The following is a 130,507-nucleotide window of genomic DNA, read 5'->3' as shown; positions in this document are numbered from 1 at the left end:
ACTTCCTATGCTTCAGTTTGTGCCCATTGCCCCTTGTCCTGTCACTGGACACCACTGAAAAGAGCTTGGCCCCATTCTGCTGACACCCATCCTTCAGATATTTGTAAGCATTTATAAGGTCCCCTTGCAGCCTTCTCTTCTCCAGGCTGAACAAGCCCAGCTCCCTCAGCCTCTCCTCATAGGAGAGATGTTCCAGTCCCCTCACCATCCTTGTAGCCCTCCGCTGGACTCTCTCCAGTAGCTCCTCATCTTTCTTGAACTGGGGAGCCCAGAACTGGACAGAGTACTCCAGATGAGGCCTCACTAGGGCAGTGTAGAGGGGAAGGAGAACCTCCCTCGACCTGCTGGCCACACTCCTCTTGATGCATCCCAGAATGCCATTGGCCTTCTTGGCAGCCAGGGCACACTGCTGGGTCATGGTTAACCTGTCGTCCACTAGGACACCCAGGTCCCTCTCCGCAGAGCTGCTCTCCAGCAGTTCCGCCCCAAGCCTCTACTGGTTCATGGGGTTGTTCCTCCCCAGGTGCAGGACCCTGCATTTGCCTTTGTTGAACCTCATCAGGTTCCTCTCTGCCCAACTTTCCAGCCTGTCCAGGTCACGCTGAATGGTAGCACAGCCTGCTGGTGTATCTACCACACCTCCCAGTTTGGTGTCATCAGTAAACTTGCTGAGTGTACACTCTAACTCTTCATCCAGGTCGTTGATGAAGAAATTGAACAAGGCTGGGCCCAGTACTGAGCCCTGGGGGACACCACTAGTTACTGGTCTCCAACTAGACCCAGCGCCGCTGATGACAACCCTCTGAGTTCTGCCATTCAGCCAGTTCTCAATCCACCTCACTGACCACTCATCCAGCCCATACTTCCTGAGCTTCCCTAGGAGGATATTATGGGAGACTGTGTCGAAAGCTTTGCTGAAGTCAAGGTAGACAACATCTACGGCTCTCCCTTCATCTACCCAGCCAGTCATGTCATCGTAGAAAGCTATCAGATTGGTCAAGCATGATTTCTCCTTGGTGAATCCATGCTGACTACTCCTGATAACCTTCTTTTCCTCCACTTGCTTGTTGATGACCTCCAGGATAAGCTGCTCCATCACCTTTCCCAGGATGGAGGTGAGGCTTAGTGGCCTGTAGTTCCCTGGGTCCTCCTTCTTGCCCTTTTTGAAGATTGGAGTGACATTGGCCTTTCTCCAGTCCTCGGGCACCTCTCCTGTCCTCCAGGACCTCTAAAAGATGATGGAGAGTGGCTCAGCAATGACATCCACCAGCTCCCTCAGCACTCGTGGGTAAATTCCATCGGGGCCCATGGATTTGTGGACGTCCAGATCGCTTAAGCGATCCCTCACACAGTCCTCCTCCACCAAGGGAAAGTCGTCCTCACTGTAGGCTTCCTCTCTCGTCTCTGGGGCCTGAGATTCCTGAGTGCCTGCCTTGGCACTGAAGACTGAAGCAAAGAAGGCATTCAGTAGCTCTGCCTTCTCCGCATCCTGCGTCACCAGGACACCCACCTCATTCAGCAGCAGCCCCACATTGTCCCTGGCCTTCCTTTTGCTGCTGATGTAGTTGAAGAAGCCCTTCTTGTTGTTTTTGACATCCCTTGCCAGCTTCAATTCCAGGTGGGCTTTGGCCTTCCTCGTCACATCCCTGCACTCTCTGACGACACTCCTGTATTCTTCCCAAGTGGCCTGCCCCTCTTTCCACATTCCATGGGCCTTTCTCTTCCACCTGATCTCCGCTAGAAGCTCCTTGTTTAACCATGCTGGTCTCCTGCCTCCTTTGCTCGATTTCTTTCTCAGAGGGATGCACCGCTCCCAAGCGTGGAGGAAGTGACTTTTAAAGAGCGACCAGCACTCTTGGACCCCCCTGCCTTCGAGAGCCCTGGCCCACGGGATTCCTCCCAGTAGCTCCTTGAAGAGGCCAAAGTTAGCCCTCCTGAGGTCCAAGGTTTTGATCCTGCTTATCGCCCTGCTTCCTCCACGCAGGATCCTGAACTTGACCATTTCATGGTCACTGCAGCCGAGTCTACCTCCAACCTTCACATCCTCCACCAGTCCCTCCTGGTTTGTTAATACAAGGTCCAGCAGAGCGCCTTTCCTTGTTGGTTCCTCCACCACTTGCATCAGAAAGTTATCATCGATGCTCTGTAGGAACCTCCTGGATTGCGCCTGCCTAGCTGTATGGTCTTCCCAGCTGATGTCAGGGTGGTTGAAGTCCCTCCTGAGAACCAGGGCCTGGGACTGTGAGGCTGCTTGCAGCTGCCTGTAGAAGGCCTCATCAACCTCCTCCTCCTGGTCAGGTGGCCTGTAGTACACACCCACTGTAATGTCACCCTTAGGAGCCTGTCCCTTAATTCTAACCCACAAGCTCTCAACGCGTTCCTCATTTGCCTCCAGGCCAGGCTCAATGCATTCCGGTTACTCCCTCACATACAGAGCAACTCCACCACCTCTCCTTGTTGGCCTGTCTTTCCTAAAGAGTCTGTAGCCATCCATGACAGCATGCCAGTCATGCGAGTTGTCCCACCACGTTTCTGTGATGGCGACCAAGTCGTAGCCGTCCTGCTGTATAATGGCTTCCAGCTCCTCCTGTTTATTGCCCATGCTACGTGCGTTGGTATAGACACCCTTGAGCTGGGCTGTCAATCTCACCCCTGACCCTGGCACGCCAAACCTGGGCTCGTCCCTAGTGAGCTGGGCAATATCCCCTTCCCCCTTCGAACCTAGTTTAAAGCCCTCTCAATGAGCCCCGCCAGCTCATGGTCAAGAATCCTTTTTCCCCTTTGAGATAGCTGCGATGCACCTTTTGCCAGCAGGCCCGGTGCTGTGTACACCTCCCCGTGATCAAAGAAGCCAAAATTTGACCGATGGCACCAGTCCCTGAGCCACCTGTTAACCAGGTGAGTTTTCCTGCCCCTTTCAGTGCTGTTCCCTGTCACTGAAGGGATGGAGGAAAACACCACCTGCGCCCCTGATCCCTCAACCAGTCACCCCAGTGCCCTGAAGTCTCTTTTGATGGCCTTGGGACTTCTTTCTGCTATCTCGTCCCTGCCAACCTGCACTACCAAGAGGGGGTAATAATCAGAAGGCCGCACCAGACCAGGGAGTTCCTTAGCAACATCCCTAACCCGGGCCCCAGGGAGGCAGCAGACTTCCCTGTGGGATGGGTCCGGTCGGCAGATCGGCCCCTCTGTTCCCCTCAGAAGGGAATCACCTATGACAATGACCCTTCTTTTTTTCTTGGCTGAGGCAGTCGTAATTCTTGGGGCTGTCTGACTCGTTCTAGGCAACCCCCTGGATGGAGCTTCACCTTCACCCACATCCTCTGTGGCCAGTCCCTCACATTCCAGAGCCCCATATCTGTTGCTTAAGGGCAACTGGGCAGGTGAGGGAGGCTGGGGGGAGATTCGCTTGCCACCCCGAGCAGGGACCCATTTCGATTCCCACCCATCTCTTAGGTCCCCTCTTTCTGCTCGGTGGCAAGAGGGTAGGGGGTTCTCTGCTTTTCGTGGAGCCGCCTCCTGCTGCCTCTGCCTCAGGGAGGGCAGGGTGCGGCTCCACCAGTCAATCTCCCTCTCACACTCCCGGATGCTCCTCAACCTCTCCACTTCTTCTTTCAGCTCTCCCACCGAGCTGAGCAGGTCATTCACCTGGTCGCACCGAACACAGCTGTTGTCTCTGCTGTCCTCCGGTACGAGCGCCAGGCTCAGGCACTCCCTGCAGCCAGAGACCTGGACACCTGCACTCTTTCGTGGGGGCTCTGTCTGGGTCCCCACACTCCTTCTAGCAAGAGCTTTCCCACGGGTGGTAACCATGGCTAGAATATCTCCTGGATAGGCGATTCCCATGCTTGAGTTGCCAGAAGGGGCGTCTGCACCCTGCTCGCTCACCTTCCCCCCTCGCCCTGCCTGCGCAAACTGCCGCGCAAACTGCTGCGCTGCTCCCGGGCTGCTGCGCCACCTCCGTTTGCCGCCTCCGTCTGCCGCCTCCGTTTGCTGCCTCCGTTTGCCGCCTCCGTTTGCCGCCTCTGTTTGCCGCCTCTGTTCGCCCGTGCTCCTGGTCACCCGCGCTCCCTGGGGGCTGCTCTTATCCGTGAGGGGGTTTGGCCGCTGTCACACTCGACTCCGCCCCCGCTGAGTCAGAGCTGCCGCTCGTTGGCACCTCCCGCTTTCCCGCTTGGGGCGGGGGGGGGGGGCGGGGCGGGGCGCTGAGGTCTCCTCTCTCTCTCGGCGCTTTTTGCCGCCTCGCCGCTGCGGTTTTGCCACTGGAGAAAGGGTCCCTCGGCGCGAGCCTCTGCTCCAGAGCCCTTCAAATTCAGTAGCTTTTCCGGTTGTCGGGGCCGAGCTTCCGGCAGGAAGATGGCGGCGGCAGCGGCGGCCCCGGGGGCGGGCGAGGGCCCTGCGGCCCTCCCGCCGCAGCCGCTGGAGCTGAAGAGACAGTTCCGCACCCGAGAGGGTTCGTACCGGCTGCTGGACCCCGAGCCCCGGCCCCGAGCGGGACCCGCCGCCACCCCCGGGCCCTCCCCGCCCGCTGCTGCTGCAGGCCCCGCCGCAGGCCCGGGCCCGGCCGCGCTGCCGCCGGTGCGGTTGTCCATGGTGCGGTTGGCCCTGCTGCCAGCCGAGGAAGCGGGGGGCTTGGCCGAACGCAGCCGGGTCTGCTTCAACCTGGGCCAGGAGCTTTACTTCTACGGCGGGGCCGGCACCAGGGGCCGCGGCAACCGGCGGGTAACGGGGGAGCGAGGGAGGGGGGGAGCGGGGGCAGGGGGGGCCGTGGGGGTGACGGGGGCAGCGGAGCTGTTGAACTGGTACCGGGGGCGGGGACACTGGGGATGGGGACCCCAGAGCCTCAGGAGCCACCCACTAACGGGGACATTGGGGATGGTGACACTGGGGATGGGGACGGTGACCCAAGACCCCCCAGAAGTGACCCACTAACTTCCTGCCATCCCCATGGCTCCTTGGGGTCCTCCTGGCATATCCATATGCCCTTGGGGATACGGCCCCAACTGGCTGGCTCCGGGCGACTGGGGGCAACTGGGACGGGATGGGAAGAGGCAGCAGGGCGTAGCTGGGGGAGGGGAGGGCCCAATGCAGGCCATGCTCCTTTTAACCTTCCCTCGCTCCTGCTGCATCCCCTTCGCTGCCGTCTTTTGGGGAAATGGCAGCGTTGCTCCCTCGTGGAACCTGGTGCCATCACCACCTGAGGCAGAGCCCATGTGCACTGCGATGGGTGGGAACCCCCAAACTGCCCCCAGGACCCTGGCCCAGCCGCTGTCTCCCCACACCTCCGGCAGCTGAGAGCTGCGATGGAGCCACTGCCCAGCATGACCACGCTGGGGCACCTCCAGAGCTCTGCTCTGCCCGAGCTGGCTGGGGCTGGGCGACTGGGGGCAACTGGGACGGGATGGGAAAAGGGGGCTGAGGACTCGCTGCCTGGGAAACTCGGTAGGGGGGTGACTCTCTTTTTGCCATCGGACCCCCTCCAGACCTCTGTGCTCTGCTGGGAAACCCTCCGGAGCCCGTCACGGTGTGGGGAATGTGGCCGTGCAGCAACAGCAGACGCTGGGCCTGGCTGGGATGCCCGGAGACCCGCGGGTTGGCCGGAGCTGGGAGCACCCTTCCTGTGCCCTGTCCTGGCTGCGTGCTGGAGGGGACGGCAGGCCCCTGTGGCACAGCCCAGCTTCTGCTGCTGGGTCTAGGCTGAGCTGTGGGAGTGGGGAAGGATGGCTGCAGTGCCAGGAGACGCAGCTGCGACCCAAGGCCTTCGCAGGGCTGTCGTTCAAAGCAGCGTCCCTGCACCCCGGGGTGCCGTGTTGTTCCGGTTTCGGCTGCAGCCGGTAACAAAAGCGCCACGTGGCCGCCCCTCCCCCTGCCGGGGTGCGGAGGAGAATGAAAAGAAACAGGCAGAAACTGGTGGGTCGGGATAAGGGCAGTTGAACAGAACAGCAAACAGAGGGAACAGTACAACAACGATACAGATAAGGAGAAAACACGACACGAACCGCACAACCCACAGAGCCACTCTCCCGGACAGGACGGGCACCCGCGCTCCCGAGCGGCGAGCGAGTTCCCGCCGCGCCGCCCCCCCCCCCCCCACCAGAACCCAGCATGACGGCACATGGTATGGAATACCCAGCTGTGTTTGGCCAGGCTGGGGTTGGGTCAGCCCACCCGGCTGTGCCCCTTCCTGGATTCTGGTGAAAATTAACCCTGTCCTGGCCGAACCCAGGACACGTGTGTGCGGAAGCACTCTGGGACTCAAGGCAAGGAGAACTTCTGCCCTGGCTCACGCGCAAGGATGTGCGAGCCCAGAGCATGCTGGAGGCGGGCAGCTCTCAGCATCTGGACCAACGATAACCTGCAAGCTTGGCAGAGAGCGGGCGCCTTTTCTTGCCACGCGATGTCTGAGCAGGGGCTGCTTGGGCTAAAGCTTCTCTGCTCTCTTCTGCTCTGCGTTCCTTTCCTCTGGGTTTTGTAGGCCAGCAGAGCAGCTGGGGCTCTGGGACAAGGAGACCCTGGCTCAGTGGGTGCTGTGCTGCCACGGGCTGCTGGAAAGCGTCGGGCAGCTCTGCGGGCAATGCCACTTCTTGCGGGGGCTGCCATTTCCCCTCTGCCCTCTGCCTCCCTACAGACAAGACTTGCCCAGGGGACAAAGAAACGCGTCTTCTGCTGGGGAAAGCCTCAGCCAGGGCTGAACTGGTGAAGCAAGCCTGGGGCCAGGGAGAGCCGAGGGGGTAGAGGTCCTGCAGGCAGCGGGACAGGCCAGGAAGGACGCTGCCGGCTCAGCTCGCCGCACATCGGAAGGACCCCACAGGCTTCTTGTTCTGGCTTTTTCATTATTAAAACGGAGTCATTTTCCTGTTGAAGGCTGCACCTCCGCCTGCCTTAGCAGCAGCAGCAGCACAGCGCTCGCAGGTTGCGTCCCAGTGTCCGCCACCACGGCCTGCAAGGGCTGAGGTTGAGGATGGTCTGAGCTGCCAGGGAACGAACGGAGGCATCGCTGTCTCTCTCCAGGTTCTTGAGGGCTGTGACAGAAAGCAACAGAGCCGAGATGAACCCCCGCTGTGTGCAGAGACCCCCAGGCATCCCCTCCAGCCCATGCTCCCTACTCACCCCTGCAGAGCCAGGAGATCTGCTCCTCGCTCCTCAGCGACCGCGCGGCAAGCCCTAGGCACAGAGCTCGGTCAGAGCCCGGTCAGAGCCCCTGCTCCCCAGCACGCTCGTGCCAGCGCAGCGGCGGGGGCTGGGGCCAGGCTGCCAAAAGAGGGACCGCGGGGCTGTGGCTCACCAATGAACCTCACGGCCTCCTTTTGCAAGCTGGGCTGAGCAGCCTCCAGGTACCACAGGCTCTGCTGCAAGTATTCATCAGTCCTGCTTCTGTCGTGCGCCAGCTGAAGAGAGCAGAAGGACATGGGCATGTGGCAGTCCTTCCTCCCAGCGCCTGCCATTCCCCTTCCCACCCAGGCCATTCCCGTCTCCCAGCCAGGAGCCATGTGGGGGTCCCGAGACCCCCTCCCTCCCACTGCAAGGCCCAGATGGGCCAGGGTCCCCAGATCCTGGGGCTTGTCCTCACCAAGCACTTTCCAGTCCTCAGTGTCTGCCCTGTCTGCACCCGGGCTTTGAGCTTCTTCCAGCCGAGGAGCTCTGCTGCAGCCAGGAGGGCTTCTCTGGAGGCCTGCAGAACAGCAGAAGCTGGGAGATGGCACCACAGCCTGGGGAAGGAGACCTGGCATCCCCCTCGTCTTGGCTTTGTTCCTGGGGTGATCCCGCCCTTAGGAAACTGGGACGTGCCCTGGCCCAAACGGCCGGGGGTCTCTTCCCTGCACCACGCTTAGCTTTGAAATCTGTACCTGGGCCACGCTGTCAACCTGGTCGCTCATGTGGAAGAAGAGCAGGACCAGGAATGACAACACTTTGGTCTTCATCATCTGCTCGTCATCCCCCACCACTGACTGCAGCAGGATTCTGCAGAGGCTGATGGAAAGCTCTCGCATCCAGCTGGACTCCTGGTGGGAAGGAGGAAAGGTGGACTTCAGAAAGAGCATTGGCCTGCCAGTGCTGGGCAGGGGTGTTGTCGTGGCCGAGGTGATGGGAGATGTAGGGGGGAGCCCAGATATAGGGGCTGCAAAGCCCAGAAGCCATCCCACGAGAGCCCGGGGGAGCAGACTCTGCTCCACGCGCTGCCCACAGGGCTGGGCTGAAGGGCAACTGTCCTTGCAGGGTGCCCATCTGTGGGGCTCAGGCTCCACCATCTGGCTTACATGGTCAAAGAGGTGTGGGAGATCCTCCACCAGCTGCACAGCGATGGGGCTGGCCTCGTCCCTGGTCAGGTGGCCCAGCACATTTCTGAAGAGGACCAGGACCTTCGTCCTGACATCGGTGTCGCCATGTTGAAGCATCTCCAGGATGTGTGGCACGAGGGCCTGCATTTTTCTTGCCTGTATCAGAGTTTCCCTTTTGTGAGGCCCACCGTGGCAGGGAGGGCATTTAGAGCTGTCTCCCCACTGCCTGACTCCCAGCTGAGGCCAAGCCACCGCCCCACCCGCCCAGCCCTCAGCTTCCAACGCAGCTGCCCTAGATGATGCCCTGCTCACCGTGTCAGGTCTCTCCGACAGTGAGATGAGGCCTCTCAGGAACAGGGAGGCCATCACCAGGCTTGGATGCCTCTCATTGCTCTCAGCCTGGGACTCATCATCAACATCCTCCGCCCACAGCTCGCTGGGGGCCATCAGCTGAAGCCAAGACAGCAGTGAGATACCAGCAGAGGCTGCAGGGCTTACTGAGGGTGATCAAGGTCTTTTCTGGTAACTCACAGAGGAGTGATGGATGCAGGTGTATTTCGCGGAGCTGACAACATTGTCATAGTACTTGTACTGGAGGCAGGTGAGGAGCTTTTTTAAGATCTTCTCCAAAGCCTGAGGGATGGAAAGCATCACCTCCCACAAGGCCAGGGCAGTGCTGCAAGGCAGGGTGCTCTGTCAGCAGGGCTGCCTTGGCCACAGCAGCATGGCCTGGGTCAACCTGCAGGACATGGTGGGATAGAGGGGCCCTGCTCATCAGAGGGCAAGCCCTCATGGCTTTTGGGGCCAGTACCTGTCTCCTGGTGAAGAGACCTGCAGGAGGCTCTTGAGCACTGTGGTGAGGTACCGTTCAGTCAGCAGGAGAAGCAGTGACTCCACGTCTTGGCGGGCTGACTCCATGTTGATGTGTTCCAGGTTATCCTGGATGCATCTCATGATCTTTGGCACCTGGAGGAGACACAGCTGAGGATGGTGCTGCCACTGGAGTGCAGCCACTGCCTCGGCTGCCCTTCCCATCCCTCTCTGCTGCCTTGAGGTGGCTTCAGGTGCCTGAGACAGCTGGGTTTGGGAGGGAGGGATGGAGAGAGAGGAAGGAACAATGCCTGCCAGGGCTGAAGGGCATGGCAACGCAGCCACAGCCCACTTACATTCGCCAGCCAGAAGTCAGGGTCCTCCTTCACCACCTCCAACATGTTCCCTGCCGCCTCCTGGTCAAAGATGCTGGAGTCTCTCATCGCCTCGATGAGCACCAGCACGATATCTGTCCTCTCTTCAGGTGTGAGGTATTGTGTGAATCTCTAGGGGAGGAAGGCAGGGAGCGAGGACAAGTCACACTGAGTGCCACAGCCCTGGCGAGAGACGCCTGGCGGTGCTGGCTGCTGGGCACAGTGTAGTGGTCCTGCAGCGAACCAGGGCTTGCCAGTGGCCAGAAGGGCTGGAGCTGCTGCTGGGACACCGAGTGCAGCCCTGGCATCATCCCTGCCAGGGGACAGCAGCAACCCTCTCACCAGGGACAGCGAGGCCATCGTCAGCCCCATTAATTCTGGACGCCTTTGCTCACACGAGTGCCCTGCCGACACCACGGAGAAGAGTCCCAGCAAGTGAGGAGCTCCTTACCCTGTTTATGACAGCGGTTGCACACTGCGAGTAGTCGATTTCATCTTCACAATGGAGCTGTGGTGCTTCATCTTCTAGCACTGAGCGGCCTAAACAGCGGGGCAAACACACAAGAGCAAATGAGACACGGCAGCTTTGCCGGCAAGCTTACCAACCCCCCTCAGATCTGACTGCAAGATGGCAGGTCATGAGCGGTTGAGGAGATTTCTGGAGGGCATCAGGAACAGCTTCTCGCTACGAGCGCTGGAGGGAGCGGCCAGGGTGCTGCGGAGATGGATGTGCTCTTCACGAACAGGGAAGACATGGCTTTGGGGCATGGTGATCGATGGTGGCTTTGTCTATGGGGACCATAGAACCGCGTGGTTCAAGATCCTGAAAGGAGGGAGGAAGGAGAGCAACAGAGAACAGATGTTGGCCTTCAGGAGAGCACTCAGTTTCTGCAGCAAAACGAGAGCTGGGATGCTGGGGGAAGCGGCTGTGAGGACAAAGGAGGTCAGGAGGAGAAGCAGATCCATCAGGAGGTGTCTGTGTGCCGAGGGATGAAGCCAGCCCCAACTTGTCTTACTCTTTTGATTCTCCAGGAATTGTTGAAGGAAACGAAGAGCACGTGAAGCTGGAAAGCTTGTCTGCTGACTGGGAGATCGGAAGAGGATAAGACATCCCAGCAGCCGTCCCAGGATCGGGATCTGGATGTCCCTGTAGCAGACATGGCCGTACTTGTCCCTTCCAGCGCAGTCCCAGGCCTGGGCGAGGGAGGCAGAAGAGCAGAAAGGGTGAGGGCGGGCAGCTGGTGCCAAAGCCCTGAAGCCCCGAGTGCCCAGGGCTGCATCCCTGGAGAGTCAGGGCTTTGCCAGGCCGTGCTGGCCGCGGCTCCCAAAGCTGGGCAGCAGCCCCACATGGGGAGAGCTGCCGGCTGCCAAAGCTGTGCAGGGAGATGGGGGAGGTGGCCTGGCTGGAGGGTGCCTGGCTCCATACCTCCACCGTGGGTTTGTCGGCCAGAAAGCAGCTGAGGAACATAATCCTCTGCAGAGCCCTCTCCTGCACAGCCACGTTGTCCGAGGTGGCAAAATCCAAGAGCATCTGGGAAGAGAGAAGCTGCTGGTGAGCCCTGGCAGCAGACACGCGTGGCAGCAGAAGCAGCCCTGCTCACTCCACCAAGGCTTCGTCTGATCTTCTCGAGCAAAACCTGTGGTGGGGTTCCTGCCCCTCGGGTCACCCCCTTCCCCCAGGGTGAGCAACAGCCCCTGTGAAGCCCACGCTTTGCCCGTGCCAGACCTGCAAGATACTCTGCAGCCCCTCGCTGACCCTGGAGGCAGGATAGCTGCGCACCACTCTCTCTAGCATGTTGTCCATGGCCATCAGAGTCTGCAAGGAAGACAAAGGGCTGTGTCAGCCATTCCCATGGTCCCTCTCCCCCCAGGAGACTGACCTGACCTCCTGGCACCAAGGGAGGACTCCTGCCCAGCCTTGCGGTGCCCGGGAGAGACCCAGGGGCAGACAGTCTGCTGCGGGCAGGGCAGCCTGCGGCACGGGATGTGCGCGGGCACAGCGCAAGGGGACGAAGGGATGAGGGTGGGGAAGCAAAGCAGAGCCCCTGCCCTGCCTTGGGTCTCCGGTCAGATCAAGACCAGGGAGCAGCCCAGAGGGACTGGGAGGACTCCTGTACCTCACCCAGCCCTTACCGAGTGGCAGGCGGAAAGGTGCCAGGCTTCTATTTCCTCTTTTGGAGGAATCAAGAAGACACTCCTGAAGCAGGCTGCTAGGAGGCTTCTCTCTTTGCCCTCCAGCACCCTCCGCACTGAGCTGCAAAGAGAGAGGGAGGCCAGTGGGACACTGGTGCTGGCTCCGAGAGGTGCCTCGAGGCCTCGTGCAGGTGGACACGGACCTCTGGGGCAGTGTACCCAGGAGGGATGGGCAGGTACCTCAATGCGGCGATGGCATCCATGGCGAAGTACCGCACTGGTGTGCTCAGTTCGTCCCTGGGCTCCTCGTCCAGCAGCATCTGTGGAGCACGACTGGGATGGGACCTGGCAGCTGCCAGCACCCAGTGCCACCAGACCCTCACCCTGCCCAAGCGCTGTCCTCACAGGGTGCTGGGGGGTCTGGCCCCCTTCCCCGGAGCCACCGGGTGTCCCCTCACCTCAATATTCTCTACCAGGTTGAATCTGCGGCAGAAGTTATCCAGGCCCTCTGACAAGTCACCTAGCCTGTCATTTCTGAACAGCCTGCAGATGCTGTCAAGAAATCTCATCTTCTGGTCCTCATCCTGGCAGCCAGGGGACAGAGAGACAAACAGGGAGCGTGAGAGGGGGTCACACGGCCATGGACAGAAGATGCCGGTACAGCCGCATTGGAAATAGCCACGATTACCTCTTCTGGGCTGCTGACAAAGGCGACGATGAATTCCAAGATTTCCTCCTCTTCTCTGTACACAGGTAACAAGTTCGCATCTAATAAAGGAGGAGAGCAGGGGGGCTGCAGAGAGGGTCTGGTGGCAGGAGAGCGCAGAGGCAGGAGCTCTGCCCTCCGTCCATCCCCGTGCCCCCTCCCCGGGCACAGTCGTCCCGTGCGTGTCAGGGCTGGAGGGTACCTGGCAGACGGGCTGCGATGCTGGAGCACGGCGCAGCGGGGAAAGCCCCCAGTGCAGCGGGCTGAGGAGCTGGCTTGCAGCCGGGCAGGAAAAGTCCCCGCGTCCCACAGCACGGCCCTGGACCACAAGCTGGGTCCCCTCTGCTCTCTCCCTCCTTGGGAGCCAGCACTCAGGCAGCATCACACCCAGCACCCAAAAGACCCCCGCTGCCAGCGTGCCGGGACATGGTGATGCCGGCGTTGAGCGGGGTGCGCTCGCTGGCCCCAGCCCTGCCCAGACCCACAGGGCCCCTCACTCACCAATCTGCAGTGGCTGGACCATGCACACCTCACCGGGCTCTGGCAGAGAGCTGCTCTTCTGGGGAGCCCTGTCCTCCTCCCAGGCCACCCCGGGGCAGCTGGGGGGTCTCTCGGCCATCCTGCGGGACGGACGAAAGTGGTAGTGATGGAAAAGGGGGAAGCTTCGGCAAAAAGCCTCGGCGCCGCGGGGAAAGACGTGGCCTGCGCTCGGGGGCTCCTCGCCAGCTCCGGGCTCCTGCCCTGTCCCGTCGCCGTCCTGCCGGACACTGCGGGCTGGGGGCCGCAGCCGTGCTGACCACGTGCACTGCAGTGGAATGTCAGCAAGTGAGGTCACAAAGGGCCCCAGTGTGACCCAGGCAGAGAGGGGCAGGGCGTCCCCGGGGCTCTCAGCCCCGGGCACCTGGGTGCTCTCGGGGGGCCTCCAGCCACCCTCTGCCCTAGTGTCCCTTCGGGACCCCTCCCTGCTGCCCTCCCGGGTGTCCCAGAGCCCCATGCTCAGACACCCCGGCGTGCCCCCATGACGTCCCTTGCCTCTCGGCGCACTGCAGAGCCCTGCCTCTGCCCCTCGACGGCATTAAATGTGTCAGATTCACTCCAGCTCAGAAGAAATCCTGCTTTTGTGTCGCCCCAACTCTTCTCCTCCTCCCACCAAACAGGAAGAGCTCGTGCCTTCCAGCACTGGTCCCCTCCGGAACCCTCCTGAGGCCTTCAGCACACCCCAGACCCCTCTGCGGGACCCTGAGCTGCCCTCAGGTATGGATGTGTGGTCCCGCCGGGCGGAGGAGCCCTGAGCTGCTGTGGCAGGGCTGCGCTCCAGCCTCTGCGGGGGCTTTGGGGCTGTCGTGGTTTAACCCCAGCCGCCAACTGAGTACCACACAGCTGCTCGCTCACTCCCCCCGCCCCGTTCCGATGGTGTGCTGGTTTCAGCTGGGATGGAGTTCGTTGTCTTCCTGCTAGCTGGTGGAGTGCTGCGGTTTGGGTTTGGGCTGGTGACGATGCTGATAACGCGCTGATGTTTCGGTTCGGCTGCTAAGCAGGACTACGCAGCCAAGGACTCTGCCATACCATAGAATGTCATGCTGAGCATACACGGGGGTTAACTGGCCGGAGGGTGCCACGGCTTGGCAACTAACTGGGCAGCGGTCAGCGGGCGCTGAGCCATTGTACTGACCGATGCCCGGCTCTTCTCTGGGTCATTCGATAGGAAGGGCTTACAACCCGACGGGAATCGGGAACGTGCATTCTCCAAAACCCCACAATGCCTAAGCAGGCTTGTGTTTCCTTTTTGCTGGTCGCTGCAGACGTAGCTGCCGTTGTGGTGATCACATCCATTGGGATCTGACGACGGCCATCTTGCCATTTGACACCTAAAGACCGGATCGCCTGTGCAGGTCCCTTGACCTTACTTTGTTTGATGGCAAAGCTGGCTTTCAGAAGGATTTGGACTCTTGTGTTCCCTTTCTCAAAACCTGCTGCTGCTCTGTTGCCCCACACGATGATGTCATCAAGGCACTGTAGGAGTTCCGGAGCTTCCCCCTGTTCCAGCGCACTCTGGATCAGCCCCTGGCAAGTGGTGGGGCTGTGTGGGGCAGCCGATTCCAGGTGTCCTGGACGCCCCTCCAAGGGACAGCAAACTCTGGCCGGCACTCGGCTGCCGAGGGGATTGAGAAGAACACATCAGCGTGGCGTACCACTCTGCTACCTTGGACTCCAGTGGATAGTGAAGTTCTAGCATGTCCGGCATGCTAGAGCTCACAGGCAGCAGGATGACTTCATCCAGGCCACGACAGCCTGCTGTCAGTCTCCACTCTCCATTAGACTTTCGCACCGGCCACACGGGACTCGTCAAGGCTGCGCGAGTCCTGCTGATCCCTCCTTGACTCTCCAGTTGACGGATCAGCTTCTGGCTGGGGATCACGGAGTTCCTTGGCTAGCATGTCTGGCAGTTTCTCCACAGCTGAGGCGCAGGCCCGTAGGGAGGAAGAGACACTCTGTATTGCCGGAGTTGACCCGCCAATTCATCCACTGTTTGTTCCTCTCTGTCTTGCCAGGTCTCAACTGCCGAGGAGTTGACATACGATGACGGTTGGCTCTGTACAAAGTTCCACCACACGGGTCGCGTGCACTTCACTTTGTCTGGATCTTTGGGTAACTGCTCATTGTTCAAGTCATCATAAATCACCTCTAGCACAGCTAACTCCCTCCGGTACCAGATACCTCTCTCCATGGCGGTCCACTCGCCTGGGTGACACATAACATCTTCCTTGAAGGGACACCTTGCCTTCCCGCCCGACAGCAGTCACCTCCAGAGGCCCCGTTTTCCAATTGCTTTGTCAATACCCCCTTCCCTAGGAAGGAATCACAGCTGCTTGGCTTCCTTGCCCTTGATCCCAGGCTGCCGGTTCCATTCCCCCAGCACTGGAGCCGCCCGGTGACAATGCGCTCGCCCGGATGACGGCTGAAATCGCTGACCTGAAATGCTCTTGTATTCCCCACCTCTTCCAGAGAGCAAATTCCTTCATCTTTGGCCAGACACAAAATTCAGTGCTGGGATTTGAACATGGTTACCCCGGCCTGACTGCCAGAAATATCACGAGTGGCTCGACCCACCTCTCCAATAAATCTCTTGATTTGTAATACCCTGCCACTTTCTGCCAGCAGCAATTTCTGTCACGCCCTTTGATTTAGTTCCTACTTGTAACTACGAGAATGCTGCATTGCTGGGCAGCACCAGGTGGGGTTCAGGGACTGCAGCTGCAAATGCTGCACTTTGACACTTCATAGCGTGCAGGTACCTAACACGGGTATCAGAGCCCACCTCTTTGGCTGGCCCTTGGACCACAGGCAGAGACGGCGCCTTGGTCCATGCTGTAACTGCTGTTCTGCCTTGTTCCTGGGTTGTGCATCTTAACGTTAGAGCGTCAAACCAGTCTGAGCTGTGCTGGCGTCATCCTGCACGCAATAGCAGGGACGTACTGGACTCAAGGATTGCTCCCTTGGCAATCCAGTCGGGGTCTGGCGCGTATCTCCAGGTTGTTTGAGGAGGCTGAGGTTATTGGAGGATGACCCTTAACTCCCGATGTCTCTGTAACAGAAGCATAAAGATGGGGAAAGCGGCAGGAATCTGCCCCTGAAGCAATTACTCCTTCCAAAAGACTATGGAGGCGGCAGGAAAAATGGGGGAGTTACCCAGAAAGAATGTCGTAAGCAGTGCTGCGAAGGAGAGCTTTACGCGAGCGGAGGGCAGCGGCAGGGCGTAGCTGGGGGAGGGGAGGGCCCAATGCAGGCCATGCTCCTTTTAACCTTCCCTCGCTCCTGCTGCATCCCCCTCGCTGCCGTCTTTTGGGGAAATGGCGGCGTTGCTCCCTCATGGAACCTGGTGCCATCACCACCTGAGGCAGAGCCCATGTGCACTGCGATGGGTGGGAACCCCCAAACTGCCCCCAGGACCCTGGCCCAGCCCCTGTCTCCCCACACCTCCGGCAGCCGAGAGCTGCGATGGAGCCACTGCCCAGCATGACCACGCTGGGGCACCTTCAGAGCTCTGCTCTGCCCGAGCTGGCTGGGGCTGGGCGACTGGGGGCAACTGGGACGGGATGGGAAAAGGGGGCTGAGGACTCGCTGCCTGGGAAACTCGGTAGGGAGGTGACTCTCTTTTTGCCATCGGACCCCCTCCAGACCTCTGTGCTCTGCTGGGAAAGCCTCTGGAGCCCGTCACGGTGCGGGGAATGTGGCCGTGCAGCAACAGCAGACGCTGGGCCTGGCTGGGATGCCCAGAGACCCGCGGGGTGGCCGGAGCTGGGAGCACCCTTCCTGTGCCCTGTGCTGGCTGCGTGCTGGAGGGTACGGCAGGCCCCTGTGGCACAGCCCAGCTTCTGCTGCTGGGTCTAGGCTGAGCTGTGGCAGTGGGGAAGGATGGCTGCAGGGCCAGGAGACGCGGCTGCGACCCGAGGCCTTCGCGGTGCTGTCGTTCAAAGCAGCGTCCCTGCATCCCGGGGTGCTGTGTGTGCGGAAGCACTCTGGGACTCAAGGCAAGACCTTCTGCCCTGGCTCACATGCAAGGATGTGCGAGCCCAGAGCGTGCTGGAGGCGGGCAGCTCTCAGGGACGAATGATAACCTGCAAGCTTGGCAGAGAGCGGGCGCCTTTTCTTGCCACGCGATGTCTCGGCAGGGGCTGCTTGGGCTAAAGCTTCTCTGTTCTCTTCTCCTCTGCGTTCCTTTCCTCTGGGTTTCGTAGGCCAGCAGAGCAGCTGCGAGCTCCTGGGCTGGGAGCTGTTGCCATCCCGCAGCTGGGGTTCTTGCACGGGGATGGGGAGGAGGTGCAGCCAGCACCGCACACACTGCTGGCTGTTTTTCCACTGATTTGAGGGAGCGGGGAGCTGTCTGGAACCTCTCTGTGGAAAGGTGTCTGACATAGCCTGTCACGGTCGTGCTGAGAGAGGCACAGCCTTTGCGGGTCAGCGGCGCAGAGGAGCCCGGTCTGCTCACGTCCCCGGGCCAGGCTGCACCGCTCTCTCTGCTTGGCCCTGTCCTGCCTAGAAAGGCTTCCCCACAGCTCCGGGTGGGGAGCAGAGCAAGAGAGACCTCACCAGGCTCCCGCTCCCGGCCCTCAGCTGTGAGGAAGGGGCAGAGTGTCACACCGTGCCCACCCCTTGTCGCCAGCTCCCGCTGAAGTGAAGTCAGGGCTAACGTGGCTGCACGCAAGCAGCTGCTGCAGCTGCCCCAGCTGGGCGGCTCTGATCTACCACGTGTCAAACCCCGTCCTTTCCAAAGACACCTCAGGGGCCCCAATGCCAGGACATCCCCTCTGAAACACAGGTCTCGGGCAGCTCTTACAAGACGGCTGATCTCAAGGCAGCTGCCAGAGTTTGGCTGCTGCAGGTGCACAAGTGGAAACAAGGCCAAAAAACGAAAGCCAAACAGCACAACCCTGAATGCTTTACCTTCCGGCCCGGGGAGGTCTGATAGAGCCGGTTTCTGGTTAAACCGGCAGAGACCATCGTCACTCCTGGTGGGAGTGGATCTCGGCAGTGCAGCACAAAAGCAATCATTCCCTGCAACCACCCAGAAGCGAGGAGTTGTTTCCAGCCCAGGCACTCAGCCATGGCCAGCAAAAACAGCCAGGCAGGAGACCGCAGCAAGGGGGAAATGGCAACCGTGGGGAGATCCAGGAGAGCTGGAGCAGCCCTCCCTCTCCCCCAGGAACAGGCAGGGCATTCTCAGGACAGGAGCATCACCTCACCTGGGCCTCAGACAGCTCCACAGGGTTTGTGTCCGGGAGGAACCTCAGCGCCTGTCCCTGGACGCGTCTCAGGTCCTGACAAGCTGCCAGCGCCATCCCGAGAGCCTTGTCCAGGAAAAGCTGAAAGAGAAGGGGCCGAGCCCGGCCTGTCAGGAGATGGCTGGCCCCAGCCAGACCCGGCAGTGCCCGGCAGCAGGTGAAGCTCACCGCAGGGCCAGGCTGCAGCCAGGCACTGGGGCAGCCCGGGGGGAAGCGCTTTTTGGGGGTGAGGGAAGGGGAAGCAGAGAAAACCGCGGGCGTGGGGCAGGAGATCCACCTTCTGCCAGGAGTCGGGAACAGAGCTGCCCAGCTGCTGGCTCAGCTCCGGGCTCAGGGCCACGCTCCAAGCCTTGTCCTTGATGGGCTTTGGCGATGCTGGCAGGAACTGGGGTGAACAGGAGAGGAAGCGAGTGTTTCGCTGCCCTTGGACTTTTCCACACACGCGTCCTGGGATGCTGCCGGGGGAGAGCTGCCAGGAGCAGCAATCCCTTCCCCCACCCCACACAAACCTCTTTTCACTACCCTCCCTCCCACAGCTCTGTCTGCTCCCTTCTCTCCCCTCTGTTTGTGACACCCCCCCAAGGATGCTGTACCTCAAGCACATGGTGCTCCCGCTCTGCAGAGTCCAGGGAGCTCTCGGTTCTTCCTCAAAAGCAAAAGCTCTTGCTGCTATTGAAGCTCACAATAAAAGACAAGCCCGGTGGTCTCCTCTGCGGGCAGACCTCTCAAAAGTCCCAGGCTAGCAGGCCAGAAAGGGCCTGCGAGCCCCTGCGCCAAAGCCCTTGCAAGGCCAAAAACACAGGAGGGGTCGCAAGGGCAATGTCAGAGCAGAGGATTCAACCTGGGGAAGGATGCGCCTCCTGTGGCTCATCCCCGCTGCTTGGCCGCAGCTCCCAGGACAACGCCAGCTCCCGAGTCCCAGCACACGTTGGCAACACATATTTTCCCCTGACCGACCCCCCCTGCTTTCTGCCCGTTTGCAGCCCTTGTCCCAGGCTGTTGCCGAGGATGGCTGCTGCAAACCTGGCCCAGCCTGGGGTCCTGGTTCTCCAAAGCCCAGGGCTGCACCCCCTTCAGGAGCACCAGTCTTGTCCCTGCCCCAACCACTGTCCCGGCCAGGACACGGGGGTGCCACAAAGACCTGCTGTCCAAGGGGACATCAACAGCCCCTTCCATCCCCCAGCCTGAATCGACGCCGGGGAATGGCAGCCACCAGCCTTAGTGCTGGCTCCTTGGACAGGGAAAGGCAGCACAGTACGTGCTGGGAAACTGGCAACCATTCCCTCCGTCACGCTGGGAAGCTGTGTTTTCCTGTCCCCCTTCCATCCCCCCCAGCCTCCCCCTCGCCACCCGCACTTCACCTTCCAGGTACTGCAGCAGGAGGGGGATCTCTGTCGCCCATGCCGTGCCCACAGCTCTCTGGATCCTGCCGTGGAGAGCCTGCAGCAGCTGCAAGACAGCTACTGCGCCTTCGCTGCTCGCGTCCGGAGCCACTGCCACCACCTATGCGAGGGCAGGAGAGCAGGGTCGTTCCTGCCGCCGGAGCCACAGCTTCTCCCGGGATGGAGCGAGGGAGGTCGGCTCCGCTCGGGCAGCAGCGGGCAGCTGACGGCTTCACCCGGGGGGGCTGCCAGCCCCGAGAAAGGAGGGGGATCCCCGATGGGCTCGGGTGGGCTCGGGCGCGCTGCCTCCTCCTCGGGGGCTGCGGAACTGGCCTCAGCAGCATCTCTGCCCTGGGCTCTCCCACCAACCCTGGCCAGAAAAGCTCTTTCCCCAGGGCCCCTGCTCAGGGCTGGTGGGGTGCAGGGAGACACGGACTGGCCCAACAGCCAGCCAAGCCCAGCAGCACTCACTGGGGCTCCTACCTTGCTCCTGGGAGTCCATGGCACAAGACTCCTCCTCTTCTTCCTTCCACCTCGCTCTCTCCTGTCTCTCAACCAGGGCTTGGTGACAGCGGGAGAGCAGGATCAGCATGCCGCTGCGCTGGGCTGGCACCACATATTGCAGCAGCCTCAGCTGCAGGAGCTGCAGAGGACAACCAGGCAATTCGCCACATCGGCATTTCCACTCAGCTTGACGACAAAAACGACAGTCTGCATTTCCCCGAGCCTTGTGCGCTTCAGCACACGTGAGGGGAGAGGTTGAGGTCACGGGGCAGTGCGAGGAAAAATGTCCTGAAAACAAGAACTGGCCACAGCAGAAGGGCAGAGGACAACTCATTTTGGTCATCCCTCTCAGAGGGTCATCCAGCGAGCCCAGGATGTCCATGCACAGGGCTCAAAGAGCTCCATCCTCCTGGTTTTCCCGGGCAAAAAGGCCTTCTGCCGCCTGTAAGACAGAGTTGGCAAACCCCTCATTACTCTCAGCTCCTGACTGACAAGGCTCAGGCACAACCCAGCAGTGCTCCTGTGCCAGCCTCTCAGGAGCACTGACCTCCTGAAGCAGGACAAGGACAGCTGGACCCAGCCCAAGGACCAGGACCCGGACGCTGGGAAGGACTGGGAAGACTGGGAGCAGAGAGCGCTGCTGCTTGTCTGCACGGTCCCCTGGGACCCAAATGCTGCTGTTGTGCCACCAAAGCAGAGGTGAGGCACGTGCCCTTCAGCAGGGCTGAGCCCGGTGCCAGCTCTGGAGGCAGCATGCCCAGCCCAACAGATGTAGAGGAGCACCCAGAAACGCCTTCCTTTGCCCTGCTCCCAAAGAAGACCCTCTGATGTGGGGAATTGACAATTAGTTCAATTTTGCTATAGCTTTAGTTTCATTTTGTTATATAATTTTGCATCTATGTTAAAGTAAAACACTGTTATTCAGTTTAGTTCTGTTCTCTGTTAATCTTGCTAACAAGGACTGTTGTGGCTCAAACGTAGCTCACAAGGACTGCTTGCGAGACAGACGAAGAGAAACAAGGACTGATAACCAGAACTTTATTGTCTGTAAGAAGCAACTCTCTAGCTGAAACTGCTTCTATGGTATGGGACTCAGCCAACACAGACAACTCAGGAATTTTTGAGCCAAAGGTGAAAGCACACAGCGAGGAAGACTACGAGCCTTCATCCAGAAGACCCCCACAGATGACCACCAGACGACACTGCGCAAGTGCTAAAAGGGGGTGGAGTACGATAATGAATTCCTAGAAATAATTACAATAGTCCAGCCTACTTAGATAAGCTTTGTAATAAATAGGTGCATGCTTCGTGACTTGGTGTGCAAGTTAGGAGGAGCGATCCCCCTTGCACCCGGCGCCGCAATAAACATACCTGCTTTATAACTCTCTGAGTTGTGAAGTTTGATTCCGCACGTCAATTTGGCACCCCAGATGGGACCCTCTCCATCCGGCTGCGGGATCTGCTGAGGACGGGCCTCCTCCAGGCGCCCCCGAGATTTCTCGGGAGGACTCCCCTACTCACACAGGTCACCGCGGGGACAGACAAGGACCATCACAGCGGACCAGGTATGTTTATACTGTAAGGGGATACCTGTAAGTCGTGAGGAGACGTCCCACGCGAGGTAAAGAGCATTGGTGCTCGCCCCTGGGTTGGGGGTTTGAGGTCCCCATAATTTGGTGGTAGGGGTTTGAGGTCTCCGTAAGATGGTGGGGTAAGACTTGTAAGTCTTGTACCCCGACTAATGGTAACTTGGGTTCTCCTGACTGCGGTAGCAGGAGTTATATTTGGTATTGCCATGGTTATTGTTATATGCTGTAAAAATTTGGTACCATGTGTTGTGTGAAGGATCATACCATCTAACACTATTATAACACCTAATAATAAGGCCTTGATGTTTGTATGAAGTGCCGGGCTAGCCCCAGAATGTACGTGTATTATTGTGTTATTATTATGTGTTAAAAGTGCTGGGTGAGTGATTGGGCGAGTGAGATGCAGCCTGGCTGCAAAGTGAGTGCGGAGTTCTGATCCGCAGTTTCTTGTTCTCTGCAAGGAAAGCAAGCCAGAGACTAAGGAAGTGTGTGGCAGACTGTGAGACAGGGTTACTTGAATCAAGTATTAACCCTTGGTGTTCTGAACATGGGGAGTTTTCATGTAACTTGGTTTTTAAGTGTTTTGTTTGTGAGAAAAACGTTTGGGTACTATTTAGAGACGATTGTCAGTGTACATAATGTGGAAATTGGTCTGACTGGGACAGGATTGATCGCTCAGGCGGACTTAAGCAAGCGATTTGAGGAAATTGAGGAAATATTAAAAATCAGTGAAATTCGGGCAATAAAAGTACAGCTACAGAATTCTTGTTATTACATGGTAAGGGACATAGGACAGAGTAGCACTGTGGTCCCTCAATGTGGAGCTCGTACTAGCTCCTGTCCACTTTGTCACTGCTGTTGCCTATTTGTTCACACTCAGTGTTCAAAGTGTTAGAAGTACATTATGTTGTCAAACGGAAGACAGGAGTTTTATCTTAATAATTGTCTTGAATTTAGGTGTATTTGCTGTGGGGTGAGTACACCTCTGCACCTTCTGCCTTGGTTAAGGTATTAGTGTTGTCGGTTTAATCAGACTGTATTCCTTAACTAGCAAGGGAGGAAGACAGGGAAAGTTCCTGCAGGATACACCAGGAAAGCAAAACATTAACTGAATAATGAGAGGTAAACAAAGCGGAGAGACAGTGAAAAAGAGCCTTTTAGGCTGTATTTTGGCTCACTGGAAGGATATAGGAGGACCACTAGGCAGGAGTGTGAACAAAAGGACCTTAATAAAGTATTGTAATCAGTGATGGCTTTGGTACAAATTAGATGATGAGGAAAATAGCCTTCTAATGGAACCCTGAATTGTAATACTTTGTTGCAATTGATGTTATTTTTGAGAAGAAAAAAGAAGTGGGATAAGGTTTCGTATGCAGCCGGTAGCTATTTCTCAGTGCTTAAAGTATAGAAGTTTGGTTAAGAGTTGGAGCTGTCAGTGTTAAAAGGATTTGTTTAAGTGAAAATTTGGTTTGTCATACATTGATTAAGGGACAGAGAGGCGGACGTGGTAAATAATGGGGATTTCACAAAGCAGAGAGATACGGAAGAAAAGCCCTTTGGGCTATATTTCGTATAAAATAAGAAAGAAGAACAAGCAAGTTGAAAGGATGTTGCTCAGTGTGTATTATAGGGCAGAGATGTACTAAATTGGATAAAATGAAAGATCCTGGAGGGATCATGTATCTGACCTGCCAGAACATTATCCATTGGACAGTCAGCAAGTGATGCAGAAACTAAGAGCGGCAGGAATTTGGAAAATTTACTAGACGAGGCGTGGAGAGTGTTTAGTAACAGGGAGGAGGAGGATCAAAAGAAAGATAAGCAGATGTTGTTAGCAGCGTTATGAGAAAGTAAAAGAAGCAGATGTTAGTAGCGGTGTTACAAGATAGTGAAAGATTCAGAAGTGAAGGACCTGAGAGGACCTTGGAAAGAAACCAATGTGCATGTTGTAGGCAGAGGGGACATTAGAAAAATGGGTGTCCAGAAAAGCAGAGCAGGAGGAAAAGAATACAGGCCCACGTCAAGGAGGATTGACGGGGACCTGGGGAATCTACCCTAGCGGATCCACTGGTTGTATTAAAGCTAAGGTAACGGCAACAGAGCGTGGAATTTTTAGTTGATACTGGAGCAACATTGTCAGTTTTAAATCAGGCTTTGACACCTGTAGATGATGACTTTGTAACGGTAAGGGGAGCTACTGGCCAAAGTGAAAAGGCATACTTTCTAAAACCTCTTGAATTCAAATTAGGGAAAAAAATTGGGGGTACACAAATTTTTATATATGCCTATTTTGCCAAGACCTCTATTAGGATGAGATTTATTGGAACAATTAAAGGCAGAAATAAGATTTCACAAAAGGAAAGTAGAGCTCTGGGTGGGAAGTGACTAACTAATTGAAATTTTGAGTTTGACCCACATAAATACCCCTGCTGGCTCAGAAGTACCTGAGGAAGTCCAGAACTAGGTATACCCAGTAGTATGGGCCACAGAGACACCAGGAAAAGCGAAAAATGCATCTCCAATAATAGTCAAACTTAAGAAAGGAACATTTTAAAAGAAGATTTTAAAGAAGATCAAAAATTAATTGAAGACCTAGGGGGAAAAATAGAGAAAGGTAGGTGGGCAAAGACTCCACAAGGTAAAATAACAATACCATTTACATTGTTACGGGCCATAGTTATGCCAGAACATAGAAAATCTCATTAGGGAACAGAGGCCCTTGTTGCCTTCGTTGGCGTGGCGAACTGGTTCAGGGACGGCACGGCGACCTACCCCCCGGCCGCTCGGGCCATCAGCTCGCAGACACCAATGTGGTGGACGGCGAAAATGGCGTTTATTGATAAATAACACAGCATTATATAGCTTAGGTTTACAGCGTCACTTCCATCTGCTTACGTCATGGGCTAAACGCTATTGGCTATCAGGAGAGGAGGGGGGGGCCTACCTTTCCGTACAGCACGACATCTTCCGACCGCCAAGCCCTAACTATCCACATTTCCCCCCTCCTTATGCTTAACTAAATAGGTTAATATAAAATATAAAAGTTGTAATACTTAGTATTTAACTTAAGACTTAAACTTAATATTATGCCAGACTTAACCTTAATTAACCTTAACTATAACTTAAAAATATAAATATTAAGGTCTTACAATAATAAATATAAGGCGCCTTAAACAAATGCATTTGTAAATCAGCTAAAATATAATCTTAAAATATAATCTTAAGATCTTAAAAATTCTATTGATATTCTTAATCTATATTTATTCTATATTTTACAATAGTTTTAAAAAGTATATGCTATAAACTTGAAAAAATATAAGGCACAGTAAACGGGTAGAGGTTGAGGTAACTTTTAGGATAACACTGGGTAGGTACGTTTTTAAAGCAGTTGACGGTGTTCTACGAACATAATGTTAACTTTCTCTAGTCGACTCTTGACAAACGACACGATTCCATTCAGTATACAGGGTCCAAAAATTAGTGTTATTACAATCATCGCGATCAGTCCTATCAAGGTGTTTATTAGGGTGGTTAACCATGGCGAATGGTTAAACCACGATTCGAACCACCCTTGTTGAGCTGCTTTGTCTCTTTTCCTCTTTTCTAGACCCTCTCTAAGTTTGGCCATGGTATCTCTGACTACTCCGGTGTGATCAGCATAAAAACAGCACTCTTCCCCTAATGCAGCACAGAGCCCTCCCTGCCGTAGGAAAAGAATATCCATTCCCCTTCTATTTTGTAACACAGCTTCTGATAGTGAGGTTAAGGACTTTTCTAATGCCATGATTGATTTTTCTATTCGTTCCAGGTCTTCGTCTACAGCAGCTCTTAGGGAGCTGAAACCTTCTTGTTGTTGTATAAGAGATGCTATTCCTGTTCCAGCCCCTATCGTTCCCACACCTAATAAGGTGGCTATTGTGATAGCAGTGATGTGTTCCCTTTTTGTAATGCGGGGTTTTTCCGCATCCCAATAGTTATAGATTATTTTTTCTTCATGATATAAGATTCTTGGAACAATAATGACTTGAACACAATACTCATTGGAAGGATTAAACACAGCTAGAGATATGCATGGAGTAAGGCCCGTTTTGGAACAGATCCATTGGGCTCCTTCAGAGGGAATAACCCATTTTTCTTTGGTTTTTCCCACTGTGGACGAGACAGAACTACAGAGCTTCCGTTTTTGTCCCCACACATTGCCTATACAGGTCCCAGATCCAGAAACATATTGCATGGTTATCCTCCTTTTCTTCTCTCCCCAAGAACACTGAAGTGGTATGGATCGGGTGTCTAGGCTATATGTTGTGTTTACCCCTATAGCCTCATAAAAAGGGGGTTTCACATCATAGCACAACCAACAGTGTGCAGTTAGGTTTGGGTTGGTTTGGTTCAAGGTGTCATAGGTAGCTCACATTACTTTCCACAAGGGGGGTTCCCTCGTCCCATCGAGGGAGGATATTACATCGCTTTGGGTGCTCTCCAGGGGGCTAGCAGTTATCTGTGGTCCACTAATAATTGGATTGGGGCCAACTCCCTGAGGAGGGTTTTTTATTTCCTCCTTCCTTATATGTATTAATCCACCTCGATCTTGTCCTGGTTCCCAATACCTAATTCCCCAAGTTCTTCCCATTACCCATCTTGAGTCTTCTGGATGAATTGCTTGGAGGATTATAGCGTCACAATTACTAAACTCTACAGATCCTCCAGACCTATCAAGTCGTGGATGTATGCAACCTAGTGGTCCCCATGTTGTCATTAAATATTTGTCTTGGATTGGGGGTGTCCAAGCGGAAGCGATAGTGACACAGTCCCAATATGCACAATAATATTGATTAGGAGAATTACAATATCCCTTTCCCGGGTTAGATTGTGGACATAAGTAATAGGGCCGCTGATTTAGGCAGGGCTGTATGGGTGCTAATTCACACAGGTGAGCAGCAAATCTAGGAGGTCCTGCTGTTATGATTTCCCTTACTACTCGACCATTTACAAGGTTCCTTAGGACCCACCTATATGGCTGATGGTGATGGTAACTTGATTCTGCCTGTCTTATAATGACAAGCTCCAAGATTAGGATCACACAAGGACATCGTAGCCCCCCTTTGCGGAGGCTATTCTGCTATTGTCTGGATTCTGCCAGTGAGGAAGTTCCACCGGGGTGTACGGGTTACGGGGGTGTCCAATGATCCGGTCCTGTGAACAAAAACTCACAGTTTTCATTAGTTTTATTCTGGAGGTCTTGTTTAATGGACTTAAGCGGACACCACTTAACTTTTCCATCTTTTTTGACAGGGGCATACCCTCGCCCTGTAAGAACTAGCCTCCACCCTTGTTCCCATTCTCCCAGCTCATTTCTAATTATAACCAACGGGCCGTCTTCTAGTGCTTGGGTGGCCCAATGTTTTTGGGTGGGGCTATTTACCTCTTCCCCCCTGGGGAATTGATTTAGTGCTAAAAGAGCAGTCGCTAATAGGCGTGCTTGGTCTCCCTGGGGAATGGCATTAGCAAAACCTTCTGTTTTTGCTAACACTTCTAATTTAGATTTCAGAGTCTGGTTCGCTCATTCGACTATAGCTTGTCCTGTACTATTATACGGAATACCGTGTGTCAGGGTGATACCCCATTTCAAAACAAATGTCTGAACTGATTTAGAGACGAAATTCGGACCGTTGTCTGTTTTGATATGATTGGGGATGCCGAGCCGTGCCATGGCTGTCAACCAATGCTGGATGATTGCTTTGGAGTTGGTTTTAAGGTGTTGTGTGGCTACAATCACTCCGCTGTATGTATCTACGGTTACCGCTAGCCACGCTCGAGGTTTCAGCAACTGACAGAGCGTAAAATCTGTCTGCCACACTTCGGAGGCCTTGAGACCTCTGGGGTTGACTCCGCTGGACCACAGCGGTGTTTTCTGACAGTGGGGACATGTGGCTACTATGTGTTTCGCATCGGTGACCGAGATCCCGCATTTTTTTCGCTAGCGCTTTAGCTCCGATGTGGAGACACTCGTGCAGCTGACGGGCATCTCTTAGCGTCCACAAGCCTTTTGCAGGGGCGTCTGCCTTATCGTTACCGATTTGGAAAAAGCCTTTAATTGGGTTGTGGCTGTTAACGTGAATGACTGATATGGTGTCTTTTCGGGAGAAAAGTGCTTCTTCTAGCATTAGAGCTGTTGTGGATGTTGACACGCCAGGCCCCGACATGGCTAAACAAAGTTTGGCCACGAACAGTGAGTCGGTTACTATGTTGAGGTGTTCTGTTGGGAACAGTCCACACGCTAATACAATGGCTGCAGCTTCTAATTGCTGGGCTGAGAGCGCACGATCGGTCATTTTAATGCAGTGCCATTCTCCTCCCGATTGCCATACCACCGCCACGGTTGAAGTTGTCGAGGACGCATCTGTGAATACTGTTGGTCCTTGTTGGGGCCGATCTATGACCTTTTGCAGGAGGTCGATGTTGACAATTGCCATCATTTGAGTCCAGGGAGGCTTTATAGCATAACTAACTTCTCCACCAAATCCGACGAGAGCTATGGCTAGATACTCTGACATTGCTACTGATTGCACAGGGAGTTGTTTGCGGAAGGGTAGGTATATCCTGGCAGGTTCGATGCCTAGGTGTCTTAGGGCGAGTTTTCTGCCTTTCATGATGAGACTACCAAGGCATTCAGCTCCTGGGGAGAATGCGCGTGATGGTTTTCCCAGAACTACCCATTGTATTGGTTGAGCTTTTTCAGGGGGACCTTGTGCTAGTGCTCCCACTCCCCCGCCTTTTGTAAAGTTGTCTTGGTTTCGGCTGCCGCCGGCAACAAAAGCGCCTGGTTGAAAAACCAGGTCCAGTTCCATCATCGCTGTGCTCTGCTAGGTTTTCATCGAAAAAGTCCATCCTTCTTTAATCTGGACGATTCTTACTATGCTACTACTGGTACAAAATATAACGATTATAACAGTGATAACAGACAGTGACAGGGTTATTTAACAATTAACTTTATACAATTTATTTATGGACTATTCTCGCCCAAAATTAAATCCCCATGAGGTACACATCGGACTTCCCCATCCTTCCGCATTACCCACCAGGTACACCCAGGTCCTTGAGCAAAGGCAATCCCGCGGACGGGCTTGCCTTTGCCCGAGGCAGGACTAACCCAAGCCATCTTCCCTAACATGTTCCGCATGTGCACTACAGGGACTTTATCCCCTTCTACTGGGCGCTGAGGTTTTGACTGGGCAGGACCAGCCCAGTTGGTGGACCCTCTGGTGTTAATCAACCAGGTGGCCTTTGCTAAATGGGTATCCCAATTTTTGAAAGTCCCACCCCCCATTGCCCTCAAAGTGGTTTTTAGCAGCCCATTGTAATGTTCGATCTTTCCAGAGGCTGGTGCATGGTAGGGGATGTGATACACCCACTCAATACCGTGTTCTTTGGCCCAGGTGTCTATGAGGCTGTTGTGAAAGTGAGTCCCGTTGTCCAACTCAATTCTTTTGGGAGTGCCATGTCGCCACAGGACTTGTTTTTCCAGGCCCAGGATGGTATTCTGGGCAGTGGCATGGGGCACAGGGTAGGTTTCCAGCCATCCAGTGGTGGCCTCCACCATTGTGAGCACATAGCGCTTGCCTTGGCGGGTTTGTGGCAGTGTGATGTAGTCAATCTGCCAAGCCTCCCATATTTATATTTTAGCCATCGTCCTCCATACCACTGAGGCTTTACCCGCTTGGCTTGCTTGATTGCAGCGCATGTCTCACATTCATGGATAAACTGTGCGATAGTGTCCATGGTCAAGTCCACCCCTCGGTCACGAGCCCATGGGTATGTCGCGTCTCTTCCTTGGTGGCCCGAGGTGTCATGGGCCCACCGAGCTATAAACAGTTCACCCTTATGTTGCCAGTCCAGATCCACCTGAGCCACTTCAATCTTATCAGCCTGATCTACCTGGTGGTTGTTTTGATGTTCTTCAGTGGCCCGACTCTTAGGGACGTGGGTGTCCACGTGACGGACTTTTACAGCCAACTGCTCTAGCCGGGCGGCAATATCTTGCCACAATGGGGCAGCCCAGATAGGTTTGCCTCTGCGCTGCCAGTTGTTCTTCTTCCATTGCTGCAGCCACCCCCACAAGGCATTGGCCACCATCCGAGAGTCGGTGTAAAGATAGAGCACTGGCCACTTCTCTCGACTGGCAATGTCTAAAGCCAGCTGGATGGCTTTCACCTCTGCAAACTGGCTGGACTCACCTTCTCCCTCGGCAGTTTCCGCGACTTGTCGTGTAGGGCTCCATACAGCAGCCTTCCACCTCCGCTGCTTCCCCACAATGCGACAGGACCCATCCGTGAACAGGGCATACTGTTTCTTATCTTCTGGCAGCTGGTTATACAGTGGGGCCTCTTCAGCACATGTCACCTCCTCCTCTGGCGATGCTCCGAAATCTTTGCCTTCTGGCCAGTCCATGATTACCTCCAGAATTCCTGGGCGACTGGGGTTTCCCATTCGGGCGCGCTGGGTGATCAGCGCGACCCATTTACTCCACGTAGCATCGGTGGCATGATGCGTAGAGGGGACCCTCTCTTTGAACATCCAGCCCAGGACCGGCAATCGTGGAGCTAGGAGGAGCTGTGCATCAGTGCCGACCACTTCTGAAGCAGCTCGAATGCCTTCATATGCTGCCAGAATCTCTTTATCAGTGGGAGTATAGCGGGCCTCGGATCCTTTGTATCCCCGGCTCCAGAACCCCAGGGGTCGACCTCGAGTCTCCCCTGGTGCTTTCTGCCAGAGACTCCAGGTGGGGCCATTCTCCCTGGCTGCGGTGTAGAGCATGTTTTTAACATCTTGCCCTGACCAGACTGGACCAAGGGCTACGGCATGAACTATCTCCCGTTTAATCTGTTCAAATGCCTGTCGTTGCTCAGGGCCCCATTCAAAATCATTCTTCTTCCGGGTCACATGGTACAGAGGACTCACAATCTGGCTGTAATTTGGGATGTTCATCCTCCAAAAACCCACAACACCCAGAAAGGCCTGTGCTTCCTTTTTGCTGGTTGGTGGAGACATAGCTGCTATTTTGTTGATGACATACATTGGGATTTGACGGCGCCCATCCTGCCATTTTATTCCCAAAAACTGGATCTCTTGAGCAGGTCCCTTGACTTTACTTCGCTTAATGGCGAAACCGGCTTTCAGAAGGATCTGAACTGTTTTCTCCCCTTTCTCAAAAACCTCCTCCGCTGTGTCGCCCCATATAATGATGTCGTCGATGTACTGCAGATGTTCTGGAGCTTCACCTTTTTCCAGTGCAGTCTGGATCAGTCCATGGCAAATGGTGGGACTGTGTTTCCACCCCTGGGGCAGTCGGTTCCAGGTGTACTGGATGCCCCTCCAGGTGAAAGCAAACTGTGGCCTGCACTCTGCTGCCAAAGGGATGGAGAAGAATGCATTAGCAATGTCAATTGAAGCGTACCACTTGGCTGCCTTTGACTCCAGCTGATATTGAAGTTCTGGTATCTCTGGCACGGCAGCACTCAGTGGTGGTGTGACTTCATTCAGGCCACGGTAGTCTATTGTCAGTCTCCACTCTCCAGTAGATTTTCTCACTGGCCATATGGGACTATTAAAGGGTGAGCGAGTTTTCGTGATCACTCCTTGACTCTCCAGCTGGCGGATCAGCTGATGAATGGGGAGAAGGGAGTCTCGGTTGGTACGATACTGTCGCCGGTGCACCATTGTGGTTGCGATGGGTACCTGTTGTTCTTCAACCCTCAGCAACCCCACAACGGAAGGATCCTCCGAGAGACCAGACAAAATGGACAGCTGTTTAATTTCTTCCGTCTCCACAGCAGCTATGCCAAAAGCCCACCGATACCCCCTCGGGTCTTTGAAATACCCTCTCCTAAGATAGTCTATCCCAAGGATGCACGGAGCCTCGGGGCCAGTTACAATGGGGTGCTTCTGCCACTCCTGCCCAGTGAGGCTCACTTCAGCCTCCAGTACACTCAGCTCTTGGGACCCCCCTGTCACTCCCGAAATGCAAATGGACTCTGACCCTTGGAAATCTGATGGCATTAAAGTACACTGTGCACCAGTGTCCACTAGAGCTTTATACTCTTGTGGATCTGACGTGCCAGGCCACCGAATCCACACCGTCCAATAAACACGGTTGTCCCTTTCCTCCACCTGGCTGGAGGCAGGGCCCCTCTAATCCTCATCAGAGAATTTGCTGCTCACCTGCTGTAAAAATGACTTGGAGGTCCCCTCCAGAGGATAGGAATCAAGGTCAAACTGTCTACCTGGTCTGGAGAGCTGGCTTCTGGAAACTGGAGCGGCATTTTTCCTAACAGAATCCCCTTTGGTGATTGTTTTACCTCGCAACTCATGCACTCGTGCCTCTAGACTTGAGGTGGGTTTTCCATCCCACTTCCTCATGTCCTCTCCGTGGTCACGCAGGTAAAACCACAGGGTGCCCCGGGGTGTATAGCCTCTGTATTCCTTCTCCTGAGCAGAGAAACGCTTGCCCCTAATAGCTGAGACACTGGCCCGTACAGGTGGGGAGTAGGACATATTCCTGTCTAGTCGCTTGACCAGTTTCTCCACAGCTGAGACAAGGGAGGAAGAGAGACTTTCCTCATATTGCCAGAGTCTGACAGCCACCTCATCCACTGCTGGTGCCTCTTTACCTTTCCAGTCTACTATTGCCAGTGAGTTGGCATATGAGGATGGTGCGCTCCGCACAAGCTTCCTCCACATGGATTGTGAGCACTGGAGTTCATCTGGGTCTGTGGGTACCTGCTCATCGTCTGTGTCACAGTAAACAAGCTCCCGCACAGCTAATTCCCTCAAGTACTGAATACCCCTTTCCATATTGGTCCACTTGCCAGGATAGCATACAAAATCGTCACTGAAGGGGTACCTCTCCCTCACGCCTGACAGAAGTCTCCTCCAGAGGCTGAGGATTTGTTCCTTTTTCCCAATAGCCTTGTCAATGCCCCCATCCCTGGCCAGGGATCCCAGCTGCTTGGCTTCCTTGCCCTCTAACTCCAAGCTGCTGGCCCCGTTATCCCAACACTGCAGCAGCCAGGTGGCAATGTGCTCGCCTGGGTGGCAGCTGAAATCTTTCCTCATGTCTCGCAGCTCGCCCAGGGACAGGGACCGGGTGATGATCTCTGTCTCTATCTCCCGTGATGACCCTGGCTCATCATCATCCCTCCCACAGCGATCTGCTCTCTTTGCATCTTTCTTTAGTTTTACGGGGACGACTGCTACCTGCACAGGTTGGTCATTGGGCTCAGTCACTGTGCCTGTGGCTGGAGCTGGGGCTGGAGCAGCTGCCGTGCCCGCTGGGGAAATCGAGGCAGACCCTGCAGCTGTGGCTGCAGCAGCCGTGGTGCTGATCGGGGGGGCTGGGACTGCCTGCTGGGCTGGAGGGGCTGCAGGGCCGGCTGGGGGGGCAGCGCCAGCCACAGTGCCTGCCGCTTCGTTTCCCCCCCTTTCCCCCTTAAGGCACTGAACAGTGTTGAACAGGGCTCGGTAGGCGTGGGCCAGACCCCAGCACGTTGCGGTGATCTGTGTCTCTCTGGAGTTCCCAGGGTGGCAGCACACTTTTTGCAGATACTTTACTAGTTTGTCCGGATCCTGTACTTCCTCAGGGGTGAGTTTAAACAACACCGGAGGTGCCCACTGCCCTAGGTACTTGCCCGTGCTGTCCCACACACCCAGCCACTCACAGCTATCCAGCCCCGGGGCAGGTCTCTGCACGATGTTCTTAACGACTTAACCCTAAACAAAAACCAAAACCCATTCAGGAGGCATAACAAAAGGAGAGTGCTGCCCTGAGCATCCCACGGTACTCGAAATTATCAAAAGCCGTTAGGACTGGCCTGAAGGAGAGAGGGGGAGCGGAAAGAGTGGGGGAAGGTATCCCCTTCGGTTTTCCCCACAGACTGGGTTTGATTATTCACAAATTCTAAGACATAGGATCTGAGGTACGGAAATGACCGCAGAGCCGCATGCAAATACAAGCCTAATTTCATGCACATTGATGTTATCATGTCATAAGTCGATATCGTACAGTAGAGCAAAATTACCATCCTGATCTTTTTCCCAGCGATGATGAACAGGACGGCATTGAATACTTACTGCAAATAAGGATTCAAAAACCACAGCCATCTGATCAAAGACAGAAACATTTTTACCGGCGACTATTTAACACAGAAAAATGCGTATAACAAAATTTATCAAAACGTAAGAAAACAGTTTTAACACCCGCTGCTCAGCCCTGCCGTTATCCGTGCCCCACGTTGGGCGCCAAATTAAATGTCTTGGTTTTGGCTGCCGCTGGCAACAAAAGCGCCACGCGGCCGCCCCTCCCCCCACCGGCGTGCGGAGGAGAATGGAAAGAAAGAGGCAGAAACTGGTGGGTCAGGATAAGGGCAGTTTAACAGAACAGCAAACAGAGGGAAACAGGAACAACAACAATACAAATAAGGAGAAAACACAACAACGAACCGTACGACCCAGACAGCCACTCTCCCGAACAGCACTGGCGCCGCGCCCCCCCAAGCCGCGAGAGAGTTCCCGCCGCTGCACCACCCCCCCCACCGGAACCCAGCGTGACGTCACATGGTATGGAATACCGGGCTCTGTTTGGCCAGGTGGGGTCAGCCCCCACCCCCCGGCTATGCCCCTTCCTGGAGTCCGGTGAAAATTAACCCTGTCCTGGCCAAACCCAGGACAAAAGTGTACATATAGATCAAGTGGCAGATTTGGATTCCATCTGGCAAGCGTACTTGATGATACCTGTTGTTCAATAAAGTCGAGAGAGTTTATTGCTTCTGTTGTTAGGGTTTTTTGCTCCCATGGGTTCTTTCCTTTTAGGCGATCGTACAGGGGAGTCATGATTTCGGGAGGGACCAATACAATGTTGCGGAGCCATTGTAAGGACCCTACTAATTGCTGCATATCATGGAGTGTTTTGATGTGGCGACGGATTTTTATTTGGGGGGGGTCACGTAGGAACTCGTGATCCCTACTCCTAAAAAGCTTACGCACGATCCTCTTTTAATTTTTGCACTCGCGATTTCGAACCCATTTGTTTTCAGAGTTTCCGAGACTGTTGACACTAGCTGGTCCACTTGCCTTCCCGATGGTGCGGCGATTAAGATATCGTCCATGTACTGAATGATGGTCGCGGTCGGATTACTGTGTCAGACTGGTGTTAACGCCCGGTCCACCGCAATCTGGCAGATGGTAGGTGAGTTGATCATTCCTTGAGGCAGCACTTTCCACTGGAAACGTAAGTTGGGGCGTTGGCTGTTTGGAAACACAACAGAAAAAGCAAAAACAGAAAAAGGGGGGCCTACCTTTCCGTACAGTGCGACATCTTCCGACCGCCAAGCCCTAACTATCCACAGGCCCTGTATAAATATTTGAACCTGCTGATAGTTGCCCGAAATCTATACACTACTGTCAAGCAGGTAACACAACAATGCGGGGTTTATTTACAAAGTAACCCTAAGACAAGACATAAAGCCCAACTAGGACAAATCGGAAAAGGGCAGCAGTGGCAAATTGATTTCTCAGAACTCCAAGAAAAGGGGGGTCTTTGATACCTGCTGGTCTTGACGAATACCTGTTCAGGATGGCCAGAAGCATTCCCTTGTCGAACTAATAAAGCTAGGGAAGTAACCAAGGTACTATTGCAAGAACTAATACCGAGATTTGGGGTTCCTGCAGTAATCTCATCAGACAGAGGTTGACATTTTATTGTCAAGATCATTCAACAAGTTAGTAAACTTTTGGGAACAGATTGGCAATTACATACCCCATATAATCCAAAATCAAGCAGTCAAGTAGAAAAGATGAACCACCTAATTAAACTGTAAGTTGTAAAATTGGGTCAGGAGGCTAACCTGTCTTGGCCCCCAATCATTGCCATTAGCACTCCTAAGAATTAGAACCAAACCCAGAACCAAAAAAAAACGACTAAATGCTTTCGAAATAATATACGGGAGGCCCTACATTGTAAGGCAGGAACATCAACTCAAGTTGGGGATGAGGTATTAACTAGCTATATAATAAGTTTGCAGAAGCAGCTTCGAAAAGTAGAGAAACTGGTCTTAGGAACTAGAGCCCAAGGTCTTAATGGGCCTGTACATAATATTGAACCTGGTGACTATGTATATATCAGATCTCTTTTAGATTCTCCACTAGAACCAAAATGGGAAGGACCGTTCCAAGTGCTGCTGACATCCCACACAGCAGTCAAGATTAAGGAGCAGACATCCTGGATCCATCATACAAGAGTGAAGAAAGCTCCTCAGCAGCAATGGAAAATAACGTCCACTGGATCCCTGAAGCTCCGCATCCAAAGACGCTAACATGGACTAACCAAGCTAAGCTAAGAACCTTTGCAATAATGTGGGTAGTAACAGTGCTGAAACCCATGAGAGTTAATACTTGGGAATGGCCTTGGTCAAAGGCCTATTTTTGATATACAGGAATTACGGGAAAAGACTTAGCGGGAATGAATCTAGCAACTGTCATCACATATGACAACAGGGAATTGCAATTACATAAATCAAAATGGCAGCATTCGATGCACAGACGGAAGGTCAATAAAGGGAAAACAATCTACGTAGGTTGCAGAATCTTTAGTGCTAGCAGTAGAAAAGATTTCCCTCCTTTAACCCAAGTTACTATGAGAAGATTTTCTGAACAAAGAACAGAACCCACAATAGGTGGGGAACATTGTGCATCTGATGTTTGTTGGTTCAATTTTACTATAATTCAATCAGTAGCTGTTGTCTGTTTAGGGAGCACTGGCAGAGGAGACAGAGCATTATCATTTAAATTTGGGTTGGACATATCACAGGAAGAGATTTTGACTACGGCTATACCTGTGTCCATCACAGTGTCAACTTCTACACCCCAGAAAATGACAGCACCTTATGTATATGAAGTGGGCCCCTATATAGTTAAGCGTATGGACAAATGGAAAATGATAGTTCATTAAAGAAAGTGGAGCTAATAATGATTCTCACATCTCAAAGGAGAAAAAGGGATACAACAGGCTTTGTGGGAACGGGTTTAGGAATTTTGAACAGTATAGATTCCGAGGTGCTGGTGAATAAGTTGTCCACCATCATGCAAGATTTAAGTAAAGTACAACACCCGTTACGATTGTTACTCTTAGCTGTAGGTAATAACCAATATCTAGTGTCAGATGTGCTACCCCAATGGCAAGGGCTAAATGAGAAAAGCCTGAGATCCATAGTTGAAGCTGTAGAAGCCACCCAGAATAGTACCACCTTGGCCTTTAGCTGTGTTCAAGCTCAGTTATAAATACAATCTATGACAGCAGCTATTGTCAGGGAGGGAGAACAAGGCATATTACCTCTGGAAATTCGAAAGGTAATTTGGGAAAATGCAACAGAATTCGAGAAGAACTTTCAGTCTTGGTGGAAATTACTTAATTTTACATATAATCCATTTAATAACATAGCCACAGCATTTGTGTTAACAATATCCAAGGCCACCGTATATGACATTTATCCTATTGTTGCATTAGGGATATTCCTTAATGAGACTTTGGTTCACCCTTTGGAACATGAAAAATGGGCGAGACAAAGTAAGAATAGGTGGCTAACAGTTAATGTAGAAACATGAATTGCAAGAGAACACCAAGGCTACATTTGTGAAGGAAATTCATTACAGGCCCAAGATATCAGACAGTGACAGTGCCAAATATTTTGCCAAAACCCTTGAGGAGGGTAACTTTATAGCAAAAGAATTTGCAAAAGAAGAAAGAAAAGGGGGGGCTTGATGTGGGGAATTGACAATTAGTTCAATTTTGCTATAGCTTTAGTTTCATTTTGTTATATAATTTTGCATCTATGTTAAAGTAAGAGTTAAACACTGTTATTCAGTTTAGTTCTGTTCTCTGTTAATCTTGCTAACGAGGACTGTTGTGGCTCAAATGTAGCTCACAAGGACTGCTTGCGAGACAGACGAAGAGAAACAAGGACTGATAACCAGAACTTTGTAAGAAGCAACTCTCTAGCTGAAACTGCTTCTATGGTTTGGGACTCAGCCAACACAGACAACTCAGGAATTTTTGAGCCAAAGGTGAAAGCACACAGCTAGGAAGACTACGAGCCTTCATCCAGAAGACCCCCACAGATGACCACCAGACGACACTGCGCAAGTGCTAAAGGGGGGTGCAGTATGATAATGAATTCCTAGAAATAATTACAATAGTCCAGCCTACTTAGATAAGCTTTGTAATAAATAGGTGCATGCTTCGTGACTTGGTGTGCAAGTTAGGAGGAGCGATCCCCCTTGCACCCGGCACCGCAATAAACATACCTGCTTTATAACTCTCTGAGTTGTGAAGTTTGATTCCACACGTCACCTCCCCGAGCCTCAGAGCAAAGCGACGCGTGCGGATCTCCCAGCCAGAGGGAAGCTCTGGCCAGAGGGAAGATCCTCGGCAAGTCAGTGGGAGGCTCAGCCATCCCCAGCCTTCATCTCCTGCACAGCCAGCTGGAAATGCTGGAAATGACACCAAAGGGGCTGCCAGGCAACCCGTCCCCTTGCCAGGAGGGATGCGGGCCCCCAGACTGCGATTGGATGGGAACATCACAGAAAGCTCCTCCAGCCTGGCCCACCTCTCTGCACGGGCTGTGTTTAGCCCGTTGTCCATCAGCACTTAAGGATGGAGGATGTTCATCCCCTACCAGCCCCTGAGCTGCTGAAGGTGCCTGTGGGCACAGCTCAGCCCTGGGTGGCATGCCCGGGTGCCAACCCACAGCACCCGCTGACATCTCCACCGGTATCAGCACAGACAACTACGAGGAATGGCCTTTCGGAGGCCACTTCCAGGGCAGCGCTGGCACTGATGGCCCTGCAGTGTGGAGCTCCCCATGGCCAAGGATGCCTGCAGGAGCTCTCAGCGCAGTCCAGGCACCGGTCAAAGCCCCGGGGGTCCTGCTCTGCCCTTACCAGTCTGCCCGAGCTCCGGCTGAGCTCTGAGAAGATGTGCCCCACCACACCCCATGGCCAGCAGCTCTGGGACCCAGAGCTGAGCATCTCCCTGATGAGCTCCAGAACTGTCTTCCGCCCCTGCCAGGGGAGAGTGTGGTAACGACCTTGCTGTTCAAAACCCAGAGGATTTGCTTGGGCGCTGCCTTTTTGGGTTGCAGAGAGGTGACGAGGGCACGGCAGAACTTTTGCTGCTGGCATCAGAGCTGGGCTTTAGCACTAGGCTGGACGGTGGTTTGCCCCACAGAGCATGATGGCCTCCCTGCTCCACCCTGTCAGCTCTCCCTGAGGAGGAGCCCTCACCCTCTTCTCCGAGGGAAAGGGTTTCTCTGCCTCCCCGAGCAGCACCGTCCCTTCCCAAAGCAGCTCACCTGGGCGCTGGGGTCACTGCACGCCGACCGCACGGCCTCCGCTACCCGGGGCAGCATCTCTCTCACTGCAGGTGCTGGAGGAGATCTGGAGAGGGGCAACGGGCACAAACTGAAGCACAGGAAGTTCCATCTGAACATGAGGAAGAACTTCTTCCCTCTGAGGGTGACGGAGCCCTGGCCCTCAGTGGCGGAAGGGATCCCTTGGATCTGCCGGGTTTTTCACACACCGGTGGGACAGAGCAGCAGAGCCTGACTCTGCTTTCGGAGGAGGAACTGCGTAGCTGGAGCAACCCCGTTTCTAGAGGCACGGCTGTTTTATAGGGGCTGAAAGCTGTGGTGACACAGAGAAGAAGAGAAACAGCGTGGGTACAAGCAACTCCTGGGCAAACCAGCCCACCCGCTCCACCCCAAGCCTGTCCGTGTCACTGAGCTTGGAGCATTGTCCCTGGTTTGCCGCCATTTCTCACTGCCGGGGGAGATCTCAATCCCATCGACTCGGCTGGAGGACCTGCTCTTTGCAGCTCCTTCTGGGTGCAGCTGCACCCCTTTCTGCCTGTTCCTGCCTGGTGTCCCTGGTCCATGGCGCTGACCTGCGTCAGCAGGCAGCTGCCCCTGACCCTGGGACAGGGAGAGCTGCCGTGGCGTGGCAGGGCATCGCCCAGTCTCCTCTCCTTACCCGCAGCACGATGCGGCGAGACAGCGCTGCCTTACGGGCCGGGCCGGGTTGTTTGATCCTGTCAGAGAGCTGTGGAAACAAGGTCCATTTTAGAGAAAGTCACGTCAGCGTCGAGAGGGGCTCAAACGAAACGGTGCTCTCTGCTCTCCTCTTCCTGGGCACTCCGGGCACGGCACCCACAGCCAAAACCCAGCCCAACCCTGCCCAGGAGCTGAGGCTGAGCAGCGTCGAAAGGCTGTCCTGAGGGTGCTGGCCCTCCAGAGTCCTCCTGCAGCTTGGCTGAAGGAGCGTTGTGGGAACCAGGACAGTGCCGAGCAGCCAGGACCAGGCTTCCTGCAGCCCGGAGGTGGCCCCTGGATCCCCAATCCTGGCGTGCTCCTGGCCAGCGGGAAGGTCCCGGTGGGGGGACGCCCTGCCCTGCCCTGCCCTCCATCCGGTCTTTCCCCTCCACTGCAATCGCGTGCGCGGGCCCCAGGCTGCACTGGCGAAGGGAATAGATTCCAGGCCCAGGATCTCTGTCTGGACGCTGAACAGAGCGTCTGTCATGTTGGAATCCACCCCCATGAAGGAACAAACACGGCAGTGGGACCTACAGGAGAAGGACGGGCACGTTGAAGAACCTCTTGTGACAAAATACAGATGGATGGGTCCATCGAGGTCATGAAGAACCACAGTAACATCTGTGTTTGCGATTTCAAGAAGTGAAATGGCCGTGATTTCAGCTGTTCACCTCCAGTTACGTCCGACCGTTGACAGGGGCCAGTTACACCTGGATGCAACAGTTACAACCTGTCCCTGTAGGGATGAACTTCAATTTAGTGAAGAAACCACTTGTTGAGTAAAAAGGGAGGGAGGAATTTGGCAGAAAATAAAACCCCCTTGCGTTCTAACTCTCCTCACCGGAGTGGGAGGCTCGGTGCGGCCAGGTTTAAATTCTGGGTGATGTCCAATTTGCGACTACCAGTCCAGTCGCGTTTAATACGTATATTAAACTACCACCATTCTGGATACACTAATAGCAGTCTGCACCTTCAGTCCAGTCACGCTCATGAACTGGCACGGCCACATTTGGTCACATTCCGTGAGAAATTGGGACAACTGGCTACTGAAACAGTGCAGTTTTATTTGTGCAACAGGCATGGAGGTTTTCTGAATTGCCGGTGATAGTGACTGTCTGCAGGAAAGCACGTGCAAATATAAAACACTTGAAAAGGTTATAAATAATACAGCCTGGCTATAAACATTAGGGAGTACCTATTCCCAAGAAAAGCGCTTAGTTTAAGTCTCAGCCTAGGTGTCCCAAGGGGGGGAGAAGCAAGGCTCAGCCCGTCGGCCAATCCCAGTTGTCAGAGGCAGTCTCAGGTGGAGTTTCCCTTGACTTGCTCACGGTGTTATCTTCTTTTTCTCCAAAGATCTACGGTGTTATCTCCTTCTCTGAAAATCCCCCATTTCCCTGGCTATTTTTATAGCCTTTCTACCTTTAAGGTGGAGTTTGAGTGACTGTAGTCATGCATACCTTTTATCATGATTGGTGTAAAATTCTCTCGCTTCACGTTTAAAGGTAGAGTTTACGAAAAATCGAGAGCGCAGACTCGAAGAGGGGTGGTTGCACCTCGGAGGCGGGTAGCGTTCGGGATGGAGGTGTGTTTTGGTATTAAAATGATATTAAAATGAGCAAAGTTCACGAGAGGGTAGCACTTTGGCAAGGTTTCGAAAACCTGTTGGCTCAGGGGGCCAGATGAGCTGCCTATCAGGTCTAGAGAACCATTTCTTCCTGCTTTATCATCACGGAGCAGGGCCACCGAGTCTCCACTCCGTTCCGTCCTCTATGGTACATTGCAGGGAGTTGCTGTGTGAGTGGATTCCTCGCCTGCCTGCTGCAGCTGTGTCCCATCCTCAGGGCTCCTTTGGATTTCACGCTTTTCCTCAGTGGGTGAACACTGCTACGTTTTTCATATAAACCTCCATTTTCAGATGTAAAACCTTAATTTTACTAATAATTCCACACCACTGCAGCACAAAGATTTGAAAAGATTGTTGAAGCAAATTCAGGAAAGTGGAAGAAGAACTTTAATTACGGTCCAACGTGACACAGAGAGAATATACCAGGTCCCTGAGCAAGAGAAAAGGGACGGAGAACACCACTGGTGGGACACGTCTGTAGGCAAATCTCCTCCCGCTGCTGAGGTACTGAACCCTAGGAATGGGGGGGACTCGACCCCCTGTGGTGATGGGGACTTGAACCCCTGTGCTGGTGGGGACTCGACCCCCTGTGGTGATGGGGATTCGAACCCCTGAATGGGGGGGATTTGAACCCCTGTGGCAGTGGGGACTTGAACCCCGGTGGTGGTGGGGAATTGCTGTCCTGTAATTGAGGGGACTCGAACTGCTGTGGTGATGAAGACTCAAACCCCGGTAATGGCGGGGACTCGACCCCCTGTGGTCATAGAGACTCGAGCCCCTCTAATGGCAAGGATCAGAACCCCTGTATTGGTGGGGACTCGACCCCTGTGCACACCTCTCGGCACTTTGCGGCCCGGCGTCCCCTCCCCGCGGAACCAGGTTACAAGTTCTGGGAGTCGCTGGTGGGGCCCCACACCCCGTCCGTTGCACGAAGCCATTCAGAGCCGCATGAGGATTCCTTTCCTTGCGGCTGGGCCTCATCCGCTCCCACCGGGATCCCGAGAAGGCGAGAAGCTCCTTCGGGAAACGCTCCCAAGGATGCCCGAGGGGGTCCTGTTCTTCCCACGCTCCCCAGTTGAAGAACGATGAGGAGCTACTGGAGAGAGTCCAGCGCTGGGCTCCCCAGTTCAAGAACAATGAGGAGCTACTGGAGAGAGTCCAGTGCTGGGCTCCCCAGCTCAAGAACGATGAGGAGCTACTGGAGGGAGTCCAGGGCTGGGCTCCCCAGTTCAAGAACGAGGAGCTACTGGAGAGAGTCCAGTGCTGGGCTCCCCAGCTCAAGAACGATGAGGAGCTACTGGAGGGAGTCCAGCGCTGGGCTCCCCAGTTCAAGAACGAGGAGCTACTGGAGAGAGTCCAGTGCTGGGCTCCTCCGTTCAAGAACGAGGAGGAGCTAATCCGGGCCCGGATTATTCTGTCCAAGGACTTCAAGCTGTAACTGGTGTCTGCGTTCCTCCGCTCCCAACCCTTGCAGGAACGGGGAGCACTGGGACACTGATGTCACCAGAGCACAACACACGCAGGAACCCAAACTGGGACGACACCAGCAACTGGAAAAGGGTGAAGCTGCCCTGGTTGAGTTTTGGGGTTCTTAGGGTTCCTTCTGGCAGCTGTCCCCAGTGTCCCCGTTAGCGGGTGGCATCTGGGGGTCTGGGGTCACCGTTACCAGTCCCAGTGTCACCATTCCCAATATCCCTGCTACTGGGTGGCTCCTGGGGGGTCTGGGGTCACCATCTCTGGTGTCACCATCCCCAATGTCCCCATTAGCGGGTGGTTCCTGGGTCACCATTACCAGCCCCAGTGTCCCCAGTGTCCCTGTTAGCAGGTGGCTCCTGTGGGGTGTGGGGTCACTGTCCCCAGTGTCCCCGTTAGCAGGTGGCTTCTGAAGGTCTGGGGTCACCAGTCCAGGTGTCCCCATCTCCAGTGTCCCCATCAATGAGGGACTCCTGGGCTCCCTGTCGCCAGTGTCCCCACCTCCGCCCGCCCAGCTGCAGGGGTGCAGGGGGAGGTCCCGGGGTGCTGGGGGGGGGGGGGGGTTCTCAGGGTGGGAGGGGGGTCCCGGTGTGCCCCCCCAAAGCAGACCCAGCTCCAGAGCTGCTCCCACACCTTTATTGAGCGCAGCACCCCAGGGTGCGGGGTGAGGGGGCACCCACCACGCCCCCCCCCCCCTCAGCTCTCCGTTGGCCCCAGGGGGGCATCGGGGACCCCCCCGGGGGGCACCTCGGGGCTCTGGGTGCCGGGGGGGGGTGGCTCCGAGGAGGGGGGGCTGCTGGGGGCTGCCTCAGCCGGGGGGGGCCCTGCCAGGGGGGGCTCCGTGCTGGCGGGGGGGTCCTGGAGAGAGAAAGGGGGGGGTTAGAGATGGGCCCCCCCCCACCAGAAGAGGGGGTACACGGGGTGCTGAGGGGGGCTGAGCACCTTGGGGGGGTCCAGGCTGGTGTCAGGGGGGGACCCGGTCCCCCCCGAGCTCTCCTCATCCTCGGGGACGCTGATGAAGATGGGGGGCGGCTCGAGGTCGGCCCCCCCCAGGTCAGAAGGCGCCTCGGCGGGGGGGGGGCCCCACAGCAGGCCCCCCCCCCGGGGCTGGGGGCCCCGCTTTCCCCTTCGCCTCCTCCTCGCTCAGCCGCTTCGGGGCCTTCTCCTGGGGGGGGGTGGGGACACGGGGGCAGTGAGGGGGGGCAGGGCCATGGGGGGGGCTGGGGGCACCCCGCTGCCCCCCCCGCGCTTGCCCCCACCTCTCCGGGCGGCCCCTTGCGTCCGTCGGGCTCGTGGCGAGCGGAGGCCTCCAGGATGGCCATGGTGGACAGCGGGATGTGCGCTTGCTGGGGGGGGTAGAGAAAGGGGGGTGAGGGGGGGCTGGGGGGGGGGGGGGCCACGGGGGGGGCCCACCCCCACGCCCCCCGCTGCACGTAGTGGGGGGGTCACCTGGTGGGGGGTGAGGGCGCGGACGTGGCTGAGGAGGGGCTCGCGCAGCTCCGGGCACTTCTCGAAGACGGCGGCCAGCTGGGGGGGGGGCAGCTGCAGGACTACCTGGAAGGACTGCGGCTTCGTGCGCTGGCAGCACTTGATGAAGCCCTCCCACACCTTGGGGTACTTCCAGACCTGGGGGGGCAGCGGGGGTGTCGGCGGGGGCGGGGGGAGACAGACACCCCGAGGGACAGACAGCCAGGCTGTGACCCCCAGGGACACCCCAGGAGTGGACAGACGCACAGACAGCCCGAGGGACAGACAACCAGCTCGTGACGCCCAGGGACAGCGGGACGGGACAGACGGACAACCTGAGGGACAGACACTCAGAGGAACAGCATGCCAGGACAGATGGACACCCCGACGGACAGACAACTGGCCCGTGACATCCAGGGACACCAGGAGAGGACAGACAGATGCCCAGAAGGACAGGCAGCCAGGCTGTGACCCCCAAGGACAGCGGGACAGGACAGACGGACACCACGAGGGACAGACACCCACACAGAGACACCCAGGGACAGCAGCACAGGACAGACGGACACCTGGAGGGATAGACACCCAGAGGAACACCACACCAGGATAGACGGACGCCAAAAGGACACCGTGCCAGGACAGATGGACATCCTGAGGGACAGACTCCCGGAGGGACACCACAAGAAGACAGATGGACACCAGAGGGACAGACACCCAGACGAACACCACGCCAGGACAGATGGACACCAGAAGGACACCGCGCCAGGACAGACGGACAACAGGACACCGCACCAGGACAGACGGACACCGCGACAGGACAGTTGGACACCAGAAGGACACCACGCCAGGACAGATGGACACCAGGACACCGCGCCAGGACAGACGGTCACCCTGACGGCGATCAGGATGGGCTGACTAGCCCCCCCCGTAGCCACAAACCCCCTGCGCCGTCACCCCCAAGGCCCCGCCACCAGCCCCCCCCCCGAGGACCGGCCAGCCGGACAGACGGACAGCTGGACGGACAGCCGGACCTGCTTCATGATGAGGCGGGAGAGGATGTTCATGACGAAGCCGCCGAGGCGGGGGTACATGGTGAGGGCCTGGATGACGGTGCGCATCAGCAGCATGGGGAGGGGGCTCTGCTCCATCAGCTGCTGCATCACCACCGCCAGCACCTCCGAGGTGTAGACGTTGCGCTCGGCGAAGCACAGGTTGGTGGCTGCGGGGGACCGGGGGGGGTCAGCGCCCCACCGTGGGGGCATGCGGGGGGGACCCCGGCCCGCCCGGCAGCACCCACCCTTGATGATGGACTTCATGTCGCACTTGGAGGAGTCGATGTTGTGCAGGGCGATGAGCAGCTCGCCTGGGTTCAGCGGGGACACGGCCGAGGCGCCATCACCTGTGAGGGGACAGCGCGGGGGGGGGGGCAGTGGGGAACCAGGTGCCAGGTCCCGTGTCCTACCACGGGGAGGTCCCATGTCCCCACAGTGAGCACTGGCACTGTCCCCAAGGATGTTCTCCAGGGTGCCCCACCATGGCAATGTCCCATATCCCCACAGCAAGCACTGGCACTTTCCTCACAGATGCTCTCCACAGTGTCCCACCATGGCAAGGTCCCGTGTCCCACCCTGGGGAGGTCCTGTGTCCCACCCTGGGGAGGTCCCATGTCCCACCCCAGGGAGGTCCCATATCCCCACAGCGAGCACTGCCACTGTCCCCAGGGATGCTCTCCATGGTGTCCCACCACAGGGAGGTCCCATGTCCCCGTAGCAAGCACTGGCACCATCCCCACGGATGCCCTCTATGGTGTCCCACCACAGGGAGGTCTCATGTCCCCACAGCAAGCACTGGCACTGTTCCCAGGGATGTTCTCCAGGGTGTCCCACCATGGCGAGGTCCCGTGTCCCACCCCAGGGAGATCCCATGTCCCCACAGCAAGCACTGGCACTGTCCCCAGGGATGCTCTCCATGGTGTCCCACCACGGGGAGATCCCATGTCCCACCCCAGGGAGGTCCCATATCCCCAAAGCGAGCACTGGCACTGTCCCCAGGAATGATCTCCATGGTGTCCCACCACAGGGAGGTCCCATGTCCCCATAGCAAGCACTGGCACCATCCCCAGGGATGTCCTCCATGGTGTCCCACCACAGGGAGATCCCATGTCCCACCCCGGGGAGGTCCTATCCCCACAGCAAGCACTGCCACTGTCTCCAGGGATGCTCTCCAGGGTGTCCTACCATGGCAAGGTCCTGTGTCCCACCCTGGGGAGGCCCCACATCCCCACAGCGAGCACTATCACTGTCCCCAGGGAAGTGCCACCTCCGTGTCCACTTGTCCTGGGGCTGTCCCCGTCCCCTACCATGCTGCGTCCCCAGCAGGCGGTTGAAGACCTCCTTGACCACGATGGGGTTGAGCTTGATGAGTTTGGGCAGCGCCTGGATCACCTCTTTCTGCACCCGGAAGGGCAGCGCTCAGCGGGGGGATGCAAGGGGAGGGGACACGGGGAGGGGGGACGCCAGCAGAGGGGACGCCGACGGAGGGGACGCCCTGACCTTCTCCAGCCCGTTGAGGACGGGGATGAGGAACCTGACGTCCGGCAGCCGCTTGTGGTAGAGGTCGCGGACCCTCTTCACCAGCTCGGGCGAGGGGGGCACTGCCAGGAGGGGGTGCCAGGTCACCGCCGGGCCCGTGCCACCCCGCCGCGTCCCCTCCTCCACCCACCTTTGTCCGTCAGGCTGTGCAGGCAGCGCGTCACCAGCGTCTCAGCGCCCTTGGGGCAGTTCTCCACCAGCAGCAGCAGCTCCGGAGAGTTCATCCCCATCCCGCGGATCTGGGGTGGGGGGGAAGAGCCAGCATCACCGGGCCGCTGCGTCCCCTCACCGCGTCCCCACCCGCCCCGCGGGGTCTCACCGGCTGCTCGATGACGCGCAGCACTGTGCGCTTGATGTCGGCGATGGCCTCGGTGTAGACGGACGCCAGCTCGTGGATCAGCTTGTGGTTGTGGGGCAGCAGCGCCAGGTACAGGTAGAGGCACTGCTTGATGGTCTCCTCCGTCCACGGCGCCGCCACCTCTGCGTCACCCCCGGCGTCACCGCAGCTCCGGGGACCCCCCCACCCCAGCCAGCACCGCCCCGGCGTCCCCAGAACTCACCAGTGTCCTTGTCGGCGCCGAAGAGGACCGAGGGTGGGTTGGGGTGCACCAGCAGCTGCAGGTAGTTGAGGGCGAACTTCTCCACATACTCCCGCAGCTGGTCCTTCTCGTACATCCGCTTGATGAAGAGCAGGGCCTGCTGGCGGACCTGCGGGGCGGCCGCACGTCACCGAAGCAGGGACCTCGGGGCGCCGTGGGACGCCGGCAGCCCAGCCCCGTGCCGCTACCTTGTCCTTCTCGTGGGAGCTGAGGTCCAGCAGGACGTGGAGGTACTGGAACTGCCGCGACGGGCGCTTGAAGATGAGGTCGCGCAGCGTGGACATGCCCAGGTAGGTCCGGCTCTGCGGTGGGGGGGGGACCGCGGTGAGGGGTGCCGGGGCTGGGTGCCGCGGCCCCCACCCTGGGGGTCCCCAACAGCGGGGGGTCCGCGACCGTCCCCACCTCGTCCTCGCAGTACTTGCGGATGACCTCCAGCGCGCTCTCGGTGATCAGCGGCGCCTCCAGCACCACCTTGGTGAAAATCCTGCCGGGGAGCAGACGGCGGCGGTGGGGTGGGGACGCCACCGGGGAGGGGACAACGCATGGGCAACCCCGCGGGGAGACATTGGTGGCCCGAGAGCTGCGGCTCCCACCGTGTCAGCTCTGCAGAGCCTGGCGCAGTGGCCGGTGGCACCGTCCCATCCCTGATGGCCGCGTCCCATCCCTTGTGGACCCATCCCATCCCTGGTGGCACCTTCTTGTCCCCAGCAGCACCATCCCCTCCCAGTGGCCCCGTCCCGTCCCAGCAGCACCTTCCTGTCCCCGGCGGCACTGTCCCATCTCGGTGGTACTGTCCCACCCCTGGTGGCCCCATCCTACCCCAGCAGCACCTTCCTGTCCCCAGCAGCACCATCCCATCCCAGTGGCCCCGTCCGATCCCTGATGGCCACATCCCATCCCAGCAGCACCTTCCTGTCCCCAGCAGCACCATCCCATCCCGATGGCCCCATCCCATCCCAGCAGCACCATCCCATCACCAGTGGCCCCGTCCCATCCTGGCGGCCCCATCCCATCCCAGCAGCACTTTCCTCTCCCCAGCAGCACCATCCCATCCCGGTGGCCCTGTCCTATACCAGCAGCACCATCCCATCCCTGGTGGCCCCATCCCACCCCATCCCATCCCAGCAGCACCATCCCATCCCGGTGGCCCTGTCCCATCCCGGTGGCCCCATCCCATCCCAGCAGAACTTTCCTGTCCCCAGTAGCACCATCCCATCCCGGTGGCCCCGTCCCATCCCAGCAAACACCATCCCATCCCGGTGGCCCCATCCCATCCCAGCAGCACCTTCCTCTCCCCAGCAGCACCATCCCATCCCGGTGGCCCTGTCCCATCCCAGCAGCACCATCCCATCCCTGGTGGCCCCATCCCACCCCACCCCATCCCAGCAGCACCATCCCATCCCTGGTGGCCCTGTCCCAGCCCAGCAGCACCTTCCTCTCCCCAGCAGCACCGTCCCATCCCGGTGGCCCCATCCCATCCCAGCAGCACCATCCCATCCCTGGTGGCCCCATCCCACCCCACCCCATCCCAGCAGCACCATCCCATCCCTGGTGGCCCCATCCCACCCCATCCCATCCCAGCAGCACCATCCCATCCCTGGTGGCCCCGTCCCTACCCATCCTTCTGGTCGGGCTTCTCCTGGAGGCCAGCGAGGAGGCCGATGAGGCACTCGTCGTAGTGCTCCAGGCTGCCGGTGGGGAAGCGGCTCAGGTAGGCGTTGTACTCCTGGAAGAGCCAGGCGAAGGCCAGGTCCAGGCGCCCGCGGATGTCGTCGAGGATGAAGGCCAGCACCTCGCTCTTCAGCGGCACCTCGAACTGCGTCACCAGCGAGGCCAGGATCTTCACACGAGCCTGCCGGGGAGAAGCGAGCGGGTCTGGGGGAGATCTGGGGGGGCAGAAGGGGTCTTCACTCCACCGCCGGCACGGCGTCGGGTGTACCTGGGCAGCCCCGCTGCAGGCGACGGCGCGCTCGGCACGCAGGATGCGCTTGACGGCATTGAGCTTCAACTTCTCCATCTGCGTGTCGCTCAGCGGCTTGAGGACGTCGCTTAGGCGGAAAACCTTCTTGCGCCCACCGGCGCCCGCCAGCCTTGGAGGAAAGGGGTCCATCAGCACCCACGGGTGCTCCCCGGCGACGCGGCGTGGCTCACCGGGCCTCACCGGGGCTGCGTGGCCGGGATGATGGGCTCCGGGCGACGCTTGGCTTGGGGGGCTTCCTCCTCCAGGAGGTTGGTGGCCAAGCCCTGGGAGCCCAGCACTGAGATGGCCTGGCCCTGGGGCAGCGCCGACAGCCGCCGCTTGATCAGCACGCTCTCTGGCTTGGCTGCCTTCTCCTCCTTCAGCTCCTCCTTCAGGTGCTTCGTCTGCTCCACGCCTGAAACGGCGCGGCCGAGCCTCGGCTCGAGGTCAAGAAGCCACCAGCCTCGCGTCCTCGGGGTGACCCCGCTGGCTGGGTGACCCCCGTGAGGCTGCGAAGGCCTCCAGAAACAGCTCCAAAAGTAGTCTGCAAACCCCCAGATTCCAAGATAACCAAAGCACGGAAGCTATCAGAGCTAAACCAGAGACGGCAGCGATGCCATTGCCTTTGTTCTCCAAACATCACCACCGAGTCCCCGCTTGAGCCGGGATGGCTCCGAAGGCGGGAGAGTCCTCAACCAGGCGAAGAGACCCCTGCCACAGATACTCACTGTGCAATTAAGACTCAAGAAACCTCATTAACCCTCCGCATTACCATAAACGCCGCGGAGGTAATGGCGTTAGACAGAAACCCGTGGCCGACTCCAAGCCTGAGACTGGACCCACAGCATCACAGACTGGTCGGGGTTGGGAGGGACCTCTGGAAGTCTTTCTTGAACTGGGGAGCCCAGAACTGGAATCTCTCCAGTAGCTCCTCATCGTTCTTGAACTGGGGAGCCCAGCGCTGGACTCTCTCCAGTAGCTCCTCATCTGTCTTGAACTGGGGAGCCCAGCACTGGACTCTCTCCAGTAGCTCCTCATCGTTCTTGAAGTGGGGAGCCCAGAACTGGACTCTCTCCAGTAGCTTCTCATCTTGCTTTAACTGGGAGTCCAGAACTGGACTCTCTCCAGTAGCTCCTCATGGTTCTGGAGCTGGGGAGCCCAGCACTGGACTCTCTCCAGTAACTCCTCATCGTTCTTGAGCTGGGGAGCCCAGAACTGGACTCTCTCCAGTAGCTCCTCGTCTTTTTTGAACTGGGGAGCCCAGAACTGGTCGCAGCACTCCAGATGGGGCCTCCCCAGGGCAGAGCAGAGCGGGAGGAGAGCCTCCGACCCAGCCGCGCCGATGCTCCAGGAGGAGTTTCGGCAGCCCCGAACCTCGCGACTCGACGCCAGGGTCCCCCCTTCCTCCGCGTCTCCGCTCGGCGCCAGTCGCTCTCCCTCCCTCCTGGCTCGCCTTCCCCTCGCGCGCGCCTGCCACGCAGTAATTAGCCAGGCGAGCCCTGCCATCAGACTTAACGAACCTCACCAAACCACCGCTCGGTTCCCCCCAACCTCTCCAACTCCTGGCAGATCCCGGGCTCACCTCAAGAACCCAGCTGGCCAATGCTGTTTTTTGTGGGAGGGGCGTTCCGCTCGTCGCCAAGCGGGCGAGCACCCCAAAAAGGTGCGGGAAAGAGGGGGGGATGAGGGGGGGACATGGGACGTGCGCACCCGGCCGCTGCTCACCGGGGCCGAGCCCGGCGGCCGTCATCTGGGTGGCCATCAGGCGGGCGAGGTGTTTGATCTGCGCCTCGGTGCCGGCCGACTCCACGGGGGTGTAGGTGGCCTGGAAGGAGGCGGGCATGGCCTCGGGCAGGTACACCATGCTGATCAGCACCTGCAAAAAAAGGGGGGGGACATTGCTGGAGCCCCCCCCAAAGCGGTGCCTCCCCCCCACCGGCGCCATGGCCCCAGCCCCTGACCAGGTTGGCGACGTTCTCCGGGGTGAGGAGCGGCTGCAGGAACTCGGCGGTGATGTCCGTGTCCGAGGGGACGCTGGCCTGGCTGGCGGCTTTGGGTGCCGTCACCATCGTTGGCTCCAGGTCCTTGTCCTCGTCATCCTCGCCCAGGGGGGGCTCTGCCAGGATGGGGGTCAGCGTCCCCAGGGGGGCGGACATTGGCCTCTGCCGGGCAGCCGGGACCCCACACAGGGACCGGGAGGACTCGAGGGGTTGGGCTGTCCTGGCAACGGTCACCAGGAGAGCACAGGGAGGACTTGGACGAGGGGCGGGGGAGGGTAATGCCACCAACCACCCCCAGAAGGGACTGGGAGGACCCCAAGAGGCACTGGGAGGACTTGGGGGGGGGGGGGGGTGTGTCTTAAATGCCACCACCCGTCCCCGGGAGAGCACTGGGAGGACCGTGACAGGCACCGGGAGGACTTACAGGGGGGAGTCAATGGCACCACTCATCCTCAGGAGGCACTGGAGGGACCCCGAGAGTGTGCTGTGCCCCCAGTCACCCCCAGTGTGACCAGTAGGGAACTGGGAGGACCCCAGAAAAGTCTGTGAAGGCCCTGAGGGGCACTGAGATGACTTTGGGGGCATTTAATGCCACCACAGGTCCCCAGGAGAGCACTGGGAGGACCTCAGGGGGCAGGGGGGTGCTGCAATGCCACCACCGGTCCCCAGTGTTCCCAGTACAGCACTGGGAGGACCCTGACAGGCACTGGGAGGATTTGGGGGGGGTCTTTAATGCCACCATCTGTCCCGAAGAGAGGACTGGGAGGACCTCAGGAGGGACTGGGAGGACCCTGATGGGCGGCGGGAGGACCCGAGGGGCGTTTAAGGTGCTCGGTGCCACCGGGGAGGGGACAACCGTGACCCCCACCCCCAGCTCTCACCAATCTTCATCTTCTTGAGGGTGGCGTCGGGCTCGTCGCGGGGCCGCTTGCGGGCGTCGCGCGGGCTGGGCATGCTGCGGGCGATCTCGGCCTGCTGGGTGCCCAAGTCGACGAGGAGGGTGGTGATCTGGGGCTGGAAGTCCCCTGAGGACGGGTGCCGCAGGACGCTCAGGAGGTGCAGCTTCAGGTTCTTCCGGACGCTGCTCACCTGCGACTTGGCCAGCGTCGGGGGCAGGTTGGCTGCGAAGAGTGGGGTGGGGGGTACACACTGCGTCGGGGACGGCCAGGGGGGCCATCGGGGTCTGCCACCCGCGGGGCGAGGTTGGGTCCTCGCTCGAGGCGGGACAGTGGGTGCACAGGAACGGGGACCGAGGATGCCTGGGACCCCAGCCCCCCGGGGAGCCGGGACCCCCCGACCGACAGGCGCGGCACCCACGGGCGACGGCGGCGTTTACCATGGAGGGTCTCGTAGGCTTGGATGACCTCGGCCATGAACATGGGCCGCTGGCGGGCAATGGTGGCCAGGGAACCCAGGGCGGCCGTCAGGTTGATGCTGGAGATGGCCGGGTGCACCATGAACTTGAGGAGCTGCTCCAGGGCAGCCTTGCCCTCCTCCCACAGCACATCTGCGGGGACACGGGGTGCGGGGTGGGGGGGGCACGCTCGGCTGGGTGCCCCCTCCCCGACCCAGCGCGCCCCGCCGCCTCACTGTATTTGATGTAGGGGTGGTCCTTGGGGATGCGCTCGAGGCTGATGTCGTTCTCGTGACGCTTGGGGATGTCAGAGTCGGCCATGCGGGGCGAGAGGGTGATGATCAGCGCCTCCACGAACTTGATGGCGTGGGTGCGGATGCCGTCGTTGTCCGAGTCGAGGAGGAGGATGATGTCGCTGGCCATGGCCGCCATCATCTCCCAGCAAGCTTCCTGCAGCTCGCTGATCACCTTCGACTTCACCATCCACTGCGGGTGGGGCGGGGGGGTTCAGCTGCAACGGCTGACGCCCCCCCCCAGCACCCACGGGTGCCCCCCGGGGTGCCTCACCTGCAGGGCCACCTTGTAGAGCTGGGTCATGGTGAGGATGGCCTTCTTCACCACGTTGACGTTCTCGTCCTTCAGCAGCATGTTGAGGTTGGCGATGAGCTTCAGCAGCAGCTCGATGTCCCGCTTGCTGGGGGGGACACCCAAATGGGTGGGGGGGGACCCGAATGGGTGGGGGAGGACCCGAAGGAGTGGGGGGGGGGGTGGGCCAAATGGGGGGGGATCCAAATGGCGGGGGGAGGGGACCCCAAGGGGTGGTGGGTGGGAGGGCCCCAAAGGGGTGGGGGGGACCACCCAAATAGGGGGAAATAGTGGGGGGGACACACACGACACCCAAATGGGGGACACACACACACACACCCCCAAATGGGGGTGGGTGGGGACACAAAGGGGTGGGGGGGGGACCCAAATGGGGGGAGGCGGACCCAAACGGGGGGGGGGGACGACGACCCAAATGGATGGGGTGGGGAGACCCAAAGGGGTGGAGGGGGACCCAAAGGAGTGGGGGGGGACACCTGAAAGAGTGGGGGGGGGACCCGAAGGGGCGGAGGGGGGGCACCCAAAGGGGTGCTCCCCCACCCACAAGACAACCCGTGGGGTGCTCAGCACCCACAGCTCCTCCTGCCCGGCTCCCCAAAAGCCCGGACGGGGCAACCAGGCATCTCCAGAGCGGGTGCTCAGCACCTACGCCCCCCCCGTAGGGTGATGCCCCCCCCCCAAGTGGGTGCTGAGCCCCCCGACGCCCCTCACCAGGCCTCCTCGATGAAGCCCACCACGAACTTCCGCACCTCGATGGACTTGTCAGCCTGGAAGGCGATGATCTCCTGGGGGGGATGGGGGGCACACAGCGGGGGCTCAGCTCCGGGCTGGATCCATCCCAACCCCCTGACACACCCCAGTGCCCCCCAGATCCATCCCAACCCCCCTGATCCCCCTCAACCCCCTGCATCCATCCCAGCCCCCCCGGATCCATCCCAGTGCCCCCCACAGATCCATCCCAGTCACTCCAGATCCATCCCAGTCCACTCCTGGATCCACCCCAGTGTCCCCCCCACAGATCCATCCTAACCCCCCTGGATCCTTCCCAGTACCCCTCCGGATCCACCCCAGCACTCCCCGCCAATCCACCCCAGCGCCCCCCCCGATCAGTCCCAGTGCCCCCCCAGATCAGTCCCAGTGCCCCCCCCGGATCCATCCCAGTGCCCACCCCAGATCCACCCCAGCGCCCCCCCAAGATCCATCCCAGCACCCAACCGCCCCGATCCGTCCCAGCACACCCCCCCCAGATCCATCCCAGCACCCACCCGGACCCATCCCAGTACCCCCCCAGATCTGTCCCAGCACCCCCCTGGACCCGTCCCCTCCTGGCTCACATCCAGGAAGTTGTCCAGCAGCGTGGGGTCCTTGTTGATGATCAGCTCCTGGACCTGGGGATGGAGGCACACGGTGGGCATGGGGGGGGGGGGGCACAGGGAGGGGCACGGGGGGCCCCCTGCCACCTCACCTGCTTGAGGATGGTGATTTTGGCGTCGCTGCCGACCAGGGCCGTCTGGTTGAGGAGCTCCACCACCTGCGGGGCCGGCTCAGTCAGGGGGTGCCCCCCCCTCCCGCCCCGGGGGTCCCCCTGTCCCCCCTGGGGCACCGCGGGATCCCCTCAGGGCAGCGGCTGCACCCCCAGGCTGGATCCCCCCCCTTGGCTAAAGCCACTGCATCCCTCTGGGGATTCCCCCCCCCTTTCCCAGATCCCGAGGACCCCCCCTCCCCATGGACCCCAAGGATCCTGCCCCCTCCCCCACATCCCAGGGACCTCACTCCCACCCTGGGGATCCCACTCACCCCCCGACCCCAGGGATCCCACTCCCACCCTGGGGATCACCCCCCCCCTTCCCCCAAGATCCAACCCCCCCCAGATCCCAGAGACCACCTTCCCCCCCAAACCTGGGGATTCTGCCCCCCCTCCCCCAGATCCCAGGTATCCCCCCCTCCCCCAGATATCCCACCCCCACCCTGGGGATCCCACTCTCCCTCCCAATCCCCCCCCACCCCAGGGATCCCACCCCCCACCCAAGGGGATCCCAGGGACCCCCCCTCGATCCCAGTGACCCCCCCCCAGACCCCAGGGACCCCCTCCCCCCTCCCCACCCGCTCCGAGGTGCTCATCCCCGCGCCGGCGCCCTCCTCCTCGCTGAAGAACTGGGAGGCCACGCTCATGCGGGTGCTGGGGCCCTCGGCCCCCCCCGGCCCCGCCATCGCCCGCCTGGGGGGCACAGCCACGTCACCCCCCGCCCCCATCCATAGGGCCCCCGGGCGGCTCTATAAGGCCCTGAGGCTGCCCCCATGCCCCTACGGCCCCTGCCATGCCCTGTAGGGCCGATAAGGCCCCTGCCATGCCCTATATGGCCCACACAGCCCCCACCGTGCCCTACACAGCCCAGACATCACATACGTCCTCTGCCATGCCCTATACGGCCCAGAGAAAGTCCATACAGCCCCTGCCATGTCCTATACGGCCCAGATATACCATACAGCCATGTCATCTCCTATATGGCCCAGACACAGCCCATACAGGCCCCGGATGCTCTATGCAGCCCAGAGAGGATCCGTACAGCCCTGGGATGCCCTATACAGCCCCAGACGCTCTATACGGCCCCAAGACACCCTACATAGCTTCTGCAGTTCCCCCCTACAGCCCTTGCGATACCCTGTACGGCCTCAGCATGCTCTATACGGCCCAGAGACCCCCCGCAAAGCCCCTGGGACGCCCTATATGGTCTCAGCTTGCTCTATACAGGTACTAGGAGGCCCTGCGCAGCCCTGAAACACCCCATATGGCCCCGGGGATGGTCTATACGGTCTCTGGGTTGGTCTATATGGGTCTCGTGCTGTGCTATACTGCACAGAGATGCCCTGTACAGCCCCAGGATGCTCTACAGGGCCCCTGGGTTGGTCTATATGGCTCCCAGGCTGTGCTATACAGCCCTGAAACACCCCATACGGCCCCTGGGATGCACTGTAGGGCCCCTAGGTTGGTCTATATGGCTCCCAGGCTGTGCTATACAGCCCTGAAACACCCCATACGGCCCCTGGGATGCACTATCGGGCCCCTAGGTTGGTCTATATGGCTCCCAGGCTGTGCTATACTGCCCTGAAACACCCCATATGGCCCCTGGGATGCTCTATAGGGCCCTTTGGCTCATCTATATGGCTCCCAGGCTGTGCTATACAGCGCAGAGATACCCTGTACAGCCCCCGGGATCCCCCAGATCCCCCTGGGACGTCCCATACACCCCTAGCCCGTGCCATCACACCACCCTATAGATCCCCATCCCCACGCCATCTCGGGCCCCACAGAGCTCCCCTCAGCCCAGCACAGGCCCCTTCAGCAAACACCCCCCCCCCCCCCCCCCCCCAGGAGCTCCCATCTCCTGCAGAGCCCCATTTCCCACCCCACCCTGGGCCCCACTCCCCACACTGCCCAGGGCCCTACAGTGACCCCCCCCACCCCACAGCCCCCGATCTTCACACACCCCGTGTCCATACACAGCCATAGCGCCCAGCCCAGGCCCTTATGGAGCCCCCTCCCCCCCCCCAGGAGCCTATACATCCCCCCCGGGCCTCCACCCCCTACACAACCCCGCCGCGCCGGGCCCCGCCCGCCCCAACACACGGCCCGAGCCCCACGGAGCCCCCGGGGCCCTACAGACCCCCCCCCCCAGCCCTGCAGACCCCCACAGGACCCACACCCTCCACCCTGCAGACCCCCACAGAAACCCCCCCATCCCCCTCACCGCCACCCGCGCGCGCCGCAGCCGCCACGCCCCGGCTGCGCATGCGCCGGCCCGGCCAGGAGGCGTGGCCCGCGCCGGCCCCGCCCCTTCCCCAGGCTCCGCCTCCCCGCGCTGCGGTAGGGCGGCGTGGCGCGCCGCGCATGCGCAGCGGGGAAAGGGGGGAGACGGGCAGCCCCTCTCCCGCTAAAATGACGTGGAAATCGCGGGACGTGGGGAGCGTGGACCCCCCTCATTCCCCCCTGCCCCCCCCCTTAACTCCCCCTGCCCCCCAATCCCCCCCCCGCCCCCCGAACCAGCCACGCCGCAGCTGAACCAAACCCCCCCACCCCCAAAAAAAAATAAAAGAAAAGCGTCACTTTATTGCCCCGAAACCCCCCCAAAAAACCCCACAGAGCTTTGGGGAGACACCCCCCCCCCCCCCCAACCCCAGCACCAGGCACTTGTCAACCCCCACCCCGCGGCGCCGGGGGAAAACCCAGGCACGGCGGCGGCAAGGGGCAGGGGCGGGGGGCTCAGGGGTCCCGCTCCCTCTTGACGAGGATGTCGCCAGCCAAGATGGCAGCGATCTCCCCCCGCATGAAGGCCCAGGGGATGGCGGAGCCAGCCAGGGGACAGCGCCCGCCGCTGGGGCAGTGGACGTCGCCACCGCCGCGTGCCCGGATGGCTCGCCCGCGCGCAGGGGAAGCAGAAGCGGTGAGCAGGCACCGCCGGGCACTGCACAAAGTGCGCATCCTCCACCCGGCGCCGGCACAGCCCGCAGCGCAGCACCGGCGACGGCGGCGAGGCGGGAGAAGCGGGTGTCGCCTGGCGGCGGGTGCTGCCGGCGAGGCGGCAGTTCGTCCGGCAGCGGCGAGGCTTTGCGGCGGCGGCAGCGTGGCGGCGAGTGCTGTTGCGGCAAGGCATCGGGCGCTGGCGGGTGGCGGAAGAAGCGGACGGCTTCGGTGAAGAGCTCGCCCAGCAGCCGCCAGTCGCCGCTGCCACGGCGCTTCTCGTACTCCAGGTACTTGTAACCAGAGGAGATGGCTTTGCCGGGCGCTGCGCAGGCAGTCCTGGAACATCCGCTTGGCCAGGCCCAGTGCGCCGGCGTAGATGCTGCCAGAGCCGCAGGGGTACTCGGCAAAGAGCTTCAACTCGAACTCGAAGCCGGGCCGGGGCGCGGCGTCGAAAGCGAAGACTCTCCCCACCAAAGCATGGTCCTTGCGGAAGCGGACATTGAAGGGAGCGCAGCCAGCGAGGGCGGCCAGGCGTTCCCGCACCGCCAGCGGTTTTCCCGGCCAGGCCTCGGCGCGGCCGCGCATGGCTGCGCTCAGCTCCGCCAGGCACTCGGCATTGGACGGGCGAGGCGGCAGCGGCAGGGGCGCAGCGCTCGGCCGCCGTCACCTCCGCGGGGCGGCTCAGCGGCACGGCGCAGCGGAGCTCGGCTTGGCGGTGCCGCAGGCGGCGGGCGGCTTCCAGCAGCGGCTCGATGCGTTCAACGCCCTCGAAGTTGACGCAGCCACGGCAGACGGCCTCGCTGAAGTCCCACACCACGGCCCACGGCGTTTTGGGCAGGTCGCAGAGGTAGCACCACTGCCGGCGCCACGACATGGCCGCCACGCCCCCTCCTCGCAGAGACCCCCACACACACCCCACAGCGTGGGGTCCCCCCGGAAGGTCCCTTCTGAGGGTCCCCCCCTCAGCAGAGCCCCCTCAGAGGGTCCCTTTGGGGGGTCCCCTCCTCACAGAGCCACCTCAGAGGGTCCCCACAGAGTCCCCCCCTCACAGAACCTCCTCACAGGGGAGTCCTGAAAGTGCGGGGTCCCCCAGAGGGTCACCACAGAGGGTCGTCCTCCCCAGCAAAGGCCCCTCAAAAGGTCCCTTTGGGGGGTCCCCTCCTCACGGAGCCCCCTCAGAGGGTCCTCACAGAGTCCCCCCCCCTCACAGGGGGGTCCTGAAAGCACGGGATCCCCCGCCCCAGCAAAGGCCCCTCAAAAGGTCTCTCTGGGGGGTCACCTCCTCACAGAGGCCCCTCACAGCGGGGTCCTGAAAGTGCAGGGTCCCCCGAAGGGTCCCCACAGAGGGTCCCCCCCTGAGCAAAACCCCCCCAGAAGGTCCCTTTGGGGGGGCCCCCCTCACAAAGCCCCCTCACAGGGGGTCCCCCAAAGCACCAGGTCCCCCTGAAGGTCTCTACTGAGGGTCCCTCCCTCAGCAGAGGCCTCTCAGAGGGTCCCTTTGAGGTCCCCCCTCACAGAGCCCCCTCAGTCGGTCCCTTGGGGTGTCCCCCCGCCGCTCCGCTCCCCCCGTTCCCGCTTACCACCTTCCAGGGGCCGCGGGGAGCGCGGCGGGACGGGAACGGCCCGGAGGGCGGGGCGGCGCGGTGCGCATGCGCGGCGGGCGGGGAGGCTGCGCCGAGAGGCGGGGAGTGGGGTGGAGAGCGCATGCGCGGCAGTGGGGGGCGTGGCCTCAGGGACAAGGCGGGGCCGCAGGCGGGGGGCGGGGCCGGGACGAGAGTGGGCGGGCGGGGGATGGGATGGGATGGGGGTGGGGATGGGGATGGGGGGCCGCACCCAGCTGGCAGCAGCTCACGGCCACAGCAGAGGGAAGCCCCATGGCGGAGGGAACAGCAGGAAGGGGGTCCCCACCCGTGTCCTCCCCACCCGACACAGGGTGACCCCCCGCCCCCCCGTGTCCCCCCGTGCTCCCAAGTGGGGGTCCTCACCCGTGTCACCCCCCCAGTCCAACGCAGGGTCCTCCCCCTGTGTCCCCCCCCATCCGACGCAGGGTGCCCACCTGTGCCCCACCTATGTCCCCCGCCCCCATCCAACATGGGGTGTCCCCACCTGTATCCATCCCCCCCCCAGTCTCATGCAAGATGTCCCCCCCCCATCCGATGCAGGGTGCTCCCCCATGTCCCCCCCCATCCGACCCAGGGTGCCCCCAAGGTGTGTCCCCCCCCATCCGATGCAGTGTACCCACCTGTGTCACCCACTAGTCTGACACAGGGTGACCCCCCCTGTGTGTTCCCCCCGCCATCCATGCAGGGTGACTCCCCAGGTGTGTCCCCCCCCTTCCAACACAGGGTGACCCCCGCATTTCCCCCCCCATCCGACACAGGGTGCCCCCCCCCCCGTCCTCTCTGTTCCGACACAGGGTGCCCCCCCTTGTCACCCCCCCCACCATCCGACACAGGGTGCTCCCCACGTGTCCCCCCCCCCAACACAGGGTGCCCCCCCATTCCCTCCCCCATCCGACACAGGGTGCACCCCCTATGTCCTCCCCCATCCAACTCGAGGTGCCCCCCCGTGTCCCACCCACCCCATCCAACGCAGGGTGCCCCCATGTCCCCCCCCCCGACACAGTGTGCCCCCCCGTGCCCCCCCCAGAGGCAGAGGACGGAGTCCACCCGGCCAGCGAAGGCTCTTTACTCCCCACCACCGCGGGGCTGCACCCACTGTCACCCTGGGGGGGGGGGGGGGGGAGGACCCGGCGTGGGGGGTGCCCATGGGGGCTCCCAGCGAGAGGAGCCCCCAGCACCCCAGCGGCTGAGGGGGGGGGCGGCGGGGGGCCCCCTCTCAATCCTTCTTGCGCTGCGGGCGCACCCTGGGGAAGAGCTGAAGGGGGGGGATGGTGTCAGGGGGAGGGGATGGAGGGGCCCCTATGGGTGCTGTGGGAGCCCCCCCTCCAGGGCTGTGGGGGCTGTGGGAGTCCTGAGGGCTGTGGGAACGCCCCCCCCCAGGTCTGTGGGACCCCCTAAGGTCTGTGGGATCCCCCCCGCCTGGGTCTGTGGGGGCTGTGGGACACCCCCCCGGGTCCGTGGGTGCTGTGGGACCCCCCCCTCCAGGGTCTGTGGGTGCTGTGGGACCCCCTGAGGTCTGTGGGTGCTGGGGGTTTCCCCCACAGGTCTGTGAGACCCCCGAAGGGCTGTGGGTGCTGGGGGATCCCCCCCCTCCGGGTCTGTGGGACCCCCTGAGGGCTGTGGGATCACCCCCGCCCGGGTCTGTGGGTGCTGTGGGACCCCCTGATGTCTGTGGGACCCCCCCTCCGGGTCTGTGGGACCTCCTAAGGGCCGTGGGATCCCCCCTGCCCGGGTCTGTGGGGGCTGTGGGCACCCCTCCCATGTCCATGAGTGCTGTGGGACCCCCTCAGGTCTGTGGGTGCTGGGGGATCCCCCCCCGGGTCTGTGGGACCCCCTAAGGGCTGTGGGATCCCCCCTGCCCAGGTCCGTGAGTGCTGTGGAACCCCCTGAAGGCTGTAGGACCCCCTAAGGGCTGTGGAATCCCCCTTGCCCGGGTCTGTGGGGACTGCGGGCCCCCCTCTCACTTCCATGGGTGCTGTGGGACCCCCGAAGGGCTGTGGGTGCTGGGGGATACCCCCCCCCCGGGTCTGTGGGACCCCCTAAGGGCTGTGGGATCCCCTCTGCCCGGGTCTGTGGGTGCTGTGCCCGCCCCCCAAGGCCCAGGGGCGCCAGGCCCCCCCTCACCCCAAAGTAGTTGCGGGGGACGTAGCCCTCGTGGCCATAGAGGGACCCCCACCACCAGTCGAGCTCCTCGGGGGGCTGCCGGCGCAGCACGGTGACTGGCTGGCCCTCGCGGAACGACAGCTCATCCCCCCCCGCCGCGCTGTAGTCCCACAGCGCGTAGACCACCCCGCTGTTCAGCACCCCCATGCTCTGCTCCACCTCTGCAGGGAGGCACCCTCAGCACCTCGACCCCGGCACCCCAACCCCCAGCACCCCCCGCACCCCAAACCACAGCATCCCAACCCCCAGCCCCCCCATGCTCTGCTCCACCTCTGTGGGGAGGCACCCTCAGCACCCAGACCCAGCACCCCAACCCCCAGGACCCCAAACCCCCTAAACCACAGCACCTCGAACCCCCCCAGCACCCCCAAACCACAGCATCCCAACCCCAAGGACCCAGCACACCCCGCACCCCCAAACCACAGCATCCCAACCCCCAGCCCCCCCATGCTCTGCTCCACCTCTGCGGGGAGGCACCCTCAGCACCCCAACCCCAGCACCTCCCACACCCCCAAACCACAGCACCCCGAACCCCCCCCAGCACCCTGCATCCCAACCCCCAGCACCCAGCAGCCCCCACACCCCCAAACCCCAGCACCCCGAACCCCCCACATCCCCAACCCCCAGCCCTGCCGTGCTCTGCTCCACCTCTGTGGGGAGGCACCCCCAGTACCCCGAACCCCAGGCCCCCCAAGCCCAGCCCCCTCCCAGCACCCATACCCTGCCCAGTACCCCCTACCCAGCACGCATAACTTACCCAGTATCCCATCCCAGTACCCATAAGTTACCCAGTATCCCCTCCCAGTACCCATAACCTGCCCATTCCCCCATCCCAGTACCCATGACCTGCCAGTACCCCCTCCCAGTACCCATACCCTGCCCAGTCCCCCCTCCCAGTATCCGTACCCCTCCCAGTCCCCCCTCCCAGCACCCATACCCTGCCCAGTACCACCCTCCCAGCACCCACAATTTACCCAGTATCCTCTCCCAGTACCCATAAATTACCCAGTATCCCCTCCCAGTACCCATAACCTGCCCATTCCCCCCTCCCAGTACCCATGACCTGCCCAGTCTCCCATCCCAGCACCCATAATCTGCCCAGTGTCCCATCCCAGCAGCCATAACCTGTCCCGTACCCTCTCCCAGTACCCATAATCTGCCCAGTACCGCCTCCCAGTACCCAAAACCTGCCCAGTCCCTCATCCCAGCACCCATAACCTGCCCAGTCTCCTGTCCCAGCACCCATAACCTGCCCAGTCCCCCATCCCAGCACCCATAACCTGCCCAGTATCCCCTCCCAGCACCCATAACCTGCCCAGTCCCCCCTCCCAGCACCCATAGCCTGCCCAGTCTCCCATCCCAGAACCCACAACCTGTCCCGTACCCCCTCCCAGCACCCATAACCTACCCAGTATCCCCTCCCAGTACCCATAACCTGCCCAGTCCCCCATCCCAGCACCCATAACCTGCCCAGTCCCTGCTCCCAGCACCCATAACCTGCCCAGTCCCTGCTCCCAGCACCCACCCCTGCCCAGCCGTGTCCCCCACCCCCTCCCAGTGCTCCCAGCGCCCGGTACCGGTGAGGTAGCTGGCGCAGTCGGCGTAGCCCTCGCGGTACGGGTCGCACTTCTCTACGGCCATGCTGCCGTCGCTGGTGGTGGTGGCGAAGATGGCGGCGCCGTGCCGCACCAGTGCCACGCAGACGCCCGTGTCGTTGCACGAGGCCGCGCAGTGCAGCGGGGTCCTGGCGCGGGGGAGAGGGGATTCTGGGGTGTCCTGGGGGGGGAGGGACCCCCGCACCTGGCCCTGTCCCCATCCTCCATCGCCAAGCGTGTCGGGGATTACTGGGGTCCCCCATCACCTACGAAGATTATTGGGGTCCCCAAGCACCAGCCAGGATTATTGTGGTCCCCCATCACCTACCAAGTTTATTGGGGTCCCCTATCGCCCACCAGGATTATTGGGGTCCCCCATCACCAGCCAGGATTATTGGGGTCCCACATCGCCCACCAGGATTATTGGGGTCCCCATCACCAGCCAGGATTATTGGGGTCCCCAATCACCAGCCAGGATTATTGGGGTCCCCCATCGCCCACCAGGATTATTGGGGTCCCCATCACCAGCCAGGATTATTGGGGTCCCCTATTGTCCACCAGGATTATTGGGGTCCCCAATCACCAGCCAGGATTATTGGGGTCCCCATCACCAGCCAGGATTATTGGGGTCCCCCGTCGCCCACCAGGATTATTGGGGTCCCCATCACCAGCCAGGATTATTGGGGTCCCCCATCGCCCACCAGGATTATTGGGGTCCCCAATCACCAGCCAGGATTATTGGGGTCCCCATCACCAGCCAGGATTATTGGGGTCCCCCATCGCCCACCAGGATTATTGGGGTCCCCCATCACCAGCCAGGATTATTGGGGTCCCCCATCGCCCACCAGGATTATTGGGGTCCCCCATCACCAGCCAGGATTATTGGGGTCCCCCATCGCCCACCAGGATTATTGGGGTCCCCATCACCAGCCAGGATTATTGGGGTCCCCTATCGCCCACCAGGATTATTGGGGTCCCCCATCACCCACCAGGATTATTGGGGTCCCCAATCCCCAAGGGTGTCAGGGGTTTATTGGGGTCCCCCCATCACTGGAGGCTGACCGGGATTATTGGGGTCCCTCTGCCCAAGGGCTGCCAGGAGATTATTGGGGTCCCCAATCCCCAAGGGTGTCGGGGATTATCGGGGTCCCCAATCCCGAGGGCTGACTGGGATTATTGGGGTCCCCCCATCACTGGAGGCTGACTGGGATTATTGGGGTGCCCCTGCCCAGTCACCCCAGGCTCAGGGGGGTTCTTGGCGTCCCCACCCCCATTCCCCAGGGCTGGGGGGTCCTTGGGGTGCCTGCCCCCCCATGTCCCCATGTCCCCTCACCAGCTGTGGCTGTGGGGTTCCCCCCTGTCCCCCCCTGTCCCTCACCAGCCGTGGCTGTGGCTGTGGGGTCCCCCCCTGTCTCCTCCGTGTTCCCTCACCAGCTGTGGCTGTCAGGTCCCCCCTTGTCCCCCCGTGTCCCCCCGTCCCCTCACCAGCTGTGGCTGTGGGGTCCCCCTGGTGTCCCCTCCTGTCCCCCCCCGTCCCCCCGTGTCCCCTCACCAGCCGTGGCTGTGGGGTCCCCCCCGTCCCCCCCCATCTCCGTGTCCCCTCACCAGCCGTGGCTGTGGGGTCCCCCCCGTCCCCCCTGTCCCCGTGTCCCCTCACCAGCCGTGGCTGTGGGGTCGTCCCCCCCCCCCGTGTCCCTCACCAGCCGTGGCTGTGGGGTCCCCCCCCGTCACCCCTGTCCCCGTGTCCCCTCACCACCCGTGGCTGTGGGGTCCCCCCCCATCCCCCCCTGTCCCCGTGTCCCCTCACCAGCCATGGCTGTGGGGTCCCCCCCGTCCCCCCTGTCCCCGTGTCCCCTCACCAGCCGTGGCTGTGGGGTCCCCCCCGTCCCCCCTGTCCCTGTGTCCCCTCACCAGCCGTGGCTGTGGGGTCCCCCCCGTCCCCCCTGTCCCTGTGTCCCCTCACCCGCTGTGGCTGTGGGGTCCCCCCCGTCCCCATGTGCCCTCACCAGCCATGGCTGTCGGGCGCGTTGACGTCGGCGCCGCGAGCGATCAGGAACCCCACCACGGCGTGGTTCGCGCCGCAGATGGCGTTGTGCAGCGCCGTGATGCCCTCGGCGTTGGGCTGGCTGGGGTCCTGCAGCTGGGGGACACGGCTGTCCCCACCCCACCACCCCCACCACCACATCCCCGTCACCCCGTTCCCGCTGTCCCCATCACCCATCCCCCTCACCCCGTTCCCCTCACCCCGTCCCCATCACCCCATCTCCACTGTCCCCAGCCCGTGTCCCCATCACCCCGTCCCCACTGTCCCCAACCAGTGTCCTCATCACCCCATCCCCACTGTCCCCAGCCTGTGTCCCCATCACCCTGTCCCCACTGTCCCCAATCCTTCCCAGGCCTTGTCCCTGCCACCCTGTCCCCACCACCCTGTCCCCATTGTCCCCCAGCTCTCTTTACCCCAGCCCGTGTCCCTGCCACCCGGTCCCCATCACCCCATCCCCGTTGTCCCCAGCCCTCATCCCTGTCACCCCCTGTCCCCCACCACACTGTCCCCAGCCCATGTCCCTGCCACCCTGGCCCCATCACCCCATCCCCATTGTCCCCAGTCCTCCCCAGCCCATGTCCCTACCACGCTGTCCCCATCACCCTGTCCCTATTGTCCCCAGCCCCTGCCCCTGCCACCCCATCCCCATCACCCCGTCCCCATTGTCCCCAGCCCCTGTCCCTGCCACTCTGTCCCTACTGTCCCCAACCCTCCCCAGCCCATGTCCCTGCCACCCTGTCCCCATCACCCTGTCCCCACTGTCCTCCAGCCCTGGCCACCCACCCCTTGTCCCTGTCACCCTCTGTCCCCCACCACCCTGTCCCCGCCGTCCCCCAGCCCATGTCCCCGCTGTCCCCACCACCCCATCCCCACTGTCCCCAGCCCGTCCCCCACCACCCTGTCCCTGCCATCCCCCAGCCCATGTCCCCGCTGTCCCCACCACCCCGTCCCCATTGTCCTCAGTCCCTGACCCCCACCACCCTGTCCCCGCTGTCCCCCAGTCCATGTCCCCGCTGTCCCCACCACCCCGTCCCCATTGTCCCCAGTCCCTGTCCCGCACCACCCTGTCCCCTCTGTCCCCCTCACCCTGTACCCATTGTCCCCAGTCCCTGTCCCGCACCACCCTGTCCCCTCTGTCCCCCTCACCCTGTACCCATTGTCCCCAGTCCCTGTCCCGCACCACCCTGTCCCCTCTGTCCCCCTCACCCTGTACCCATTGTCCCCAGCCCCTGTCCCCCACCACCCTGTCCCTGCCGTCGCCCAGCCCGTGTCCCCACGGTCCCCGGGCTGTCCCCGCACCTCAGCCACGGCCGCCTGCACCACGTCCAGCTCACCGCTCAGCGCGGCGTCCAGCAGCAGCACCAGCGGGTCCAGGCGCACGCGGGCCCCGGGACGGCTGCGGGGCGCCGAGGGGTCGCGCAGGGCCGAGCGCCGCTCCTGCGGCACCCAGGGCGTCAGCGGGGCACCCGGGGGACCCTGGGGACAGGGATGGGGCAACGGGGCCGCCAGCACCCAGGGGACCTTGGGGACAGGGCACCCAGGAGACCTTGGGGACACTGATGGGGCACCCAGGGCTATGCGGCACCTGGGGGACCTTGGGGATGGGGATGGGGCACCCGGGGCCATGTGGCACCTGGGTGACATTGGAGACACTGATGGGGCACCTGGGGCCATGTGGCACCTGGGGGACCATGGGGACACAGCACCCAGGGGACCGGGCACTCAGGGGACCTTGGGGACGGTGACGGGGCACCTGAGGCCATGCAGCATGCAGGGGACCTTGGGGATGGGGACAGGGCACCCGGGGCTGTAGGGGACCTTGGGGATGGGGACAGGGCACCCGGGGCTGTGCAGCACCCAGGGGACCTTGGGGATGGGGCACCCGGGGGACCTTGGTGACAGGGATGGGGCACCCGGGGCCATGTGGCTCCGGGGTGACCTTGGGGACAGGGATAGGGCACCCAGGGGACCTTGGGGACAGGGACAGGGCACCTGGGGCCATGTGGCACCGGGGTGACCTTGGGGACACTGATGGGGCACCTGGGGCCATGTGGCACCCGGGGGACCTTGGGGATAGGGATAGGGCACCCAGGGCACCTTGGGGACGGGGCACCCAATGCCGTCCAGCTCCCAGGGGACCTCAGGGAGAGGGACGGAGCACTCGGGGCCATGTGGCACCCAGGGGACCTTGGGGATGGGGACAGGGCACCTGGGGCCATGTGGCACCCAGGAGACCTTGGGGATGGGGACAGGGCACCCAGGGGACCTTGGGGACACTGATGCGGCACCTGGGGCCATGTGGCACCCAGGGGACCTTGGGGAAAGGGATAGGGCACCCAGGGGCACCTTGGGGATGGGGACAGGGCACCTGGAGCCATGTGGCACTGGGGTGACCTTGGGGACACTGACGGGGCACCTGGGGCCATGTGGCACCCGGGGGACCTTGGGGACAGGGACAGGGCACCCAGCGGACCTTGGGGACACTGATGGGGCACCCAGAGCCGTGCAGCACCCAGGGGACCTTGGGGATGGGGACGGAGCACCTGGGGCCGTGTGGCACCCAAGGGACCTTGGGGACAGAGATGGGGCACCTGGGACCATGTGGCACCCGGGGGACCCTGGGGATGCTGAGGGGGCACCTGAGGCCATGCGGCACCCAGAGGACCTTGGGGACAGGGATGGGACACCTGGGGCCGTGTGGCACCCAGGGGACATGGGGACAGGGCACCTGGGGACAGGGCACCCAGAGGCATCTTGGAGACGGGGACAGGGCACCTGGGGCCATGTGCCATCTGGGTGACCTTGGGGACACTGATGGGGCACCTGGGGGTATGTGGCACCTGGGGGACCTTGGGGATGGGGACAGGACACCCAGGGGACCTTGGAGATGGGGCATCCAATGCCATCCAGCACCCAGGGGATGTCAGGGACAGGAATGGAGCACTTGGGGCCGTGTGGCACCCAGGGGACCCTGGGACACTGATGGGGCACTGAGGCCATGCGGCACCCAGGGGACCTTGGGGATGGGGACAGGGCACCCAGGGGCCGTGTACCACCCAGGGGACCTTGGGGACCGGGATGGGGCACTTGGGGCCGTATGGCACCCGGGGGACCTTGGGGACACCTCCCAGGGCACCCCAGGGGGACCCTGGGCACTGTGTGGCACCTCGGGGGACCCTAAGTGACCCTGGGCACTGTATGGCGCTTTGGGGGGCTCCAAGGGACACCAGGCACTGTGTGGCACTTTGGGGGACTCCAAGGGACACTGAGCATCGTGTGGCACCTCGGTGGATCCCAAGGGATGCATGGCACCCTGTGGGACCTCGGGGAGCTTCAAGGGACACCAAGCACTGTGTGGCACTTTGGGGGGGCTCTAAGGGACGCCAAGCACCACGTGGCACTTTGGGGGAACTCCAAGGGACACTGGGCACTGCGTGGTACCTCAGGGGACCCCAAGGGACACCCAGCACCCCATGGCAATTTGGGGGGCTCTAAGGGACACCCAGCACCACGTGGCACCTTGTGGGACACCAAGGGACACCGAGCACCACGTGGCACTTTGGGGGGCTCTAAGGGACACTGAGCATCGTGTGGCACTTTGGGGGACCCCAAGGGATGCCTGGCACCCTGTGGCACCTCGGGGGGCTTCAAGGGACACCGAGCACCACGTGGCACCTTGTGAGACCCCAAGGGACGCCGAGCACCACGTGGCACTTTGGGGGGCTCCAAGGGGCACTGGGCACTGCGTGGCACCTCAGAGGACCCCAAGGGACACCCAGCACCCTGTGGCACTTTGGGGGACCCCATGGGACACCGAGCATCGTGTGGCACCTCGGGGGGCTTCAAGGGACACTGGGCACTGTGTGGCACCTTGTGGGACCCCAAGGGACACTGGGCACCCCATGGCACTTTGGGGGGCTTCAAGGGACACCGGGCACCCTGTGGCACCTCAGGGGACCCCAAAGGACACCGAGCACCCCATGGCACTTGAGGGGGGCTCTAAGGGACACTGAGCATTGTGTGGCACCGCAGGGGACCCCAAAGGACACCGAGCACCATGTGGCACCTCAGGGGACCCCAAGGGACACCCAGCACCCTGTGGCACTTGAGGGGGGCTCCAAGGGACACTGAGCACCACTTGGCACCTCAGTGGACCCCAAGGGACACCAAGCAACACATGGCACCTTGTGAGACCCCAAGGGACACCGGGCACCCTGTGGCACCTCAGTGGACCCTAAGGGACACCGAGTACCATGTGGCACCTTGTGGGACCCCAAAGGACACTGGGCACCACGTGGCACCTCAGGGGACCCCAAAGGACACCCAGCACCCTGTGGCACCTCAGGGGACCCCAAAGGACACACAGCACCCCGTGGCACTTGAGGGGGGCTCTAAGGGACACTGAACATTGTGTGGCACCTCGGGGGACCCCAAGGGACACCAAGTATCTGGGGGGCTCTAAGGGACATTGAGCGCCACATGGCACCTTGTGAGACCCCATGGGACACCGGGCATCCTGTGGCACCTCAGGGGACTCAAAGGACACCGAGCACCGTGTGGCACTTTGGGGGGTCCAAGGGACACTGAGCACCACGTGGCACCTCAGGGGACCCCAAAGGTCACCGAGCACCGCGTGGCACTTTGAGGGGCTCCAAGGGACCCCGGGCACGGCAGCCACTCACCGGGGCGGGCACGGGGCTGCCGGGGGCCGGCGGCGGGGGGCTGTGGCGGGCCTCGGGGGCGGCGGGCGGCGGGTCAGTGTCGCGGGGCGCGGGGGGCTCATCGCGGCGGGCCGGGCGCTGCAGGAGCCGGGTGATGAGCTGCTGGTACTGGCGGGTGCGGGTGGGCGGCAGTGCCGGCCCGGGGCTCTGCTCCATGGAGCCGCGGCGTTTGAGGGGTCGCGGCATCTCGGCCAGCACCCGGGCCACCTCCTCGAACTCGGGGTCCCGCTGTGCCTCGGGGGGCAGGAGGGGCTGCAGCCGCGTGGGGCTCGGCGGTCGCCCCAGCCCCTCGGCCTCGGCGCCCTGCAGCAGCTGCTCCAGCTCCGGCTCCGCTTCGGGGGCTACGGGCTCGGGGGGTGGCGGGCGCCCCGCTCCTGCGAGGGTGGGGAGGGGGCAGGGTCAGCACTCCCCAGCCCCACGGACTCCCCTAATGTGGGTGAGTTCGCATGCCACAGCCCCAGGGACCCCACACTGTGGGTGGGTCAGCAGCCCACAGACCCCCCACTGTGGGTGGGGCAGCACCCCCCAGCTCCAGGACCCCCCACCTTCAGTGGGGCAGCACCCCCCAGCCCCACAGCCCCTCCCAAGCTTGAGCAGCTCAGCCCCCCCAAAGCCCCACAGCCCCCCCAATCCCCCCATCTCAGCCTGCTAGTACCTCCCCCTCTCAGTTCCTGCTGCACCCCCCAATACCCCCTGTGCCCCCCCCCAGCCCCCCCGGACCCCTCACCTTCACCCCCGGGCAGCGCCGGGGGGCCCTGGGGCAGCACCGGGAGCTGCAGCTGCTTTTGGGGCGCCCGGGGGCTGGCCGGGGAGGGGGGGGTGAGCAGGGCGAGCCCCCGCAGCCCCCCCCCGCCCTGCTGCCAAAAGGCGTTTTGCAGCTTGAAAATCATGGAGAGGGGCAGGGGCCTGTGGCGGGGGGGCCGGCCCGGCGGAGGGGGCACGGGGATGCGGGAGACGGGCCAGGCGCGGGGGGCCGGGCGCCGGGGGGGGCCCTCGCCTCGGAACGGGGACACCTTGTAGTTGCGGGGCAGCGTGGAGCTGTGCCCCCCGTAACCGCCGTCCTGGGGTGGGGGGGGGGGAAGAGATTGGTGTTGGGGAGGGGGGCAGCCCGTGCCCGGCCCCCCCCGGCACCAGGACCCCCACCCGGAGCTCACCTTGCCCCCGTCCAGGCTCGACTCCCTCCAGGGTGCCAGCGCCAGGGACCCCCGCAGCCCCTCGCTGGGGCCTGGGTGGGGGGCACACAGAGCTCAGGGGGACACAGCCCCCACCTCAGAGGGGACCCCCCACCCACGTCACTCAGCCCCCGGCACCCCACAGCCAGCCTGGCAACCTCGAAGCCCCCCCCCCCCCACCAGCAGCCCCAGCCCCCCCAAAAGCATCAGACCCCCCCCAGCAGCCCCAGGGCCCCCCAAAAGCCTTAGACCTGCCCCAGCCCCCCAAAAGCTTCAGACCCCCCCTAGCAGCCCCAGGCCCCCCCAAAAGCCTTAGACCTGCCCCAGGCCCCCCCCAAAACCTTAGACCCCCCCACCCCGGCAGCTCCAGAGCTCCCAAAATTCTCAGACCCCCCCCAGCAGCCCCAGGGCCCCCTAAAAGCCCCAGATCCCCCCCAGCAGCCTCAGACCTGCCCCAGCCCCCCAAAAGCCTGACGCCCCCCATATGCCCCAGGGGCACCCCAAAAGCCTCAGACCCCCCCCCTCAGCCCCAGCCCCCCCAAAAAGCCCCAGACCCCCCTAAAAGCCTCAGGACCCCTCCCAGCAGCCCAGGGCCCCCCCAAAAGCCTTAGACCTACCCCAGCCCCCCCGAAAAGCCTCAGACCCCCGCCCCAGCAGCCCCAGACCCCCCCAAAATCCCCAGACCCCCCCCCAGCACCCAATCCAACTGCCCCAGACCTCCCCACGGTGCCCCCCAAGCCCCAGACCCCCCCCAGCTCGCTGTACCCCCACCAGCAGCCCCAGACCCCCCTGATGCCCCCCCCGATGCCCCCCCCGATGCCCCCCAAGCCACTTCAGATGCCCCCTCCCGCTTCCCCCAGCCCCCCCAGTGCCCTCCCAGCCCCCCCAGTGCTCCCCCAGCCCCCTGTGAGCCCCCCCAGCCCCCCAGTGCTTCCCCTAGCCACCCCGTCTGCCCCCCCACTCCCCAGTGCTTCCCCCAACCCCCCCGTGTGCCCCCCACCCCCCCAGTGCTTCCCCCAGCCCCCCGTGTGCCCCCCAGCCCCCCCCGCTTCCCCCACCCCCCCAGTGCCCCCTTAGCCCCTCCAGCCCCACAGTGCCCCCCAGCCCCAAGTGTGCCCCCCCAGTGCTCCCCAGCCCCCCCAGTGCTCCCCCAGTGCTCCCCCAGCCCCCCGTATGCCCCCCAGCCCCCCCAGTGCCCCCCAGCCCTCCCTCAGTGCCCCCAGTGTGCCGCCCAGCCCCCCCGTGTGCCCCCCCTGCTCACGGTCGTAGGCCCCCAAGCCGGGGGCTTCTTCTCATAGGCCACGTCCAGGTCGGACTCGTTCCAGCTCTTCTGCGGCCGCCGCCTGAGCACGAGGTCATCTGGGGGGGGGGGAGGGGGGACAGGGGGTGAGGGGACCTCCCCGGCATGTCCCCGCCCCCCCCAAAGCCCTCATGGTGGGGTGCGGGGGGTGGACGGAGGCACCCCGGGGTGGGGCGGGTGCAGCCGCTGAGCGGGATGGTCTGGGGTGGCTTGGGGATGCCCCGGGATGGGGACACCAAGGGACGGGGACACCAAGGGACATCCAGGGATGGGGACACCAAGGGATGGGATAGGGACATCGAGGGATGGGGACACCAAGGGTGGGCTGGGGACATCCAGGGATGGGGACACCTCAGGACAGGGACACCTTGGGTGCGATGGGGACAGCCAAGGATGGGGACACCCTGGGTGGGCTGGGGACACCAAGGGACGGGGACAGCCTGGGTGTGTTGGGGACAGTCAGGGATGGGGACACCCTGGGTGGGATGGGGACACCTCGGGATGGAACAGCCAAGGATGGGGCCACCCTGGGTGGGTTGGGTATGGAGACACCAAGGGGTGGGGACACCCTGGATGGGTTGGGGACATCCCAGGATGGGGACACCAAGGGACGGGGACACTCTGGGATGGGGATATCCAGGGATGGGACACCCCAGGACAGGGACACCTTGGGTGTGATGGGGACACCAAGGAACGGGGACACCCTGGGTGGGATGGGGACATCCAGGATAGGGACACCCAGGGTGGGATGGGGACACCCCAGGATGGTCACACTAAGGAATGGGGACACCAAAGGATGGGTTGGCGACAGTCAGGAATGGGGACACCCTGGGTGGGTTGGGGCCAGGGATGGGGACACCAAGGGATGGGAACACCCTGGGTGGACTGGGGACATCCAGGGATGGGGACGCCCCAGGATGGGAACACCCAGGGTAGGATGGGGACACCCCAGGATGGTGACACTAAGGGATGGGGACACCCAAGGATGGTGCCACCCTGGATGGGTTGGTGACAGTCAGGGATGGGGACACCAAGGGATGGGGACATCCTGGATGGGTTGGGGACACCCCGGGATGGAACACCCAAGGATGGGGACACCCTGGATAGGTTGGGGTCAGGGATAGGGACACCCCGGGATGGGGACACTAAGGGACGGGGCCACCCTGGGTGGGATGGGGACACCCTGGGATGGAATAGCGAAGGATGGGGCCACCCTGGATGGGCTGGGGACACCCTGGGATTGGGACACGAAGGGATGGGGACACCCCAGGATGGGAACACCCGTGGGCTGGGACACCCCGGGACAGGGACACCCTGGGTGGGATGAGGACACCTTGGGACAGGGACACCCCATGATGAGGTCACCCCAGGATGGGGCCCCCAGCCCCCCCCCCAGCCCAGGGGGTCCCCCCCTTGTCCGCCCCCAGCCCAGGGGGTCCCCCCCTTGTCCCCCCGCGGCGGTGGCCTTACCCTGGGCCCAGACGGCGCTGGCGGCGGGGGTCCCGGTGGGGGGGGTCCCGGCTGGGGGGTACAGCCCGTGCAGCTCGTAGGGGGGGGGGCGCGGGGATGCAGCCGGGACCCTCGCCCAGGCGGGGGGCCCCCCCAAACCCCAGGAACTCGTAGGGGCGGTGGGGTCGCGGGGAGGGGGCTCGGCCCCCCAGGCTGTCCTCGTAGGGCACCGCCAGGACTTTGGGGCGTGGCGAAGGGGCTCGATCCTCGGCGGGGAGGTACTGGGGGGGGCGGGGGGAGGCGGGGGGGCGCGGTGGGGACCCCGAAACCTCGGGGGAGTCTGGGGCCAGGCTCCTCTGGCCGAGCGGCGAGCGGGTCCACCCGGGGCTGGGCTGCTCCTGCGGGGAGGGGGCACGGCCGGAGGTGGGTTGGGGGGTGGCAGGGGCCCCCCCAGCGCCCCACCCCCCAGTGCCCCCCAATTTACTTTGGGGGGGCCGGGGCCATCGCTCCAGAGGGACTCGAGCTGCCGGGAGAGCTCGTCCACCTTGGCCACCGCCGTGTCCAGCTCCACCTGCTTCAGGTCCATGTGCTGCATGGCTAGGGCTGGGGGGGGGGGTCGCCGGGGGGGAGGGGTGTCAGGCTGCAACCCAACACGGGGGTCCCCCCCCCTCCCAGTTCTCCCAGTTGCCCCAGTTCGCCGGCACTCACACTGGAAGGTGAGGTCCAGCAGGTCCTGGGCGCTGCGCAGCCGCTCGCTCGCCATCCCGGTGCGGGGGGGGGGGGGGTCTGCGGGGGACACAGCGTGAGGGGCACCCCTCCCCTTTGTGATTTTTTTTTTGGGGGGGGCACCCTAAGATCCCCACCCGGCGCCCCAGCCCCCCGGGAAGGCGGGGAGCGCGGGACGTGTCAGGACCCGCTCAGCAGCGTAATTACCGGTAATTAATCCACGGCGAGGAGCGGGCCCCGCCCGCCCCCCCGCGGCAGGGCCCTGGTGGGGGGCGGGGGAGGGGAGTTTGGGGTGTCGGGGGGGGGCACCCGGTGTCCCCCCACCCGCCTCTGCCGTTCCCAGGGGTGGGGGGACCCCCCCAGCGCTGCAGCCCCCACCCCCGGGGACACAGCAACGAGCCCCAGCTCGGCCGGGGCGGGCAGCGAGACTGGGGGGGAGGACCCAGGGGTGCTGCCCCCACCCCCCCCCGCACCCAGCACCCCAAACCGGACCCGGGCACCCAGGGGGGAACCCCGAGACCCCCCCCCTGCACCCCAAACCGGACCCGGGCACCCAAAGGGGCTCCCCCCCCCAGAGGACCACCGAAACGGGACCCGGGCACCCAGGGGGGCACCCAGGCCCCCCCCCCGCACCCCGAAACAGACTGGAGCACCCAAGGGTGCTCCCCCCACCCAGAGCACCCCAAACCGGACCCGAGCTTCTACTCCCCCCCCCCCGCACCCCAAACTGGACCCGAGCACCCAGGGGGGGCTCCCTCCACCCAGAGCACCCCGAAACGGGACCCAGGCACCCAGGGGGGGCTTCTACACCCCCCCCCGCACCCCAAACCGGACCCAGGCACCCAAAGGGGCTCCCCCCACCCAGAGCACCCTAAGGGGGCTCCCACTCCCCCCCCCGCACCCCGAAACCGGACCCGGGCACCCAGGGGTGCTCCCCCCCCGCATCCCCCCCCGAGGTGCTCCCCCCCCCCCCGGGTGGGGGGGGGGGGGGGTCGGTACCTGGCGGGGTGCCGGTGTCTCGCGCCCGCGTCCCCGCGGCCTCTACGCCCAATTCCAGAGCGCTGGGTCACGCGGGGGAGGGTGCTGGGGGGGCGGGGGGGGGGGGGGCCGCGCCCTGCGCCCCAGGGTGCCGGGGGGTGGGGGCAGATCCCACGGGGGGGAGGGGGGGGGAGGAGGAGATTCCCACGGGGGGGGGGCAGACCCCACGAGGAGGGGCCAGGTCCCACGGGGGGGGAGGATCCCACGAGCGCGGGGCAAATCCCACGGGGAGGGGAGGAAGATCCCACGGGGGGGGGGGAACCCACTTGGGGGGGGGAGGAAGAACCCACGGGGGGGCGATCCCGCGGAGGGGGGGGGAAATCCCACGACAGAGTGGACGATCGCGAGGGGGACGTCCCACGGCGAGCGGGGTGGGGGGGGGGCGCGGAGTGGGACGGACTGGGCAGGTCCCACTTTGGGGGGTTAGGGGGGGAGGTTCCCCTTTCGGCCCTGACCTCCCCCCGCCGGCCCCCTCCCCGCGGGGTCTCTGCACCTTTAAACGCCGCCGCCAGCCGAGCGCATTCCGGCCACGCCCCCTCGGGGGCGGGGAGAGGGCGTGGCCCCGCTTCAGGGCCCGCCCCCCCGTTCCCGCCGCCGGACCGCACCAACCGCCGTGCCGGAGGGGGGGGGCGGAGCTCCCGCGCTGAGTGGGCGCGCCCGGGGGCGGGGCGAGGGGCGGGGCCAGGCGGCGCACGCGGCGACATGGAAGGTCAGCGGGGCGATCCCGGGGGGGGGGAGGGGGACGGACACCGGGGGGGGGGGGGGGGGTGTCGCAGTGTGGCCCCCCCCGCAGGCCGTGACCCCGCTGTCGCCAGGCCCGCGGCGATTCCGCTGCCCCCCCGAGTTCGCGGCCGCGACCCCCGCGGGGCCCCCCGGGCTGGGGGGGGCGGCCCTGGGGGGGCCCGGGCCGGAGCTGTGGCTGATCCGCGCCCCCACCGACTTCTGCCCCGAGAGGTGAGCGTGTGGGCGACATCGGTGGGGGGGCGGGGACATCGGGGGGGGACAGGGCACCCGAGGGGGGACAGTGACACTGGGGGGGGCGGGGGGACAGGGCATCCGGGGGGGGACAGTGACACTGGGGGGGGGGGCGGGGACATCAGGGGGGACAGTGACACGGGGGGGGGGCGGGGACATCGGGGGGGACAGGGCATCGGGGGGGGGGGACGACAGGGCATCCAAGGGATGACAATGACATTGGGGGGGGGTGGGCAGGACTGGGGGGGGATGATAATGACTTTGGGGGGGGGGAAACGGGGGAGCACGGACAGCCAGGGCGTGACAGTGACACTGGGGGGGGGGGGTGTCACGGCGGTGGCTGTGTGTGTGTCCCCCTTTTCACGCCGCGTCCCCCCAGCCTGGAGGGCTGCCGGGTGCCGCTGGCCGGCTGCCCCCCCCTGCAGCCCCCCCTCAGCGGCCCGGGGGGGCTCTACCGGCTGCGGGAGGGCCCGGGGGGGGCCGGCAGCCCCCCCCCCCCTCCTCCTCCTGGTCCCCGAGACCCCCGCCGGGCCCCTGGTCTGCGCCCCCCCCCCTCCGCGGCTGCCTCACCGTCACCCGGAGCTTCGGGCCCCCCCCCGGGGAGCCGGCCGGCGACCCCCCCGCCGACCCACCGACCCCCGCGAGGAAGAGGAAGGCGCCGCCGGACCCCCCCGAGCTGGCGACCCCGGGGGGGGGAGCGCGGCCCGGGACCCCCCCCGGACGGCGGCGGGGAGCCGGGGGGGGCCAGGAGGAAGAAGAAGAAGCACAAGCGGGACTGGCCAGGGTGACCGTGCCCCCGCCGGTCACTGTGCCCCCCCCCGCCCCTCTGTGTCCCCCCCCAGCCCCTGTGTGCCCCCCCCCGTCCCTCTGTGTCCCCCCCCAGCCCCTGTGTGCCCCTCTGTTCCTCTGTGTCCCCCTCCAGCCCCTGTGCCCCCCCAGCCTGCGTGCCCCCCCGTCCCTCTGTGTCCCCCCCCAGCCCCTGTGTGTCCCCCCCGTGCCCCCCCATCCCTCTGTGTCCCCCCCAAGCCCCTGTGCCCCCCCCAAGACTCTGTCACCATCAAATCCCATTTATTAATAAAAGCAGGAGATTTTCTGGGGGGGGCGGCTGCTCACTTGGGGCCCTTGAGGAAGGGCTGGTGCAGGACATCGAAGAGTCGCTTGGCCTTGGGGGGGGGACACGGGGGGGGGCGTGAGGGGGGGGCTCGGGGCTCTGTGCCCCCCTCCCGTGTCACATCCCCCCACTCCCGCTCACCTTCTGTGGCCCCACGCCGGGGCAGAGGGACAGATCCTCGCGGGATGCGGCCACCACGGCTGCCAGCGACTGCCAGGGGGGGAGTGGTGGGTCAGGGGGGGGGGGCCCTGTCCCCAGCGCACCCTGGGGGGGTGGCATTGCCCGTCCCCCCCCCCCCCCTCACCCCGAAAGCGGTGAGCAGGCTGAGCACGTCCGTCCTGTTCACCGACTTGATGCTGGTCAGGCAGTCGGACATCTGGGGGAGGGACACACGGGGGGGGTCAGGGGACACTCGGGGGGGTCAGGGGACACTCGGGGGGGGTCCCCAAGCTGGGGGGGGAGGGGGGGCAGCCCACCCGGGAGAGGAAGTCGGGCTCCACTCGCTCCCGCAGCAGGTCGGGGGGCTTCTGCTCATAGGCCTTGTAGGTCTCCAGGTAGCGGCCGGCCTCCTCGGGGCTGGGGGGGGCGGGGGGTGGGTGGGAGGGCACCCGGGGGGGGTGGGAGGGCACCCGGGGGTGACAGGGGGGGACAGCCCCTACCTCCAGGCCACCAGGAGGGTGCAGTCGGCCAGGATGCAAACCTTCGCCAGCTCCTTCAGCGCCTGCTGGGGGTCTCTCTGCAGGGAGAGGACGGGGACAGTGAGGGGACAGGGAGACACGGGGGGCGACGTGGGGACAGTGAGGGGATGGAGGGGACACAGGGGGGACAGCGAGGGGACGGGGGGACGGTGAGGGGATGCAGGGGGACAGTGAGGAGATGCGGGGGGCACACAGGGACAGCAAGGGGACGGGGGGACAGCAAGGGGACACAGGGGGGACACGGAGACAGTGACAGGATGGGACACGGGGATAGCGAGGGGACAGCGAGGGGCCAGCGCGGGGTTGGGGACACTGAGGGGCCAGCGAGAGGTTGGGGACAGTGGGGGACACACCGAGGGGACACTGAGGGGCTGGGGACACGGAGGGGACAGCGAGGGGCCAGCGCGGGGTTGGGGACACTGAGGGGCCAGCGAGAGGTTGGGGACAGTGGGGGACACACCGAGGGGACACTGAGGGGCTGGGGACACGGAGGGGACAGCGAGGGGACAGCGAGGGGCCAGCGCGGGGTTGGGGACACTGAGGGGCCAGCGAAAGGTTGGGGACAGTGGGGGACACACCGAGGGGGACACTGAGGGGCTGGGGACACAGAGGGGACAGCGAGGGGCCAGCGCGGGGTTGGGGACAGCGAGGGGGACACCGAGGGGACCCCAAGGGGACACTGAGGGGTTGGGGACACTGAGGGGGGATACCAAGGGGACAGTGATGGGACACCAAAGGGACACCGAGGGACTTGGGACAGCGAGAGGACAGGGAGGGGACAGCAAGGGGTTGGGGACATCAAGGAGACAGTGAGGGGTTGGGGACATCGGGGGGACAGCGAGGGGACACTGAGACGTTGGGGACACTGAGGGGACAGCAAGGGGTTGGGGACAGCATGGGGGACAGCAAGGGGACACTGAGGCGCTGGGAACACCGAGGGGACAGCGAGTGGTGGGGGACAGCAGGGGGACAGTGAGGGGTTGGGGACAGCGAGGGGGACACCGAGGGGTTGAGGACAGCGAGGGGGACACCGAGAGGGTTGGGGACAGCGAGGGGGACACCGAGGGGACACCGAGGGGTTGGGGACAGCAGGGGGACAGTGAGGGGACAGTGAGGGGACACTGAAGGGTCGGGGACCCTGAGGGGACACCAGGAGGTTGGAGACACCAGGGGGACAGCGAGGGGACCCTGAGGGGACAACTGAGGGGTTGGGGACGCCGGGGAGGACACGGAGGGGACACGGCGCGGTTGGGGACGCCGCAGGGGACACGGAGGGGACACGGCACGGTTGGGGACGCCGCGGGGGACACGGAGGGGACACGGCCTGCCTCACCACGTCGGCCAGCAGCAGCAGCAGGCGCAGGGCGTAGCTGCGGCCCAGCTCCCGCAGCCGGGCATGGACGTACTGTGGGTGCAGGTGGTGGTACCGCACGCTGGGGGGTGGGGCGCGGGGGGGGGGGGGGGTGTCAGCGCGGGGGGGGCACCCCCAGAGCCCCCCCAGCCCCCCCAGGGCCCCCCCCCACCTGAGGAACAGGGCACAGGTGCCCTGGCCCAGGACGTAGTCGGGGACGACATCGCCGAACTCCCAGGGGACAGCACGGACATGGCGCAGCACTGGGTTCCCACGCTGGCGGGGGGGGGGGGGGGGGTTGTGGGGGACCCCCCCGTGCCTCCCCCCGCGTGGGTGTGACACCCCCCCCCCCGCTCACCTGCCGCGGGCTCACCACGATGCCGCTGCTCTTGGCCCCCGGTTTGAGGGCGGGGAGGGGGAGGGCGGGGGGGGCTCCCCCCGGTGCAGGGGGGGCCTCGGCCGGGGGGGAGGGGCGCGGGGGGGCCGGGGAGAGCGACGGGACCTGGGGGGGGGGGACGGACGGACACTGCACACACACACCCCCCCCGCGGGCCCCCCCCGGACCCGTAGGGACCCCCCCCCCCAGGACCCAGTGGGCCCCCCCTCACGAGTGGGGTCCCCGGTCACCCACTGCCCCCCCTTGTCACCCGTGGGGGCCCCCGGAGCCATATGGCCCCCCCCAGACCCAGTGATCCCCCTCAGTCACGAGTGGGGTCCCCGGTCACCCACTGGCCCCCCCAGTCCCTCCCCCATCACCTGTGGGACAACGCCCCCCGCCCCCCCCGGGTCCCAAAGCCCCTCCTCCCCACCCACTGACCCCCCCTGTCACGCGTGGGGCCCCCCCAGATCCTTATGGGCCCCCCCCGGTTATGAGTGGGGTCCCGGGTCCCCCACAGCCCCCCTCTTTGTCACCCGTGGGGCCCCCCCGCACCATTATGGCCCACCCCCGGTCACAGGTGGGTTCCCTGGTCACCCACAGACCCCCCCTGTCACCCGTGGGGCCCCCCCAGAGCCATACAGGCCTCCCCCAGTCACGAGTGGTGTCCCCGGTCCCCCACTGCCCCCCCCGTCACCCGTGGGCCCTCCCTGGACCCATATGGCCCCCCCCGGTCACGCGTGGGCCCCCCCGACCGCCGGTACCGCACTGTCGCCGGGCTCCTCGGGCCGCAGCGTGAACCGGGCCCGCTTCGCCCCCGGGGCCTGGGCTCCGGCCGCCGCCATCGCGGGGGTCAGCGGTCAGAAGTCAGAGGTGAGCGCGGGGGGCGCCGGGAGGGCTCCGGTACCACGGGGCGGTGGCTGCGCCCGCCCCCTCTCCGCGAGGCAATTGGCCGCCGAGGTGTCAGTCAGAAGGCGCGGCTCCGCCTTCCCCGAGGGGGCTCTCGCGCATGCGCACTGCCGCACTTCCTGTCCGCCCGGCGTGGGGCCGCTCTGGGCCCGCGGGTCCTCCCGGCTCTATGGGGGTGGGCGGGGGCTCGACCTTGGGGACACGGGCGGGACCCTGGGGAGACATGGGAGGGGACCCCTGGGCCAGGACATGGTGCGGGGACATTCGGGGCCCGCAGGGATATGGGGGGGGGGGACCCCAGGGGACACTGGAGACACTGGGGGGAGAGCCTGGGGGTCCCCATGGACAGGGGGAGGAGACCCCGGGGGACACTGTGGGGGGACACAGGGGGGACCCCTGGGCCAGGACATGGGGGGACGTCGGGGGTCCCCATGGACATGGGGAGGAGACCCCGGGGGACACTGTAGGGGGACACAGGGGGGACCCCTGGGCCAGGACATGGGGGGACTTCGGGGACCCCCAGGGATATGGCGAGGGGACCCCGGGGACACAGGGACAGGGCGTGGGGGGGGGGAACCGTGGGGTGGGACACGGGGGAGAGGGGGCCCTGGGGGCCCCCAGGGAGCGTGGGGGGACTCCGGGGGACAGTGGGGGGGGGGGGCCCCGTGGAACACGGCGGGAGCCCCTGGGGACACCGGCGCAGGACATGGGGGGACCCCAGAGGACACTGGGGGGAGACCCTGAGGGTCCCCATGGACACGGGGGGGGACCGCGGGGGACACTGGGGGGGACCCCGGCGGACACGGGGGGGACCCCTGAGCCAGGACATGGTGGGGGGACGTCGGGGACCCCCAGGGATATGGTGGGGGGACCCTGGGGGACACTGGAGACACGGGGGGGGAGACCCTGGGAGTCCCCATGGGCGTGGGGGGCACCCCGGGGGACACTGGGGGGGGCACAGGGGGACATGGGGGGGACTCCTGGGCCAGGATATGGCGGGGGGGCGTCGGGGACACAGGAGCAGGGCGGGGAGGGGGGAACCTTGGGGTGGGACATGGAGGGGGACCCTGGGGGCCCCCAGGGAGCATGGAGGGACTCCGGGGGACAGTGGGGGGGGGGGCGGGACCCCGGGGAACACGGCGGGAGCCCCTGGGGACACCGGGGCAGGACATGGGGCGACCCCAGGTGACACTGGGGGGAGACCCTGGGGGCCCCCATGGGCATGAGGGGGACCCGGGGGACACTGGGAGGGGACCCTGGGGCCAGGCCTTGGCAGGGGGGACCCCCAGGGACAAGTGACCCCCCCCAGGCCACATTGGGGACCCCTCAGCACCTTTATTCCCCAGCCCCCACCCCGTCACCACAAGCGGGGGGCTGCTGGTGGGGAGGGGGGGCTACCGCGGCGGCGTGGCAGGGGACAGTGGGTGGCGGGGGCTGGAGTAAGGGGAGCTGAGCTGGGCGCCGGGGCTCCGGGGGGCTGCAGGGACGAGCAGAGGGGTGAGGGAGGCCGGAGCCAGCACGGTGCCAGAGCCACTCGCTGCCGGAGCCACATGGTGCTGGAGCCACGCGGTGCTGGAGCCACGCGGTGCCGGAGCCACTCGCTGCCAGAGCCACGCGGTGCCGGAGCCACGCAGTGCTGGAGCCACGCAGTGCTGGAGCCGCCAGTGCTGAACCCACTGGGTGCCAGAGCAGCTTGGTGCCGGAGTCACGTGGTGCTGGCATAGCCCGGTGCCGGAGGAGCCCGGTGCCGGCGCCCCACAGTGCTGAACCAGCCCGGCGCCGGAGCAGTGCTGTGCTGGAGCAGCCCGGTTCCTGAGCAGCCCAGTGCTGGCACAGCCCACTGCCGGAGCCACACAGTGTTGAGTGAGCCCAGTGCCAGAGCAACTTGGTGCTGGCATAGCCTGGTGCCGGAGCAGCCCGGTGCCAGAGAAGCCCGGTGCTGGAGCCACACGGTGCTGAACCAGCCCGGTGCCGGAGCCACACAGTGCTGAACCAGCCCGGTGCCGGAGCAGCCCAGTGCCAGAGCCGCGGGGTGCTGGCATGGCCCGGTGCTGGAGCAGCTCGGCGCTGGAGGAGCCTGGTGCCAGCCCAGCCCGGTTCCCAAGCATCTCAGTGCCAGCACAGCCCAGTGCCGGAGCCACACGGTGTTGAACAACCCCGGTGCCAGAGCAGCTCGGTGCCAGAGCCATATGGTGCTGGCACAGCCTTGTGCCAAACCAGCCCAGTGCCAGAGCCTTGCAGTGCCGGAGCCACATGGTGACAGCATAGCCCGGTGCCAGCACAGCCCAGTGCCAGAGCCCTACAGTGCTAGAGCCGTGTGGTGCCGGTATAGCCCGGTGCCAGAGCCCTGCAGTGCCGGAGCCGCTCGGCGCTGGAGCTGCACGGTGCTGGCACACCCCGGTGCTGGAGCCGCTTGGTGCCAGAGCAGCTCTGTGCCGGAGACAACAGCGTGGTGCTGTCACCAGCTGGAGCAGGAGGCTGGTGACAAGGCAGCCGTGTGCCAGGCGGGCGAAGGGCAGTGGGGGGCCAGGGTGGACAGTGGGTGCTGCGGCAGGGTCGGCTGGGTGCCGGAGCCGGTGCCGGAGCCGGGTGGCTCCTCGGGGTCCGTCTGCCCCTGCCCGTTCAGGTGCTCCCAGCTGGTGTCTGAGGTGGGGGGGGAAGGTGAGCCACCCATGCCCTGAGCCTACCCTGGGGACCCCCAGCCTGGGGACAGGGACCCCCCAGGCCAGAGCCAGGGCCCCCCAGACCCCAGGGACAGGGACCCCTTAACCAGGGGACCCCAAACCCTGGGGACAGGGACCTCCAGCCCTGGGGACCCCAAACCAGGGGACAGGGACCTCCAGCCCTTGGGACAGGGACCCCCAAACCAGGGGACCCCCAAGTCTGAGGACAGGGACCCCCAAACCAGGGACCCCCAAACCAGGGGACAGGGGACCCCCCCCCAAGGCCAGGGACCCCAACTCAGAGGACAGGGACAGGGCCGCCCACGTCCCCCTAAGCCCCCCCATGTCCCCCCAGATGTCCCTGTGACCCCCGCCCCTCCCTGGGCCGGCTGCCGGTACCGGGCAGGGGGTGGCGGCTGGGCCTGATCCGGGGGATGGAGTGGGGGGGCCCGTGGACGGCACCCGGGGGGGGGGGAACCCGGTAATAGGCTGGGAGGGGCTCTGGTACCGGGCTGGGGGCTCCGGTACGGGCCGGGGGGGGGCGACTCTGTTACCGGGGTTGGGGGCTCCAGGACTGGGATGGTCCCAGTACACATGGGGAGGGACCTCCGGGGACCCCCCGGGACAATGACCCCCCCAAGCACCGAGAGGGACCCCTGGGACCCCCCCAAAGCACTGGGAGAGAGCCCTGGGGCCCAGAGCCCCCCTATAAGCACTGAGAGGGACCCTCCTCCAGACCCCCCTTTAAGCACCAGGAGGGCCCCCCAGGACTGGGAACCCCCCCCACCCCCAAACAGCATGAGAGACACCTGGGACCCCCCCTATAAGCACCAGGAGGGACCCTCGGGACCTCCCCCCAAGCACTAGGAGGGATCCCCGGGACCCAGAGCCCCCCATAAAGCACTGGGAAGGACCACTAGGAAGGACCCCTGGGACCCCCCAATCCCAGCACCGGGAGGACTCCCGGGACCCGGAGCACCCCCATAAGTACCGGGAGGGACCCCTAGGACCCCCCCAAGCACTGGGAGGGACCCCTGGGACCCGGAGACCCCATAAGCTCTGGCAGGGAGTCCCCAAGACCCTCCCATAAGCATGGAGATGGACCCCTGGGATCCCCCCACAGGCACTGGGAGGGACCCCAGGACTCTGGACCCCCCCATCAGCACCCGGTGGGGCCCCCAGGCCCCCCCGCAGCACCCCGGGGGAAATGGGGTGACCCCCCAGGCAGGGGGGCCGCGGCTCGGTTTGGGGGTTCAATCAGCTCTTTATGGAGGAGGCGACGCCGCGACGTGGGGTGACACCGGGTGACACTGCCCTACACACCGGCACAACGGGATGGAGCGCACAACGCTGCGGGGGTGGGAAACACGAGGGGGGGGGCCCCAGCCACCCCCCAGCCCCCCCCAAATCTGGGGGGAAAGGGGAGGGGGGGGGATCCACCCCCAAACCCCAGGCGGCACGGCCGCCCCCCCCCCCCCTGCGAGGCACCGGGGTCGGTACAAACCGAGCGAGGGGGACGTGGTGGGGGGGTGCCGTTAATCCTTTTTCTTGTCCTCTGGGGGTTTTTCCCTCCCCGGGGGGTCAGCGGTGGGCGGTGTGGGGGGGGCGCTGGCAGGCAGGGGGGCACGGGGGTGGATCTGGTCCTCCCCGCTGAGGCCGAACTCGTTGACGCGGGTGAGGTCCACGCGGTAGATCCAGCGCTGGTAGAGGTAAATGAAGAAGACGACGTCTGGGGGGGGGGGGGGGGGAAGGGGGGGAAGGTGAGGGGGGGGGCACAAGGCGGGGTGTGTGTACCCCCCCAAAGTCTGGAGATGGCAGGGGCACAGGGGCTGGTGTGGGGACACAGAGGAATGACCCATGGGACCCTCCTAAGCACCCAGAGGGACCCCCGGGACTGGGACCCCTGCTCAAGCATGGGGAGGGACCCCCCATGAAACCCCCCAAGCAGCAAGAGGGACCCCTGGGACCCCCCAAGCACCAAGAGGGACCCCTGGGACCCCCCTGAAGCACCAAGAGGGACCCCCTGGGACCAGAATCCCTCCCCCCCAAGCACCGGCAGGGACCCCTGGGACCCCCCCCAAGCACCGAGAGGGACCCCCCAGGAGCAGAATTCCTCCCCTCAAGCACCAGGAGGGACCCCTGTGCCGCTCCCAAGCACCGAGAAGGACCCCCCAGGAGCAGAATTCCTCCCACCAAGCACGCGGAGGGACCCCTGGGACCCCCCCAAGCACCGAGAGGGACCCCCGGGACCCCCCCCAAGCACCAAGCAGGACCTCTCGGACCAGAATCCCTCCCCCCAAGCACCAGGAGGGACCCCCAGGCCCCCCCCAAGCACCGAGCAGGCCCCCCCCGGCCCGGGGCGCGCCATACCATCCCGCAGGCAGCCTATCCTGTACATCATGGGCATCTTGATGACGAAGGCGAAGAGATCATCGATGAAGGTGTTGAGAGCTTTGTAGGTCAGCATGCGCCAGGGCAGGTGGGCCACCGACTTCAGCTTGTAGTTGATGAAGAGCTGGGGGGTCATGGTGATGAAACCTGCAGTGTGGGGGCTCCTCGTTAGCGTAACGAAGCTCTGCTGCTATGGCGAGACCCTCCCCGGCGACCCAGCGGGAAGGAGCCGGGGAGGACGAGCTGCCCCGCTGCCCCCCTGCCACCAGCTCCTTTTTGGGGGAGCTTCAGGGGGGGGTTTTGGCGAGCGTGGCGCTCACCGAAGGTGAGGAGGAAGCCGTAGAGCATGCTCAGCACCCACGAGTACCAGCCCTTGTGCTCCAGGTAGAGCAGGCTGTAGACGGCGTAGCAGCCCAGCAAGGGGAAGAGAATCCACGAGAGGTAGCGGAAAGCCATCTGCGGAGGAACCAACAGCCGAAATCAATCACCCGGCGACGTGCCGGAGCACCACGCGGCGCCTCCCCGGCTCCTGAAGTACCACGTGGCGCCTCCCCGGCTCCAAAAGCTCAAGGTAAGGAAGGGCTGAGCCCCTCTGGCCGCCCGTGCCGCTCCGGGTGGGTCGCAGCAAGGGGACACGTGCCCGTCCCCACCCCGACTCACGTCGTCGTACACCTTAGTGGAAGACTCGACATAGGTGGATTTATCTTTGAAGATCACGCGGGGAAAGACGCCAGCCACTTTGTTCTCACGGTCCAGCTGCCGAAGGAGAGGGGAAATGGCGTCACCGAGCTGGAGCCGAGTCACTGCCGGCCACCACCGCGCCGCTGCCGCCGCTTACCCGGACGTCCATGACCTTTGTGATCTTCCAGAGATCGATGAGGAGCCCGATGAAGACGCTGACTTGCACCACGAAGTTGGTTTCGTTGTCCAAGATGTAGAGGAGGACAACGAGGGACTGGAAGACGCCGAAGAAGACGGAGCGGACAGAGAGCCCCTCCAGAGACTGCCGGCTGTTCCAGAACTGGATGTCTGCCGGGAAAGGCGCCCCGAGCTGTCACTGCGCCGGAGGGGAAGGGGAACCCCTCGCGCCGGACGGAACCCTCTGCGGGGATGGGACGCAGCAGGAGCCGGGAGAGGGTTTTCGGCCTCGCCGCCGCGTCCCGGCCAAAGCCCCACCGTGGCGCTCACCGTTCTTGAAAGCCAGGAACTCGAAGACGCTGTGCACGATGGAGACAACGATGGTCAGCGCCAGCAGGTAGGGGTTCGTCTCCAGGAGAGCGACCTGCAACGGGCACCGAAACCCCTCTCCCAGGCTCCGCCCCACCCTCCCGGCACGCCAGAGGATCCGGGAGGATCCAGCCGGCCGCAGGGCACCGGAGCACCGAGGAGGACGAGGGGTTTCGTCGCTCCCTATCGCTACACGGCCTCCCAGGTCCCGCTACGCAGTGTCACGTGGGTACCCGCGCACCCCTCCCTCTTCGCATGGCGGAGGTAATTAATAAGGAAGAACGGTAACGAAGAACGGGCGCCGAACGCTCTGAGGGAGAAGGTTCTGGAGCTCCGGGGGGGCAAGCAGGACAGCTGCTGACCTTCACCGAGTCCTGCTCCTCGTCCGACTGCTCGTAGAGGTCCTCTCCCAGGAAGTTCCAGGGGGATTTGGTGCTCTGGGCGGCGTAGAGCTGCCAGCGCCAGAGGGAGAGCGGGCAGAAGGAGAGGCGGAAGGGCAGGCGCCGCAGGCTCTCGTTGATGGGGAAGTAGTCCTTCTGCAGGTTCCAGTAGTCGTTGAAGTAGAGGATGGGGTAGTAGTCGCCGCTGATGGCGTCGAACTTCACGTCTGGAGCCGGGGGGACAAGCACAGAGGGAGGGCTGAGCAGGCGGCGGGAGCCATCGTCGCCGTCGTCCTCCTTGGCTGCCGCCCGCGGAGCCCATGGGGCTCCCGAACTCCCAGGGAGGGGACAAATGACCCTCCCCTTCCGCACGGGAGCCCCAAAAGGCGCTCTGAGGAACGGGGACGCGCCCGGGAAGCCCTGGCCCTTACACTGGTCCAGGGGAGGCGGCACGCTGCCCTTCACCCAGGGTGTGTGGTCGTCCACCATGTTGATGGTCAGGTTGGGGTGCCAGTGCGAGATCACCTCCACGGGGCCGTAGTCTTCCGCCCTCTGCAACGAGAACAGCGGCGTCCGTGTCACCGGCGTCCCGCCACCTCGCCCGCCGCCGTCTCCCCCTTCAATGAGCGGGAAGGGGCAGAGCCAACCCTTCCATCCCAAGGAACACTGTGAGGAAACCGTCCTCATCCTCTATCCCGCCCCGCGGAGCGGGAATCCTTCGCCGATACCTTGATCATTTCGGGGTCTGCCTCCGTCTCGCCCGTCAGCAGGTTCTTGGTTTTCTGGAACCGCCGGCGCTTGTATTTGTTGATCACTGGGAGGAAAGGGGAGAGGTGAGCGCTCCCAGCCGAACGCGGAAAGGTGGAGAGGGAAACCCACGGGGGTCACAGCCTGCCCGGAGGCGCACGCAGTGTCTGGCGCTGGGCGCAAGCCCACCAGCGCAGCTCATCCCCCCCCCAAACTAATTAATCCGAGCCGTTTGCCAGATTTTCCAGCCACCAAAAGGAAATTCCGTAATTCGGTGACAATGGATGTGATTAAACCTTTGGGATAACGGCTTCACCGCCGGAGGAAAACACCCAAGACGCAGCGTCCTGATCCTCCCGGCCTGCTCCTCGATGCCGACGCAGTGCCGCACTCCTCCATGCAGGTCGGGACCCCCCTCCCACATCAAAGGGACCCCCCTCCCGCCTAAAAACCGAGCGCTTGCGGGGATCTGAAGCCGTTTTTTCCGTCCCCGGGCTCACGGCAGACGCAGCTCCCCCCGCGCCGGGGCCGTACTTCGGGAGGTGTGGACCGTGGCGAGGCGCCGGTAGAGGTTCTTCTGCCGGGGGTCGGGGTGGAAGCCGCTCTTGGTGAAGTAGACGTGGACGTAGATGGAGCCGTTCCGCTGCACGCTCTGCAATCGCACCGCCGCGAGGCCGGTTACACGGCGGGCGTCTCGGCGGTGCCACGGCGCCCGGCACCGACACCGAGCATCGGCCCCGGACGGGAGCAGAGCACGAGGAGGCAGCCCGCGACGGAGCAGAGCTCGGCTGCCGTACGGCTCAGTGCAAACCCGAAGCCTCTAACGATGGCTTCCAGCCGCAGCGTGGCCGCAACAGAGCCCAGCCCACCCCACAGGGTCCCACCCACCCTCCGGAGCGAAGGGGACGTGGGTAACGGCGACAGCGGGGACGCTTGGAGCTCCTGGGATGGCTCCGAGCACCATCCCGGCAACCCCCAGCCCCTCGACAAGCCCCGGCGCGGTGCGGCAGCAGCACCGGTCGCGCCCACCTGCGAGATGTCGACTTCGCCATAGTGTTCGTAGCAGCCGTCGGCGTTCTCGCCGCTGGTCCAGTCGCCGTAGACGAGATCCCGCTTCTGCCAGAAGAGCGCCGAGCTGGCGTTGAAGTCCGTAAAGTGCTCGTGCTCCGAGATATAAACGTAGAGGTCCTGCGGAGAGAGGACGACGCTGGCTGCCGGTGGGGACGGCTTGGCCCGACGGCGCGACACCGGCGCCCGAACCCGCTCCTGGTCTGCCAGCCGCCGCTGCAGCCTCCCCTCCCGCTCCACCGCGCCCGAGGAACAAATCCTGGAACCAAATCCCAGCCGCCGCCGCAGCCGAGTGACGGTCAAGATGGCGGATGGAGCTTGGAGCGGCCGCGCTGCCGATCGCCCGGCCCGGCGTGGCTCCCGCCGCCGTTACCATTAAAGTGTCCTTGGGGAAGAGGTTCCGGCTGGGGGCTCGCGGCGTCCCCCCGGCGCTGCTCTGCTCCTGCGGCGCCGGCCCACGGCGGAACCAGCTGCTGATGGCCCAGATGATGAAGATCCTGCGGGAGGAAGGCGGAGAAGCCGCTCAGGCTGCGAGCAGACCCCCCCCCTCCCTGCACCGGGGTCACACTCAGCGCCGGGCGGACAAATCCGTGCTACGAAACTCGCCGATTTCGGCTATTTCCATCACGGCGAGCATCCGCCCTCGGGCGAGCGGCGCCGGCCAGAAGGAATCGGGTCAGATCCGGTGCTGGGCACGGCGGGAGTGTCCCCAGATCCCGGCGGATGCCCCGAGTCCCACCCGCGAGCTGCTCAGCCCTCCGAGGCCGAAGCACGGGCATAAAGTCGGCTCCTGGCACGAGGCAGAGACCTTCCCGGCGCAGCCCCCTCCGAACCCGCCGCCGCGCCGCTCCCTGAGCAGTCCCCGCCCCGTTCCGGAGGGTTTTCGGCAGCGCGTGCCGGGGCACGAGGGCTCCCAGCTCCATTTCTCTTCCCGGGTAAAGCACGAGGAGCCTTTCGGACGCCGCCGGAACAGAATTCCCACTCCCGGCCTGCGCGTGGAGCAGCCGGATAACCAGGCTGGGCACAGTGGGCAGCAGACAGCAGTCAGGCTGCCGCGCCGGAAGGCTCCGGAGACCTCAGGGTAAGGTCGGGATCAGCTCAGGATAACCCCTCGTGAGGCCCAGCGGTGGTTTGGGAGGATGGAAACACCGCAGAAGTCTCGCCGTGCTGCCGAAGCGGAGCGAGGCGCCATCTCTTCCGCAGCCCCCGCTGGTGTAAATCCACCAACCCCGCGCCGGCAGATCGGGAAAGGCTTCCGAGGACATTTCTTCTTCTGAAGGTTTCGTCACCAGACTGCCGCGCTTTGCTCCGCGCCACCAGCTCGGGGTTTTGCTTTCCCCTCCCGTACCCTCTGAGAGTGGCGGGCGGGATGTTCCGGGGAGCACGGTGCGGCGGGACGCCGGATCCGCCGGCGCTTCGGGAAGGAACCAACCCGTCCTCAGCGGGAGAAGCAGAGTGGGACGGACAGATGTGACGGGGAGCCGTGGTCTCCGGTAGCGGTGCCCAGGAAGAGCCCATCCGAACGGACAACGCCGCCTCCGCGGAGAAACCCGGAGCTTCTCCTTCCCTCCGGGAGCAGGAGTCCAGTGTGGACTTGGGATGGGGCGAGGCGGCTCCTTGGGGGAACCCGGGAAGCTCTGGCAGCGCCCGCCCGGGCTGAGCCAGGACCGGGAACGACCAGGAACAGGGCCCGGGGCCTGGAGCAACCCCGCGGTGTGGACTTCGGCCGGGGCGAGGCGCAGGGAGGCGCCGGCAGCTCCTCGGGAGATCCCGGGAAGCTTCGGCAGCGCCCGCCCGGGCCAAGCCAGGACCGGGAACGCCCAGGAACGCCCGGGAATGGGGCGCAGGGCCCAGAGCAACCCCGTGGCGGGGGCAAGCGGTCACGGCAGGACCCCACAGGACGCGGGGTCGGGCGGCACCAGCCCTCCAGGGCGCCGGGACCTCGCTGAGCCCCCGGTTCACCCCCGGAACCCCCGGTTTTCGGGGTGGGGGGGGGCCGGTGCCCCGGGGGGGGTCTCACCTGAACAGGACCCCCTTGATGACCTGCCAGGCGTTGGGCGCCGGTTGCTGCCGCTGCGTCTCGGCCCCCGCCGCCGCCGCCGCCGCCGCCGCCTCCTCGCCGCCGCCGGCGCTCCCGTTGCTGGTTACCTGTGGGGCGGGGAGGGGGCCGTCAGCCCGGCGGGGTGGGATTTACCCCCCCCTTCCCCAGCCCCGCAGCCGCCGTCCCGCTGCCGGGCCCCCCCCTCCCGGCCCCGCAGCCCCCGGACCTGCCCCGGGCCCGGCGCGGGCCCCGCCGCCACCTCCGTCCCCGGCGCCGCCATTTTCCTGCGCCGCCGCTCTCGCGAGACCCCCCCGGGGGGCGGGGCAAGCGGTGGCGAGGGGGCGAGGCCGGGAACCCCCCCCCCCCCCGGCTCCCCCGCCCAGCTCCCGGCCCCGCCCCCGCCGGAGGCCCCGCCCCCTCCGGCGGCCCCGCCCCAGCCCGCGGCCCCGCCCGCGCCGGGGTTTCCCAGCCCCGCCCCCCCGGCGGGTACGTCAGCGGCCGCAGCCAATGGCGGCGCCGCCCGCGCGGGGATTTCCAGCTACGGCGGCCGCGCTGCTCCGGGTTCCGGCGGGGCGCGGGGCGGGGGGGGCGGCGGGGACCCCGGGGGGACATGGCGCTGCCGCTCGGTGAGTGCGGGGGCGGGGGGGGCCCGGGGGACCCCCGATCCGTGCCCGGGGGGGGGGGGGGGGGGGCGTGGAGCTGGTGCTCCCCGGTTCCAGTCCCGGGAAGGGTAACGGGACGGAGGGGGTAAAGGGGGGGGGCGTGGTCTTGGCCCCCCTCCCCCCCGTTACTGCACTGGGGGGGGTCGCGGTGTTGGGACCCCCAGGTTCCTGCCCGGGGGGGGAGGTCTGGGGCCACCGGATCCAGCCCCTGGGGGGGGTCTGGGGCCCCCCCGGTTCCTGCCTGGGAAGGGGTGGGGCGTCCTGGGGTCCCCCCGGTTCCAGCCCTGGGGGGAAGCAGGTGGGTTCGGGGCTCCTGCCCCAGGGGGCGGGATCTGGGGCCCCCCGGTTCCAGCCCCGGGGGGGTCGTCGTGGTCCTGGGGCCCTGAGTTCCGCACTAGGGGGGGGGGGGGGGCGGGACGACGTGGGGCTCCCCGGTTCCTGCCCCCTGGGGGGAGTAACGGGAGGGGGGGGTTGGGTCTGGGGCCTCCCAGTTCCTACCTTGGAGAGGGGTAACTGGAGGGGGGGGGGGCTTGCGTCCTGGCCCCCCCCCCCTCCGGTTTCAGTCCCCCCTGGGGTGACGGGTGCTTGCGAGGGGGAGGGGTACCTTGGGGACCGCCGGCCCCTTCTCGGGGGGGGCAACCCCTGTCCTTGGGGGGGGGGCCGTGGCCCTGAGAACCTCCTGCTCCCGGGGGTGGGGGGGGATGGGGGCAGCTCCCTGCTTGGGGTCAGTCCTGGGGGTCCCTGATTCCTGTCGGGGGGGGGTGGCATGACCCCGGGGATCCCCCAGTCCCTCTTCTTGGGGAGCCTTGATCGTGAGGAGAGGGGGGGGCAGCGACCCTGTGCCCCCCACCCCCCCCTCACCCCCCCCCTCCCCTCAGGAGCTGCCCTCCAGGACCCCGGCCTGGCCATGGCGCACCCCGGAACCGGTAAGGACCCCCCCACCCCGCATCCCCCCTCCCGCTGACCCCAGCTTGGCCCCCGCTGGCTGGGGGTCCCCATCAAGGCCCCCCCCCGTGGCTGGAGGGGTGCCGAGGGATGCTCAGGGGGGGCTTTTTTTTCCCTTCGCAGATGATTTAGGTGAGCGGAGCCCCGGGGTTTTTGGGGTACCTCAGCTGGAGTGGGAGCCTCAGGAGCCGGTGACAGGGTCGTGTGTGTCCGTCCCCCCCCGGGGCCATGAGCGGGTTTTGGGGTGCAGAGCTGTGCGCCCCGAAGCAGCGACCCCCCCCCAATGTGGGGGTTCGGGGGGGGAGGGGCTGGGGCTCCGCTCCGTCTCCGGGGGGAAACGCGGCAAGATCCGGCCGCTCCGGGGTCGTGGCGATCCTGGGGGGGGCTCGCCGGGGTCTGGGGGTGCTCCCCATCGCGGGGGGGCTGCCCCGACGCTCTCTCCCCCCCCCCCGCTCCTTTCCGCAGAGATCATCGAAGAGGTGATGAAGGAGGACGGTTTCCAGCCGGATCCGACCCCCGCCCTGCCCAAAGCCCTTCCCAAGGGCTCGGCCAAGCTGGTGGCCCGCGGCTCTGGCCCCGCGCTGGCCCCCCGGCCCCCGGCCGCACCGGGCCCGCCGCCGCCCTTCGGAGCCGCCGCGCGCTCCCCGCCGCTCGCCCGCAGCCTCAGCACCCTCTCGCTGTCGCCCAAGCTGGTGGCGCGGGGCGCGGCAGGCGGCGGGCGGCAGCGCTGGGCTCCGGGCGCCGGCTCCGGGAAGGGGCAGCTGGAGGAGCTGCTGGAGCCGCCGCGGCTGGTGATCACGGAGCAGCCGAAGCAGCGCGGGATGCGCTTCCGCTACGAGTGCGAGGGCCGCTCGGCCGGCAGCATCCTGGGCGAGAGCAGCACTGACGCTAGCAAGACGCTGCCCGCCATCGAGGTGGGCGCGGGGAGGGGTTCGGGGGGGGGGGGGAGGGGTGCCCATCGGTTGAGGCGCTGCGTGTTGGGGGGGTGCTGGTGGCTGGACGGCGCCCGATCACCGGCGCTGGGTGTTTGGAGTCCGCAGGAGCCCATGCTGGGGTGCTTTCCCCCCTCACAATGGCGGGTTTCCTGGTGACACTGAACTGGGAGGAGTGGTGGATCCACCAGTAACGCCGTGCTGGATCCAGCAAGACCTGGACAGGCTGGAGAGTTGGGTGCAGAGGAACCTGATGGAGCTCAACAAGGGCAAGGGCAGGGTCCTGCACCTGGGGAGGAACAACCCCAGGCACCAGTACAGGCTGGGGCTGACCCGCTGGAGTGCAGCTCTGCAGAGAGGGACTGGGAGTGCTGGGGGACGACAGGGTGACCATGAGCCAGCAGCGTGCCCTGGCTGCCAAGAAGGCCGATGGGATGCTGGGGTGCATCAAGAGGAGTGTGGCTAGCAGGTCGAGGGAGGTTCTCCTTCCCCTCTGCTCTGCCCTCGTGAGGCCCCATCTGCAGTGCTGTGTCCGGTTCTGGGCTCCCCAGTTCAAGAACGATGAGGAGCTACTGGAGAGAGTCCAGTTCTGGGCTCCCCAGTTCAAGAACGATGAGGAGCTGTTGGAGAGAATCCAGTTGTGGGCTCCTCAGCAGGGGTGGGACTGGGTGACCCCAGAGGTCCCTCCCAGCCCCGACCGTGCCGTGGTTCTGCTCTCCCCAGCTGCTGAACTGCCAGGCCATCCCCGAGGTCCAGGTGACAGCGTGCCTGGTGTGGAAGGACTGGCCCCACCGTGTCCACCCCCACGGCTTGGTGGGCAAGGACTGCAGCGATGGGCTCTGCCGGGTGCTCCTCAAGCCCCAGACCAACCCCAAGCACAGGTACGGGGGGGACACCGGGGGGGGGTTCGGAGGAGGGGAGCCCCTTCCCCAGCGTGGCTCTGCTCCCCGGCAGCTTCAGCAACCTGGGCATCCAGTGCGTGAAGAAGAAGGAGATCGAGGCAGCCATAGAGAAGAAGCTCCAGTTGGGCATCGACCCCTTCAAAGGTTGGGGGGGGCTCAAGCGGGGCCATTCCCTGGAGCCGAGACCCCGTTGTGGCGGGGGGGTCTGGGTCCTGCGGGGGTGTCTCCGTCCCCCTCTCCTCTCCCCCAGCCGGTTCCCTCAAGAACCATCAGGAGGTGGACATGAACGTGGTGAGGATCTGCTTCCAGGCTTCCTACCAGGACGGCGCTGGGCAGACGCGGCACCTCAGCCCCGTGCTCTCGGAGCCCATCTTCGACAAGAGTACGTGGGGCTGGTGTGGCCGCCAGACCCCCAGAACCTCCCCGTTCCGGACTGGATGGTGGAGGCGGCGGGGTCCACGTGGGATCGTGGCGCCCCTGGTCCCTGGTGCCGTGCCCGAGCCGCGTCGCCGCCCGCAGAGTCCACCAACACCTCGGAGCTGCGGATCTGCCGGATGAACAAGGAGAGCGGCCCCTGCACAGGGGGCGAGGAGCTCTACCTGCTCTGCGACAAGGTCCAGAAAGGTACCGGGGGCCGGCTGGGCGTCTCGGGGGGGGGGGCAAATGACCCCCCCCCGGGGATAAATGACCCCCGCCGGGAGGACAGGGTGGGAGGATGGAGGGCGGTGAGTGCCGGAGCTGCTGGTGGGTTTCGGGGATGGGTCCCACCAGGATGGGGGGCTGGGAGCTGCCACCTCCCCCGTTCTCCTGAAGACCTTGGGGTGCTGGGGGGGGGGGGGGGTCCCGCGGCGGCGGGGGAAGGACCCTCGGGTGGCAGGGGAGGACCCCAGCGCTGGAGGGAGGACCCTGAGTCGCGCCGGAGGGACCCGTGGGTGCTGGTTGGAGGTGGCGAGAGCAGGAGAGGGGAGCTGGGGGTCCTGCGGGGGGGAGCCCCGCCGTCAGCTGACCCCCGCCCCCCCGGGACCCCCCGGCAGAGGACATCGCGGTGGTCTTCCGGAAGGAGACGTGGGAGGCGCGGGCAGATTTCTCGCAGGCCGACGTGCACCGCCAGGTCGCCATCGTCCTGAAGACGCCGCCGTACCAGCAGCTGGAGCTGGCCGAGCCCGTGGAGGTGGAGGTGTTCCTCCAGCGCCTGACCGACAGCGTCTGCAGCCAGGCCTGCCGCTTCACCTACCTGCCCAGGGAGCACGGTACCCGGGGGGCGGGCAATGGGACCCCTGGAGCGGGGATGGGACCCCCAGGGTGGGATGGGACCCCCAGGGTGGGATGGGAACCCCGGGGTGGGATTGGAACTCCAGGCTGGGATGGGACCCCTGGGGCGGGTGCAGGACACCCAGGCTGGGATGTGACCCATGGGACTGGGGACATGGAGTAGGGACGGGACCCCCAGGGCGGGGACGGGACCCCCGGGGTGGGATGGGACCCCCGGGGTGGGGACGGGACCCCCAAGGTGGGATGAAACCCCCAGGGTGGGATGTGACCCATGGGACTGGGGACACAGGGCGGGGACGGGACCCATGGGGCAGGGATGGGACCCCCGGGGTGGGATGGGACCCCCAGGGTGGGATGGGAACCCCGGGCTGGGATGGGACCCCCGGGGCGGGGACGGGACCTCCGGGGTGGGGTGGGAACCGCGGGCTGGGATGGGACCCCTGGGGCGGGGACAGGACCCCCAGGCTGGGATGTGACCCATGGGACTGGGGACACGGAGTGGGGATGGGACCTCCGGGGTGGGATGGGACCCCCGGGGTGGGGACAGGACCCCCAGGATGGGATGGGACCCCCGGGGTGGGGACGGGTCCCCCAAAGTGGGATGAAACCCCCAGGGTGGGATGTGACCCATGGGACTGGGGACACGGAGTGGGGACGGGACCCCCAAAGTGGGATGGGGCCCCCGGGGCGGGGATGGGACCCCTAGGGTGAGGATGGGACCCCCAGGGTACGATGGGACCCATGGGATGGGACCCCCGGGGCAGGGACGGGACCCCTGGGGTGGAGGTGGGACCCCCGGGGTGGGGATGGGACCCCCGCGATAGGATGTGGCCACTGAGATTGGGGACGGGACCTCCAGGGTCCCCAGGATGAGGACAGAGAGTGGGGACAGGACCCCCTAGGAGGGAACAGGACCCCCAGGGCAGGAATGGGACCCCCGGGGTGGGATGTGACCCGTGGGACTGGGGACACAGAGTGGGGATGGGACCCCTGGGGTGGGATGTGGCCTCTGGGATTGCAAATGGGACCCCCAGGGTGGGATGGGACCTCCAGGATGGGGACATAGAGTGGGGACGGGACCCCAGGACAGGGATGGGACCCCCAGGGTGGGATGTGGCCCCTGGGATTGGGGACAGGACCGCTGGGGTAGGGTGTGGCCCCTGGAATTGGGGACAGGACCCCCAAGGTTGGGGACACGGAGTGGTGATGGGACCCCCTGGGGTGGGATGGGACCCTTGAGATAGGGACACGGAGTGGGGACAGGACCCCCAGGGTGGGATGGGACCCCTGGGTTGGGATGTGGCCCCTGGGATGGCGGATGGGACCCCCAAGGCTGGGGACACGGGGTGGGGACGGGACCCCTGGGGTGGGATGTGACCCCTAGGATGGGGATGGGACCCCTGGGATGGGGACAGGGAGTGGGGACAGGACCCCTGGAATGGGGACGGGACCCCGGGATGGGGACAGGGAGTGGGAATGGGACCCCCGGGATGGGGACAGGACCCCAGGATGGGGACAGGGAGTGCGGACGGGACCCCCGGGGTGGGGACAGGACCCCAGGATGGGGACAGGGAGTGGGGATGGGACCCCCGGGGTGGGGACAGGACCCCGGGATGGGGACAGGGAGTGGGGACGGGACCCCTGGGATGGGGACAGGACCCCGGGATGGGGACAGGGAGTGGGGACGGGACCCCCGGGATGGGGACAGGACCCCGGGATGGGGACAGGGAATGGGGACAGGACCCCCGGGGTGGGGCCAGCCCACCCGGGCTGGGGCCGGGCTCCCAGTCTGGGGACCGGGTGACCGCGGTGCCCCCCCCGGTGCCCCCCCGGGCGGGGGGACCCCAGCCCTCAGCCCCCCCCCGCAGACGCCTACGGGGTGAAGGTGAAGCGGAAGCGGGGGATGCCCGACGTCCTGGAGGAGCTCTCGGGTGCAGGTGGGTGCCGGCGGGGACCCCCCGGCCAGGGTGGGGGGGGGGCACCCCAGAGCTGGGGCCCCCTCGTTCCCGGGCGGGGGGTGGCCCCCTGCCACGACGCCCCTCCCCCCCCGTCTCTGCCCCACAGATCCGTACGGGATCGAAGCCAAGCGGAGGCGGAAGCCGCCGGAATACGTGGAGCACTTCGGGCCGGCGGCAGGTGGGGAGGGGGACGGAGCTTGGGGGGCCCCTCGGCACCCATGGGTGGGCAGGGGGCGGGGGGAGGCAAGACTGGAGCTGGCAGGATCCCGACCTGGCCTGGGGTCGGAAGAGGCCCCCCCAAAGGTGGGAGACGGCTCCGGGGTCACCCCCTGGGGTTGGGAGAGGCCCCAGGGTCACCCCCAGCCCCAGGGGAGGACCCCCCCACACACCCAGGGTCACCCCCAGACTTAGGGGAGGTCCCCAAGGCCCCCCCCAGCCTCAGGATCTCCCCCAGCCCAAGGGGACCCCCCCCCCCCAGCCCCAGGGACACCCCCAGACTTAGGGGAGGTCCCCAAGCCCCCCCCCCCCCCAGCCCCAAGGGAAGACCCCCCCAGCCCCAGGGTCACCCCCAGACTTAGGGGAGGTCCCCAAGCCCCCCCAGCCTCAGGGTCACCTCCAGCCCAAGGGGACCCCCTCCCCCCAGCCCCAGGGACCCCCTCCAGCCCCAAGGGAAGACCCCCCCCCCCAGCCCCAGACTCCCTAAACCCCCTCTCCCCCCCCCAGATGATGCCCTCGCCTTCCTCACCGTGGAGCCGGAGCCCTTGGACGCCCTGTCCCAGCTCTACGTCCCCTTCGCACCCCCGGGGCTGCCCCCCCCATACCCCCCTACGGACTTCCCGGCCTGCCTGGGCCCCGAGCTGCTGGCCGAGCCCTACGGGTCCCCCCCCTGCGCCCCCCCCGCCGACCCCCACCCCACTGCCAGCCTGGTGGGCACCCACATGTTCCCCGGGCACGACCTGTGCCTGGGCGATGTCTGAGCCCCCCCCCCCCCCCCAAATCCCGCCCTGGGGGGGGGTCCCCAATAACCACCCCCTAAGCTGGGGGGACCCCCCCGCTGCTCCCACCCCCCTGCCCCGGGCCGGCTGGCCCCCCCGGGGTGGCACGGAGCCCCCCGGAAAGCCCCCCCCCACCAATTGAAGCCGCTTTGCACTATATTTATAGGGGGGGGCACCCATGGGTGGCCCCGGGGGGGCGGGGGGGGGGTGGGGGGGACACACACGCGTCACTGCCCTGGCGGGGAATAAAGCCATGGAGTCCAGTGCCTGCCTCGTCCTGGCCCGGGGGGGGGCGGACTGGGAGGACTGGTTCCCACTGGAAGTCCCCACGGGGAAGCCCCGGCCTGGAACTGGGACTGGTCTGGTGTGAGGGGACTTTGACACTGGGACCAGTATGGGACTGGGGCTGGGGTCGGTCTGGCCCAATATGGCTCTGGGAACGGGACCAGCACCAGTACCAGCGTGGCCCTGTATAGTCCTGGAACTGGGACCAGCACCGGGACCAGCACTAGGACCAGTGTAGTCCTGGGACTGGGACCAGTAGCAGCCTGTCCCGTTATAACCCTGGAACTGGGACCAGCACTGGGATGGGCCTGGCCCAGTCTAGTCCTGGGACTGGGACCAGGACCAGCCTGGCCCAGTATAGTCCTGGGACTGGGACCAGGACCAGTCTGTCCCATTATAACCCTGGAACTGGGACCAGCCTGGCCCAGTACAGTCCTGGGACTGGGACAAGGACCAGTCTGTCCCATTATAACCCTGGAACTGGGACCAGCCTGGCCCAGTACAGTCCTGGGACTGGGACCAGGACCAGTCTGTCCCATTATAACCCTGGAACTGGGACCAGCCTGGCCCAGTTTAATCCTGGGACTGGGACAAGGACCAGTCTGTCCCATTATAACCCTGGAACTGGGACCAGCCTGGCCCAATACAGTCCTAGGACTGGGACCAGTACCAGCCTGTCCCATTATAACCCTGGAACTGGGACCAGCTTGTCCCAGTATAGTCCTGGGACTGGGACCAGCCTGGCCCAGTACAGCGCTGGGACTGGGACCGCCCCGGCCCCGCGGTGCCGCCCCAGGCCCCGCCCCCCACCGTGCCCCGCCCCCGGGCGGGCGGCCCTCCTAAGCCCCGCCCCCAGCCCCTGACTCCACCCCCGCCATAACCCCGCCCTCCTCTTGCGCCCGCTCCCCCGCGCTTCCGCTTCCAGGGCGCTCCGTGGCGGCGGGCCCGGCGGTGAGCGGTTCATGGCGGCGGGGCCGCCTCCCCCCGGCCCCCCCCCTTTCCCTCTGCGACCCCCCCCCGGCTCCCCCCGCCCGCCGGGCCGGCGGCTCCCTCTCCCGGTGAGGCGGGGGGGGGGTGTCCGCGCCGGGCCTGTCCCCGGGGCCTGGGCCCGCGGCCCTGCGTCCCCCCCCCCCCCGTCCGGGGCTCCCCCTTCCGCCCGGGTCTGCGCCCCCGCGTTCCGCCCCTCCAGGTTCCGCCCGGCTTCCCCGGCCCCCCCCTTCCCCATCACCCCCCCTTCGCCATCCCCTTCTTCCCCAGTCTTCCCCAGTCCCCCCCCCCCAGTCTTCCCCATCCCCCCCCCCAGCCTTCCCCAGTCCCCTCCCACAGCCGTCCCCGGTTCCCCCCCCCCCAATTCTTCCTTAGTTTCCCCCCCCCTCAATTCTTCCCCAGTTTCCCGTTCTCCTATTCTTCCCCAGTTGCCCCCCAAGTCTTCGCCGGTCGTTCCCCCCCCCCCCCCAAGTCTTCCTTGGTCCCCCCTTTTTCCCCCCCTTCCCCATCGCCCCTCCTTCTCCCTTCCCCGTCCCCCCCTTCCCCATTTCCCCATCCTTCCCCGTCCTCCTTCCCCCTCCTTCTGGGGTGCCCCCCCCCAGCCACCACCGTGTCCCCTGACGTCCCCTTCCCCCCTCAGGCAGGGCACAGCCGTCCCTGGTCGCCACCTCGTCGCCTTCCTTCTCCTCCTCCTCCTCGCCAGGATGTGGCATGAGGCCCGCAAGCACGAGCGCAAGCTGCGGGGGATGATGGTGGACTACAAGAAGCGAGCGGAGCGGCGCAGGGAGTACTACGAGAAGATCGTGAGTGGGGGCCCCCACCCGGGGGACCCCCTTTGGGGCCCGCCTGCGGGAAGGGTCCGGGCACCGGGCTGGAGGTGGGGGGGGGTCACTGGGTGGGCACCCGAACTAGGCCCAACTGGGAGGGCAAACGGCACGCCTCAGGGCTCCCCCTTTTCCCCCAGGTGCAGAGCTCAGGCTTCCCTCTTTTTCCCGAGGCTTCAGGCTCCCCATTCTCCCTTTTTCTCCGGCGCTGGAGGCTCCCGATTCTTCCTTTTTTCTGGCGCTGGAGTCTCCCGCTCCCACTTTTCCCCAGAGCTCCGGGCTTCCGCTCCTCGTTTTTTCTGAGACTCCTGATTCCCCCTTTTCCCCGAGGCTCAGGGCTCCCGTTCCCTTTTTTTCTGAGGCTTCTCCCTCCCCCTTTTCCCCAAGGCTTGGGGCTCCCCCTTTTCCTTGAGCCTTTGGGCTCCTGCTCCCACTTTTCCCCAAGGCTTCAGGCTCCCAATTCCCCCTTTTCTCCAGTGCTGGAGGCTCCCACTCCCCCTTTTCTCTGAGGCTCCCGCTCTCCTTTCTCCTTGAGGTTCAGGACTCCTGCTCCCCCTCATTTCCAAGGCTTCTCCCAGTTCCACCTTTTCCCCAAGGCGCAGGGCCCCCCAATTCCCCCTTTTCCCCGAATCCTGAGGCTCAGGGCTCTCCCTTTTCCCTGAGGCCTTGGGCTCCCCATTCCCACTTTTCTCTGGCGCTGGAGGCTCCCACTCCCCCTTTTCCCCAAGGCTTGAGATTCCCCCTTTTCCTTGAGGCTTTGGGCTCTCCCCCTTTTTCCCAAGGCTCAAGGCTCTCCCTGTTCCCTGAGGCTTGGGGTTCCCTCTTCCCATTTTCCCTGGGGCTTCAGGCTCCCAATTCTCCCTTTTCTCCAGTGCTGGAGGCTCCTGCTTCCCCTGTTCTCCGAGTTTCAGGGCTCCTGCTCTCCCCTTTTCCCCAAGGCTCAGGGCCCCCCATTTCCCCTTTTCCCCAAGGCTCAGGGGCCCCATTTCCCCTTTTCCCCGAGGCTTGGGGCGCCCCGTTCCCCCTTTTCCCCGAGATTTGAGGCTCAGGGCTCTCCCTTTTCCTTGAACCCTTGGGCTCCCGATTCCCCCTTTTCCCCCAGGCTCCTGCTCCCCCTTTTCTTGGAGGCTCTGGGCTCCTGCTTTCTTTTTCCAGAGTTCTTACTCCTTTTATTTAATTTTCCTCCTTTTCCCCTAACCCCGGGGGGGTTTTTTGCTCCTTCCAGAAAAAGGACCCGGCCCAGTTTCTCCAGGTTCATGGCCGGGCCTGCAAAGTCCACCTGGACTCGGCCGTTGCGCTGGCCGCCGAGAGCCCCGTCAACATGTGAGTAGCGCGGCGCGGGAGACGTCTCCCACCCCTCCCCGGGCCAGCGAGGGGGCTCGGGGCGGGGAGCCCCCCCTTCCTGGGGGGCTCTTGTGTGGCCGCAGCACCTTTGAGAACCGCCCAGCCCGCCAGTGAGGGTTTGGGGGGGTGGGAGGGGGGACTTTCCTCCCGGCCCCGGCGCTGGCCCCCTTTTCTCCAGCGCCGGAGGCTCCCGCTCCCCCCTTTTCTCTGAGGCTTGGGGTTCCCCCTTTTCCTTGAGGCTTCAGGCTCCCGCTCCCCCTTTTCTTTAAGGCTTGGGGTTCCCCCTTTTCCCCAAGGCTTCAGGCTCCTGCTCCCCCTTTTCCCTGAGGGTTCAGTCTCCCAATTCCCCCTTTTCTCCAGTGCTGGAGGCTCCCGCTCCCGGCTTTTCCCCGAGGCTCGGGGCTCCCGCTCCCCCCTTTTCCCCGAGGCTCAGGGCTCCCGCTCCCCCCTTTTCCCCGAGGCTCGGGGCTCCCGCTCCCCCCTTTTTCCCCGAGGCTCGGGGCTCCCGCTCCCCCCCTTTTTCCCCGAGGCTCGGGGCTCCCGCTCCCCCTTTTTCCCCGAGGCTCGGGGCTCCCGCTCCCCCCTTCCACGTCGCTCCCGCCCTGGGGAATGAAACCTGGGCCAATTTCTGCTCGTCAGAGCCGTAGGAAAAGGACTCGGCTCCTCCGGACGAGTTGGTTCCCCTCCCTTCTCCGGGTTAATGCCAGGGAGCTAAGCAGCGCCCGCCCGGCGCTGGAGGTTTCTGCGGGTCCAGGGGGGGCTTCCTGGCTGCCCCCTGGCCCTGACGCCCCCTCTTCTCCCTGCAGGATGCCCTGGCAAGGGGACACCAACAACATGATCGACCGCTTCGACGTGCGGGCGCACCTGGACTACATCCCCCTGTACACTCCGCCCCTGCTGAACCCCATGTAAGCCGGGGGGTGCCGGGGAGCCGCTGCGGAGCCTCCTCGGGTCTGCTCTGGAGCCCTCGCCTGAGGTTTCGGGGCCTGCGAGCCTGGCTGGGGCCGCTGCGGGGCGGGCAGGGCTGCTTTTTATACTGGGACCAGTGTGGGGATCCCAGTAGTGGGAGGAGAAGCGGAGCAAGTGCAGTGGGACGGGGGGTGCTGGAGCGCGGGGCGGAGGGGAGCCCTGCCGCAGCTTTTCCACCCCTAAAAGGTCAGAGAGGACGGAGCTGAGCTCTCCGCAGTGGGAGGGTGTGATGAAAAGGCCGCAATTAGAGGGGGGAGTTAATGAGGCAGCGACGCAACCCCCGGAGCGGGGTGGGGGTCTCTGGCCTGCGGACCCCAGCCCCGGTCTCCCCACAGAGAGGGGCCGTGGTTTCCCCGCAGCCCCTCAGGGAGGGGGCAACCCCCGGCTCCCCGCAGCTTTCCCGGCGCCAACGGCCGTGTCTCGCTCCTTCGCAGCTCCCCCGAGCAGGAGTCTGACGAGAGGAAGTGTAATTACGAGCGGTACCGGGGCCTGGTGCAGAACGACTTCGCCGGCAGTAAGTGTCGCGTGCGGCTGCGCTGGGACGGGGCGAGTCCCTGCGATTTGGGGGGACCCCGGCGCCAACGGCTCCCCGAGCGGGCGGGAGGCAGCCTGGCACTTTCTCTCCCCGCTCGCAGTCTCCGAGGAGCAGTGCCTCTACCAGATCTACATCGACGAGCTCTACGGCGGGCTCCAGAAGCCAAACGAAGATGAGAAAAAGAAGTGAGTGTGGGAGGAGGTGATGGAGAGGATGCGTGGCATATCCCTGGCCTCGGGGTGGGGGGGCTCCGCGGGGACCGAGGCCTCGGAAACACCCACTCTCCAACTGGTCCCAGTTTCCCCTCCGCCGGGGTGGGATGGAGCAGCCACCGGGCTCGGTGACGCTCCGACGGCATTCCCCGTGCTGAAGCGTCCGTCCCTGGGGCGGGAGGAGGAGGAGGGAGGCGGAGGAAGGGCTGGTGGCTTCCCGAGGACAGTTTTCACGCCGGAGGGGCGAGGCGGGCGCGGGCTGAGCGTCTCCGTGCCCAGGCTGGCGGAGAAGAAGGCCTCCATCGGCTACACGTACGAGGACAGCACCGTGGCCGAGCTGGAGAACTCCCTGGAGAAGCGAGGCGAGGAGGAAGACTCCGAGGAAGACAGCAACACGGATGAAGACGAAGTCATCCCCGATATCGGTAACGGCTCTTCCTCGCCGCGCTGCTTTGGCCCGGGAGGTGCTGGGAGGGGGGGGGGGGCTCGGGGCGCGCCCAGCTGCCCGCTCTCTGCCCGCAGATGTGGAGGTGGACGTGGATGAGCTGAACCAGGAGCAGGTGGCCGACCTGAACAAGCAGGCGACCACCTATGGCATGGCGGAGGGCGACTTCGTCAGGTACGGCCGGGGAAAGCCCCCGGGGAACGCGACAGAGGATGGGGGTCCCCCAAAATCCATCTCCCCCCAGCACGGCCTCCCGTTCTGGCGCTCTTACCGGCGGTCTCTCTTGGTTTGTTTTTTTTTTTTGGGGGGGGGAGCGAAGGATGTTGCGAAAAGACAAAGAGGAGGCGGAAGCCATTAAAAACGCCAAAGCCCTGGAAGAGGAGAAGGCGATGTACTCGGTAAGGGGGGAGCGCTGGGGGGGTCCCTCTGCCTCCCACAGCCCCCCTGGGGAGGCTTGCGTGCCGGCCAGGGCCGTCTCCAAGCTGCGACTGCTCTCGCAGGGCCGTCGCTCTCGCCGGCAGAGGAGGGAGTTCAGGGAGAAACGCTTGAAGGGGAGGAAGATCAGCCCTCCCAGGTGAGCCCCTGGCTCGGCATCCCTCCCAGGCGATGGTGGGGTCCCGGGGGGCTCCGTCCCCCGGCTGTTTCCCCATTTCTCCTTCCCTGACTCCTCCTCCTTCTTCTCAGCTACGCGCGGAGGGACAGCCCCACCTACGATCCCTACAAACGGTGAGCAGCCGCAGCCCCCGGACTCCACTGGTTCTCCGGGCCTGGCGCCCGCCGGGGGGATTTTTCGGGGGGGGATTTTTGGGGAAGCGAGCGTTTTCTCGGCACCTGAAGCCGCCCTCCGTCCCCACAGCTCCCCCTCAGAGTCCACCTCCGAATCCCGCTCCCGTTCCCGCACCCCGTCTCCCGGCCACGAGGAGAAGATCACCTTCATCACCAGCTTCGGCGGCAGCGATGAAGAAGCAGCGGCGGCGGCATCGGCGCAAGCCTGCGGCGTCCCCGGGAAAGCTGCCGCGCTCGGCAAACAGCGTTCAGCGCCGGGGCAGCCGGGCAGCGCCACGGCAGGTCGTAGCGCCTCGTCCCGGTCGGTAACTCGCCCATCCGGCTTGCTTTCCCGACCCAGAGGCGCGGTGCCGGGGGGAAGGTGCTGGCAGGGGACGCTCCTGGCGGTTGGGTTCGCCGTCGCGTAACGGCGCAGGGCTGCGGTGCTGGAGCAGGGCTCGGAGAGGGTCTTTGCGGTGCTGGGGGGGCTGGAGTTTGGGTGGGAATCGAGCAGCCTCCCACCTGGGAAGATGGAGAGGGTCCGGCAGCTCCCGGCGGGGGGGGGGGTCGGGGTGGCCGGCATGGTGGGGGGTCCGGGGCTCGCTCCCCGCAAGCGGAGGGCAGAGTGGCCTGGCTGCGTGGTGCTGGCGAGGGTCCCCGTCCCTCCTCGCCCGTCCGCGCGCCGACGCCTTGCGCCGTGTGTCCCTTCCAGGCGACGCTCCTCGTCCTCCTCCACCTCCCTGTCCTCCTCCTCCAGCTCCCGCTCCAGCTCCCGCTCGCACCGCGGCAGTGGCTACCGCCGCTCCAGCCGCTACCCGCCGCTCCCGCAGCCGCCGCTACTCGCGCTCCCGCAGCCGCAGCCGCCGCTACTCGGGAGGAGGGGGCTCGCGAGATGGCCGCCGCCGCTCCAGGTCCTACTCCCCCGACCGAGGCTATCGCTACGGCTCCCGCCGCCGCTCCAGGTGAGCTCGGCTCGCCCAGTTCCCACCCGCTTCGCCCCAGTTCGGCACTGGGGCCTCTGGTCGCGCCGGTGGCTCGTCGTCTTCCGCTGCGGCTGACCGAGCCTGTGCGTCCCGGCCTCTCGCTGCTCCCAGTTGCTTACTGGGAGTCTCACACTGGTCCCCGTTAGCCAAAAAAAGCCGTCAGTGGCTCGCGTGGCCGCGGCATCACGGGCTCCTCCGGCACCGGAGGCTCGCTGCTGGTGTTGAGGGGTCCCGGCTGGCCTTTGGGTGTCCCCGCCACCCCCTACCCTCGCCTCCCCCTGCCCGCAGGAGCCGTTCGAGGTCTGGGGAGCGCTACCGGCGAGGTGGCCGCCCCGGCCGCCACTGGAGCAGCAGCCGCAGCAGCCGCAGCCTCAGTGATTCGCGCAGCCGCAGCAGGTCGGCGTCCCCGGCGCCGGAGAAACCGCCCAGGCCCGCAGCATCGCCCGCCGTGGGGGAGAAACTGAAAAAGTAAAGGGGAACGGGGCGGGAGGGTGCGTCCCCCCACCCTCGGCTCTGTGCTGGTTTTTTACCCCCCCCTCCTCCACCTCTCAGGGCTGAAGCCGCTGCTGGTAAAGAGACCGGAGCTGCCAAAGTCAGTAAGAATTTGACCTCCGCTGTTTAATTGGCGTCAGCGCAGAGCAGGCCGAGGGACGCGGAGGTGCCGGGGGGGCCACCGCCACCCCCCCCTCGCATCCCCTGCCCCGGCCGTGCGCCCCGCACCGCTCCCTCCTTGGAGCTGGGGGGCTGCCGGGGGGGGCGGAACGGGGCCGTGGGTCGCTGTGGGGATCCGGCCGGGGGGGGCTGCCTGCCCCGCTTCGCTGTCCCCACGCTGCTGTGGGGGGGCAGGGGGTGGTGGCAGGGGGCTCCCTGTCCCCAGGCCACCCCAACACCGGGGTGCTGCCTCTGGGGGCCGTGGGTGCTCGGGCAGGGAGGGGCTCGCCCTTCCGCAGCCCCCTCGGGCCCTGCAGCACCCGCTGGCGAGGCAGGGGGGGTCCCTGCTGCTTGGGGACAGGGAGGGTCCCCACGGTCACGGTGTCCGCCGTGGGGGTGCGGGGGGGGTTCCAGGGTGGCTGCGCCGTGTCCTCGTGTCCCCCCCCACCCCCCGTCACACCCCGCTCGCTCCCCTCCCAGCCCAAGCTGACGCCGCAGGAGAAGCTGAAGCTGCGCATGCAGAAGGCGCTGAACCGTCAGTGTGAGCGGCGACCCTCCCCTCCCTGCCCGACCCCCCCTCCCCGACCCCCCTCCCCACTCTGATCCCCACCCCACCCCCCCTTCCCCACCCTGACCCCCCTCCCTGTCCCTTCGACCTCCCCCTTCCCCACCCTGACCTCTCCCTGCCCCTATGATTCCCCCCCAAGCCCGGGTCCCCCCCCCTTCCCTGCCCCGGCCCCTCTCTGCCCCCCTCCAGACCCCCCCCACCCCTCTGACCCCCCCTTCCTGCCCCTCTGACCCCCCCTTCCCCGCCCCCCTCCCTGCCCCTTCGACCTCACCCTTACCCTCCCTGACCCCCTCCAGACCCCCTTCCTGCCCCTCCGACCCCCACCCTGCCCCCCCTCCCTGCCCCTCTGACCCTCCTTTCCCCACCCCCACCCACTCCCTGCCCCTGTGACCCCCTCCCTACATCCTGACCCCCCCCAGCCCCTCCAACCCCCCCCTCTAATTTATTTTCCCAGTTAAAGCTGATAAAAAGGCGGCGCAGGAGAAAATGCTGCAGCAGGAGCACGAGAGACAGGTACTGGGGGCGGGGGGGGGTGTCACGTACCGGCCCCCCATCCACACCCTGCCGGGGGGACTGCAGCTAATGGGACGCTCTTCCCTGGCAGGAGCGGGAGGATGAGCTGCGCGCCATGGCCCGCAAGATCCGCATGAAGTAAAGCCCCCCCGGACCCCCCCTCCCCCGCCGTGAAGCTCCCCCCCCCCCCCCTCCAATTTTTTAATTTCCTGGCAGGGAGCGGGAGCGGCGGGAGAAGGAGCGGGAGGAGTGGGAGCGGCAGTACAGCCGGCAGAGCCGCTCGCCGTCCCCTCGCTATGGTGAGCGCCGGGGGGGGGCCAAGGGCTGCGCAGCCCCCCCAAACCGCTGGGGAGCAGATTGTGTCCCCCCCCACGTTCCAGGGGGGAAAGGGGCTGGGAGCCCCAAAACCTGAGCGCGTGTCCCCTCTGCCTTGCAGGTCGGGAATACAGCTCCTCGCGGAGGTACGTCCTGTCCCCCATGGGCGGGAGGGGGCTCAGCAGCTCCCTGGGCACCCCCCCCCCCGCTCTCACCCCCCCCTCCCTCTCCCGCAGGCGCTCCCGCTCGCGCTCCCGCAGCCCCCACTACCGGCACTGACAGGCGACGAATAAAGATAGAGACCCCGCGTCCGCGGCTCGTCGCTGTAATTAAAGGGGGAGAGAAAATGAGGCCGGGGGGGGGGGGGGGGGGGCGGTTAATTATTGAATCAGCCGAGGAGGAAGGAGTAGGCGAGAACGTCGTGGCAGCGCAGCAGCGCGGCCGCCTGCACCCCCAGCGGGGTCCGCAGCGCGTCCACCTGCAGGGCGACGGCGTCGACGTCGGCCGCACCGAAGAAGGCGTCGACACCGACCCCTGCCCGCAAGCAGAAGCGTGTCGGGCGGCCGCGTGCTGCCGCCAAGCCCCACAGGTAGCGCTGCCGCAGGGCCGCCCGCACCCCCTGCACCCCCCTGGCCCCCCATCGGGCCCCCCAGCAGCGCCCGGAACCGCGGGGAGCTGGGGCTGAACCCCCGGCTGCAGCCGTCGGGGCCCCGCGGCAGCCGCAGCACCGGCACCGGCACTGCCATGACCGCTCCTGGAGGGGGGGGGGGGGAGGGAGGAAGGAAGGAAGGAAGGAAGGGGGGGTCACTCGGTGTCCCCACCACGTGTGACGCCCCTAACCCCCCCCCCCCTTCATGCAGCTCCCTGAGACCCCTGCCCCATGCGGGGGCTGCCCTGAGCCCCAAGACCCCCCCATGCACCCCATGACCCCAAACACTGAGCCCCACGACCCCCCCAAATCCCCCCCCGAGCCCCACGACCCCCCCATGCACCGCACGACCCCAAACACTGAGCCCCAGGACCTCCCGAAATCCGCCCCGAGCCCCACGACCCCTCCAAATCCCCCCCAGGACCACCCCAACACTCCCACCAATCCCTATTACCCCCCCAGCGACCCCCCCCAAATCTTCCCCCCCACGACCTCCCCATAACACCCCTCCAGCCTCACGAGCCCCCCAACACCCCCCCTGCGATCCCCACGACCCCTGCATCGACCCCCCCCGAGCCCAACGACCCCCCCCAAGACCCCCCCCGAGCCCCGCGACCCCACAGAGAGCGACCCTCCCCTCCCACGACCCCCCACGCCCCCCCCCCCGAGCCTCCCCGGTGCCCCCCCCAGCACCCCAAATGCCCACCTCCCCCCCCCCCCCCGTTACCCGCACGCACGTGGGAGCCCCCGGCTCGGACGAGCCCTGGGGGGGTGGGGGGAAGGGGCCGCGCATGAGCATCGCGACCGCGCACCGCGTTACTGCCGCCGCAGATTCGCGTTACCCGGGGGGTGGAGAAGGGCGGCACACGGGGATACCGCGTTCCGGTTTGGGGGGTCACGGCCCTCCCCCACCCCCCATGTTCCTTCCCTCCCCCGCTCCCGGTTTTTTATGTCCCCTCCCCCCCCCCCCCGGCGTGGCGAAAGTGCGGCGGCTCCGCGCGCGGCCTCCCCGCCACGCTCCGTGCCCGCAGATTCGCCACCGCCGCCATCTTCCCCTCACCCCCCGCCCCACCTTGGGTTTATCTGGGGGGAGTTCTTTCTTCTCCGCCCCCCCAGATACTTGGGTTTATCTGGGTTTATTTTGGGGGGGGGTTTCTTTCTTCTCTCCCCCCCCCGCCCCCAGCTCCTTGGGTGTCTCTGGGTTTATTTGGGGGGGTTCTTTCTCCCCCCCCCAGCTCTCCTCCCCGCAGCCCGGCCGTGACCCCTGTGCCGGCCTCGCACCTCCCCGCCATTCCCGCTTCCCCGGCTTCTCCCGGCGGATCCCTTCCCGTCAGGGGCACCGGGCAGCCCGGCCCGACACCGGCGGGGAAGGCTCTGAGAAGGGCCTGGATCTCTCCTTCCCCCCCTCCCAACACTGGCGGGCTGGTGGCGAACCCTCCTCGGCGGGCGTCAGGAGCGGGAGCCGCTGTTCCTGGATCAACGCGGAATTTGGACCCGGCGCTTCCCCCCGGCTTGGCTGGAACCGGGGGAGCTCTGGGGAGAGCCCGGCTGGAGTCCTGCATCCTGCACGATGTCGTGCGAGGCCAAGCGCAGGGTCCTGGCGTGGGTCGGGGTGACCCCAAACACCAGCACAGACTGGGCGGGAGGCGGCTGGAGAGCAGCTCTGCAGAGAGGGACAGGAGTGCTGGGGATGACAAGGTAACCATGAGCCAGCAGCGTGCCCTCACAGCCTTCTCTTCTCCAGGCTGAAGAAGCCCAGCTCCCTCAGCCTCTCCTCGTAGGAGAGATGCTCCAGTCCCCTCCTCATCCTCGTAGCCCTGTGCTGGACTCTCTCCAGTAGCTCCTCATCGTTCTTCAACTGGATGTGGAATTATTAGTAAAATGAAGGTTTTACATCTGAAAATGGAGGTTTATATGAAAAACATAGCAGTGTTCACCCATTGAGGAAAAGCATGAAATCCAAAGGAGCCCTGAGGATGGGACACAGCTGCAGCAGGCAGGCGAGGAATCCACTCACAGAGCAACTCCCTGCAATGTACCATAGAGGACGGAACGGAGTGGAGACTTCGTGGCCCTGCTCCGTGATGAGAAAGCAGGAAGAAATGGTTCTCTAGAACTGATAAGCAGCTCAACTGGCCCCCTGAGCCAACAGGTTTTTGAAACCTTGCCAAAGTGCTACCCTCTCGTGAACTTTGCTCATTTTAATATCATTTTAATACCAAAACACACCTCCATCCCAAACGCTACGCGCCTCCGAGGTGCAACCACCCCTCTTCGAGTCTGCGCTCTCCATTTTTCATAAACTCTACCTTTAAATGTGAAGCGAGAGAATTTTACACCAATCATGATAAAAGGTATGTATGACTACAGTCACTCAAACTTCACCTTAAAGGTAGAAAGGCTATAAAAATAGCCAGGGAAATGGGGGATTTTCGGAGAAGGAGATAGCACCGTAGATCTTTGGAGAAAACGAAGATAACACCGTGAGCAAGTCAAGGGAAACTCCACCTGAGACTGCCTCTGACAACCGGGATTGGCCGACGGGCTGAGCCTTGCTTCTCCCCCCCTTGGGATGCCTTGGGTGAGACTTAAACTAAGCGCTTTTCTCGGGAATAGGTACTCCCTCCCATTAGAAAAGAAGGGGGTTTATTTTCTGCCAAATTAACACGACAGGCGGCACGACCCCCTGGCCTGCGCCGCTCCTCCCCGTCCGGTGCCATCTGCCGCCTTGCTGCGGGTGGGCTCAGCCCCACCATCCAGACCCCTAGTGCAGGGCGGTTTTAAACAGGAACGGGCGCGTGCCTGGCCCCTGGGAGTCACTGCCAGCCACGGGCCTTGCCCTGCGCTCGGTGCCACAGAGCAGCACCCTCAGGCCCGGCTGTCCAGTCCAGGCTCAGTGCCCCTCGCTGCTGGCTCGTCCAGCCCGCGTCCGCTTGGGGGACGTGAAACCTGTATTTAAAAAGAAGAGATGGCACAATGGGCACATGGAAGCACACTGCTTTCACATCCCAAGACATAAACCTCCCACACCAATTGCTCCAACACCTACAGAGACAACAACACGGCACAAATCTCACAGGCAAGGCCAGCAAGTGCTTTTAATTCCAGCTCTGGCATTTCTGCCAGTCCCCACCGCAGTGCCCTGAGTGTTTGCCCGGCCTGCATCTCTAGGGCACTAAAGGGAGGACCCAGGGAAGTACAGGCCGGTCAGCCTCACCTCCACCCCAGGAAAGGTGATGGAGCAGCTCATCCTGGAGGTCATCATCAAGCAAGTGGAGGAAAAGAAGGTTATCAGGAGTAGTCAGTATGGATTCACCAAGGAGAAATCATGCCTAACCAATCTGAAAGCTTTTTACGATGGCATGCCCGGCTCAGTAGATGAAGGGAGAGCCGTGGATGTTGCCTACCTCGACTTCAGCAAGGCTTTCGACACAGTCTCCCGTAACATCCTCCTAGGGAAGCTCAGGAAATGTGGGCTGGATGAGTGGTCAGTGAGGTGGATTGAGAACTGGCTGAAAGGCAGAACTCAGAGGGTTGTCATCAGTGGCGCTGGGTCTAGTTGCAGGCCTGTAACTAGTGGTGTCCCCCCGGGGTGAGTACTGGACCCAGTCTTGTTTAACTTCTTCATCAACGACCTGGATGAAGTGTTAGAGTGTAGCCTCAGCCAGTTTGCTGACGACACAGAACTGGGAGGAGTGGTGGATACACCGGCAGGCTGTGCTGCCCTTCAGTGTGACCTGGACAGGCTGGAAAGTTGGGCAGAGAGGAACCTGCTGAGGTTGAACAGGGCAAGGGCAGGGTCCTGCACCTGGGGAGGAACAACCCCATGCACCAGTACAGGCTTGGAGCGGACCTGCTGGAGTGCAGCTCTGTGGAGAGGGACCTGGGTGTGCTGGTGGACGACAGGTTGACCATGAGGCAGCAGTGTGCCCTGGCTGCCAAGAAGGCCAATGGGATCCTGGGATGCCTTAGGAGGAATGTGGGCAGTAGGTCGAGGGAGGTTCTCCTTCCCCTCTACACTGCCCTCGTGAGGCCCCATCTGCAGTACTGTGTCCAGTTCTGGGCTCCCCAGTTCAAGAAAGATGAGGAGCTGCTGGAGAGAGTCCAGTGCAGGGCTACGAGGATGATGAGGGGACTGCAGCATCTCTCCTGTGAGGAGAGGCTGAGGGAGCTGGGCTTCTTCAGCCTGAAGAAGAGAAGGCAGCAAGGGGACCTTAGAAATGTTTATAAATATCTCAAGGGTGGGTGTCAGGAGAATGGGGCCAGACTCTTTTCAGTGGTGCCCAGTGACAGGACAAGGGGCAACGGGCACAAAATGAAGCAGAGGAAGTTCTGTCTGAACATGAGGAAGAACTTCTTTCCTCTGAGGGTGACGGAGCCCTGGAACAGGCTGCCCAGGGAAGCTGTGGAGTCTCCTTCTCTGGAGATATTCAAGACCCGCCTGGACGCGATCCTGTGCTGCCTGCGCTGGGTGACCCTGCTTTGGCAGGGGGTTTGGACGGGATGACGCACAGAGGTCTCTTCCAACCCCTCCCATTCTGTGATTCTGTGTGATTCTGTGAAATGGGCAGAAAGCAGGGGGTCGTTCAGGAGAAAATGTGTGTTGCCAATGTGTGCTGGGACTCGGGAGCCGGCGTTGTCCTGGGAGCTGCGGCCAAGCAGCGGGGATGAGCCGCAGGAAGCGCATCCTTCCCCAGGTTGAATCCTCTGCTCTGACATTGCCCGTGCGACCCCTCCTGTGTTTTTGGCCTTGCAAGGGCTTTGGCGCAGGGGCTCGCAGGCCCTTTCTGGCCTGCTAGCCTGGGACTTTTGAGAGGTCTGCCCGCAGAGGAGACCACCGGGCTTGTCTTTTATTGTGAGCTTCAATAGCAGCAAGAGCTTTTGCTTCCTCTTGCTTTTGAGGAAGAACCGAGAGCTCCCTGGACTCTGCAGAGCGGGAGCACCATGTGCTTGAGGTACAGCATCCTTGGGGGGTGTCACAAACAGAGGGGAGAGAAGGGAGCAGACAGAGCTGTGGGAGGGAGGGTAGTGAAAAGAGGTTTGTGTGGGGTGGGGGAAGGGATTGCTGCTCCTGGCAGCTCTCCCCTGGCAGCATCCCAGGACGCGTGTGTGGAAAAGTCCAAGGGCAGCGAAACACTCGCTTCCTCTCCTGTTCACCCCAGTTCCCGCCAGCGTCGCTGAAGCCCATCAAAGACAAGGCTTGGAGCGTGGCCCTGAGCCCGGAGCTGAGCCAGCAGCTGGGCAGCTCTGTCCCCGACTCCTGGCAGAAGGTGGATCTCCTGCCCCACGCCCGCGGTTTTCACTGCTTCCCCTTCCCTCACCCCCAAAAAGCGCTTCCCCCCGGGCTGCCCCAGTGCCTGGCTGCAGCCTGGCCCTACGGCGAGCTTCACCTGCTGCTGGGCGCTGCCGGGTCTGTCTGGGCCCAGCCATCTCCTGACAGGCCGGGCTCGGCCCCTTCTCTTTCAGCTTTTCCTGGACAAGGCTCTTGGGATGACGCTGGCAGCTTGTCGGGACCTGAGACGCATCCAGGGGCAGGCGCTGAGGTTCCTCCCGGACACAAACCCTGTGGAGCTGTCTGAGGCCCAGGTGAGGTGATGCTCCTGTCCTGAGCATGCCCTGCCTGTTCCTGGGGGAGAGGGAGGGCTGCTCCAGCTCTCCTGGATCTCCCCACGGCTGCCGTTTCCCCCTTGCTGCGGTCTCCTGCCTGGCTGTTGTTGCTGGCCATGGCTGAGTGCCTGGGCTGGAAACAACTCCTCGCTTCTGGGTGGTTGCAGGGAATGATTTCTGTTGTGTCCTGCACTGCCGAGATCCACTCCCACCAGGAGTGACGAAGGTCTCTGCTGGTTTAACCAGAAACCGGCTCTATCAGACCTCCCCAGGCCGGAAGGTAAAGCATTCAGGGTTGTGCTGTTTGGCTTTCATTTTTTGGCCTTGTTTCCACTTGTGCACCTGCAGCAGCCAAACTCTGGCAGCTGCCTTGAGATCAGCCGTCTTGTAAGAGCTGCCCGAGACCTGTGTTTCAGAGGGGATGTCCTGGCATTGGGGCCCCTGAGGTGTCTTTGGAAAGGACGGGGTTTGATACGTGGTAGATCAGAGCCGCCCAGCTGGGGCAGCTGCAGCAGCTGCTTGCTTGCAGCCACGTTAGCCCTGACTTCACTTCAGCGGGAGCTGGCGACAAGGGGTGGGCACGGTGTGACACTCTGCCCCTTCCTCACAGCTGAAGGCTGGGAGCGGGAGCCCGGTGAGGTCTCTCTTGCTCTGCTCCCCACCCGAAGCTGTGGGGAAGCCTTTCTGGGCAGGGCAGGGCCAAGCAGAGAGAGCGGTGCAGCCTGGCCCGGGGACGTGAGCAGACCGGGCTCCTCTGCGCCGCTGACCCGCACAGGCTGCGCCTCTCTCAGCACGACCGTGACAGGCTATGTCAGATACCTTTCCACAGAGAGGTTCCAGACAGCTCCCCGCCCCCTCCAATCAGTGGTAAAACAGCCAGCAGTGTGTGCGATGCTGGCTGCACCTCCTCCCCATCCCCATGCAAGAACCCAAGCTCCGCTGGATGGCAACAGTTCCCAGCCCAGGAGCTCGTGGCTGCTCTGCTGGCCTACGAAACCCAGAGGAAAGGGGAGCAGAGGAGAAGAGAGCAGAGAAGTTTTAGCCCAAGCAGCCCCTGCTGAGACATCATGCGGCAAGAAAAGGCGCCCGCTCTCTGCCAAGCTTGCAGGTTATCGTTGGTCCAGATGCTGAGAGCTGCCTGCCTCCAGCACACTCTGGGCTCGCACATCCTTGCGCGTGAGCCAGGGCAGAAGTTCTCCTTTCCTTGAGTCCCAGAGTGCTTCCGCACACACGGCACCCCGGGGTGCAGGGACGCTGCTTTGAACGACAGCCCCGCGAAGGCCTCGGGTCGCAGCCGCGTCTCCTGGCCCTGCAGCCATCCTTCCCACTCCCATAGCTCAGCCTAGACCCAGCAGCAGAAGCTGGGCTGTGCCACAGGGGCCTGCCGTCCCTTCCAGCACGCAGCCAGGACAGGGCACAGGAAGGGTGCTCCCAGCTGCGGCCACCCCGCGGGTCTCCGGGCATCCCAGCCAGGCGCAGCGTCTGCTGTTGCTACACGGCCACTTCTCCGCACCGTGATGGGCTCCGGAGGGTTTCCCAGCAGAGCACAGAGGTCTGGAGGGGGTCCGATGGCAAAAAGAGAGTCACCCCCCTACTGAGTTTCCCAGGCAGCGAGTCCTCAGCCCCCTTTTCCCATCCCGTCCCAGTTGCCCCCAGTCGCCCGGCCCCAGCCAGCTCGGGCAGAGCAGAGCTCTGGAGGTGCCCCAGCGTGGTCATGCTGGGCAGTGGCTCCATGGCAGCTCTCGGCTGCCGGAGGTGTGGGGAGACAGGGGCTGGGCCAGGGTCCTGGGGGCAGTTTGGGTGTTCCCACCCTTTGCAGTGCACGTGGGCTCTGCCTCAGGTGGTGATGGCACCAGGTTCCATGAGGGAGCAACGCCGCCATTTCCCCAAAAGATGGCAGCGAGGGGGATGCAGCAGGAGCGAGGGAAGGTTAAAAGGAGCATGGCCTGCACTGGGCCCTCCCCTCCCCCAGCTACGCCCTGCCGCTGCCCTCCGCTCGCGTAAGGCTCTCCTTCGCAGCACTGCTTACGACATTCTTTCTGGGTAACTCCCCCATTTTTCCTGCTGCCTCCATAATTTTTTGGAAGGAGTAATTGCTTCAGGGGCAGATTGCTGCCGCTTTCTCCATCTTTATGCTTCTGTTACAGAGACATCGGGAGTTAAGAGTCATCCTCCTCAAACAACCTGGAGATACGCGCCAGACCCTGACTGGATTGCCAAGGGAGCAATCCTTGAGTCCAGTACGTCCCTGCTATTGCGTGCAGGATGACGCCAGCACAGCTCAGACTGGTTTGACGCTCTAACGTTAAGATGCACAACCCAGGAACAAGGCAGAACAGCAGTTACAGCATGGACCAAGGCGTCATCTCTGCCTGCGGTCCAAGGGCCAGCCAAAGAAGTGGGCTCTGATACCCGTGTTAGGTACCTGCACGCTATGAAGTGTCAAAGTGCAGCATTTGCAGCTGCAGTCCCTGAACCCCACCTGGTGCTGCCCAGCAATGCAGCATTCTCGTAGTTAACAAGTAAGAACTAAATCAAAGGGCGTGACAGAAATTGCTGCTGGCAGAAAGTAGCAGGGTATTACAAATCAAGAGATTTATTGGAGAGGTGGGTCGAGCCACTCGTGATATTGCTGGCAATCAGGCCGGGGTAACCATGTTCAAATCCCAGCACTGAATTTTGTGTCTGGCCAAAGATGAAGGAATTTGCTCTCTGGAAGAGGTGGGGAATACAAGAGCATTTCAGGTCAGTGATTTCAGCCGTCATCCGGGCGAGCGCATTGTCACCGGGCGGCTCCAGTGCTGGGGGAATGGAACCGGCAGCCTGGGATCAAGGGCAAGGAAGCCAAGCAGCTGTGATTCCTTCCTAGGGAAGGGGGTATTGACAAAGTGATTGGAAAATGGGGCCTCTGGAGGTGACTGCTGTCGGGCGGGAAGGCAAGGTGTCCCTTCAAGGAAGATGTTATGTGTCACCCAGGCGAGTGGACCACCATGGAGAGAGGTATCTGGTACCGGAGGGAGTTAGCTGTGCTAGAGGTGATTTATGATGACTTGAACAATGAGCAGTTACCCAAAGATCCAGACAAAGTGAAGTGCACGTGACCCGTGTGGTGGAACTTTGTACAGAGCCAACCGTCATCGTATGTCAACTCCTCGGCAGTTGAGACCTGGCAAGACAGAGAGGAACAAACAGTGGGTGAATTGGTGGGTCAACTCCGGCAATAAAGAGTGTCGCTTCCTCCCTACGGGCCTGCGTGTCAGCTGTGGAGAAACTGCCAGACATGCTAGCCGAGGAACTCCGTGATCCCCAGCCAGAAGCTGATCCGTCAACTGGAGAGTCAAGGAGGCATCAGCAGGACTCGCGCAGCCTTGACGAGTCCCGTGTGGCCGGTGCGAAAGTCTAATGGAGAGTGGAGACTGACAGCAGGCTGTCGTGGCCTGGATGAAGTCATCCTGCTGCCTGTGAGCTCTAGCATGCCGGACATGCTAGAACTTCACTATCCACTGGAGTCCAAGGTAGCAGAGTGGTACGCCACGCTGATGTGTTCTTCTCAATCCCCTCGGCAGCCGAGTGCCGGCCAGAGTTTGCTGTCCCTTGGAGGGGCGTCCAGGACACCTGGAATTGGCTGCCCCACACAGCCCCACCACTTGCCAGGGGCTGATCCAGAGTGTGATGGAACAGGGGGAAGCTCCGGAACTCCTACAGTGCCTTGATGACATCATCGTGTGGGACAACAGAGCAGCAGCAGGTTTTGAGAAAGGGAACAGAATATCCAAATCCTTCTGAAAGCTGGCTTTGCCATCAGACAAAGTAAGGTCAAGGGACCTGCACAGGCGATCCGGTCTTTAGGTGTCAAATGGCAAGATGGCCGTCGTCAGATCCCAATGGATGTGATCACCACGACGGCAGCTACGTCTACAGCGACCAGCAAAAAGGAAACACAAGCCTGCTTAGGCATTGTGGGGTTTTGGAGAATGCACGTTCCCCATTCCCGTCGGGTCGTAAGCCCTTCCTATCGAATGACCCAGAAGAAGAGTCGGGCATCGGTCAGTACAATTGCTCAGCGCCCGCTGGCCACTGCCCAGTTAGATGCCAAGCCGTGGCACCCTCCGGCCAGTTAACCCCCATGTATGCTCAGCATGACACCCTACGGTATGGCAGAGTCCTTGGCTGCGTAGTCCTGCTTAGCAGCTGAACCGAAACATCAGCGCGTTATCAGCATCGTCATCAGCCCAAACCCACACCGCAGCACTCCACCAGCTAACAGGAAGACAATGAACTCCATCCCAGCTGAAACCAGCACACCATCGGAACGGGGCGGGGGGAGTGAGCAAGCGGCTGTGTGGTACTCAGTTGGCAGCTGGGGTTAAACCACAACAGCCCCGAAGCCCCCACAGAGGCTGGAGGGCAGCCCTGCCACAGCAGCCCAGGGATCCTCTGCCCCAGCGGGACCACACAGTCATCCTCGAGGGCAGCTTGGGGTCCCACAGAGGGGTCTGGGGTGCACTGAAGGCCTCAGGAGGGTTCCGGAGGGGACCAGTGCTGGAAGGCACGAGCTGTTCCTGTTTGGTGGGAGGAGGAGCAGAGTTGAGGCGACACAAAAGCAGGATTTCTGCTGGGCTGGAGTGAATCTGACACATTTAACGCCGTTGAGGGGCAGGGGCAGGGCTCTGCAGTGCGCCGAGAGGCAAGGGACGTCGTGGGGGCACGCTGGGGTGTCTGAGCATGGGGCTCTGGGACACCCAGGAGGGCAGCAGGGAGGTCCCAAGGGGACAGAAGGGCAGAGGGGGGCTGGAGGCCCCCTGAGAGCACCCAGGTGCCTGGGGCTGAGACCCCCGGGGATGCCCTGCCCCTCCCTGCCTGGGTCACACTGGGGCCCTTTGTGACCGCACTTGCTGACATTCCACTGCGCTGCACGTGGTCAGGGCGGCTGCAGCCTCCAGCCCGCAGTGTCCGGCAGGACGGCGACGGGACAAGGCAGGAGCCCGGAGCTGGCGAGGAGCCCCCGAGCGCAGCCCACGTCTTTCCCCGTGGTGCCGAGGCTTTTTGCCGAAGCTTCCCCCTTGTCCATCCCTATCCCTTTCGTCCATCCCAGAGGATGGCCGAGAGATCCCCCAGCCGCCCCGGGGTGGCCTGGGAGGAGGATGGGGCTCCCCAGGAGAGCAGCTCTCTGCTGGAGCCCGGTGAGGTGTACATAATCCAGCCACTGCAGATTGGTGAGTGAGGGGCCCCGTGGGTCTGGGCAGGGCTGGGGCCAGCGAGCGCACCCCGCTCAACGCCGGCATCACCATTTCCCTGCACGCTGGCAGCGGGGGTCCCGCGGGTGGTGGGCGTGATGCTGCCTGAGTGCCGGCTCCCAAGGAGGGAGAGAGCAGAGGGGACCCAGCTCGTGGTCCAGGGCCATGCTGTGGGACGCGGGGACTTTTCCTGCCCGGCTGCAAGCCAGCTCCTCAGCCCGCTGCACTGGGGGTTTTCCCCACTGCGCCGTGCTCCAGCATCGCAGCCCGTCTGCTGGGCACCCTCCAGCCCTGACATGCACGGGACGACTGTGCCCGGGGAGGGGACACGGGGCTGGATGGAGGGCAGAGCTCCTGCCTCTGCGCTCTCCTGCCCCCGGACCCTTTCTGCAGCCCCCCTGCTCTCCTCCTTTAGTAGATGCGAGCTGGTTACCGGTGTACCAACGGGAGAGAGAACTCGTGGAGTTCATCGTGGCTTTTGTCAGCAGTCCAGAAGAGGTAACCATGGCCATTTCTGATGCAGCTGTGCTGGCATCTTCTGTCCATGGCCGTGTGTCCCCTCTCACGCTCCCTGTTTGTCTCTCTGTCCCCTGGCTGCCAGGATGCGGAACAGAAGATGAGGTTCCTAGACAACATCCGCCTGCTGCTCAGAACCGTCCAGCTCACTGGCTTGTCAGAGGGCCTGGATATCTTCTGCCGCAGATTCAGGCTGGTAGAGAATATTGAGGTGAGGGGACACCCGGCGGCTCCGGGGAAAGGGGCCAGGCCCCCCAGCACCCTGTGAGGACAGCGCTTGGGCAGGGTGAGGGTCTGGTGGCACTGGGTGCTGGCAGCTGCCAGGTGCCATCCCGGTCGTGCTCCACAGATGCTGCTGGATGAGGAGCCCAGGGACCAACTGAGCACACCAGTGCAGCACTTCGCCATGGATGCCATCGTCGCATTGAGGTACCTGCCCGTCCCTCCTGGGGACCCTGACCCAGAGGTCTGCGTCCACCTGCACGAGGCCTCGAGGCACCGCTCCCAGCACCAGTGTCCCACTGGCCCCCCTCTCTCTTTGCAGCTCAGTGCGGAGTGTACTGGAGGGCAAAGAGAGAAGGCTCCTAGCAGCCTGCTTCAGGAGCGTCTTCTGGCTTCCTCCAAAAGGGGAAATAGAAGCCCGGCACTTTTCCCTCTACATGATGGTAAGAGCTGGGTGAGCTACAGGAGCCAGCAGTCCCTCTGGGCTGCTCCCTGGTCTGGATCTGATTGGAGACCCGAGGCAGGGCAGGGGCTCTGCTTTGCTTCCCCACCCTCATCCCTTCGTCCCCTTCTGGCCTGCCCGCGCACATCCCGTGCTGCAGGCTGCCCTGCCCGCAGCAGACTGTCTGCCCCTGGGTCTCTCCCGGGCACCGCAAGGCAGGGCAGGAGTCCTCCCTTGGTGCCAGGAGGTCAGGTCAGTCTCCTGGAGGGGAGAGGGAATGGCTGCCACAGCCCTTTGTCTTCCTTGCAGACTCTGATGGCCATGGACAAGATGCTAGAGAGCGTGGTGCTCAGCTATCCTGCCTCCAGGGTCAGCGAGGGGCTGCAGAGTATCTTTCAGGTCTGGCACGGGCAAAGCGTGGGCTTCACAGGGGCAGTTGCTCCCCGTGGGGGAAGGAGGTGGCTGCTCTTGAGTGGACGGTGCTCACGGCGGTGCCATGCAGAGAGAGCACAGTGTGGGAAGGGTGCCCAGCTCCTTTGGCTAACTGGGGGCTGCCCAGCGGGCTCTGCCAGAGCACAGCAGCTGCAGAGGGGGGCATCTGCCTTCCTGCCTGGGCACCAGCTTGGCCCGCGGGATTTGTCTCACGCCTGCAAGGGACCTGAGGGGAAGAAAGCCCACCACAGGTTTTGCTCGAGAAGATCAGAGGAAGCCTTTGTGGACTGAGCAGGGCTGCTTGTGCTGCCGTACGTGTCTGCTCCCAGGGCTCACCAGCACCTTCTCTCTTCCCAGATGCTCTTGGATTTGGCCACCTCAGACAACATGGCTGTGCAGGAGAGGGCCCTGCAGAGAATTATGTACCTGAGCCGTTTTCTGGCCGACAAACCCACGGTGGAGGTAAGGAGCCAGGCACCCTCCAGCCAGGCCACCTCCCCCATCGCCCTGCACAGCTTTGGCAGCCGGCAGCTCTCCCCGTGTGGGGCTGCTACCCAGCTTTGGGAGCCGCGGCCAGCACGGCCCGGCAAAGCCCTGACTCTCCAGGGATGCAGCCCTGGGCACTCGGGGCTTCAGGGCTTTGGCACCAGCTGCCCGCCCTCACCCTTTCTGCTGTTCTGCCTCCCTCGCCCAGGCCTGGGACCGCGTTGGAAGGGACACGTACGGCTCTGTCTGCTACAGGGACATCCAGATCCCGATCTTGGGACGGCTGCTGGGATGTCTCATCCTCTTCCAATCTTCCAGTGAAGCCACAGCCCCTCTGGCTTCAGACGCTTTTCGTTTCCTTCAACAATTCATGGAGAATCAATAGAGTAAGACAAGTTGGGGCTGGCTTCATCCCTCAGCACACAGACACCTCCTGATGGGTCTGCTTCTCCTCCTGCCCTCCTTTGCCCTCACAGCCGCTTCCCCCACCATCCCAGCTCTCATTTTGCTGCAGAAGCTGAGTGCTGTCCTGAAGGCCAACTTCTGTTCTCTGTTGCTCTCCTTCCTCCCTCCTTTCAGGATCTTGAACCACGCGGTTCTGTGGTCCCCACAGACAAAGCCACCATCGATCACCACGCCCCAAATCCATGTCTTCCCTGTTCGTGAAGAGCAGATCGATCTCTGCAGCAGCCCGGCTGCTCCCACCAGTGCTTGTAGCAAGAAGCTTTTCCTGATGCCCTCCAGAAATCTCCTCGATCGCTCATGACTTGCCATCTTGCAGTCAGATCTGAGGGGGTTTGGTAAGCTTGCCGGCAAAGCTGCTGTGTCTCCTTGGCTCTTGTGTGTTTGCCCCGCTGTTTAGGCTGCTCACTGCTAAAAGATGAAGCACCACAGCTCCGTTGTGAAGGTGAAATCGACTACTCGCAGTGTGCAACCGCTGTCATGAACAGGGTAAGGAGCTCCTCACTTGCTGGGACTCTTCTCCATGGCGTCAGCAGGGCACTCATGTGAACAAAGGCGTCCAGAATGAATGGGGCTGACGTGGCCTTGCTGTCCCTGGTGAGAGGGTTGCAGCTGTCCTGGAGCAGGGATCGTGCCAGGGCTGCACTCGGTGTCCCAGCAGCAGCTCCTGACCACCAGCAAGCCCTGGTTCGCTGCAGGACCAGCACACGGTTCCCAGGAGCCCAACCCTCCTCCCTCACCCTGGGGCCCTCTCTTCTCACCCTCCCCTGAGCAGCCACCGCAATCCCTGCTGCCGGCTTTCCCATGGGCACTGCCACCAGCAAGGCCAGGCATCTCTCGCCAGGGCTGCTCGCACCACCCAGCTCAGCAGCACCATCAGGGCACTCGGTGTGACTTGTCCTTGCTCCCCGCCTTCCTCCTCTAGGAATCTGCAAGATACCTTAAGCCTCACGAGAGGAAAGACATCGTCCTGGTGCTCATCGAGGCAATGAAAAACTCGAGCATCTTTAACAAGGAAGCAACAGGAAACATGCTGGATGTGATCATACAAGACCCTGACTTCTGGCTGGCGGATGTAAGTGGGCTGTGGCTGCACTGCGTGCCCTTCAGCCTTGGCAGGCATTGTCCCTCCCTCCCTCTCCATCCCTCCCTGCCAAACCCAGCTGTCTTGGTGTGATCTTGGGATCAGCAAGCGCTGATCACCCTCAGTGAGCCCTGCAGCCTCTGCCAGTATCTTACTGCTGTGTTTGCTTCAGCTGATGGCCAGCAGCGAGCTTCAGTCCCAGGATGTTGCTGACGAGTCCCAGCTTGAGAGCAATGAGAGGCATCCAAACCTGGTGACGGTCTCCTTGTTCCTCGGAGTCCTCGTCACGCTGTCGGAGAGACCTGACACTGTGAGCAGGGCTTTGTCAAGGGGAGCCAAGTTGGCAGCCCGGGGCTGGTGCAGTGAGTGGGGCGGTGGCTTGGCCTTGGACAAAGGGAAACTCTGTCTTTGATACAGGCAAGAACAATGAAGGCCCTCCTGCCACACATCATGAAGATGCTCCATGGTGGTTACACAAATATGAAGATGAAGGTCCTGGTGGTCGTCAGAAATGTGATGGGTCACCTGAACAGGACCGAGGCCAGCCAGATTGCTGTGCAGCTGGTGGAGGATCTCTTGCCCCTCTTTGACCATGTAAGGCTGATGAGGGAGTCTGAGCCCCGCAGATGGGCGCCCTGCAAGGACAGTTGCCCTTCAGCCCAGCCCTGTGGGCAGCCCGTGGAGCAGGGTCTGCTCCCCCGGGCTCTCGTGGGATGTCTTCTGGGCTTTGCAGCCAAGCATGGCCCCCCCCTACATCTCCCCTCACCTCAGCCATGACAACGCCCCTGCCCAGCATGGGCAGGCTGACGCTCTTTCTGAAGTCCACCTCTCCTCCTTGCCACCAGGAGTCCAGCCAGCTGCGAGAGCTTTCCATCAGCCTCTGCAGAATCCTGCTGCAGTCAGTGGTGGAGAACGAAGAGTGGAAGATGAAGATCAAAGTGCGGGGGTTCCTGGTCCCGCTGATCTTTCACATGAGCGACCAGGTCGACAGCGTGGCCCAGGTACAGACTTCAAAGCTAAGCGTGATGCAGGGAAAAGACCCCCGGCCGTTTGGGCCAGGGCACGTCCCAGCTTCCTAAGGCTGGGATCAGCCCAGGAACAAAGCCAAGAGGATGGGGACACCAGGTCTCCTTCCCCAGGCCGTGGTTCCATCTCCCAGCTTCTGCTGTTCTGCAGGCCTCCAGAGAAGCCCTCCTGGCTGCAGCAGAGCTCCTCGGCTGGAAGAAGCTCAAAGCCCGGGTGCAGACAGGGCAGACACAGAGGATTGGAGAGTGCTTGGTGAGGACAAGCCCCAGGATCTGGAGACCCTGGCCCATCTGGGCCTTGCAGCGGGAGGGAGGGGGTCTCGGGACCCCCACATGGCTCCTGGCTGGGAGACGGGAATGGCCTGGGTGGGAAGGGGGATGGCAGGCGCTGGGAGGAGGGACTACCACATGCCCATGTCCTTCTGCTCTCTCCAGCTGGCGCGGGACAGAAGCAGGGCTGACAAATATGTGTGTCAGAGCCTGCGGTACCTGGAGGCTGCTCAGCCCAGCTTGCGAGAGGAGGCCATGAGGTTCATTGGTGAGCCACAGCCCCGCGGTCCCTCTTTTGGCAGCCTGGCCCCAGCCCCCGCCGCTGCGCTGGCACCAGCGTGCTGGGGAGCAGGGGCTCTGACTGAGCTCTGTGCCTAGGGCTTGCTGAACGGTACCTGAGGAGCGAGCAGCATATGTCCTGGCTCTGCAGGGGTGAGTAGGGAGCACGGGCTGGAGGGGATGCCTGGGGGTCTCTGCACACATTGGGGTTCATCTTGGCTCTGTTGCTTTCTGTCACAGCCCTCAAGAACCTGGAGAGAGACAGTGAATCCTCCATCTGTTCCCTGGCAGCTCAGACCTTGCACAGGCTGGGCTCTCCGTGGCAGCGGCAGTGGCGGACACTGGGACGCAACCTGCAAGTACTGTGCTGCTGCTGCTGCTAAGGCAGGCGGAGGTGCAGCCTTTGGCAGGAAAACGACTCCGTTTGAATAATTAAAAAGCCAGAACAAGAAGCCCGTGGGGTCCTTCTGATGTGTGGTGAGCTGAGCCGGCAGCGTCCTTCCTGACCTGTCCCGCTGCCTGCAGGACCTCTACCCCCTCGGCTCTCCCTGGCCCCAGGCTTGCTTCATGAATTGAGTCCTGGCTGAGGCTTTCCCCAGCAGAAGCCACATTTCTTTGTCCCCTGGGCAAGTCTTTTCTGTAGGGAGGCAGAGGGCAGAGGGGAAATGGCAGCCCCCCAAGGAAGTGGCATTGCCCGCAGAGCTGCCCGACGCCCACGCTTTCCAGCAGCCCAGACATATCTGGCTAGTTTAGTCAAGATGTCGTTTTAGCTCCCACCACATGCTTCTCCAAATGCTGTGTTCCAAGAGAGTGTTTGGTTTATCGGTGTTTGCCCTAAAATCTGGCCCTTTCCCTGAGGCACAAAACTTAAAACGAGACTTGTGGGAACCACTGAGATCTCTTTGCAGAGGATCGAGTCTTGTACATTGACAAATACACATTTCCAAAGACCAGAGGTCCCGTTTCCTGGTGAGGTTCACTTTGGAAGGATCTCATTTGTGGGGAAGAGATTTGATAGGGAAGTTAGGGATAGGATTAATTCCACGGGGAAACAATGTAGTAGTCCGACTGCGCTTAACGATGCAGGAGATACCGACAGAGAGGAACCTGTGTGGGTGGGCCCTGGAAATCGAGGAGGCCTAGAAATGGACTGTTAAACAATAACAGACCAAGAAAGATGAGGCAATATGCCATTTGACAGGAAGGGAGACTGGGCTTGAAGCCAGTAACTGAAAACTTTAAAAGAGGGGCTACTGGAACAGTGCATGTCCCCGTACAACTCCCCTATACTACCAGTAAAGAAAGGGGATGGATCTTACAGACTAGTGCAAGAGTTGAGGGAAATGAACAAACTAGTCTGGGAATGGTATCCTGTGGTCCCCAATCCCTACACCATCATGAGTCATATCCCTGAAAACAGCAAATGGTTCTCAGTGATTGATTGAAAGGATGCCTTTTGGGTATGCCCATTAGAGAGGGAAAGCAGGGAAAGTTTTGCTTTTGAATGGGAGGATCCCAACACAGGACGGAAACATCAGTTTCAGTGGACAGTTTTAGCCCAGGGATATAAGGGATCTCCTGAATGGTGTGGACAGGCCTTGGAAAAAGTATGAAAGGGATAGGAAGCAAAGCCGGAGGTGAAGATATTACACTGTGTTGATGACCTGTTGTTTGCAGGGGAAGACCAATCACAAGTAAGGAAAGCAACAGTAAATCTCTTGAATTATCTCGGGAAACAGGGACTAAGGGCATCTGTAATCGATGGCCTTGCTGGACTTGTCAACACAAGACAAAAGACATGCTCGGACTGAGGCGCCAAGAGCCGAAGAGTTGTTAAAGGGAGCAACTGACTGGTGCTTATCTTCTCAGACAGAAGCAAGGGGGGATGGCCCACCACTGTAAACCAAGTGATCTGTGGGGCGCCGTGGAGGCCACACAGCCAGAGATTGCTTTGGATAAAGAACAGATGGCCCCCGGATGCGCATACCAAGATGCCCACTCTGAAGGCATGTCACACTGCTGAGTCCCGCTTCTGACGACACAACATTCCGTGCCAAGAGCCAATTGATACACAATAATTGACTTAGTCTTACCTCGCCACAAGATTTTCAAAGATATAAAAATTGGCACTTGATAAGTCTCTTTGGGAGGAGGAGCCAAGCGAGACCTTTACCTGACGGACGGGTCAAGGGGCCTGAACCTCTCTTCCCGACCCGTTGTCTCTTCTCACCTGATCGGTGTCGGGCGACACCGATCCGCGCCAGGCGCCTGTTCTGCCGCCTCAGGCGGTGCTGCCTCTGCTCCAGGCACCCCGAGCCCTGCGCACCCCAGCCAGGGCCACTGCATCCTGGGCACCCCCAATCTCCTCTCCTGGTGCGGCAGTGGCTACCTGTGTGTTGCTGAGGTTGACTCTGACTTATCATTATATTGATGATAGAAATACCGTAGAAAAAAGTCATGTGAAAACACCTAGTCAATTTGACCTAGAATTGTGCTTTTACACTTCTCGTTCAAATACTGTTTCCTCAGTGCTAAAGACAAATGAATGCCCTCAGCGAGGTTTGACATAGCGAAATGGTTACTTCAGGAATTGCTGGCAACTTCAAATCAAAGGGCTTCTGGGGAAAACAAGTTCCTCTTTCAGGGTAAACCTGTACTGCATGACTGACAAGAGAACCAAACAAGAAATACCGCTGAGAAAATTCTTGCATGAGGCACACTTCCAACTACTCAAAGTGTTCTCGTTCAAAGTAGAAACAAAAGCCAGAACTTCCAGTATTGTCTGGAACTGTCAGTAATGACAGAGAACTAGCGGGGAATCTCAAGCAGAAGAATTGAACTTGGGCATTTTGGGGTCTTTTGTATTCAGGTTGATCTACAGATTTACTTACCAGACAGGTCCAGCAGGTGTAAGAGACGTGAGTGGTGGTGGCAGCTGCTGCTGCTGTTGCTGCTGAATGTTCTTAGGGAGCCTTTTGGTGTAGCCGGTTCCATTTCTGAAGTTGTTCACAACCTAGAGGCAGAAGAACATTTACAACAAAGAAACAGCAAACTTCAGTAGACACATGAGCAAAAGCCTCCACAGAGCAAAATTACTTGTCTATTCCTGTAAATGCTGTCAATCCTCAAATAAATCAACACACAGATATAGGAACACATCACACTAAATGCTGATGTTAATCACTGGGAACTGTGAGTATCTGTATTCAGAGTACTTCAGTGTTCATATCAAATTTGAAAGTTCATGTTAACGAAAAGCCTGACCTCCATTTGCCAGAGCATCTCCAAAGAGTCGTAAACTTCTGTAACAACAGATCCTGTATTTCAGAAGTCAATTCAGCTTTATTCAATGTAGCCTTGCTTAAGGAGCTGTAAATGAACAGAATCATAGAATCGTAGAATGCTTTGGGTTGGAAGGGACCTTTAGAGGTCCTCTATCCCAACCCCCCTGCAGTAAGCAGGGCTATCACCAAGCAGAGCAGGTTGCTCAGGCCCCCGTCCAACCTGGCCTTGAATGTTTCCAGGGATGGGGCCTCCACCACCTCTCTGGGCAATCTGTTCCAGTGCTTCACCACCCTCATCTGCCCCCGGGGAAGCAGGGTTGCCCGGGGAGCGTCTCAATGCCATCCTTTCCCAGCAGCCCACCGCTGGAGCACAGAGACCTGGAGGGGAGGAGGAGGGGAGGGGCTTTAAGCAGCCTGCCCCCTCCCCAGGCACCCCCGGGCACAGAAAGGCCCCCGCGGCCTGCCAAGCTGGCGAATCGCCACTCGTGCCGTGGTGCAGAGGTGGCCACCTCCTGCGTGCTCTGGGCTGGCACAGCCTTGCCCTGAGCCGGGGGAAGGTTCCATGTGCCTCAGTCCAGAGTCCTCACCTGCAAAGCCTCATTTTCAGGGCCAAAATCCTGATTTTCAGGCCCAACCTGACTGTTCTTGCCCACAGCCGTGTGTTTCCCTGTCCCACTTCACTGCTCTCCACAGCTTCCCGAGCGGGGATGTGAGAGGGAGGTGCTGAGCTCTGCTCCTGGGATCCAGGGACAGGGCGCGTGGGAACGGCTCAGAGCTGCACCAGGGCAGGTTCAGCTGGGCACGAGGATCCGTTTGTGCACGGAGAGGGTGGCTGGGTGCTGGAACAGGCTGCCTGAGAGGCGGTCGGTGCCCCCGGCCTGTCCGTGCCCAGGAGCCCTTTGGGCAATGCCGTCCATGCTCTGCTGTCACGCCGGGCCAGCCCTGCAGAGCAGAGCTGGGTGGTTGGACGGGCTGATGGCTGCCGCTCCCTCCCCAGCGGAAGGTCCTCTGCTCTGCCGTGCCCACAGGGTCACCTGGAGCACCCAGCCACCTTTGGAGTTCATCACCACATCGCCTCAGAGCAGGGTAGGGACTGGCGGAGGGGAGAGCAGCCCCTCAGGCAGCCAATAGGGGAGAGCATCACCTCAGGGGAGGGTGGTCCCCGCATCACGGCAGTGAACAGCCCAGGGAGCTAATCAGAGGCAGCATCACCTCAGAGGAGAGTGGGCACTGCATGCGGGCAGAGTGACAGCCCAGGTAGCCAATCAGAGGTCATCACCTCAGGTGAAGGGGAGCGCTGCATCGGGGCAGAGTGACAGCCCAGGCAGCCAATGGCAGTTCATCACCTCAGGTGAAGGGTGGGCACTGCAGCCCAGCAGCCTGAGCACCAGGGGGCCAATCAAAGACAGCAGCACCTCAGGACAGGAGACTGACAGCCCTCCCGACCGGTGCCAGCCAAGACTACATGGGAAGGAGGCGGGCCCGGTTTGCAGCCAGGCCCAGCTTCACCATGGCTCCCATGGGGCCTGCCCCGAGCCCCAGCAGCTCCTGGACCAGGCCCAGGGCCCCTCCTCCCCCCTTCCAGCGCTCCTCTCTGTCTCCTCTGCACCCCCCAGCTGTCCCCGTGTTCTGGAACCCGACGTCTCCGTGATGCTGAGGCCGCTGGGGTGGTGGTGAGGTGAACAAGGGTGGGTGGAGGTGATGCTTGCCCTGGGGCCATCGCCTCCCCCACATTCCCTCCGCGCAGCCCCAGCCACCCCGCAGCAGCCTGCAGGGTGGTGAGGAGGGGCAGGACATGGCTGCCGTCCAGCGTCTGCCCTGAGGTGGTGAGGACGGGGGGACGTGGGGCTGGGGTCTCC

General features: G+C 63.1%; 11 protein-coding genes and 2 long non-coding RNA genes across 22 annotated transcripts; 7 read left to right on the top strand and 6 right to left on the bottom strand.

Annotated features, from left to right (window-relative positions):
* Window positions 1-11,328: 11,328 nt before the first annotated feature.
* LOC142365406 (uncharacterized) lies at window positions 11,329-15,442 on the top strand. The gene is made up of 3 exons (XR_012766462.1): window positions 11,329-12,349; window positions 13,460-13,556; window positions 14,105-15,442. It is a non-coding gene; the product is annotated as an uncharacterized LOC142365406 (long non-coding RNA).
* Window positions 15,443-43,411: 27,969 nt separating this feature from the next.
* On the bottom strand, window positions 43,412-59,454 carry SYMPK (symplekin scaffold protein). 4 transcript variants are annotated; one of them, XM_075446138.1, is made up of 27 exons: window positions 59,405-59,454; window positions 55,466-55,580; window positions 54,828-54,893; window positions 54,697-54,750; window positions 54,074-54,147; window positions 53,327-53,453; window positions 52,996-53,245; window positions 52,742-52,912; window positions 52,287-52,526; window positions 51,367-51,521; window positions 51,131-51,281; window positions 49,607-49,820; window positions 49,385-49,535; window positions 49,062-49,297; window positions 47,848-47,929; window positions 47,634-47,747; window positions 47,407-47,554; window positions 47,166-47,326; window positions 46,977-47,085; window positions 46,808-46,908; window positions 46,615-46,705; window positions 45,553-45,654; window positions 45,287-45,474; window positions 44,241-44,417; window positions 44,051-44,137; window positions 43,734-43,956; window positions 43,412-43,649 (listed from the first exon to the last, which is right to left on the bottom strand). In XM_075446138.1, exons 2-26 carry the CDS (start codon window positions 55,571-55,573, stop codon window positions 43,846-43,848), a joined length of 3,468 nt encoding a protein of 1,155 aa, XP_075302253.1. In that variant the 5' UTR covers window positions 55,574-55,580; window positions 59,405-59,454; the 3' UTR covers window positions 43,412-43,649; window positions 43,734-43,845. The 4 variants fall into 4 exon arrangements, with proteins under 4 accessions (XP_075302253.1, XP_075302254.1, XP_075302255.1 ...); XM_075446139.1 differs by lacking the exon at window positions 59,405-59,454 and adding an exon at window positions 57,112-57,138; XM_075446140.1 differs by lacking the exon at window positions 55,466-55,580 and having other exon boundaries at window positions 59,405-59,433.
* Window positions 57,547-59,391, bottom strand: LOC142365396 (interferon regulatory factor 2-binding protein 1-like). Its single transcript, XM_075446142.1, is given in 5 exon segments — window positions 57,547-57,779; window positions 57,781-57,927; window positions 57,929-58,144; window positions 58,146-58,482; window positions 58,484-59,391. Coding segments are annotated over 5 exon segments (1,071 nt in total). The 5' UTR covers window positions 58,699-59,391; the 3' UTR covers window positions 57,547-57,623.
* A 1,042-nt stretch (window positions 59,455-60,496) lies between the features above and the next one.
* Window positions 60,497-74,669, bottom strand: PPP1R13L (protein phosphatase 1 regulatory subunit 13 like). Its single transcript, XM_075446148.1, is given in 14 exon segments — window positions 60,497-60,701; window positions 61,571-61,770; window positions 63,187-63,353; window positions 65,211-65,344; window positions 66,548-66,685; window positions 69,931-70,343; window positions 70,697-71,030; window positions 71,124-71,194; window positions 72,403-72,421; window positions 72,424-72,500; window positions 73,912-74,015; window positions 74,017-74,288; window positions 74,375-74,493; window positions 74,599-74,669. Coding segments are annotated over 14 exon segments (2,142 nt in total). The 5' UTR covers window positions 74,654-74,669; the 3' UTR covers window positions 60,497-60,662.
* Window positions 74,670-76,334: 1,665 nt separating this feature from the next.
* POLR1G (RNA polymerase I subunit G) lies at window positions 76,335-77,717 on the top strand. The gene is made up of 3 exons (XM_075446212.1): window positions 76,335-76,363; window positions 76,470-76,608; window positions 77,009-77,717. Exons 1-3 carry the CDS (start codon window positions 76,357-76,359, stop codon window positions 77,415-77,417), a joined length of 555 nt encoding a protein of 184 aa, XP_075302327.1. The 5' UTR covers window positions 76,335-76,356; the 3' UTR covers window positions 77,418-77,717.
* ERCC1 (ERCC excision repair 1, endonuclease non-catalytic subunit) lies at window positions 77,681-81,142 on the bottom strand. Of its 3 annotated transcripts, XM_075446209.1 has the most exons (9): window positions 80,930-81,130; window positions 80,148-80,291; window positions 79,962-80,065; window positions 79,772-79,871; window positions 78,400-78,476; window positions 78,217-78,316; window positions 78,045-78,116; window positions 77,882-77,950; window positions 77,681-77,792 (listed from the first exon to the last, which is right to left on the bottom strand). In XM_075446209.1, the coding sequence occupies exons 1-9, from the start codon at window positions 81,008-81,010 to the stop codon at window positions 77,739-77,741; spliced, it is 801 nt and encodes a 266-aa protein (XP_075302324.1). In that variant the 5' UTR covers window positions 81,011-81,130; the 3' UTR covers window positions 77,681-77,738. The 3 variants fall into 3 exon arrangements, with proteins under 3 accessions (XP_075302324.1, XP_075302326.1, XP_075302325.1); XM_075446211.1 differs by lacking the exon at window positions 80,148-80,291 and having other exon boundaries at window positions 80,930-81,127; XM_075446210.1 differs by lacking the exons at window positions 78,045-78,116; window positions 78,217-78,316 and having other exon boundaries at window positions 80,930-81,142.
* A 3,839-nt stretch (window positions 81,143-84,981) lies between these two features.
* On the bottom strand, window positions 84,982-91,899 carry CLPTM1 (CLPTM1 regulator of GABA type A receptor forward trafficking). 3 transcript variants are annotated; one of them, XM_075446205.1, is made up of 14 exons: window positions 91,818-91,899; window positions 91,571-91,698; window positions 89,924-90,047; window positions 89,512-89,670; window positions 89,017-89,134; window positions 88,464-88,549; window positions 88,167-88,287; window positions 87,718-87,962; window positions 87,317-87,410; window positions 86,967-87,157; window positions 86,789-86,884; window positions 86,449-86,584; window positions 86,108-86,275; window positions 84,982-85,466 (listed from the first exon to the last, which is right to left on the bottom strand). In XM_075446205.1, exons 1-14 carry the CDS (start codon window positions 91,869-91,871, stop codon window positions 85,273-85,275), a joined length of 1,914 nt encoding a protein of 637 aa, XP_075302320.1. In that variant the 5' UTR covers window positions 91,872-91,899; the 3' UTR covers window positions 84,982-85,272. The 3 variants fall into 3 exon arrangements, with proteins under 3 accessions (XP_075302320.1, XP_075302318.1, XP_075302319.1); XM_075446203.1 differs by lacking the exons at window positions 91,571-91,698; window positions 91,818-91,899 and adding an exon at window positions 90,157-90,473; XM_075446204.1 differs by lacking the exons at window positions 91,571-91,698; window positions 91,818-91,899 and adding an exon at window positions 90,157-90,473 and having other exon boundaries at window positions 84,982-85,437.
* A 199-nt stretch (window positions 91,900-92,098) lies between these two features.
* On the top strand, window positions 92,099-93,464 carry LOC142365437 (uncharacterized). The gene is made up of 3 exons (XR_012766469.1): window positions 92,099-92,217; window positions 93,132-93,179; window positions 93,322-93,464. It is a non-coding gene; the product is annotated as an uncharacterized LOC142365437 (long non-coding RNA).
* Window positions 93,465-93,667: 203 nt separating this feature from the next.
* Window positions 93,668-99,498, top strand: RELB (RELB proto-oncogene, NF-kB subunit). Its single transcript, XM_075446206.1, has 9 exons — window positions 93,668-94,112; window positions 94,854-95,011; window positions 95,085-95,176; window positions 95,283-95,414; window positions 95,552-95,656; window positions 96,067-96,282; window positions 98,173-98,241; window positions 98,369-98,440; window positions 98,986-99,498. The coding sequence occupies exons 1-9, from the start codon at window positions 93,681-93,683 to the stop codon at window positions 99,237-99,239; spliced, it is 1,530 nt and encodes a 509-aa protein (XP_075302321.1). The 5' UTR covers window positions 93,668-93,680; the 3' UTR covers window positions 99,240-99,498.
* A 1,083-nt stretch (window positions 99,499-100,581) lies between these two features.
* On the top strand, window positions 100,582-108,960 carry CLASRP (CLK4 associating serine/arginine rich protein). Its single transcript, XM_075446173.1, is given in 22 exon segments — window positions 100,582-100,600; window positions 101,170-101,332; window positions 102,579-102,676; window positions 103,504-103,605; window positions 104,101-104,180; window positions 104,302-104,386; window positions 104,693-104,838; window positions 104,936-105,032; window positions 105,178-105,256; window positions 105,359-105,432; window positions 105,543-105,584; window positions 105,715-105,945; window positions 106,336-106,437; window positions 106,439-106,585; window positions 106,895-107,074; window positions 107,159-107,198; window positions 107,738-107,798; window positions 108,280-108,338; window positions 108,430-108,476; window positions 108,555-108,637; window positions 108,775-108,799; window positions 108,890-108,960. Coding segments are annotated over 21 exon segments (1,920 nt in total). The 5' UTR covers window positions 100,582-100,600; window positions 101,170-101,233; the 3' UTR covers window positions 108,933-108,960.
* A 16-nt stretch (window positions 108,961-108,976) lies between these two features.
* On the bottom strand, window positions 108,977-110,245 carry GEMIN7 (gem nuclear organelle associated protein 7). Its single transcript, XM_075446174.1, is given in 3 exon segments — window positions 108,977-109,293; window positions 109,295-109,407; window positions 110,040-110,245. Coding segments are annotated over 2 exon segments (357 nt in total). The 5' UTR covers window positions 109,400-109,407; window positions 110,040-110,245; the 3' UTR covers window positions 108,977-109,041.
* Window positions 110,246-110,379: 134 nt separating this feature from the next.
* LOC104333986 (maestro heat-like repeat-containing protein family member 7) lies at window positions 110,380-122,914 on the top strand. Of its 3 annotated transcripts, none has more exons than XM_075446182.1 (11): window positions 110,380-111,000; window positions 114,769-114,888; window positions 117,057-120,125; window positions 120,562-120,644; window positions 120,748-120,873; window positions 121,012-121,091; window positions 121,207-121,327; window positions 121,636-121,725; window positions 122,116-122,220; window positions 122,453-122,630; window positions 122,824-122,914. In XM_075446182.1, the coding sequence occupies exons 3-10, from the start codon at window positions 120,008-120,010 to the stop codon at window positions 122,627-122,629; spliced, it is 900 nt and encodes a 299-aa protein (XP_075302297.1). In that variant the 5' UTR covers window positions 110,380-111,000; window positions 114,769-114,888; window positions 117,057-120,007; the 3' UTR covers window position 122,630; window positions 122,824-122,914. The 3 variants fall into 3 exon arrangements, with proteins under 3 accessions (XP_075302297.1, XP_075302298.1, XP_075302296.1); XM_075446183.1 differs by lacking the exon at window positions 110,380-111,000 and adding an exon at window positions 114,535-114,572; XM_075446181.1 differs by lacking the exons at window positions 110,380-111,000; window positions 114,769-114,888 and having other exon boundaries at window positions 120,036-120,644.
* A 203-nt stretch (window positions 122,915-123,117) lies between these two features.
* Window positions 123,118-125,802, top strand: LOC142365418 (uncharacterized). The gene is made up of 9 exons (XM_075446180.1): window positions 123,118-123,195; window positions 123,632-123,781; window positions 123,963-124,100; window positions 124,208-124,384; window positions 124,636-124,791; window positions 124,967-125,068; window positions 125,251-125,353; window positions 125,464-125,517; window positions 125,605-125,802. The coding sequence occupies exons 1-9, from the start codon at window positions 123,187-123,189 to the stop codon at window positions 125,745-125,747; spliced, it is 1,032 nt and encodes a 343-aa protein (XP_075302295.1). The 5' UTR covers window positions 123,118-123,186; the 3' UTR covers window positions 125,748-125,802.
* Window positions 125,803-130,507: the final 4,705 nt, after the last annotated feature.

This window comes from Opisthocomus hoazin, chromosome 39 (assembly GCF_030867145.1).
Source record: "Opisthocomus hoazin isolate bOpiHoa1 chromosome 39, bOpiHoa1.hap1, whole genome shotgun sequence".
In the NCBI taxonomy this organism is placed as follows: domain Eukaryota; kingdom Metazoa; phylum Chordata; class Aves; order Opisthocomiformes; family Opisthocomidae; genus Opisthocomus; species Opisthocomus hoazin.
Note: the sequence above shows the minus strand (reverse complement) of the source record. Positions and strands in the feature narration are given on the sequence as shown.

Bases quoted from the DNA above. Each gene is read 5' to 3' on its own strand.
- RELB (XM_075446206.1), top strand. From the start codon at position 93,681: ATGAAGGAGGACGGTTTCCAGCCGGATCCGACCCCCGCCCTGCCCAAA. The intron at 95,415-95,551 runs GTACGTGGGGCT...CGCCGCCCGCAG, and splicing joins GGAGCCCATCTTCGACAAGA to AGTCCACCAACACCTCGGAG. The intron at 98,441-98,985 runs GTGGGGAGGGGG...TCCCCCCCCCAG, and splicing joins GCACTTCGGGCCGGCGGCAG to ATGATGCCCTCGCCTTCCTC.
- LOC104333986 (XM_075446181.1), top strand. From the start codon at position 120,312: ATGCTGTGGGACGCGGGGACTTTTCCTGCCCGGCTGCAAGCCAGCTCC. The intron at 120,645-120,747 runs GTAACCATGGCC...CCTGGCTGCCAG, and splicing joins TTGTCAGCAGTCCAGAAGAG to GATGCGGAACAGAAGATGAG. The intron at 121,726-122,115 runs GTCTGGCACGGG...CTCTCTTCCCAG, and splicing joins GGCTGCAGAGTATCTTTCAG to ATGCTCTTGGATTTGGCCAC.
- LOC142365418 (XM_075446180.1), top strand. The intron at 123,782-123,962 runs GTAAGTGGGCTG...TGTTTGCTTCAG, and splicing joins CTGACTTCTGGCTGGCGGAT to CTGATGGCCAGCAGCGAGCT. The intron at 125,518-125,604 runs GTGAGTAGGGAG...TTTCTGTCACAG, and splicing joins TATGTCCTGGCTCTGCAGGG to CCCTCAAGAACCTGGAGAGA.
- ERCC1 (XM_075446209.1), bottom strand. From the start codon at position 81,010: ATGGCGGCGGCCGGAGCCCAGGCCCCGGGGGCGAAGCGGGCCCGGTTC. The intron at 80,066-80,147 runs GTGAGCGGGGGG...CCCCCCCGCCAG, and splicing joins TCGTGGTGAGCCCGCGGCAG to CGTGGGAACCCAGTGCTGCG. The intron at 77,951-78,044 runs GTGAGGGGGGGG...CCCCCCTGGCAG, and splicing joins GCCTGCTCACCGCTTTCGGG to TCGCTGGCAGCCGTGGTGGC.
- CLPTM1 (XM_075446203.1), bottom strand. From the start codon at position 90,473: ATGGAGCTGGGAGCCCTCGTGCCCCGGCACGCGCTGCCGAAAACCCTC. The intron at 87,963-88,166 runs GTAAGGGCCAGG...CCCCGGCTCCAG, and splicing joins GCCGCCTCCCCTGGACCAGT to ACGTGAAGTTCGACGCCATC. The intron at 86,885-86,966 runs GTAAGCGGCGGC...CTCCTTCGGCAG, and splicing joins CAAAGGTCATGGACGTCCGG to CTGGACCGTGAGAACAAAGT.
- POLR1G (XM_075446212.1), top strand. The intron at 76,609-77,008 runs GTGAGCGTGTGG...GCGTCCCCCCAG, and splicing joins ACCGACTTCTGCCCCGAGAG to CCTGGAGGGCTGCCGGGTGC.
- SYMPK (XM_075446138.1), bottom strand. From the start codon at position 55,573: ATGGCGGGGCCGGGGGGGGCCGAGGGCCCCAGCACCCGCATGAGCGTG. The intron at 44,418-45,286 runs GTCCGGCTGTCC...CTGCCCCCCCAG, and splicing joins CCCGCCTCATCATGAAGCAG to GTCTGGAAGTACCCCAAGGT. The intron at 44,138-44,240 runs GTGACCCCCCCA...TACCCCCCCCAG, and splicing joins GCGCCCTCACCCCCCACCAG to CAAGCGCACATCCCGCTGTC.